This window comes from Tauraco erythrolophus, chromosome 1, assembly GCF_009769465.1.
Source record: "Tauraco erythrolophus isolate bTauEry1 chromosome 1, bTauEry1.pri, whole genome shotgun sequence".
NCBI lineage: Eukaryota > Metazoa > Chordata > Aves > Musophagiformes > Musophagidae > Tauraco > Tauraco erythrolophus.
The window spans coordinates 60,296,837-60,421,737 of NC_141465.1; the positions used below are offsets into that span (position 1 = coordinate 60,296,837).

General features: G+C 37.5%; 1 protein-coding gene across 5 annotated transcripts; it reads left to right on the forward strand.

The window, feature by feature from the left end:
- The first annotated feature begins 4,005 nt into the window (after positions 1–4,005).
- Positions 4,006–120,873, forward strand: HERC2 (HECT and RLD domain containing E3 ubiquitin protein ligase 2). 5 transcript variants are annotated; one of them, XM_086619248.1, is made up of 93 exons: positions 4,006–4,044; positions 4,822–4,938; positions 16,073–16,187; positions 24,840–24,977; positions 35,650–35,869; positions 37,560–37,660; positions 38,439–38,595; positions 39,409–39,519; positions 39,850–40,021; positions 40,618–40,791; positions 41,424–41,612; positions 42,259–42,410; positions 43,256–43,413; positions 43,831–43,962; positions 45,118–45,369; positions 46,284–46,477; positions 47,027–47,227; positions 47,910–48,138; positions 48,213–48,337; positions 49,660–49,838; positions 50,801–50,985; positions 51,375–51,530; positions 51,801–51,986; positions 53,498–53,668; positions 53,775–53,878; positions 53,993–54,143; positions 54,762–54,976; positions 55,882–56,014; positions 56,125–56,252; positions 56,367–56,562; positions 57,166–57,302; positions 57,815–57,988; positions 58,065–58,201; positions 58,285–58,436; positions 58,848–59,039; positions 59,861–60,048; positions 60,568–60,760; positions 61,313–61,495; positions 62,081–62,265; positions 63,603–63,750; positions 63,846–64,042; positions 64,294–64,524; positions 65,215–65,350; positions 65,932–66,075; positions 67,511–67,653; positions 67,866–68,133; positions 68,296–68,438; positions 69,861–69,959; positions 70,055–70,223; positions 70,337–70,462; positions 71,208–71,316; positions 71,467–71,606; positions 73,304–73,494; positions 75,488–75,593; positions 75,761–75,852; positions 76,403–76,578; positions 77,069–77,180; positions 78,901–78,982; positions 79,082–79,225; positions 79,763–79,853; positions 81,312–81,489; positions 82,138–82,219; positions 82,302–82,473; positions 83,901–84,045; positions 84,593–84,818; positions 85,739–85,910; positions 86,450–86,636; positions 87,422–87,562; positions 87,921–88,112; positions 90,358–90,511; positions 91,214–91,321; positions 92,472–92,603; positions 93,114–93,272; positions 93,364–93,482; positions 93,866–93,991; positions 94,898–95,053; positions 95,201–95,316; positions 95,445–95,643; positions 96,843–97,057; positions 98,081–98,258; positions 99,946–100,107; positions 101,236–101,327; positions 102,075–102,214; positions 103,219–103,406; positions 104,067–104,264; positions 106,451–106,534; positions 112,495–112,636; positions 113,418–113,612; positions 113,712–113,824; positions 114,719–114,909; positions 116,667–116,772; positions 117,321–117,533; positions 118,141–120,873. In XM_086619248.1, exons 2-93 carry the CDS (start codon positions 4,867–4,869, stop codon positions 118,411–118,413), a joined length of 14,538 nt encoding a protein of 4,845 aa, XP_086475374.1. In that variant the 5' UTR covers positions 4,006–4,044; positions 4,822–4,866; the 3' UTR covers positions 118,414–120,873. The 5 variants fall into 5 exon arrangements, with proteins under 5 accessions (XP_086475374.1, XP_086475381.1, XP_086475360.1 ...); XM_086619255.1 differs by having other exon boundaries at positions 43,849–43,962; XM_086619234.1 differs by lacking the exon at positions 4,006–4,044 and having other exon boundaries at positions 4,828–4,938; positions 43,849–43,962; positions 65,215–65,354; positions 65,930–66,075.
- Positions 120,874–124,901: the final 4,028 nt, after the last annotated feature.

The window sequence follows — 124,901 nt, forward strand, 5'->3', positions numbered from 1 at the left end:
CAATGGTCTCAATTTTTGAGATCAATCTTGTCACTACTTAGGATCCCATTGTCACAAGTGAAATAAAAAGAAATATGGTGCTGCCCAGATTGTCCAAAGATACTTTTCTTCCTTCTGCCTGTTCTGCTTTAGATTACTGTGATAGTTTTATTTTATTCAATTAATGTCTGCTTTTCCCCATCTCCTTAGGCCTGTCTGACAGTGCGACAAGTTGGCTCTGCATGGAGGTGAGGGGAGGGCACCATTCCTGCTACCAATCCTACGTTCTTCAGCCTTTCTTGCTTTACACATATCCCATGTGCACCAGCATCCTTCTTTTCCTCTATACTCTGCACCTCTACATCACCTCGTGTCTTGTAGAAGCTGGTATGGCTTCTCCGCCACATTTGCAACAAAAGAGAGGTCTCCTGCCCAGAGCCAGACATTTTTAGAGCACTCTGTTTTCAGGTGTTCTAAGAGCTGGACCAGAAAATGTGACCCCTTGGTTTCAGTGTGCCTTTCATTTTGATGTATTTACTTTTTGCTTTAACCTATAATAATAGTGATTTGACCATATCCTAGAAGCGGATACATGTAAATGATTGACTGTGTCTGTCCACGGAAATTAAATTTTACCATGTCCAGCCATCTCTCTGGAGGAAGGAAGAAAGATGTGCGAGGGTTTTGGCAGACTTGCAGTGAAAGCAGAGAGCTGAAGTGACTTCCACCCAGCAGCCTGCCCTGCAGCTCCTGAGGATCTTGGTGTCCCTCAGGCAGGGACATCAGACTCACTTCCAGGGTGTAAAGTAGGTTACTTTAGCAAGCCGGGCCACAAAGGATTATGGCTGGAGAATTGATCTGCAAGATCATATAACCCTGCTTTAAGAGGGAAATATGCATAAGAAGAGTGGAGTACAAGGCTTGGTGTGGTAACATATCAAATGCTTGGCTTGAACTTGCCTTCTGAAGTCTGTCAGACCCATACATCACCTTTATTATCTTGGTCAGTCTGAAATTTTCTCTTTGGAAAATTTCGTGGGTACATATTTTTATAAATGAGAATGCCATTTGAGATTGTACCACGCTATCACAGTGCATTTCAAATGCAAACAAAAATTATTCATCAGAAGTGAAATCTAAATCTGGAAATACAAAATAATCCATAAATTCTTCAGAAGTATCTCTAGCTTTGAATTTCCATGGTTACTGCACCCAAATATGTTTTGCTTTTTGTTGAAGTGAATGTGTACCTGCTAATTGGGCCAGTGATTCAAATCAAAAAAGTTAGCTAGTTATGCAGTCTTCAAATTATTCACATAAAAAGCGCCAGCAAAAGGCTATTGCCATTTGTTATTTAATAAAAATAAGAAAACTCTCTGAAATAAATGCAGATTGTCTACTCTTTTTGGAGCGTCAAACAAATGACAGCAAATGTTGCACATGCAAAGTATCTCATTTAGATCTGACTTGCAAATCACTTAAGCAAGCAGTAGGCATAACCAGTGGGCACTGTGGTTTCAACCAAGTTTTACTAATTCCTTCTGGTTTGAGCTCCATATATTGCAAAGCAGTTTTTATTCCTACTTGGAATATGACAATATGATTATTTTAATGGAATCATGGAATGGTTTGGGTAAGAAGGGACCTTTAAAGATCATATAGTTCTAATCCCCCTGCCATAGGCAGGGAAACCCTCCACTACACCAGGTTGCCCAAAGCCTCATCCAACCTGGCCTTAAACACTTCCAGGGATGGGGCATCCACAACTTCTCTGGGCAACCTGTCCCAGTGCCTCACCACCCTCTGAGTGAAAAATTTCTTCCTTATATCTAATCTAAATCTGCCCTCTTTCAGTTTTCACATTGCCCCTTGTCCTATCACTACACGCCCTTGTCAAAAGTCCTTCCCCAGCTTTCTTGTAGGCCCCCTTTAAGTCCTGGAAGGCTGCAATAAGATCACCCCGGAGCCTTCTCTTCTCCAGGCTGAACAACCTCAACTCTCTTAGTCTGTCTTCATAGCAAAGGTGCTCCAGCCCTCGGATCATCTTTGTGGCCCTCCTCTGGACTTGCTCCAGCTGCTCCATGTCCTTCTTGTGTTGGGGATCCCAGAGCTGAACGCAGTATTACAGATGGGGTCTCACGAGAGCTGAGTAGAGCGGCAGAATCACCTCCCTCGACCTGCTGGCCACACTTCTTTGGATGCAGCCCAGGATACGGTTGGCTTTCTGGGTTGCCAGTGCACATTGCCGGCTCATGTTGAGCTTCTCATCCACCAGCACTCCCAAGTCCTTTTCCTCAGGGCTGCTCTCAATCCATTCTCCGCCCAGCCTGTACTTGTGCTTGGGATTGCCCCGACGCATGTGCAGGACCCTGCACTTAGCCTTGTTGGACTTCATGAGGTTCTCACAGGCCCACCGCTCCAGCCTGTCAAGGTCCCTCTGGATGGCATCCCTTCCCTCCAGCGTGTCCACAACACCACACAGCTTGGTGTCATCTGCAAACTTCCTTCCACTACATCAGGTTGCTCAAAGCCCATCCAACCTGGCCTTGAACACTTCCAATCATGGGCCATCCATAAGTTCTCTAGGCAACTTGTTCCAGTGTTATTTTGTTTCCAGTCTACCACATAAGAAAAGACTAAAATATTTCTCATCCTGGTGTCCTAGCTCTCGCTCAGCCATGGAATAGTCAGAATAGACACGACATGATATGCATGACAAAACTTCCAGTCTCCTCATGTTAAACTTAAAAGCTTTTGACATGTAGGCATTTGGGCAGATTTTTCAAGGGAAATTATTTTTGGTTTTGGAGGTTCGTATTTTAAAGTTTCAGGGACTAACTTCAGGAAATCAGGCATTTCTATCTTTTACATAAATTTTCAGACACTTCATGAATTTACTTGTACTGTATTTTACTTGAAGTGACCACTGTATCTCGATGCAAGAGAGGTCTGTGGTAAGCAACAGGCTAAGCGGTTACGTCACGTTGCACCTGTTACTTTGAGAATGAAGCCAGGAGAATCAAATTCACTGTTTTATCACAGTGCTTCTTGAATAACAACTGAATGTTGTGTACTTTTGCCTGAATGCCAGCAAATGGTCTCAGTTCTGTTAGAATTGCATTGACATTCAGCCTGCGGCTTCACGTTGGCCAAAGCCAATCGTGGCCCCATCTGCCAAGCCTTGCTCCTGCGTTCCTAATTCCACAGCTGCCAGGGAACTGTAGTCTAAGTATTGTGAGAAACGTTACTTTTTGTTAATTAGAATTTCATACTACTGATATATTTCATCATCCTCAACAAACTTATGCTGAAGGATGGCTATTTGCCTCAGTGCAGTTTCCTGCTCAGGCTGCCGGCTGGCTACGTTTGCCCCTGGACTGCCCTCCCCGCCTGCCATTCCCAAGCTCCTGATGTCTCCCCGCAGCATCCTTCTTCCCTTGCCTGTAGCGGCATCATTTTCCCGTTTCCAGCCTCGACTTTTTCGGGCCGTTTCTGCCATTTTGTTTGCCTCCAAACTACTCATTATTGGCCCTTCTGCTCGGAAATATTTAAAAGCCGCTTTTTTTTAGAAATGAACTTAACAGTACAGTTTGCAGACGGTCTCTAAATTGACTTTAAAAAAAAAAAACCCAATCCTCCTTTTTAAAATTTCTACATCCTGTCTAAAAGAAGACTTTGTTTCCTGTTATTATCGGCACGATTTCAGCCGCACCCGTGAGGTTGACCGACACCGACACCACCACCCGCTCCCCCTCCCCAGACCGGGCCCCGCCGCCGCTCCCCGCTCCGCGTCGGCCCATGCCGGGACAGGATGTCCCGCCTCCCGCTCCTCTCCTGATTGGCCGAGAGCTCCGCTGGCGTGCTGAGGACTCAGCCGCGAATTGGCTGAGTTTCCCCCGTCTCCAGCACCGAGGGAGGGAGGAACCGGCGAGCGGCAGTGCCGGCGGAGGAGGCGGGGGGGGGAGGCGGGCGGGAGAGGATAGGAGGGGCGAGGATTACCCGGGGTCGACCGGGCGGCGGCCGAGCGCGGCGAAGCAAGAAGCGAGGAGCCGCCGCCGCCCGCCGGTGAGTGCGAGGGAGCCTGGCGTGCGCCCCGGCGCTTCCATCTGGCTCGGCGGGGAGGGAGGGAGAGAGGGAGAGAGAAGGAGGGCGGGCGGGAGCCAGCCCCTCCCCCGCTCCGTGGGGCTGGCCGCAGCGGCGGGCGCGGGGAAGGCGGCCTCCCCTCCTCAGCCCGGGAGCCCCGCGGGAACTGCCCCCCCCCGCCCCCCGGCGTGCGCAGCGACCCCTGCCCGGGCGGGGCCCTCGCCCGCCCCTCCCGCCCGGGCTGGCCGAGGTGGGTGGAAGCCGCGGCCGGTGACCGTAAGGAGCGGTGACAGCGGGCTGCGAGGGAGGGGGAGGTGCTCCGGGGAGAGGGGGTCGTGCGGCGAGGGGGAGCCCCCGGCCTCGGCTGCCGCCGGCGAGGAGGGGGTGCGGATGACCCTGATAATCGCTTTATGTTGGCCTGCGGCTTGCGTAATCTGCGATCAATGCTGTGTTTCGTGCACCGCTTCTGCGTCGGAGGGGCAGCGTTAGGCCGGCGGTGCTGTTCGGTGCAGCAGAAGGGAGGCTTCCTTCCACGAATGTTGCAGGGAAGGGAAGGAAGCGGGGCTTTTTTGGCTTCAGATAGTGTTCCTAATGCGTGTTCCGCCTCTCCATGGGCACCTTCAGGGGATGTGAACGTGGGAGGTCCTTACCCACGATAAATGTTTAAAGATCAAGTGCAAGGCATCCTAGTCTGAACAAAAATAACCTTGTGTGGTTTATTTCGTGTGCTAGATCGCTATTTTTCTCGTTTTGTGGCAGGTTGGGCAGCTCAGCCAGCCTGGAGAGAAGGCTGGAGAAGGAAACATGTCTTCTGAATCTTTTTGTCTGGCTGCTCAAGCTAGGTTTGACTCCAAATGGTTGAAGACAGATTTACAGGTAAGGAGCTAGATAGTTGCATTACATTGCGACCTTTCAGGTGCAGATCAAGGATGCTTTTAGTCTAAATAGCTGACGAACAGAAGACTGCAGCATTGCTCTTGAGTCTGTTTTTTTGAGTCTGCTGATTTAAAACTGATCTTGAAGAAACACTAACTTATTTTGAGTTGCAAATAAGATTTGTATTGTCAGGCTAGGCTCTTCTGCTTAGAAACAAGCTGGACTACGTATGTATGTTATTGCAGAGTGTCAAAGCACATAGCTGAGTATGTAGCATTACTGCTAGAATTATAAATTCTTTGCTTAGGGTGTTGCCAAAAACCTCGTGCCTGCTTACGAACTGCAACCTTTAGTGCACAAGAGAACTGAAGTGAAAGGTAATGGAAATTTGATTTCTGTTTTGAAGAATTCAGATTACATTTTACTGTAGTCGTTTGTATAACGGGTATAGGCTTCCTTTGAAATTTTGACGTATTTGAAGGGGGTTAATTTTTGTCAAAGATATGTGGTTGAAATGGAGCTGGTCTTTGTTGAAATGTGCTGGTGTTTGGTGAATTTTTTTTTTTGTCTTAGAAGATAACGTGTTTATTTATCAAAGTTGCATGATACAGGGATGAGGATACTATCATGTTTTCCCAATTCAGGTTTGAAAATTAAGTGGAAAATATAGAGAAGTAGAGTGGTTTGGGTCAGTTACATTTGTTTCAGATGAAATGGGTAACTAGAGTCAGTGCTTGTCTTGTCAGTCGTCTTCCTTCTCCCAGATGTTGCATATAGATACCTTATTTTGAATAACTTTTCCAAGTTCCTGCTCAAAACTCTGAAATTCTTGTTGGGATGGGCTAGCCAGTGTTACTCCTTTGTTATATATTAATAATAGTAATTATAAATTAAAAAAATTGCATCCTGAGTGACTTTACCCAAAATTACGTGCTGATAGTATGAATGGTTGAGTTCAGCTGTTCTTGTGGTTAGACAAGGGTTTTCCTCCAACCAGTTGTGATTCAAAAGCAGCCTTTCTCCAATATTTTACATCAAACAAGCAAAATGGAAGTTGGAAGTGACAGATATAGCCTTAGAGGTTACATTATTTATTAGATCTTGTATGTAACGCTATAAAATGACAGGACTTGCTCTTGTTTTGGCTAGGTTAGTTCTGTTTTCATCTTTTATTCTTAACCAAAGTAAAAGTTTTGATCCAAAGTTAGATATTTTTGCTAATATGGTAAATAAACAGAAAACAATATTAAGGTAAGCCTTTTAAGAAATATAGAAATATTTTTATGCTCCCTAGAAGCTGACCTCTAGATTACAAATATGTTGCTTCAATGATTGTAGAATAGAGGAAAATTTTAGCTGAAAAAGTGGAAATCTTTGTTTGTAACAGCTGCTGACTATGCATTGCCTGTTTTTCTTCTGTGTTATATGGGGTGAAAAATGTGACTGTTCATGTGATTTGTCAGATTTTTCTTCTAGTTTGTAGTGCCTTTTTTCCTACATCCATTTTTTTTTTTAATGTAAACTTTTGACTGGAGGGTTTCACCATCCAAACTTTAAGGATTATTTTCAGCTGAGTGTGTATAAACGCAAGGAAATATTTCTCTTTTATGAGACTGTTGTGTAGTTAATGTGTTGTAATAATTGCTTTTAATAATAAAAATGTTAATTTATAACAAATTTCTATGAATGAACTCTCTTATTTAAAATAAGAGTTCTTTATGAGTAATAACAAGTTAGACTCTAATTGCCAAGGTACTTCCTTTGTTTTTTTCCAATCATGCTGAAGTCAAAATAATTAAATTAATGAAAGAAGAGAACAGTAATCATTTGTGATCTGCTGGACTCAAACATCACTTCTCTGGAATGTGAAGGCTAGCCAGGCCTCCTGGGTGTAATGTAATTTTCTTACTAGGTTAACTGTTTTTGGTATTGCACAGGTCTTCATCGCAGAACTCTGTCTGAATGTATGTGTTCAATATTTTAAAAAACATGCATGTGAATCTTGAATTGCTCCTTTTTAATGTATTAAATGGCAGATGTCTTCTGTCAAGTGAAGGGCTTTTTGGCTCGGGAATTTTTCTGTTGCATGATTGACTATTTTAGCTACTGGTTGACTAGCATGACCTAGCTGTCTGTGAAATTTCTTTATAGGTATAAATCATCTCTCTTAACCCTTTAAGTTCAATGTGTACTGAACATGCTGGTTTCCTACTGTGTATGTTTTTACTGGCTAACTATAGAAGGGCCTTATTGGTGTTCAAGAAACTGTCAGCAGGAATTGAATAGATGAGCATAGTACCTAGGAGAGGTTTGAAGAAAGACACACTAATTTATGTGAATTAATCAAGCTGACTACAAATTATTGTTTGGAATTAGGCCCTGAAACTCTTCACTTTGCAGCTAGATTTTTAACTTTCCGCTGTTCAGCAGTCCAAGAGTGGGTAGGTAAAAGTCCTTGGAGAAACAGAATTATACTGGGGAATTCTTACCTTATGAGATATACAGGATTTATTAGTCTTTAAAACGAACTTTTTTTGGTTTTTAAATCAAGTTCTTTGCTGCTGCAAAATTTGGGGAGTATAGCTAGAATTGGGAGTATAGCTAGAATTGGAAGTGAAATGTTTTGTTTGGTGGGCTAGTAGTCTCCGAGCCTGACTTGTTTTTTTTTTTGGTCACTGTTGCTGGAGAGTTTGCTCTTTAGACTTGATGGCTACAGCAGCTATTGTGGATTAAGCCAGTGAAATCTCTTTGAAAATCACGGAATTATTTTTTGCTTTATCTCAAGACGATGTTGCATTAATAATGCAAAACATGATGTTATAATACTGTGTGCACTAATAAGTCTATGATATAGTGGTATTAATATAGTAAGAAAAGAATGACGTGGATTTTAGCATGGATTGTATTTAATCACCTGCGTGCGTCACTGTTCCAGCCGGCATCCAGGCCAAATATTTGAGTGTTCTTGTTCAGTTTTGGGATGTTACCATTAAGAGACAAAGCCAGGGTGATATAGTGTGATATTAATGTTCTTAAGAGAATATCAAAGACCCAAGCCCTTTTGTGATAGCAGTGAGCCCATAGCCTGCAGGATTAACTGAAGTGGTGTCAAAATGTTAATGGAACTATATCTTGACAATATATTGGTGGTCTAACACTGGAAGAGGTTGCCCAGAGGACTGTGGATGCCCCATCCCTGGAGTTGTTTGAGGCCGGGCTGGGTGAAACTTTAAGCAACCTGGTCTAGTGGAAGGTGTCCCTGCCCATGGCAGGGGATTTGGAACTACATGATCTTTCAGGTCCCTTCCAAACTTCATTCTATGATTTCTTGCTTATGTTAATTTATCTGAAACTAGTCAATGTTATTATAGGAAGCCAAAATGCTCTACAAAGACCCAAGTGCACCTCATAACTATTCCATGTCTTTTTAATAATTTTTTAATTAATTGACCTGTTACTGAATGATTTACAGCTGCTAGTATAATTTTGAACTGATTAGAAACATTTGTTTTATAAAAAAACCCTGAATTTCCTGGTGGACCAAAATTAAGATATTCTATGTTGTCTGTGAAAACACAAACTGTTATAGCAGCTGAAAAATTAGGATAGTTCACCTCGATATGAGGTAATATCAGTACTACAATGTGTGGTGTGTTCTCATATTACGTATATCAATACCCTGTGTATAACATCACTATTAATAAAATAATCCTATGACATTATAAAACAGGTGGATTTTAGTACAGACCTCTTCTTCATGGGTCATTTTTAATGTAGTTGCTAGAAAGGTTAGCGTATCACTTAAATTTCCAATTCATTTTTTTTAGATTTGAATTAATACATTTAAAGACACATACCTATTTGTGTCTATTATGAGTAGAATCTATCACATTTATAGCAAAATCGATGTGTAAGGGGAGATTGTGTTTTAATGGCTGCTTCTAAGGAACAAAAAAGGAAAGTGTAAAAAAACCGTACAAATGGAAGGGAAGATTAAAATTATGTACTTAAACCTAGATACCCAGTTTGCTGAATCAAACTGTGCTTAAAATAATACCGATTAAACAGATGTACGGTACTACTAATTTAGAACCTTATGCAGAGAACTTTAATTAGTGATGGCTGAATAATGAAAAACTAGAATTACTGTCAGCTAATGGGATGCATGTGTGTCTTCACGTGGTTTTTATTCGTCTGCTTATTCTGGATCCTGTGGAGAACCATTGTGCTTAATAGCAGGGGTTAGAGGTGAAAAACTTTAATTTTCCTGTAGTGTGGAAAGAAACTTCAGGCAATGGTAAAGGTGCAAGAGCTGCCTGCAAGAGGAATACGATGCGTTTTCATCAGTTTTCATTGAATTTGTGGTCCGCAGGCCATTTCTGTCATCTTCTTTTGCCACAAAGGTGAGAGTGAGCTTTTTAAAATGAAGCGGCCACCTATAAGTGTTGCATTGGTCTGAAATCTTTTTACCTTCCCTTCAAATTTAAATTTGGCATTTTGTTTTCAGGAAAATCTTACTCTTCTAGCATCTAGATCAGTGTCTTTGCTTGTGAGAAGATAATGTAAATAAATGACGCCTTGACTATTAAAAGCAAGAAGTTAGTGAAAGTTGCTTTCTCTATTTTGTTGATTTCCTATTAATTTTCTAGTTTTGGTTTTCTGATCAAAAAATGAAGGACTTAGGTGGAAGTTTTTATAGCAGACTGTAAATGAGAACTACATTTTTAAAGGAAGTGAAATTTCCAGTAGGGATATAAAAAATTATTTAAAAAATGAAGTAATGCTGTTCTTCCAAAATAAGTGATTTCCAGAGGGAGATGAGGATCACATGTGGAGCAATACATTAGAGAAATTAAATTTAATGTTTATGCAAATACTTTGCCTCAAACAGAACTACTGGTCTGTGAATAGACAAAGTTAGAGAATTTCTCTTCTAAGTTTGAGGGAATTGCACGGTTTTTATTTGCATATGACCACTAACTGTTAATAAACTTTTGCAAAAATTGGAAGACCAGTAGACTGTTATTGTGCGGCCGTTTCTAGTTTAACCCTAAATTTGTTGAAGTAATGTGGGGCTGATGAACTTTTCTGTCTTTGCTATCAGAGCTTTAGAACAGTATGTTTAGGTCTAATGATGTCTCACTGTGCTTTGCATAGGTGTGTGAAGCAGCCGTAGTTTCAGGGCATGCTTCAGCAGGGAAGGAAGGAAGCTAGAACACAATACTGAAGAAGACTACAATGAAAAAGGAAACACAAATTGAATGGATTCAAAAAAGCGAGAAAAACAGAAACTTGGGAAAGGACTTACTGTACTGTGATTTTCTTCACCATTGCTGGGCTTAAAAAGTATTTTGTTTTGTTTTTTTTTTTTTAATCTATTTCTAAAGAAAAATGTGTTTTTTTTTTTAATCTATTTCTAAAGAAATTTTTTTTTTTTTTAATGTAGTCTTTAAAATAAAGCCAAGCAATTGAATGGAAGAACAGATTCTCTCCCCCTTCCTGCTGCTGGCAATTCCGAGGTGAAGATTATTTAAGTGGCTTATGGATATTTTAAATCCATATTGACATTCTGTGATTATGAAGTCACTTTCTTGAACTTCCAGTGCAGTTATATAATCAGGAATTCTACCTAAATCAATCCTTGTCCTTTTGTGTTGTTTTCTTTTCCTGGCTTCATTTTTCTTGAGTTAGAGTTAGCTTCCTGTGCTTTCTGCAGGAAAATTTAGGAAACCACATCAAGAACGTGATCTGCTGTACCACATGGTGTAAGTTTTGTCTGACTTAAACAGTTGACTTTAGAACAAAATCACAGCTGCTGATTATTCCTAAAATAACTTATTTAAAGCAAAATTGCAGTAGTGCTTTGAGAATACTCAGAAGCTTGTCCAATTATGGTTGCAAGATTGGATTTTCTTGAAATGTAAAGAAATATTAATGCTAATGCCTTGTTCTCTAGAGTTGATGGAGATGGACAGGAATTTCATGGCTGGCCATGTTGGAGGATGATACCTGCATATGCCAGCAACCAAACTAGATATCTCTTTGACTTAATTAAATGTTGTGCCAGACAGAATAAATTACAGTTTAACTGCAGAAATAAGATTAGTAAAAGATTAGAGTGGGGGCTGCCCAGTTTAGAGTACAGTAGAACTTAACTTTAAAGTCTCCTTAGGCCCTTGCTTTTTCAAACTGGGATAAGTGAGTAGGCCTGAGGCTTAAGTGTGTGTAGGAAGTATGACTTTGGTGAGATATGCCTTACAAGTGCAGAGATCAAGACGTGGTCTGGAGATGAGAATGTGTGGCTTGGGGTTTGTGAAAGTAAGGTGCGTAGGAGATGTGGATCTGTGGCTGTGGTCTTAATCAAAGAGGAGGTTAGGAGATGCTGTGGGAAGAACAAGGGAAGATTTTTGACATAAGGAGTGGCACTTGATTTGGTGGAATGAGTAAGAAGATTGAGAGCACAGGCCAAGGTTGTAAGGCAGTGGATAGTGGCAATGGAGCACGGAGCTGCTGTCGTCTCAGTCTTGGGAAGGCAGTGTGTAGGTAGTGGGGCAAGTGGGTACTTGGGGTCCTTGTGGGGTTTTCTACGGAGTGTACATCTCTGGAACTGTTGGCAGTTGCAAAAGTGCAGTAAAAACTTAATTATTCTTAATTTGTTAATTTGCTGAGTTTTTCAAGTTTGTCCCTTCAAACATTCACAAATGAAGGTATTAAATTATTAGAGGGAAAGATGTTCACATAAATCAAACAATCTAGTGAGAGAGCGTTAGACTTAAAACACAGGTAGGTACTCTTGTACTTGCAACCCCAGCATGTCAGAAACAATGAAGACACCAAATGTGTTTTTGTTCTCTTGCACTGCACCGATTGCCTTGTGAACTTTCTTTAAACAATCGAGTGGAAGAAGAGCCATATTTTTGAAGAAGAGTAGAATTTTTTTTAAAATAGAATCCAAAGAGAGATGTTTTCCAAATTTCTCCTGAACAAAGTTCTGATTTTCCTGTCTCAGACTTGGATATGTTGATAGATTCCTTGCAAATGACTGAATGCAAGAAGTATCAGTGGGAGCAAAAGAAGAAAGTAATATGCACGTGTGCTAAGATAGTCTTAAAACACTGTAGAAAGAAAGAAAAGCAGGATTGTGTCATCAAAGCAGATATTTGACTTTTCTACCATGCAGTTGACTTACTGTTATTATCAGCTGCTATTTTCACAGAATCACAAATGGTTGAAATCAGAAGGTACCTCTGGAGGTCATTTGCTCCAACCCCGCTGCTCAAGCAGGACCACTTAGAACCAGTTGCCCAGAACCATGTCTGAATGGCTTTTGAGTAGCTCCAAGGACGGAGACTCTACAGCTTCCCTGAGCAACCTGTGCCACTGCTTGGTTACTCTCACAGTGGAAGTGTTTCCTGATGTTCAGATGAAGCTTCCAATGTTTCAGTTTGTGCCCGTTGCCCCTAGTTCTACAACTGAGCATTACTAGGCTGGCTTCATCTTCTTTACACTTCCCCTTCAGATATTTATATACATTGATGAGTTCCCCCCTGAGCCTACTCTTCTTGAGCCTAAACAGTCCCAGCTCTCTCAGTCTTTGCTTGTAGGGGAAATGTTCCAGTCCCTTAATCATCTTTTTGGCCCTTCATCGGACTCTCTTCAGCATGTCCATGTCTCTTGTACTGGGAGACCCAGCATTCCAGGCGTGGCCTTACCAGTGCTGAGTAGAGAGGAAGGATCACCTCCCTCGACCTGCTGGCAACACTCCTCCTGGTGCAGCCCAGGACACCCATTAACCTTCTTTGTGGCGAAGGCACGTTGGTGGCTCATGTTCAACTTGGGACCCCCAGGTTCTTTTCTGCAAAGTTGCTTTCCAGTGGGGTCCCCCTCAGCATGTACTAGTGCCTGGGGTTGTTCCACCCCAGGTGCAGGACTTTGCACTCCTCCTAGTTGAACTTCAGGATGTTCCTGTCAGCCCATTTCTCCAGCTTGTCGAGGTCCCTCTGGACAGCAGCACGACCCTCTGACATATTAGTCACTCCTCCCCATTTCTGTTGGTTAAGTGAAATAGTTCTCTTGAGGGAGTTATGAAGCTTCTATTATGGTTACAGAATTTTGGGATCATGAAAATGCTTAAATAGTTTATCACTTAAAACCTCATATTGTTCTTTTGCTTTTGGCTATCATAGTGGCGATTCACTGTTTAATAAGTCTACTGAACATTGAGTAGATTAACAGTGAACTTGTTACAGCTGGAATTGAGTTACCCTCAGTTACCACAGATGACTTGGATGTAAATGCTGTTTCTTAATTTTCCTTTCAGTTGATTGCTTTGATTATTGCTACAAAAAAACACAAAAAAGTGTTCCTTTACTTTCAAATGTGTCTCTTTTTCTCCCCTCCCCCAAGACACGCTCCACTGGCATAATGTTAACTGCAACATGAATAGAAGCAAAATTGTTTTTCTGAAGGCTGCTTAGGGTGTAAGCTTCCATGTGAGATACTTGGAGAAGAGAGAACTCTCTCTGACTTGTAATCTTGGTGGCTGCTCTATCTTTATGCAACATACCAAGAAAATGACTTTGATAAGAATTTGAAGACCAAACCCAAGGCAGAAGAAATTTTGTTTACGTTTTCAGTTTTTAGTTGCTTGAAAGACTTGAGTAAACTGTGCCATGTGACAGGAATAGAGGTTAAAATGGAGAAAGTGATTCTACTTTACAGCAATGTTTACAAAAGTAGTAAGTTTTCTGAAATAAAACAAAGCTGCATTATGAAGAACCTTGAATTCAAAAAGCCTGTAGGCCTTTAGATTGTGGGCTTAAGGGCTGTAAAAATAATTTTCCCTACCAAGATGATCCGAGAATCTAAAATGAAATGTATGAAAAGACAGTTTATCAGACAAAAATCTTAACTTTGTGAAAACCATAATTTATTATGCAATAGTTCCTCACTCACTGTTTTTTCAAGCTTGTGTTTTAGCATAGGTTAGCATTCAACAGGAGACTTAAATAAAAAATATTTTCTCATATATGAGCCAAAAATAGTGAAACAGTTGTGTTTAGCTATTTTTGTAAGAAAAATCTTGTGAAGAATAATTTCTTTAAGTGCCCCACTAAAGTATATGACCACATCTGATGAAGGAGAAAGTGAACGGGGTTTATTTTTTAAATATTTATAGACTGAGAACAAGGTAAGAAATTCAGTGAATGGTTAGGGGTTTTCTGCATTGTTGAAATGCAGCTTTGCTTCAGGCTCTTCCAATTTTTTAAAAATTAAGGCAAACGTAATGCTTTTCTCGAAACACATAATCTTTGCCAAAGCTGTACGTGCTGTCTAACTCTGAAGAACAGGGACCGTACCTGTCAGTGAAGCATGATCACAGTGTAATTTTGGTGCTGCACAATTAATAAATCACAAATAAGTTGAATAACATCTTGCTCATGCTGTGTGACTCTTTTTCCTCTTATCCCCCTGAGCTCAGCAAGTGACAAATATGTACAATATGTCAGCTTGTATTTTATGCTGAAATTAATGATTGAAATCATTAATATGTGTCGGAGTGAATTTCTGAAGTATGCAATATGAAGTCAGGAAACTATTGTGGTAATTTAGTATGTTACAGTGGTGTCAAAACATGCAACTTGTCTTCAGTTCTTCATGTTGACTGAAATCAGCTAGATCAGCGAATGACTTCCTTGCTGGTGGTTATGACTCTTAAAACCTGTAATCCTAATGATTAAAATATCTTTAGGAAGTAGATAAAAATAAAGTATAAGCGATCTTCTGTGTATAACGGTAAATATTTTATAGCAGTTATGGTAAGTAATACAAAGTAACAGCTTTGTATTACTCCTCAGTTGAAACCTTTTGGATTTGAATGCTAGTTACATAACACAAAGATACTTTTGAATAAGCCTTCAGCAGGTTGGTGGTTTTTGTTGTGGTTTTTTTTTTTTTTCTTAAAGTGTCTCAGCTGCACTGCTTTGGTATGCTAAAGGTATTCTGTTTTTCAATTTCATGTACTTCCCTCCTCCCTTATGCTTCACAGTTGCAAATTATAGCCTGGTTATTATGGAATTTGCTTAGAACGTTGCTGCCTGTTTTGCCGCGTTTTATAAAGCAGAGAAGAACAATATCGGTAGAAGACAAGTTGTCCTGGTCATTAGGATTCTTCAAGGGAGACCCAAATTGATAAATCAATAGGAGACTTGTGTTACAGCTGGTGCTTTCATGAGCCCTTCCAGCTAACACAATCCTGCCATTTGTTCTATGGCGAGTACTTGTCCTGTTGCACATGTAGTGCACTGGGAACTGGCCTGGGCTGAGGTGGCCCCTTGCTCATCCCCTGGCCACAGCTGGTTTTGGTCTTGATCGATTCCATAATCTGGTTCAGCAGACCATCAGTCATGTGCATTATTCAGCATACGAGAGGGACATTACAGCAGCTGGAAGGAAGAGGGAGGGCTGTGAGCAGTGCTTTGCACAGCAGGACTGGTTTGAACTGGTTAAATACGTTTATGAATCTGTGCCTTGATGTCATGTGTTCTGGTTGAGTACCCATCTCTTCAGTTGCTGGTTGGGAGAAGGGACTGTAGTGACTTTCTTCGTGCTTTTCCATTTTATGACTTTATGCAGCTTGACTTTGTTAGGATAGCTTTTCCTGAAGGCAAAAAGGACACCGCACCTCATGCCCCCTGGATTATTGCATGATCTTGTCTTGAACATGTGGATAGTTCTGAGGTGACCAGTTCCATGCTTTTGATGAGAATTTTTTACCAAAAGGAATTTAATTTTGCTGTATTTGAGCCTACTTGAAAGTTACTGTTCCGCGCTTTCAGTCTGAATCATAGAATCATAGAATGGTTTGGGTTGGAAGGGACCTTTAAAGGTCATCTAGTCCAACTTCCAAAAAAGAAGCATAGCTAGAGAATCAGAGATCTTGAAGATCATTTAAAGGCCTTATACACGCACCGCCCTGCCCCCCCCTCCCCTCCCCGAACATACTGGTGAAATGACACGTGTTTACTTTGTTCTGGGACAAAATATAAAATCTGATGTATTTTAAATGTTAGCTTGAGTTGACTTGAGGGAAAACTGTTGTGTGTAACTATATGTAATGTAATATTTTTAACAGCTCGCTTTTACACGGGATGGACTATGTGGCTTGTGGAATGAAATGGTGAAAGATGGAGAGATTGTTTATCCCGGAACAGAGTTGACACAAAGTGGTGAACTACCTCCAAGAAAAGGTATGGATTTTTAAATTATTTGTTTTATTTGTTCACTTTTTCTTTCATCTTGATGATGAAAATGGAATTCAGATTTCATACTGTCACGAAACTTTGCATTATCATCACCTGTCTATACAATTTGCAGGTGTTCATGTTTTGAATTAAATACAATTGAAACTGATTTCTTAAAAGTGTACAGAAAGGTAATGTCTTAAGCCTTCAAATGAAGACTAAAATCTGTTCCAGCCTTTTGAAATTAAACTTCATAACTAGACGTTATCATGAGAGAGGCTTGGCAGTATCCTTTTGTTTAGTATGCTTGGTGTATTTACAGCTGAAGCCTTTGTTTAAAGGAAGTGGACTAAGGAATGGGATAAAGCTGATACTGCTATTTCTAATTTTGTTCACGATCTTCATAAAGTGACTAATAGGTCAGCTAAAAAACTGTCCACAATCTGACTGAGAATGTAGTACTTTTTTTTTTTTTTGTCTTCTAGTGTACTTGAGAGCAGTTCAAACACTGCTAATCCTACAAATGACAGAGTAATGCATCGATTTAGAGATATTCTTTTGATGGCAGTGGATTTGGTGGATTTTGCTTCGTGATGGGTTTCGCCAAAATGGAGTGATTCTGCTCTTGCCTTTTTTACTTCTGCTGCTTCTGATGTTCTTGTGACTCCTTATTGAACATAAAACTAACCTGATCAAAAAAAGAAAAGATTTGTGTTTCCTCATCTATCTAAAATGGGCTTACCAAATGGTCAGATAAATTTTGTCAGTAATTCATGTGACTCCCAAATAAATCAGGCTCTGTCTAGGAGATGAGTGGAAGTACAGCCTTTGGTGGCAGTGAACTATTAGTTCAGCTTCTGTTACTTCATGTACTGTACTGTTGGATAGACAGGATATTTCAAACCGGTAATGCTTAAGTCCTTATAGAGAGGGTTTTTTTTCTTGATACCTATGATTTGTCTTTTTTAGAAAAGGGGAAGAAGGTTTAAGTAAAAAAAAAAAAAATTCTTTTGACTAGACTAGACGAATTTATTTCTACAGTAAAGAAGCTAAAATAATTTGCTTACGAGAGGAGAGTGAATTATATGTTATTTTTATCAAGAGCGTAAGCTTCCTAGATTGTGGGTGGCCGTGTGCTATAGTGAGGACTAGAATTATACTTCTAACTGTTTCAGACCTAGAAAACTTTTTTGTCCCCCTTCTGATGCTGGCCCTGTTGAATATTATTGTTGACATTGGATGAAAATACAACTGATCTTATCAGAAGGGCTACTACAGCAGCTTCTCATGAAATGAGTGGAGATAGTGTAATATTTTTTTCTTAGGATTGACTAGTTTCATGTCTATTACTAAAAGACATCATAAACTTGATGCACTTTAGGGTTATCCCCTAAAATGAACTTCACGAAGTGCTTTTCCATTCAATGACAGCTCATGATAGAGGTGTTGTGATGGTCATGGTATAATGTTTTGACATAATCTGTTGCCACGTAAAAAAAACCCCAAACATCTATAATGATAATAAAGAGAATACATTAAAGTAAATACCTGCTTTACAGATGAAATTGATTCAATTTCCTCTTTTCATGACAGATACTTACACATTGCTTTTAGAATTGTACATGTGCTGGTCTTTGACAGAAAACTATTCTTCTGTCATGTTTTTCTGAAATATCTTTATAGCTAAGTAGCCACAGAGAATTGGGATTTTTGTTTGTTTTAATGCTGTAGTGCTTTCAATGATTCTGAGAAAGCATATAGAAAGATGACATAGGATAATTGGTTTTTGTTTTCAGGGGAATCATTAAAATGTCAACTAGGAAAATGCAAGCTGTCAGTTCTGATTGAAAACGTAGACAGCAGTATAAAGTAAAAAAACCAGAAGTGCTAAGCAAGTCGGTCATCTGTGACTGCACATGTTTGTCCACACTTGGGACACTGATTCTGAATAATGATGTGAAGCTTTTTTTAAACTGTTGAGTGTATGTGTGTACACATGACTTGGAAGGATCAAAAAGGTATGAAGTGTTAAAGACTGTAGGATACTGTTACTTAAAAAGACAGAAATTCTGATAGTTTACTGTGAAAATAAGGCATTTATTTTACCTTAAAATGTCAGAGGTCCAAGTTGTGATGAGGCTTTTGAAAGCTTTCTTGTATCTGTGTGTGTTGGGTTTTTTTGTTTGTTTGTTTTTCTTTAAAAAAACCAAAACACCAAGACTGCCACTTGTTTCCAGTACTGTGTTGTGGTGGACTGACCTTAGCCAGCTGCCCATCCAGCTGCTCGCTCCCTCCTCCTCCTCCTCAATGAGACAAAAGGAGAAAATAAAATGGAAAAGCTTGTGGGTTGAGTTAAAGCCAGGGAGATCAGTTACTAATTACTTTCATGGGCAAAATGGGCAAATTAATCTTATTTATTGCCAATTAAGATAGAGTTTGATAGTGAGTAACAAATATAAACATTGAAACAATGCCTTTCCCTTGCTCTTCCTTCCCAGGCTCTCTTCCCAAGTTCTTGACTTCTCTAGCCGCCCTCCACAGTGGCACAGGAGGATGGGGAATGGGGGTTGCAGTCAGTCTATAACGGTTCATCTGCTCTGCTTCTTCTTCCTCATGCCCCTGATCCAGCATGAGATCTCTCCCACAGGCTGCAGTCCTTAATGGACTGCTCCAGCATGGTCCTCTCTATGGGCTGCAGAATACCTGCCCCACTGTGGTTGTCTTCTCCCACCTCAGGGAAATACCTGCTTCGGCGTGTTCTCTTCTGTGGGCTGCAAGCGAGCATCTGCTCTGGTGCATGGAGCACCTCTTCCCCCTTGTTCAATGACCGTGGTGTTAATATGCTGATCCTTGCTTTTTTTTTTTTCTGCCTGTCCGTTAGTTTTGTCCTTTCTCACACATGTTCCCTGAGGTGCTACTGTCTTGGCTGATGGGCCTAGCTGTGCCCTGTGGTGGGTTTGTTGGGACTACACTCATACCAAAACCTGGCCATCTACACCCAATACATGCATATGGTAGATTAGGTGTAAATAATGAACAGATGCAGAGCTCCATTCTGAAGTGAGCATTATCTGACTCTGTCAGCATTTTATGTCCTTTTTGCCAGGTTCTTTGACTAGGGGCTTGTTCAATATATTACAGAAAGATTAGAGTTGTTTTAATATTTCGCAATTTGTTCCATGATTTTGAGATTTTTTGAGATGTCTTGATTTGGCATGGTCTTTAGTTTTGCCTTTATCAGTAATGGGATCGAAGTAGTGACAAGGTGTTCCTGGCTAAATGTTCAGATAGTCCTCAGAGACTCCACAGAATGTGCTCCTTTGTCTGTGCTGGCTGCTCTGCAGTCGTTTGGCCTGAACTGCAGGCCTGTGAAAAGATAGTGTACAAGATGACTTGGAATCCCCTTGACTTTGTTTTTGCATCTGTAAAGGTAGCACTGGCTCTACATACATCAGTTTTCTGACACATAGTGATTTTCTTAAAAATTTAAATAGTGAATTGCACTTCAATAGCACAAGTATTCTGTTGTTTTGTTCCTCTGGAGGGATGAAGTGTAGGTATTATATAGCACAGATTGCATCTGTTCTTTTTCACAACTGGAGTGTCTATCTTCTACATACCTACTGCTAAAACACCTATTTCTTGAAAAGCTGCAGTTGACTGGAAGTTTGAATGTAGCTTTTTCAGGCTCTTAACTCTTATAATTAATGTATGAGTTCTGCTTCAGTGGACTTAGCCTTTGTAAGTGCCATTGTACTGGTCTGCAGGATTGGTAAAATATAACCATCTTGCTTATTAAACTTAAGCTTTGAGAAGAAAAAGCTAATCAAGGCTATTTTTGATCGGAGTTGATCAGACTGTGTATTTGATTCCATTAGGCAGTAGTGAGTCTTGCAACTAGAAAAACTGGTGTCAATTTGCACCTCTGAACTTGCAGCTTGAATTGAGTTCCGTGGAATTAAAATCTAGAGTATTTCAGTCTGTTTAGTTGGTAATTAGGTTTTTTTTTTTGCATAAATGATCTACAAGTGTAGTTCAAGAGGCGAAGTAAAAGTACATAGCAGTAATCAGATTTATATCCGACCGAGTGCTTTTGTATTAAAAGCAATATATTTTAGTCTCAGTATTCACATTCTGCTGCTATATTGACTAATTTGAGATAAGAGAGGTTGCTGTAAGTAGTCTTTTTTTATTCAGGCTGTTTTAAGAAGTTTTGATTTATGCTCATACATTATAACTTTTTTTCTTCACTGGTGCTATAGCTCTCTGATGCTGACTGGGCTGCTCAGAAAAGGCACTTCATTCTTTCAGGGGATATCAACAGTGGCAATAGGCTGGAAGAACACGCTATTGATAATGAGAAGCATTCCTTTTGTCTCTAGGAAGAATATGCAAAGAGTATAATTTTTTTCCACTGTTAGGAAGAACATTTGATTAGGAATAACCTCTTTGTTTTTTCTTCATGGCACTTTCAGAAAAATGCGTTTGGTAGGTGTGTTCAGCAGAACATATTTGCTTGTTTCCCAATATCATCTGCGGACACAGCTGTGACAGTAGTGATGTCCAAATACAGGTGCACTTGCAGCATGGCATATACTTAAAAGATAATCAGGTTGCCCTCAGGAAATTTGGAACAGATTAATATCTTGTATAATAGAAGTTGTGTGCTGAAAATAATAAAAAGTATTAAATAAAGTTATTCTTTCCAAAATTTTAAGTTAGAAAAATATTACTGTAAATTTTTAAGACATATGAGTCAACTACGCACTACACGTCTCTGTTTTTTGTGGGTTTTAAGCTCCAGGGCGAAAACATAAAATCATCAGCCTCATGTCTCTCTTCTGCCTTTGGTAAACACTGAGTCCCCTTTTCTCTTCTGTTCCCTCTTGCCTGAAAGTCGGACCTTTGTCAGCCTAGTACTGTTGGATCTACAAACCTCATTCAGTGTTGCAGCTGCAAATAGATAAAGTCCAAGCACCACAAGCGATTCCAGAGAAGCTGGCAGAAACCAAATCTTTATGATAAGAGTAACGGTATATGGGAATTGGTTATGGATGCTACTGTTCAGACTGTATATGTATCAAACTGTAATAGTGAGCAGGTGTATAGGCTGGCTCCTGCTTTGAGCCACCTTTCTTGTGTATGAAAGACCTTGTTAAAAATGAGAAGTGCCTCTCTCGTCTCCCTCTTTTCTTCTTCCCCCGACCCAGCTATATTGGCTGTACCCAGTGGCTCAAGTGTTGAGTACTCAGCTGTGGATTATCGTACTCTTTTTGCAGGACAAAAGGAAGTCTGTAGATGCCATTGAACAGTTTGACTTCATAAGTGTAAAATGCTTTATTGCATATTCAACAGATAATTTAAAGAATGCATTAAAAAAAATAGTATAGCGGGGAAGAAAAGAAACTTTCTGATTAGGGTTAGGAGATCAGAATCTTCTGTCCTGTGGACTCCTATGCATGGAAGGCTGTGTAAACATGGTTTGCAAATGGTTAGACATGCATCCTTACTTCACAAATAGCTATCAGTTGAAGTATGTGTGTGTGTATATATATGTATGTGTGTGTATATATATATATGAAGAAAAGCTCTTTAATAGAGAACAGATTATTATTTTGTATTGCAGCTGAAGTATTTCCTGGATCTGGGACTACCAAATGCTATTTTAAAGTGGTTGTAAAATACAGCCCTTGCCTAAAGCACACTGTGTAACTATTTGCCTTGTGCTTGGCAACATCTGTTGGGAAACTGTTGCAGGCTTTTTCTTTCTACTGGGGGATTCCTAACTGTGTCAGTTTATGGGCTTTTAAGAGCCATACAGGTTGGTACCGCAATGAGTGCTGGAGACAACTCTACAGTGTCAGTTATTTTCTTCATTGAATTTGAAATGTAAGTTTCACCTTTAGTTACTTCCTTTTTATCCTCTGTTTATGCTGGATTAGGCTATTGCTGTGCAAGATAGAGCACACATGGTGAGCTACTGCCCTTTGGCTTGGGAGCTCACTCCTGATGGAGGATGTTACTTCAGTTGCTCAGTTTTGACTGGCTAAGCATACCTGCCACACCTTGAGGGCTTAAGGTTGTAAACCAAAACATAGTTAAGATAAAGTTCTTGCAGGGAAATGTTACACAGTTGTTTTCCCCCACCGCCATATTCATGCTTCTGCCTGAGAAAAATGAATTTAAAACAGGTTGTCACACTGTGGCATGTTTTTGCATGCATTGCATTGTTTTGAAAACTGTCTTATTACTTGTTATTTTGGCCTGTGCTGGCTTCACTAAAGGTTTCTTCTTCCCTGCCTCGCTTTCTGAAAAATCTGTGGGGTTCCCCTTTTAAAAATCCCTTTCTCTAAACATAACTGAGCTTCCACAGTTAGGATGTCTGTGTTGCTGCCTTCAGTCTAGACAGATATGAGCTTTGTCCCTTACGGTGCAAGAGTTTTTTTGCAAGTACAATGAAAAGTCTTTGTGGAACAATTTGACATGGGCTTTTAGTGTGATTTTTAGCTCAACTCCTTCATACTTTGCTCATTGCTCCCCTTTTCTGTTCATACACACAATGAAAAAAAAAAATATGCTCCTTGTGGATTTGCATGTCAAGGTTGTTTTTATACAATACAAAGTTTAAGTTTCAGGCTGGATCAGAACCTTCTGTGTTTGCAGTGAGGAGTTGGGCAAAATGACTAGGTTCATAGCCCTTTGTTGTCATGCTTTGCCAAGGATCTGTTAGAAAGTGTAACAAGTTCTGTGACACTGAAGGCTGCCTGTGACACATAGTATCTTGGCACAACACCTTTCTACCCACTAACTAAAATTCCAGACCCTGTGGAGTGTGCCTCTAGGTATGTGGGTGAGTGGAGAAACAGTGAGATTATGGTGTTACTGTGGGAATATTCTGAACTGCTGGGGCTACACAGGGTCTGTAGTCACTGGTTTAACTCCATAATGGAATCTGTGCCTTCAATATTGTTTGTGCTTTGGAATAGGAACAGCTGGATTCAGTCACATTTTGGACATGTGCCGTCATGCTGATGGCCGCTGTATTATTGGCTCTTTCTTGGTATTTGAGAGAAATGGTTATACTCGCTATGATTTCCACGTACAGGTGGGATATCCAAACTCCTTTTTCCTGTTCTCAGGCGACCCTTGCTATCCCTTCCTTAGCCCACAATCTCGGCTGCAGCATGCGTGCTGCAGTTATGTTTCTTTTTTTTTTTTTTTCCCATAAGCCTTCATCTGCCACCTCCTGAGCACTAGTGTGTGTTTTAGGTTGGTTTTAATTTAAAATCTGTATAATTAAGTCATCTTAACAAGATTTTTTTTTTTTGGGGGGGAGGTGCTGTTGTCTACAGCCTAACAGATTTTTAACAGAGGCAGTTGCAGATCCAGTTACTACCAGATTAGGCGTTCACTTTTTTCAGGCCAGATGGAAAGAACAGTTGAATGTTTTTGCACACTGTGATAGGTGTGTTTTGTATGTTCTGAGGCAATGAGAGCCTTTGATCTCCAAGCAGGGTCATGGTCGGTCTGAGGCAGGCTGCAGTCAGATGTGCTGTGTCTGGCTGCAGCTGTAAATCTCTTGCTTATTATTGTCTTCTGAAATATGCTGATATAAATACATATGTTTTGGGTGGGGTGGATGAGACAGAAAAAAAGGCAACATTCTAATGCTTATCTGGCTTGTGACTGGGATGTTTGGAGGGGAGTCTCTGTTGACTAGATTGACAGATAGGAATGCAGGAGCAGTCATTTTTAAGAGCCTGGTGAAAATGACTGGAACTCAGCTCTTCATAGGTAAGTTGCAAATGCTGGACTTGAGGAATTTTGGGGAATATTTTTTGAAAAGAAGGTCAGGGTGAGGAAAGCAGTTGCCGGTGTGGCCCTTAATTACAAGGCAATCTCATGCATTGAACTGACATGTATGCATGTGGAAATCTATATCCCCAACATGAATAAGGAGAGACTTTGAGCTGTCTGGTTCTACTGTGTTTAGAAAATTGGGACTTTGATGCAGCCTTTGATTACAGAGATAAGTGGCTAATGTCTGTGTTCTGTCTTCATGAAAGCAGTCTCAAAAGGATTGCAAATGCTGTTTTGTTGCTTGGGCAGAAAGTGGGTGGTATTATTTTCATTACTTACTGGTAATTCCTAACATGCTAAATATGTTATGGATGTTGAAATACTGCTGCATAAAATTAATATAAATGCCAATATATATCTCTCCTTGATTTTGAAATTAAGGCAATTGCTATCTTTTTTTCTGTATTGGAATATAAAAACAAGTAAATACAGAAACGCGAATAGTTGGGACCAAAATCTAGCTTAAAGTGCATCCTTTGTGATACTGTGTGTTGCAAATCCTTTGCAAGTCTTACGTCATGCTATTGATACTAAGTGTTCATCCTCCCTAGGAGGTTACTGCAGTGATTTCTGGATTCTAAGGTCACTGTCTTATGAAATGTAACATGAGACCTAGCACCTGTGACAGTTAACATGGTAAAATGCTACTTCCCTCCACCCTGTGCTCTTAATGACATACAGTATTATTGTAAATTTGTGGGCCAGGCATTTCACCTTTACATTTCTAATCTAGAACTGAAATCAAGGGAAAAGTAGCTTCACTGGTCTTTCTTATTTTTTTTCCCTTTTTTTCTTTAGATGATAGCACTGAATGCCAAACTGCATCAAAGAAAGAAGAGCAAAATGACAAAGAAAAGAAAGATGAAGAAGAGACTCCGCTGCCCACTTACAGGGCCAAATCGATTGTTGAGAGTTGGGTGTGGGGCAAACAACCAGGTATTACAGCTGTTTTGGTCATTTTCACTGAAGCATTATGTATTCTATATTGATCACTGCTTTTGCAGCATCAGGAAGTAATTGGATCAAATATACTTGATGACAGATGCATCTGTTAGGTTAGTGGAATAAGTTGGATAAGTGGTTAACTGTGATTTAAGTTAAACATTTACTATAATTACTTTCAGATTTAATTAGACTCATGACTTGAAGAGTCAATTTGCACCTTTCGTGCTGTGAAATGTTAGGATCTTTTCAGAATATTTCTTTTCAGTTACAGGCATTGAAAATAAATTACTTCGTTTCAGAAGCCTGAACTTTCTGCAGGCAATAAAGGTTTAATAGGTGATTTTTCTTTTTGATTGCATGGTCTGGTAGATAAGTTTGAGTGAATCGTGGGAGGAAGGTTGAAATAGTTAGTTCAATTAACTGTCTGTCCTGACCTTTGCCAGTAATCTCACCTGTGACAGCAGTGGAAAAATGGATTGTGTTCACATCTTCATGTATGGATCTATAAAATACTGATTTTGATATTGATGCCAGTTGAAGTTCATGGCTGGCTGTTACTGCAGTGCAGCAATTCATTGTCTAAAATCGTCCATGTTTAAAAATAGCAGATCAGAAGAAGCTTCACTTCAGTGGTTTGTTTTACAGTTCTGGGGCATGATATTGCCTGATCCAGATGTTGGCATGTACAAACTTCAGAGACATCTGTTGTGCCCCTTTTCCTTTCCCCTCACCCAGAAGCACTTGAAGATCCCTGGGAAAAGTATTGTCTCTTCAGGGCCAGAATCTGCATCTGTGTAGCCCATTTTGTAGGGAAGCTATTTGCTGAGCCACAGGGCAGCTGCTAGTCTGCTGTCCTCTACTCTGTGCCAGCCAGCTTGCTCCCTTTTCTTAAGGACAGGAGGACAGATGGACTTGCTGTCACTCTAGTAGCAGGACAGAATTTTGCAATGCAGGAGGAATGAAAAGAATTGCCACTACAGTGGAATGGGGAGTGAGAATTGAACGTGTTGAAGAGATTTAAGCTGAAGGTCACATTATTTTTGTTTTACGTTTTTATTTAGTGTTTGTTGCTGAGGAGTAACATAAAATTGTTTTACAAAATGGTAATCTAAATGCCAAGTATCTTAACAAATTTCTCCCAACTGACCAAGGTATTTGAGACAAAACTTAGCCTTTAAGTTCACTTTCCAATTATTTCTTAAAAATTGAAAAAACAGTTGTTGAGGAAAAAAAAGGATGTATGTTTGGAGTTCTCAGAAAGAAATAACTTACTCTCTTGTATTTACTTTTAGTGCTTATATATAGTATGGTTTATTGGTGCACATATTCTAGAAATAACTTATGAAGACTTAATTTGTATTCCTTGGTTGCTGTTACTGTTTGTACTTGAAGTTTGCATCACGTAGCTGTGACACACAAATTCTTAAACTGTACTACAAACACACTTGTGGATTATTTATAGAAGTGTTACAGGTGGCTTTTGTTCATAATTGTAGGTGACTTTTGTATTTGTCAGAAATATAGCTAACAGCTGCCTTTTGAGCCATCCTAGTTTTTTATTTGGAAAAAATACAGAGAATTACTTTAATTTTGATGCTTTGTATAAGTGTTTCATAAAATGAGGGAAACAGTTTTCAGCTTTTCTTCTGCCATCCTACATAAAAATAAAATGAACTTGTGAACATTTGCCTGTCAAAAGCATGAACGAACTTTTGAAAAGGAGAATTGTTTCTTAAATATATTGTTGCTGATCAAGTAAGAATTAAAGACTTAGTATGTTTTCATTTATGGTTTATATTCCTTTACGAGTAAGGTATAATTTGAAGAGATGAGCTTTAGTTATGTTACAAAAAGAACTGAAAAGGCATTTGAAGTCTGTATTTCAGGTCAATACCCTGAACTATTTCTACTGACTTGAATGATTTACAGTCTTACACTATGAAAATAGTATCTAGACGTTAGACAGTGTGTGTATCTGTGTTTTAGAAGTGCTGTAATACAATCTTACTTTGCTAAGAACTGTTGAACTTCAACAGGCTAATCCAGGTCAGTGGGCCTTGTGACATTGCTTCCTCATGAGGGCTGAGAGATTTTGGGAGCACACAAAAAACCCCTGTTCATAAAATGTGTTGAGAAGCAGTACTTTTTGTCCCCCTCAGCCCCTCTCCCCTTGTTTTGTCATCCTGGCACAAGTTCAGAGGAGCAAAACAGTTTCGCTAGTTCTAATTTATGCTGGGGATCGCTACTCTGCCAGAGCAGGGCAAAAAGGTCATAGGGTTTTTTTTGAAGTGATCTTATGCCAAGTTCTGTAAAAACACGTAAGATAGTAACAAATACATGGGTAAGTCATTATTTGACTTGAAGGTGTTTTTCTTTGTCTCTTGCATCTTAGTGTTCATCCATTTCATATTCAGCTCTTAACTGATGTCAGTGTTGAACTATTCAGGCTTCGTTTTTCAGGCCTCCTTTGAAACATCGTCCTCCATCCTGTGCCTACCAGGTTGTGTGTTCATTAACCAGTTCTTCTGATTCTTCCTAAAAATCTTGTTTTACTACTTTCATCAGTTTTCTTTTCTGAAAATACTTGTTTGTTTTAGCATCTTATATGATCTGGAGATAAGTCCAGGTGTTCATCCCTAGATAGGGGAAGAAAAAGAGGAAACCTTTTGAAGCGGTTGTTCAAAACCTACAGAAAATAGAACAGTATTTAATTTTCTTGGGCTTCTTTTTCTTAGTCGTGATATGCCTAAGGTTGGCTGTATTGAGTCAAACCAAAGGACAGTCTAGTCCAATGCTCTGGCTACACAGCACATATAGCAGTAGCTAATCGAATAATGAGGTCCCATGTTTATGATACGTTATTTGTAGCCTGAGGTGGTGGTATGGGGGAATGTGAACGTGTGTTTGGATTCCCTCCTCCTTTTATTTTACTGGAGCATATGTATGCATGGCATAACTTAATAGGCTTTAATATTTTTGATGTTGATTTTTTTCCATTAATTTGTCTGTTCCCTTTTGAACATTCTGAACTTTAGCATCCACAGCTATATGTAGCAAGGAGCTTGTAATTCAACTGTTTATCACCTGAATAGTATCTCTTCCTTGTCCTTGACTTGATTTTGGCATCTCTTGGTTTCACCTAATGCCCTGTTGTTCTTACGCTGGTAGAGGCAGTGAGTGATTTTTCCTTACTTGTCTTTCCCAACACTGGTGGGGTGTTTTTTTTGTGTTTTAAGAATTCTGTCATAATCGCCACCCAGTTGTACCTTTCCCTCACTGAAGATCTTATTTCATGCAACTTCATTGCATACAGAAGCTATGCCAAGCACTTAGTTCTCTATGTTTTTTTTTTTTTATATATATATTTTTATGCCAGGGAAAGTGGGTTGGGAACTGTGTATACTACTTTGGCTGTGGATACCTCATGGATTTCATGAAGTGGCATAATGATCTCTGCTTTTCATTCTATCTGTCTTGATGCCCTGTTTTTCCAGCTGGTGTTGTACAGTGGACCTATTTCTTCTTGGATCTACCCTGCTGTAGTGTCAAGATCTCTTTCCTGAGTGGAAGGTTGTTTGGAGCCCCTTTAACAGGAAAAGCAAGGCACTGATGCCCTTGCTCATCAGTGTATATCTACCATTTTATTGCTCACTTAATTAATTGTCTGCATGTTTTGGCAGTTGGCTGTCATCTTTACTAATGTAGTACCAACAGACTTAATGACCTATTTTTCTCCATTTCCACACAATTTATGCATGTATGGAACAGCAGAGGAGTTTACACAGGTTTCTGTGGGACTTGCTATTGTTGTCACTCCTAGGCTTATACTGGCTATTTATTTGTATTCCTTGATGCATTCCATATGCATCTCTATCAGTCTTAAGGGTTCTAACCCTTAACATGTAATATATGTCATTATTGGATATTTAGAAATATCTTCGGTACACTGTGTCTTTGTAGACATAAAATCTGAGAGATCTGAGTATTTTTGACTTCCATCCAAAAGTTGATGGATGCAGTTTTCCCGTAAGATCAATCCTGTTTCGTCTTTTGTTGTTGTTGTGGTGATGTGGTTTTTTTTGTTGGTTTGTTTTTTTTTTTTTGTCTTTGGGAAGAAGCACTGGCTAAATCTTTCTCAACGATTAAAATTGTAGAGCCAGCTCACTTTGTGGGTATAATTGAGTATTTGTTTGATACCACTTGAGATCAGGTAATTTTTATTTATTGAAAAAAAATAGAAACAGCTCAAGAGGTACAACACAACTGTGTGTGTAAAAACTTAACTTCAAAACCTATTAAATAGATTATGGTTCAAATTCACTATAATCTGATCTGATTTCATATGTTTAAGATAATAAATATTGCATACTTACAAAGTTACTGTAAACTCACGTTAGTTGCTATCTGACTACAAAATGCTACTTTCTACTTCAAAGTTTCCATAGGAATGCTACTGTTCTCTTTCCCCTGTAGGACAAAAAAGTGAATGAGGAAATGATCGTAGTGCAAACATCCTTAAATGAATAAGCAGTGTACGGTTGAAGTAGGAATACAGTTTTTCTTGTCTGGTCAGATCTGTTTTTTATTAGCAGTGAATTAAACTATTATACTGGTAAACCAGTGTCGTGATGTAGCACTTCTGGGGTTTCCTCATGTATGAGTGAGAGCTTGTTTACAGGCAGTACCACATCTTGTTTTTCTGATATTATTAGTATAGCTGATTGCACTAAGAAATGCTTTAGAGGCAGTACCTAAGGAGGCAGGTTAAAATTACCCAGGTGAATTCAGTGAGATATTGTCGAGATAATTGTCGCTACCAAGAGCAGTCAAATCTTGCTGTGTTTGCTTTGTGGGAGAGAAGGAGACATGCAGAACTTCCATCCTGTAAGGGCTGTTACGTGATTAAATCTAAATTTGTACTGTGTACAAAAGTAATTAAAAGCAGTTATGGCATTGAAAAAACCCTGGTTTTAACCTCCTTTCTAGAGACATTTTCTACTTTAAAATTTCTTCATCAATACTTTTAAGTTTAGATTTAGAAATCCTGATAAAAGAATGGTTGTTAGAGGATGAAATTTGACCTCTTCTGTTTTACACTTCTTGGAACTCCTTCATCCCTGTTTTTTCTTTTACTTTCTTACCACCTGGAACAGATTTTAACTCGCCTCCTTGCCCCCCCCCCCCCCCCCCCCCAGCTTGAAAGCTCTTGTCCAGCTCCAAGTATCTGTCTGGTTGCTGCTGGGATATGTGCATTTGTGTGTATATTGTTACACAGATGCATGAGGCTCAGTTCTTGCTGTTTTGTTCTGTGCATGAGCGTTTGAGCATCAATTTTAAACAAGTTTTGCTCATGATATAAAGCTTGAAACTTAAGCACCCAGCCACATCATGAGATGTGTTCTGAATGTGCTTGCGACTCTTCATTGTTTCTCCTGCGGAATGCTAATAAGGTGAGGTCTGCTAATAGTCATCTTTTGGATGGAGGAGCAGACAGAAGGAAGCTAAAAGCTGAATGCCCTTTAGGAATTATATTCTTTGTTGGTATTTAATAATTTTAGTAGCATATTTAGCTTTTTTTCTGAAGGAAATTATGTGTTATGTGATTGCTTTTTTGTCTTTCCCTCTGACTTCTGAATCTGCTCATTCTGTGGTGATGGCTTGCAGGGCCATTAGATGTCTGTTAAGCCAAGCCAACTGCATCCTCTGTCTGCTCTTTGTCTAGTGGAAATACCATATAGTGGAAGGGGAAAGAGGACACAAAATTTACGAATCTCTAGGAAATTAGTTCTGCTGCTGACAGGAATGTGGGCTCTTTATAACAGCAGATTCTTGCCAAATTCTGCTGGAAATTCTAAGTCTGAAATCTCTCCACACCATAACATCCGTATTTGCCTTTACTAAAGCTTCTGACTCAACTAAAGTCCTTGAACTTTTCAGCTTGATATTGGCATTTTTAAGGTCCTTTAATTTACCAGTTAGAAGCATATGGTGTTGCCTACAAGAGCTAATGAAATAAGTGTTTAGAAACCATTTAATATCATATTTTTTTTTCAGCTGTTTAAACAGGAGGAAACATGACTTCAGATAGGCTACCTGTCTTATTCTCGTGTCAGATTAGTGTTCTTGCTGTGGCTTCTTGTTTAAGAAGTTACTGTCTCCAGCTACTTGTTTTGTGTGTCCCCCCCCCACCTTGTTTTTCTGGCATACCTAAATAACGTGTCACTTCTTAACTCTGTTCTGTCAAATGATCTGGGTTAAATGCTACTGGTATTTTTCCTTCTAATGCAGAGAACTTCTGGCAGGAGGACTTAAGAAGTGAAGACATGTAGTTATGTTGGTTGCTGAGGGAAGGGAGAGATGTGATAAATTTTAACAGAAGTTGGTAAAATTCTTACCTACCTCTACTGCTTCCAGAAACATATCTGACTGTAGTTATCAGTTAACAAGTATTCTGCTAATGGTAGCTTGAGAATTTAAACTTGTATGGTATGACTTCAACCTTTATATTGTAGGTATGAATTAGGTAAATAATGTGTCTCCACCTTTCATAAAATAACTGACAAAGCAAAGCATTGCAAGGGATGGTTAGCCTCAAGGGCTGGCATAGCGGCATATGAACAGTTTTGTTTAAAGAGTTCCCTGTAACCTTCTCAGTTGAAATTTGAATCGTTACTATTAATAAGCTATTCTCTCATTAGTCTATTTAGTTCATTGGTAGTAAGTGTTGTTCAGACTTGAAGGTTTATTGAAAGCAATTTCATTGGGTTGATTTCCAGATATATTTAAATCTTTCTAAAGATGAATCAAATTTTTGTAAAGATAAATTAACTTATGGAATAAGAGAAGATTTAAACTGAGGAAGTGTATAGATATCTCTCATTCGAAAATAGTATTACTTTTATTAAAACGAGGCAGTCCTGGATTCAGTTTTGAGATGCCTGAGTTACAGGTTTATTATAACCTGTTCCAGTCTTTACTGCACTTTGCATATGTACTTTTGTGTTCTTGAAATGTTAAAGAAGTATGTATAAAATATTTAAAAGTAGAATTACTTAGTTTTGGTAGAAAGCCTTCTTAAAATTGTAGCTGTTTGTGACTTTGTAGACAAGGTGAGAAAGTGGAAAGAAAAGAATTTTATTGCAACTAAATTCAGTAAACTTAAGTTTATGCTTCATGCAGGTAATTTTTATATGGGTTGAATCTTAGTGAGATTAAATCATATTTTCCATTAGAAAAAATATTTTTGCATGCAATGTTTAAATATTTGAAAATAGTTCAGGTCTTCTTATTACTAGTTTCTGAATACAAAGACTTTGTAATTTTTAAAGCTAATCACTTGAAAACTGAATTATTTCCAGGCCTTTTGCTTCATAAAAAGTGAAGACTGAATTTCAGTTCATTCCTTTTCTAGCTGTTGTATTCTCTTAATTTGACTTTGTTTTATTTATTGACTTCATTGTCAGGAAAGCAAAATAACTTGCTTTTAATATCCCTAACTTTAGAAAGCACTATTGTGAGGTTTTGTTTTGTGAAACGTTGCATAGCACATGAAACTATGGACTGTTTTTGTATTGAACCGGAATTGAACCTTCGAGGTATTTAAAATCTACAGTAATGTTAATTTTTTTTTTTGTTAAATGAACCTGTTGTCCTATCAAATTATTGAGTAGGATGTTGAATATCTTACAGGTGACCTGCAGTATGTATTGCAGAATCATTAGGAATGAATTTTGTAGGTGCTGCTATGAAATGATTTTATTTCTGCACAGACACAATATCATGTGTGTATGCGGTGGCCAGCTTTAAAACCGGTACCGCTTGGCGTGTGTGCATTGTATGTGCTTCCACAGGATTCGCTTTTCTATGCATTCGGAGTTCGTACAGTAGTTTGTGTCACCTATTGGGCCAGAATGGCTGGGATGCTGGTAACAGCAGTACTGTGGTGACTGAAGGTAATGTGAAATGTTGGCAGTTGTAGACTTTTAGGGAAACTTGCTTGTGAAGTAATTGCTGGAGGATCATAGGTGGTCTCTGCCTGTCCTAAGTGTTTCTTTCCGGTAGTCCCCGTGACACATGTTTAATGAGCGTATTATTTTGAAATGGAGGGCTTTTTCATCTAATTCTTCAACTCTTGGAAATAATTTTAGAGAGTGTCCACATTTAGATAACTTGCCAGCCAGGAAGGAATGATGAATGTGGTAGCTCCGTATTACTTTATAGACCCTGCTTGTTTTCTGGTACCTAGTGCTTCATTTCCATAGCATCAAACATAGACTCTCCCTTCCTCAAACATGAGTGTGAATTAAAGTGCCTTGTTTTTTCTTCAGTGACTATTTCTTTACTTTTCATGTAGATACATGAGATCATGAGGTGGGGAATGAATCAGCAGAATGAAATCAGTTGCTAAAAAGAACAGTGTTAAGAAAAGCCTCTTTGTGAAGTGGAGAGCCATGGTCATTTCTTAATTCATTGTTGTATCGTGTGGTATTTTGAGGTTGATAGCGCTTAAGTGTTCAGGAGGAAAGAAAAGAAACTCCTGATTTTTATCTCTTCTGATGGTTTGTTTAGAGGAATCATGAAATTGGCATGTCAGCATTGACCATGTTCTGTTATGATACTCTGAGGTGCAGAGGCCATGTGCTGCAAGAAGTTTTTTTGTATTGTTGCTTACAAAATAAAGATTAAGGCGCACATAAGATAACAGCAGCAGCCTCAGAACATGTAGCTTGTTTTGTAGAAGTTTTTACTTTGGTGTTCTGAGTAGTGTTAACACAATTCTGAGGGGAAAAAACTCGGTTGTATTTAATGAAACAAAATTTTAGTTGGATCAACCTGCAAGTATGCCAGAGTTTTAGACTGAGTACTGATACAGTCATCCATTAAACCTTCGGAGTGAACTTCTGTATGGCCATAATGTTAAGGGACATTATAAAAGCCAAACCAAACAAATCAAACATGCGTTTGGCAGGCATCTGTTTTATTTATGTGTTACAGCAACTTCAGATCACAGTGTAAAGTATCTAGCTTGTTGATACTTGACTGTGCTATAGAGTTCTTTGAGGAATTTTGTAGGGGTAATATTAAGGGCAGTGTGGCTTTTTCATTATATTTCTTGATGGTTTTGTCATATTTCTTCTTGTTTGAGTCAAGGTAGGAATGTGTATAATAGCTGCGATTGCTTTTTTCTATTTTTTTTTAACGTCTAAAATGCAAGGAACACTTTAGTCTATTCTTACTCTTTGAAAAAACAAGTTGTTCCTCATAGTCAGGTGGAAAGATGTAAATTGCTTCAAGGAAAGGAATCTAGCACATTATGAAATGGTGAAATGTGAGTAGCAACATTGAAAACAGGCTGAGGTGATGGCTGACGACAAACCGTAAGTGACTGTGCAATGTGATCCGGTGGCAGAGAAGGCCGCTTGAATTCTCTGCTGGGTATGCAAAGATGTGTTGCAGAGTGGAGACAAAACTTTGAAGTATTTTGTACAATTACAGTTGCAAAAAAACTGTTATGCCTCATTAGATACAATTTTCAACTCTTGAGACTACTGTAAGTGTGTCTAAATTTCTGTAGCTTGGAGGCAGCTGTTCCAAAAAATGTGTTGTTTTTTTGGGGTGTGTTTTTTTTGGTTTGGGGTGTTTTTTTTTTTTTTTTTTTTTTTTCTAAATGTTGTGTCCATCTTCTCACAAAGACTGTTAAGAATATGCAGAAATATGCTTTTTTTCGTACCCCTTAGCAGATGTCAGTTAAAACAAAGGTACTTCTGTTTAGCAGCCAGGCAACAAATGTGGTTGGTTTAGGGATGAGTACAGTGATTCAGGGCAAAGCACAGTGGGATGGCCCAGTGATCAGACTCTTAATAAAGGGACAGAAAAGAACCTTTCTAAGAACATGCTTTGTTGATGTTTGTCCTAGAAATTAAAGCTAGGAGAATGTAAAAATACACAATTTCCAAATTTTTTTTTTTAAAGCGTTGTGGGTTGTTGGTGGTTTCTTTTGGTTGACACTGTACTTGTTACCATCTATTATTGGATTACTAGGACTTTGGACTGTTGACTGCTTTTTCTGGTTTGTGGAGAATTAATTCTCTAGTGTTGGTACGGAAGTCAGATCTTTTATTTGCTAATAGTACTTGCAAGCATGTTACATTTCTGATGTTATTTGTTTCAGAAGCTAAGCAGCTCTTGGCAGTGATCCTAGAGCTTCTGAGAGTAGTTTTATAACTTCTGAGAGTCTTAAGATAATGCGTATCAGTGCAAAATGAAAGCGTATTCTTGTGGAGACGTATAGGTTGTTGCCTGCACTTGAGAGAAGCCTGACTCTGAGGTCTGATGTTAAGAATTTGTGGTCGAACTTGTGTTTTTGAAACATATAAATATTTCCTATAATGTTTTACTTTCATGAAATATGAAGGTTCAGATGTGTTTGCACAAAACCAGTTTTGATAATAACCTTTGTCTAAACACCTGTTAAGTATGATTGTGATTATGTAATACTGTGAGTTAGAAATGCGCACGTTAAATATGGAATCAGGAAGTTTCACTGGGTTTTGAGGTTCGGACTTCGGGTCAGTTCATAGTTTTCAATTTGTCTTGATTTTTCTTGATACTGTGTATAACAAAGATGAATATCCATAAAATCATGTGTTTCTCTGTTATACAGATGTGAATGAATTGAAGGAGTGCCTTCACGTACTTGTGAAGGAACAGCAAACTCTGGCCACACAAACTGCTACAACAGCTCTTTCAGCTATGAGGCTAAAGCAGAGGCTAGTTATCCTGGAACGATATTTCATTGCACTGAACAGAACAGTTCTTCAGGAGAATGTCAAAGTGAAGTGGAAAAGCAGTAGTATTCCTCTGCCTGCTGTGGATAAGAAAAGGTAACAACACATGCATGAACATGTTAATACATTAGGAAAGTCCTGAAAAGTTTATCAACCTGTGTTTGAGAGCTTAATGTGGTTTCATCCTCCTCGTGAAACATTAGCAGGAAAGAAACTCTTCTTATTTCTTAAGATGGTTTTACATGGTGTTATCTGCCACACAGTTTTCCTCCTTGGCTGATGCTTGCTTATAGCATGTCTGTTGATACTGGTGGGTTTTTACTGTAATACATTGCTGTGGATATTAGTCTTTGGGCTGTAAGTATACTTTTATTGAGGTATTTCTTTTGTTCTGCCCAACTAGAAAGTATAGAGAAGCCTGTTTCAGAAATGATGCTCATGGAGGTTACATAGTTCTAATAACATTAATATATGTTTTGGTCAATATTTGCTCAGTTAAGGGACATAAATTTAAAAATACAAATATATAAAAGTTGAATATAGTTTTCTTCAGGTTGGGTGAGAAATGCTGTAATCATACATTTGATATGAAACTGTTTCCAGAGAACTAACTGAATAAGAAATTGTCTGATTACTTGCCATGTCTAGATAGATTTATTTTTTTTAGGTCAGTAAGCTATCAGATGAGGCATTAAAGAAGCTGTTCAGTAGCTGAACGAGATTGCTGTCTGACAGAACAAGCAATTCAACTAGGGAAATTTTTGTGTTATATTGTCTTTAGCTTCAAAAATGAAAGAAGACAGTAAGTAGATATCATGACTAGTTATTATGAGATTGAAGTTCTGACAATGGTATTCTCTGAAAGTGTGTGGTGGTGTGTGGTTTTGGTGGTTTTTTTGTGTTTGGTTTTTTTTTTTTATTTATTTTATTTTTCCCAGTTCTGACTAAAAAGAGCACTGGTATATTTAAGTTTCAGACTGCTAAAAATTCCTGTTTAAATTTTTTCTCTCTTGAAAAAGTCCTAAGCATTTAACTTTCTTTTGATGTGAGATTAAAAAGAAAACAGAATTGTTGGTGTCTTTGTGAGAGAAAGCAGTAGGGAATCTCCTGTCTTTAAGTACAAAGGAAAGCATACTTAAATTAATGTGATTGCATAAAAAGAAAAGGTAAAAGAAATAGATGAATATTAACAAAAGTTCAAGCTATTTCTTTTCCTTACACACACCAATTCAGAAGCTGCAAAGAGAGATTCGTAACATTGACACTTGAATAGAAAGATAAGAAATGACAAAACTGATGGAATTAATTATCAGTAATTGAAGTTTCATTTAAAAAACCAGCTTATAAGCATAGTTTATGTAGTCCAAATTAACTAGAAGTATAAAATTCCTGAGTAAATAATGAGTACTTGAAGTATCTTACATCTGTGTATTTTGAATACACCATCATAATTTGACTCGGAGTAATTATAGGCACCTTTCTGATGGCAGTCAGTTATGCCAGTCTAGTTTATTTTTTCTCTGTGAAGCTTTTTGATGTTGAGGGTTGAATTGGTTGTTCTTTGAAGCAGCTGAAATTGAATTTTGGTTGTTGACATTTTGATGTTGATCACCTTTGTTCTCAAGAGACAATTACAATTATTTACAAATAAAAATTGTGTGATTATGTATGCATGCATATAGCTAAATTATAAAATTGCCAAATATACACATTATGCAAATAATTACTTATATAAATATATATTATATAAATTATATTGAGACAATGCATATATAATTTTATTTAGCCCAAGACCTGTAGGCAAAGGTGTAGAAGGACTTGCACGAGTTGGATCCCGAGCAGCACTTTCATTTGCATTTGCGTTCCTTCGTAGAGCCTGGAGGTCAGGTAGGTCTACTCTGTATCATATTGCATATATTTTTCATTAGAAGACAGATGATTCATTAAATCGTGTGTGTGTATTCAGTATTTGCATAGAACTATACATTTACAAATGTTAGATTTGCATAATGGTGTTTTATGTTATGTAGTACTATGGCCAACAGTTCTGTTGCTGATCAAAGCCAGCTGTCCAAGCCAGTACCAACGCTGTGTTGGGCTGGGATACTTTTATGCTTAGGAAGGCAAATTAGGATTTCACGAAAAGAACATATTTTTAATGCCAGGTTTCATAAAAATTAGATTTATATCTATATTACTATACAATAGTAGTGGCTTAGAAAAGGAATTTTGAGCAGTAGTGTGAAGCTTGTGCTTAGTTTGTGTACTTGTCAGCGATTGTCAAGTTGCAGAGATTGGCAGAATTGTCATGGGTGCCACCTTAACCTCCCTGTTTGTCTCAGTCTGCACTGTTAGTTCACACGGCAGCTGTTTGGCTCGCTCTTGGTCCAGCCAGCCCTAGTTCTTCCGATCTCCTCAGTGGATGTATAGTGGGATGAGCTGGTTTAAGAGTTGTCACCTTTCTGAACGAATTTTTTGTGAAGCAGATAGTTCTTCAGAAGTCTTGTGGTCAAAATATTCATGTGAAAATTGAGAACTTTGTCCATATTATTAAGTAACTTGTAAGCTTGAGGTAAAAAAAAAAAAATCCACAAAACATTGTGTACAAAAATTTGCATAACTTCTGTAAAGGTGGGAGTGTAACTGGTATTACGGTGTTCCTTAGGTGAAGATGCAGACCTGTGCAGTGAATTGTTACAGGAATCGCTTGATGCCCTACGAGCTCTACCAGAAGCATCCCTTTTTGATGAAGGGACTGTATCTTCTGTATGGCTGGAAGTGGTAGAAAGAGCTACTAAATTCCTAAGGTCTGTTGTGACTGGGTAAGTTTCTTTTTTGAGCACTGCTGAACTAGTTGTTAAATAGCTAACTTGCATCTTTTAGCAGCTGATGGTGTAAATATGGTATAAAAAGTTTATAGGAAATTAAGATTGCTTTCCTTTTCTGATGTTGTTAGACAAGCAAGCAAAAAATACGTGAACTGTTGAAATGATGTCTTAAATGTGATTTAATTCCTTTGACTGTTTAAGAAAAATCTGAATCTGTGTACTCTGAATCACTGCGTGTAGACTTCCCTGAAAAATAGTGTTTCACTAATGTAAACTATATCCACATGAAGAGTGTTTTGGTAATACAATATATGGGTACACTTAATTGTGCCTTTCTAGTATAGCAAAATAATGCAGACTTCTGTGCATATGAGGGAAGATACTCTCATATTGGACTTAGAAGCACTTCCTTGCTTTTCCCTCTTATTTAAGGAGGCTTTAAGTTACCCTTTTACAATAGTTACCAGAAATTAATTATCTTTTCAATACTGGAACTACATCCTTATTGTGAATATCGTAAAGAATATATGAATTTCACCTGTGAAAAATGTTTTTCATGTTCTTAGCGTATTTAATAGAGCTATAGAGTAGATAGTGAAGCTTGGAGCAATTTTAAAGCCTAGCTGCTACTTTAAAAATTGATCATGTGAAATGTCAGCTTTTCTTCTCAGTTGCTTTCATCAACAATTTTATATTTTTTTCTGTAAGTTTAGGGGTTCTTGGTGTGTTGTTGGTGCTTTTGGTAAGCAAATATGTATTGTTTCCAATTACTTCTTAGTTAATGTATATTGTTTGACTTTTAAATAGAGATGTGCATGGAGCTCCCAGTACCAAAGGTCCAGGAAACATTCCGTTACAAGACCAGCACTTAGCACTTGCCATATTGCTAGAACTGGCAGTGCAGAGGGGTACGCTAAGGTGAGAAGCATGAGTGCTCTGATTTTTAATATCACTGTCTGCTGGAATGGCCTGAGCAGTGCCCGCCTTCGGTTTTCATGGGTTTGGATTTAACGCAGTAATTGTGGTTCAAAGCATGTGAACCTTTTCTGTAATGCAGTGGCGATTAAGATCTTACGTTAGCAAGATAGTGAAATCCATTTTTGATATTTTGATAATCTGTTTAAAATGGAAACTCGTGACATCTGGTATTGCTAAACTTCAAAACGTAGAGAGTGAATTGTGTGGATAACCTAAAATAGTGTTTATAGGAATGCTTATTGCATAGAATATGTAAACTTTCTCTTTCAGCCAAATGTTGTCTGCAGTTATGTTGTTGCTTCAACTTTGGGATAATGGAACGAGAGAAACAGATAATGAGCGATCTGCACAGGGAACAAGTGCACCCCTTCTACCTTTGCTACAAAGATTTCAGAGTATAATATGTAATAAAGACGTGCCCAACACTGAGGAAGAGATTCAGGTACTTACCCTTGGATTATTTGAAAGGGGCGTTATGTTGGTATCAAATTTTGTTTGGCTGGCTAAAATGATTATAAAATTATCCAAACAAAATCGGAAGTAATGTTTTCCATGTAAGATGTATACACATCACAGTTTGGTTTTTCATGTGTACATCTGAGTTTTTCGAGGTAGGAGAAGGAGTGTCATAATATAGTTCAAGGTAAGCATTGTGTTTCAGAGTTAATACTTCTTGTGATAATTAACTGAGAGATGTGGCCAGTTAACTTTTCTGCATATTTGGATTGGTTTTATGTAGTTATGTTTGAAGTTAGTTGAATTATGACTCTTGGTGAATATTATTGAGGCTGATAAAACATAGCAAATCAGTTTTATTATGCTTGTAACTTTCCATTATATTCACAATCTGACTATATTTTCTCAACGTGTGTTTGGAATTTTCCTCTACTTTAAGAAAAAGGGTGTGCAGAGTTCATTTGGTTTCTCTTAAAGTTGTGCAGATACTCAGCATGTCTAAAATATGTTGTGTATCTGCATGTGTAGTGGCACAGACATACCTTGAATAATCTTCTGACTGTTCTTTTTTTCCTTTTCTAGCTCCTGACTTACCCTCTGAGTCCAAATGAAAGTTTTCTAAGGTATCTGACTTTACCACAGGACAATGAGCTAGCAATTGATCTCAGGCAAACAGCTGTAGTGATCATGGCCCATTTAGATCGTCTAGCCACCCCATGTATGCCTCCACAGTGTAGCTCTCCTACATCTCATAAGGTAACTGTTTGCAATGTCAAATTGATTAAGATGTTTTTCCTAAAAGCGTAACTGATTTTTAGTTTGAAAGGAGAATGGCTCCTAAGATTCTTCAAATTTCCTTTTGATTTTCACAAGGGAACCGTGAGTTGCCCAAATTTGTCTTTCTTGGTATCTTTTATTACATCAGCACTCTTTCAGTCAGCCTTGAGTACAGTTCTGTGGTTTGTGAACCATTCTTTCTTGTCAAAACATTATGACTAATTCTGCCATCTTTTGAGCTGTTCCCTGTGTTTATCAGAGTAAATGCTTAAGACCAGACTTCGTAAATGTTGGGCGTCTGACTTTTTTTTAAAAAAAAAAAGAAAAGAAAGAATAAAGTAAATATGAAACTTCCCAACTTGAAAAATCTCTGAACGTTTACTGTAGGTATACATGTATAGCTTATTCATACCAGACTAAAATGAATATGATGCATACAAGTCTTTGGTTTTGACATCTTCTAATAGGTAAGCTTTGTTGACTGTGGGCAGTAATGGCTGTCACAGATTTGAGGATATTCGGCACATAAAGGTTTAAAAATAATCTGCTTTATGCATCTTATTAAGTTTTGTATTTCAAAATTAGTACTTATGGAATTTCTTATTTTCTAGGGATCTCTGCAAGAGGTCATCGCGTGGGGTTTAATAGGTTGGAAATACTATGCCAATGTGAGTGGTCCAATTCAATGTGAAGGACTTGCCAGTCTTGGCGTTGTGCAGGTTGCCTGTGCAGAGAAACGTTTCCTGATATTATCCAGGAACGGACGAGTTTATACACAAGCGTACAACAGCGATACTCTGGTAAGAGGTTTTTACATGCTTTTAAAAACGTGTTCTCTGCTGCGTGACTTCATAGCATGTGTGCTTCTTTTAACTGTTTACAGTATTTTGGGAGAGTAGATGGAGGCATGCTGATTTGCTTGAGCTGCTATGTTGTTGTTTTTGAACTTTCCGAAAGAGTGGTTTTGTGCTCTTGTATTGATTTGATTAAATACATCCGGTTTCTGTAATTTCTATCAGGCTAGAGGTTATGAACGCAATGATAATTGCTTTCATTGGTATGCTGGCCTTGGCAACAATTGTAGAAATTGGCAGACACGAAAGGGGTTTTATTTCAGTGATGTAACAATGTGCCCAAACTGTGTAGTTTCTCAAACAAAGCTATACTGTAGCAGAAACATTTGTCAGTAAGATGGCCTGTAATGTTAAGATAAACACCATTTTCATATATACTGAAGATCTTATAAGGATGAGAACAAAACCTCAGAAGTATTATTTTTGTCAGACTCGAATAGTAGATTTGACTTTTTAATACCTTCACTTCATTAATTTGAGTGTACAGTTTTGATAAGGCCTTAGGAAAAGTGCATCTAATTATTCTGTATATAGGCAAGTGATGGAAAATATAAACAGTTTTTATAAGTGTATTTTTGTGTTTGGTTCACAGGGACCACAGCTGGTGCAGAGTCTAGCTTCCAGAAATATTGTGAAGGTAGCAGCTCATTCCGATGGACATCACTATCTTGCTTTGTCAGCAAATGGTGAAGTTTTCTCTTGGGGTTGTGGAGATGGTGGAAGACTAGGCCATGGAGATACAGTGTATGTAATAAAAGTAATCATAACATTTATTTGCCAGTGTTCTGAATTCGTAGTAAAAACTGTTTAGTTGTGTATACAAGCACATTCAGCTTTTGACGTTTGTCTCTATTACTGAACAGAAATTGCGTTCTCCCTGCATGTTTTCTCTGCCTGTAATATTCCCAGTTCCATATTAATGCTACTTTAGAGGGAAGATAGAGGGCATAGTAGTGGTTGCACTGTGATTTGGCCTTTTATTTGTGTTTTTTTGAATCCACAATGCATTTTCTCTAGATACATTGACTCTGATGTCAAAGTGGGGTCACCGTTTCCTATGCAGTCATGTTGCATATATCATTCCTTTTTTTCCTTGCTGTGTTAAACAATAACATTACTGGTCTGCTTTTGTGTAAGAGCAGTCTTCTACAGGGGTGTTCTGTAGTGGGTGTACGTCAATATATTTTAGAGGTTTTAAGTGTCTTCCACCAGTGCTGAATTCCCTATATAAAGCAAGGGAGTTAATACAAAAAGGCTGGCAGTGTCAGGAAATTAATTGTTCGGATATAGTAATTAAAGATAACCTGTTTTTTTTTTTGTAGACAAATATTTTTTTTAAAAAACACTGCATTAATTTAATTGGAAGTAGAAATCAGAGTTGTCAGACATTCCTTCAGTGGTTTGTATGTTGTTGAACAATCTGAACTTAATTTTTCGCTTATACCTCTATTTATATCTTGATACTTCAGACTAATAATAAGTTTTGCAGTTAGAATTGCAGCGATCATTTTCTAACAAGTATGTCACACATTTTATTGTCTACTCATCAGCTCACCTTTTGTGAAATATGTCACCTTCTCTTTAAATAGCCCTCTGGAGGAACCGAAGATGATATCTGCTTTATCTGGAAAGCAGGCTGGGAAACATGTTGTTCATATTGCATGCGGAAGCACCTATAGTGCAGCCATTACTGCTGAAGGAGAGCTATATACATGGGGACGAGGAAACTATGGCAGGCTTGGTCATGGTATGTTACTTGATATCTTAAAGTTGTTTGTCAAAGAATGGTTTAGTGGCCATCTCAAATGATATTTCATTCAACTTACCTAAAGCTTATTTGAAAAACATGGGTGGTTTCACATGAATTGAAATAATTATGAGGGGACTTGTCTCAAAACCACTATATTTCTATAAGTTCTGTGAAAATAACCAGTTTGATGGAGAAGAAAAATCTATGCTGTTCTTTGTTCCCTTCCTTGTAAAACTCTCTCATGGGTTAAATCCATATTAGATACCTAAGAAACCATATGGTAGCTTAGTCATGATGCTCAAATCTGAAAACAAAATCGAACCAACACTACCCACCCGCACATAACAAAACACCTGAAAGCAAACAAAAAAACCCAAAGAACCTACCAGGCCTTGTTGGTTTTGTTTCTCACAGAACTACTTTGTTTTGAAGGTTCAAGTGAAGATCAGACCATCCCAATGCTGGTCACAGGGCTGAAGGGACTCAAAGTTATTGATGTGTCCTGTGGAAGTGGAGATGCTCAGACTCTTGCAGTTACTGAAAATGGTTAGTACCAAAATATAACTTAACACTTTAAGTGAGCTTGCCTTTTTTTTTTTCCTTTCATTCTGAAGGTACTTAAACTGCAGATGATATGTGTGTTTCTAGTGGCTTGAATTCTGTAAGAATTTGAAGCTGTCATTCCTTTTGGAGAAATGTGTGTAGGAGAGTTGTTTGTAATAACCCATGGGAAGTACCAAAGCGAGGCTGTATTGGAATCCTGCTTCCCAGCATCCCTGAGTGAGGTGCCTAGGGTGAGACATATTCAAAATCTGAATTTGACTGCATAAAGTTAGGCCCCAAAGTCATCCCTTAGAAAGAATATAGCTCTGGGAAGCTAGTTGTTCTTTTAAAGTATAGCTGGTTATGGTGATGTGCAGCATTTAAAAGCTGAATGATTTGCTCATCCAGAAAATGGAAACCAAGATTTAATTTTTTTTTTGTTTCCCTCTTGACCTTCTTCTTGCATGCTTCCATTGCTTAATCAGAGTACCTTAGAAACTAGCTTATGCAAGTAAAGTACATAAATGCATCAGAGTGTAAAACAAGACTTTAATTTTGGTCATGCATGGGCTTACCATTCTTGAACCTAATTTTATTTGATGCAGAATGACTGGACTATTTCTAAGTTCCTTCATCAGGGTGGCTTAGATTTAGTGTATTTCAAAAGAACGTGATAGACGATGGCGTTTTTAATTTAATTTTGTGAAATGGTTGAATGATAGGAACTTAAGAATACAGGTTTTGCAGACAATTTGACCGTCTGATGTGGAGAAAGATTTTTCAAGTTCTTCTAAATCATGCCTTGCAATAAAAGAAGACAGTTTTTAGCTAAAGATCATACTGCAGGCTTGATTTGCAGTAAATCCTATACGTCATATGCTTTTAAGGACTTTCTGTACACCGATGGATTTTCAGTGCGTATTGTGTATTATACTTTTTACATTTAGTTTTATCAACATGAAAACTTTTCAAAATCTATTTCTTCGTTCTTATTTTAGTGAACAATTAGAAATTAGTTCGTAACTACTATTCTTAAATTACAATTTGAAAATTGTGCTTGTTACAGAATCTCAGATGTTTAAGAACTTGCTTGTCACATAACTTAATCACATGAAAAAACAATGCAATATTTTTTGTTTTCTGTCTCTTGATTTAAAGGCCAAGTGTGGTCTTGGGGTGATGGAGATTATGGAAAACTGGGAAGGGGAGGCAGCGATGGTTGCAAGACTCCCAAATTGATAGAAAAACTTCAAGATCTAGACATTGTCAAAGTACGCTGTGGGAGTCAGTTTTCTATTGCTTTAACCAAAGATGGCCAGGTCTACACTTGGGGAAAAGGTGACAATCAGAGACTTGGACATGGAACAGAAGAGCATGTTCGATATCCCAAACTGCTGGAAGGCTTGAAAGGTAATTATCAGAGCGAGAAGTATTCCAAAGTTCTTTTTGCTCTTGTTGAAACCTTTTACTGGACACTAATGATTGCAACTTTAAGAATGATGGTACCATGTACTGTGTCATATTTTATGCTGATTGCATTGAAAAAGTTAATAGTGCACATTTCCCATCACTTCTGCATTTATATTTTTGGAATTCTAGCAGACTTAAAGCAGTTATAACATCGTAGCTCTAAGTGCTGCTTGTGTTCTCTGTATTCTTACTTCTTTTGTTTTATTAGGTTCGCATAAATGCTTATTTGAAATATGTATTTTTTCATTATTATGCAAATAAATATGTATCCTTAGATTAAGATATGTGAATGAGAGAAATGAAAATCACAGACGAGTGATGTCATAGAAGTATTCATGCCACTGCTTTTGACCAGTTTGTAACAGAGTGAAATTTTTTTTTCTTACATTCGTGAGAAACCTGAGGTTTTGTAGAGGAAGATGAGGAAGAAACCTTTTATTGCTGTCTTTCCTAAAATTGTTGTTCATGTATGATCAATGATCTAATTGAAAGTAACTGCTGAACTATTGACTACAGTATGACTTTACAGTCTCTGTTCATAGATGGGGACATCTTTTAATAAACCTTTCCTGAGAAAGCATCTAAGTAGAAGTGATACAAAATAGATTTTTTTTTTTAAACTTGCAAAGTTTTGTGCTTAATCTGTCTCTTAAGAATCTTTAAATATTTCCTTGGTTTTTCTTTTGCTGTACTCTTCCAATCCACTACTAAGGCAAAGGTGAGATTCTCGACATCCATAGTGTATTTGTAGTTAAGTATGATTGTAATTAGCACAATTTTCCTTACCTCTGATATTTTTCTGTTAATGATTGTAATCTTTAAATTATATTTTCAATGTTTGACTTTCTTATCAGGAAAGAAAGTGATAGATGTAGCAGCTGGATCTACCCATTGTTTAGCACTGACTGAAGATAGTGAAGTGCATAGCTGGGGAAGCAATGATCAGTGTCAGCATTTTGATACTTTGCGGATCACTAAACCAGAGCCTGCAGCTCTCCCAGGATTAGACACGAAGCATATCGTTGGAATCGCTTGTGGGCCTGCTCAGGTAAGATTTATTTCTGAATTGTTAATCACAATTTGTGATTATGTCACACTGAGACTAGTTCTGTACGCTAATCCCAGTCCCTCTTTCTGTGCTTGCATGACTTTTCTTATTCTCATTTCTTATTCTGAATAAATAAAAGGCTTGGTATAAACAAACGTTGTGCAATTCCTCTGCCGAAAGGAAAGACTAGCTTTCCCTCTTTTGGGTGTTCTGAGTAGTTATTTACCTGTTTTGTTTTTTGTCTGGTACAGCAATTTTGAAGAGTTGTTAAGCAGAACATTTCCTGTAGCAAAGATAGTGAGGTATCTGGACTGGTGTAACAGCACTTTGGAAGATGTGATGAGAGTTCTTTTCTGGGATTGGTAGGGTTTTATGTATGTTTACAAGGACGCAAGCGGAGGGTTCTCTTCAACAGATTCCCTGCTATTGTTTCTGCATCTTCTATTATTGTTTGAAGGCAGATGTGGGCTTTACATTCCCATCTGTAATCAGTGTCATCTTATGTTTGGGAAATAACTGGTGAACTTTGTATATTGTTTCCATGTGTAGAGTTTTGCTTGGTCATCGTGTTCAGAATGGTCAATAGGCTTGCGAGTGCCTTTTGTGGTGGATGTTTGCCCCATGACGTTTGAGCAGCTAGATCTTTTACTAAGACAAGTGACAGAGGGAATGGATGGCTCTTCTGACTGGCCCCCTCCTCAGGAAAAGGAGTGTATGGCTGTGGCAACATTAAACCTTCTAAGGCTTCAGGTACCTTCAATTTCTTACACATTGAGCAGTCGTTGAAGCAAATGTTCTAGTACATTGCTTGGATGAAAATCGTGGACTTAATGTCCTTTAAAATGTTATTCTTGATTTAAAAAGTGAAGTAAGTACAATATAACTTTCTACTTTTTGCAGTTTGGCAGCTAGTGATTGTTCTTTTTCTTCTCAACCGCTTTTGGATCTCATTAAAAATGAACTATAAAAATAAAATGTAGATGGATTAAGCCTTGTATACTCACTCAGTAAGCCCATACACTCAGAGGTTTTGAGCATTTCTAAGAATTTTAAATTAGCTTTTTTAAGAGTGAATATCCTCTTTGGAAGGTAGCTGATAGTCACTGAAGATGTACTACTTTTCCTAGTGTATTGTAGCAAAGTAGAAATGGTTGAGGTTATTCTTTAGGTTATTATAGTTCAGAGTTTTAGGGAATGTAGTTAAATATAGTTCACAATCTTTGAGTATTTAAGTTCAGTATGTGTTTGGGCAAGCCAGCATTTCCCTGTAATTTTACAAATTTACAGATGAAAGTTTGTATCTTGGTCAGTGAACTTACTCAGTTGCTCCAGGACTGATTTTTTTTTTTTTTTTTTTAATCCCCAAGTTCACATCTCTTCTTAATTAAAATTTGCGTTTTTTTTTTTTTCTGTCTCCTTTCTTTTTTTTTAGCTTCATGCTGCCATTAGTCATCAGGTGGATCCAGAATGTCTTGGCTTAGGTTTAGGCAGTATACTACTCAATAGCCTGAAGCAGACAGTGGTAACATTAGCAAGCAATGCTGGTGTTCTTAATACTGTGCAATCGGCCGCTCAAGCCGTGCTGCAGAGTGGATGGTCTGTGTTACTGCCAACAGCAGAAGAGCGGGCTAGGGCTCTCTCAGCACTCCTACCCAGTGCAGGTTGGTCCTAAGATTTAATCCTATTTGTTTTGTGCCTGCATTTCTAGTTTGTTAATAGCTTCTTCCATTCTTAGTTTCAGGAAATGAAATGAATGTAAGTCCAGGACGTAGATTTATGATTGACCTCTTGGTGGGCAGCTTGATGGCTGATGGAGGCTTAGAGTCTGCACTAAATGCTGCTATTACTGCAGAAATTCAGGTATGTTTCAGCAGTTTTGCAATTCTGTGTAAACAGAACAAGAAGATGTATCAAGTGTTTTCTGAAGTTTGTTATCCTCTTTTGACCTGAAACTTGATCCAGAGTTTGTAGGGAAGCATGAATCATATTTTCCATTTTAGTAGAGTGTTTCTTTTCATTGCCTGGAGTGATGATTTTAACAACAGTAACAAACTTTTTCGTAAAGCTCTGTCAAAGGAGCATAAGTTTACAAAGCACTTTGTACCTTTCTGTGGGATTCTTGAGTTCTTCATTTCCTTGATGTCACCCCTATCTCTGCAGCAGAAATTTCAGCCTTATTATTTATGAATTCAAAGGGAATAATTCTTCACAGCATCCCAAATTTCCATAGATTCTGTTTCAGACTGGTTTGAATGTTTAACAGATGCTGACTAGTTATACAAAGGATGAAGGAAACGTTCTGTGCATACTGTCTTTCCATTAGCCTCTCAGAGATGGGACATCATCTGCACAGACTGTTTTAAATTGCCATATTTATGTATGACTGTGAAAACAAAAATGTGTTTTTCCCTTACCTCTTCATTTGTTTAATTCTAACTATTGTATTTTCTTCTTGGTTGCTCTCCACTGCTGGTAAATGAGGAGGTTTATGATGCAGAGGAAATGCATGTATTAAGTTTTGCCTTAATGCATAGTTTAGCATTAGCTTTTTCTGTTGTATTTAAAGACATGCAGGACCTCTTGATTCTTAACCAAGTCTCCTAGGACATACTTACATTATAGAATAGGTCAGTGATGCCTGAGCCAACTTCAGATACGTGCTGAAAGTGGCCTAGGTGGTAGCATACAGCACTGCACAGGTTAATTTACACTCTTAAAAACTGAGTGAATTCTTCTCCGTAGAGTTCTGTCTGACTCTATCTCAGTAGCAAATCTAACCCGGGTTCACCTGCAGTTGACTGGATTTGTTACTTTTGTAAATGCAGAGTAAACATGCCTTCAGTTGTGAACTCTGCAGCAGCTACTGGCGTGTTTAAACATACATAGAACAGAAATCAATTATTAAGTTGGTTTGGTGGAAATTTAATTTGGAGTTTGTCCACAGTTGTTTACCTTCACTCTCCCCCACCTCCCTCTTCTTTTTATATTATAAATGTTTTAAAAAAAAGTATACCTGTGTGATTGTTGTGGGATATATAGTACACATTTGTTTGGTAAGAATTGTTTAGTTTCTGGCATAGATAAAAATAACTTGATCTTGTATTCATGATAACATGTTAGTAAAATGTTTCATAATCACAGTGGCAATTTGCACGTTCTCTTTAACTTGATTTACTTTTTAGGATATTGAAGCAAAAAAAGAAGCACAGAAAGAAAAAGAAATTGATGAACAAGAAGCAAATGCATCAACGCTTCATAGGAGCAGGACTCCTTTGGACAAAGACATTATTAATACGGGAATCTATGAATCCGCAGGAAAACAAAGTTTACCATTAGTTCAGTTAATTCAGCAGTTACTAAGGTAATTGCTTCAAATTTCTCTTCTATTTTTGTACAGCAGATCTGTTTAGATGTTTTATGAACTAGTCGACTAAAGGACGACTAATTTTGGTTAGCAAATAAATAGTCTGCTAGCATTTTAGCTCCTCAGAGTTTGAAATATTGGACATTCTCCTAGCTTGTCTACAGTTTTTCTGTTTTATGTTTGCTAAGGAGCAAAGTTCTGTGCTTAATTACCTGATTTTTAGAAAGACTTACTGCCTTTCTTTTACGGATTTTGATACTTCTTCCTGTACTGCGAAAGTCTGTGTAGCAAATACAGGAGAAATGTTCAAAAGCCTGCCCTTACAAAGTATGAGAATCAGCCCAAATTTATTTAGAACACAATATTTTGCCCTGTTCATTTGGAACTGAATATTTTGCCTCAAGGAGACTGTAGCTAGGGCTATAAATGAGGAAGAAACCTGAATTTTAAGTTCTTGATGCTGAGAAAGAATTGTGAATGCATCCTCAATAGGGTGCTGAGAACAAAGCTTCTTTGTCAGCTCCAGCAGTCTTTAATATGTAGCTTATGTAGCAGAAAGTAATAATGAGAGTATTAAGAAATTTATTGTGCTTTTTCACTTAATTGATGGTAACCATGTAATTTAATCAGTACTAAGACTCTTTTGAACTACATAGTGTCTTTACTTTCATTGCAGCCTGTAAGTGAAAATTGTCAGATTATGTTTTTTGTAGTGAGAGATGACAGAAAATACAGAACTGATGTATGTTACTTATCCTGTTAAACAAAACGCCTCCACAAAAGCCATTGACTTTTTAGGTACTATGGTGCAAACAAGGGAACATCCTACAAAGAAACTTTTGAATGGGTTTCTTACATATTTGTGTGAAATTCTAGCGAAAGCTTAACCCATGTTTCTGTGGTCTGTCTTCACTATCAGGTCCCATTAAATACTTTTACAATACTTTTGTACCAATTAGGAACATCGCTTCACAGACGATAGCCAAACTAAAAGATGTTGCTCGTCGCGTTTCTTCCTGCATGGACCATGAGCATTGCAGCAAAGAGAGATCTGCTTCTCTGGACCTGTTGCTCCGTTTTCAGCGTCTACTTGTTAGTAAACTTTACCCAGGAGATTGTGTTGGGCAGGTCCCTAATACATACAGTAAGTTATTGTGGGGAAAAAAAAAAAAAAAGCCCCACCCTGCAATGCAAGCATTTCCGTAATACTTCTTGTACAGGATACCAGTTTCTTATTTTAATTTATGTTCTTGTCTCCTTTATCAGCCTAGTTGCTGAGTCTGTCTGGAAAGTGTTTGAAATTAGTTTCTTTATATTGTTTTCTGTAAAGGAAATTTTCTCTTTGGAAGGCAACAGGACCTAGACAATAAACTTTAGAAAAAGTTTTAGTAAGTTTTGAAAAGATGTGGTTTCTTAATTCGGTGTTAATACTGAGTGACTGGATTTCAGACAAGTTTGACAGCTTTTGAAATCTGTTTCTTAAATATGACTGTGTGATGATTTTCTGTGTGCTCTCTCTCCTTTTTTATACAGGTCCTGACCTCTTAGGCGTTGGCTCTTTACTGAAGAAATATAGTGCTCTTCTGTGCACACACATTGGTGATATACTTCCTGTGGCAACCAGCATTGCTTCTACTAGTCATAGGCATTTTGCAGAAGTATCCCGTGTTGTGGATGGAGATTTAACAGGTAGATTTTTCTTTGCTGTCCTCCTTTCCTCCCCTTCCACAAAATGATAAAGTTATATTGTAGATGTTCTTGAAATTTCTAAATGACTAAAAAAGTGACAATTTTAGATTGATGCGAAAGAAGGAGAACAAATATTATGGGGAAGACAAGAGCTTTGTACTAAGGCAGTAACAGAAGACAGAATGTATTGTTTCGCTGTTTACTTCTGTGATGCTCTAAATGTAGGTCTTGCATTAAATATGAATGTCTTCTGTGTTTTCTGTGTTTTAGGTGTTCTTCTTCCAGAATTGGTGGTTTCTATAGTGCTACTCCTAAGTAAAAATGCTGGATTAATGCAGGAAGCTGGTGCTATCCCCCTGTTGGCTGGCTTACTGGAACATCTAGACAGATTTAACCATTTAGCCCCTGGAAAGGAAAGGGATGACAATGAGGATTTAGCATGGCCAGGAATAATGGGTATGTTAGCATCTGGACTATTTATTTATGTTTTCATAAAGTAGCTGTATAAAAACGGTGACTATTAATCAACTGTGGTGACTATTAATTCCCTGAGGAAGGGAATTCTACTTTACAGTACAATTCATGTGACAGTCATATGACAGTATTCATTTCATAGAATCATAGAATGGTTAGAGTTGGAAGGGACCTCAAAGATCATCTAGTTCCAACCCCCCTGCCATGGGCAGGGAAACCCTCCACTACACTAGGTTGCCCAAAGCCTCATCCAACTTGGCCTTGAACACTTCCAGGGATGGGGCATCTACAGCTTCTGTGGGCAACCTGTTCTAGTACCTCACCACCCTCTGAGTGAAAAATTTCTTCCGTATATCTAATCTAAATCTCCCCTCTTTCAGTTTAAAGCCATTGCCCCTTGTCCTGTCACTACATGCCCTTGTAAAAAGTCCCTCTCCAGCTTTCCTGTAGGCCCCCTTTAGGTACTGGAAAGCTGCAATAAGATCACCTGGGAGCCTTCTCTTCTCCAGGCTGAACAGTCCCATATTTCTGTCAATAAATTCTTAAGTTATGTATAGAAGTAGGATTAAGCAGAGTACAAATACAATTTTTTGAAGTAGTTTGCATCATTTTGCATTTCGAGCGTGAAAACTTTCAGTGAAAACATGAGTAGTACATCTACGCATTTTGTTACCAAATTCTCTCCATAAAATAAAGGGAGAGTAATGCGAAAGCTTTGAAGTAAGGAATTTTTCTTTTCTTAGGGCCCTTTATAATATGGACTGTGTCTGGGGTGGAAAGAAGCAGAAAATCTGCATTTCTGACTGTGAGCATTTTACTGGTGGAGGGAGGAGTGAGACATGCTCGGCATAACCCAAGAGAGCTAAAGGTCACACCAGTAGACAGTAGTGTGTTGAGGAGAGCAAAAACTATGTGAAAATTGAGTTAATGGTCTAATAGAGCAAACTGAGATGAAGGTGCATGTGTGTCAACGTTGCTCTGGGGTTTCTTGCCTGGATGAAATTACATTTAGCTTGAAATAATTCACTGATATGTGGATTGGAAGAGTTCTAACGTGTATGCAACCTTCCTTTTTTATTTAAAAAAAATATGGATTTAAACTGAAATTAAATATACAGCCAATGACTTTCTGGAAAGCATGTAATAAAACTGAAGTAATTTTGAGGGAGAACTGACTAGAGCAGTGATTTGCCAGAGCACTCGTTTTTCTTCACCTCCCAACAAAACAGCCATATAGTTGGGCAATGTGAGGACAGTGTGACATTGGAGATTAGGTGCGTAAAAGAATACAGCATACAGACAATTTAATTGCGTAATACGTAGACAGGAACATATTAATAACCATTTTGACTTTTAAGCATATCAAAAGACAAGCAGCCTTTGAAGAAGGGAAGTGAAGAATTTGTTTAGGCAACTATTAAAAGAATGTCTAGAAAAAACTTTAGTTTCTGTTTTTCTGTTGATAAATTCTCTGTTCTGTTTTATACTTGTAGGTTCATTTTTCACTGGCCAGAGTTGCAGAAATAATGAGGAGGTGACACTTATACGTAAAGCTGATCTAGAGAATCACAACAAAGATGGAGGATTTTGGACAGTGATTGACGGGAAAGTGTATGATATAAAGGACTTCCAAACCCAGTCTTTAACTGGCGGTAGCATACTTGGTGAGAATCAGCATCTGTATTAAAGGCATAAATCACTTTGGTTTCAAAACTAGATGGCATAAACAGGTTTCTAGATGTTTTACTGACTACTTCATTCTGTCATTAGCTCAGTTTGCAGGTGAGGACCCAGTTGTTGCTTTGGAAGCTGCTTTGCAATTTGAGGATACGCGGGAGTCAATGCATGCCTTCTGTGTTGGCCAGTATATGGAGGTAAAAATGTTACATATTAATGGATACATGCTTTCTAAAGTAAAGTATTGCTTTGCTTTCAAAATTCTTGTTGGAGCTAATTTCTAGCTTTCAACTCCTATTTCTTTTAATTAGCCTGACCAGGAAGTGATTACAACACCAGATCTCAGTACTTTGTCATCACCTCTAATAGATACAGAAAGGAATTTGGGTCTTCTCCTTGGACTGCACGCTTCCTACCTGGCAATGAGCACACCACTTTGTCCTCTGGAAATTGAATGTGCCAGTAAGCAGATCTTCATTTTAAGCTTAAATAAGTGATAAATACTTGTCAAAGAATGCAAGAAAAAGACACAGGCCAAATAAATTAACTGGAAATCTAGTACCCCTTTAGTTTTACTGTCTTCTGAAGAAGTTTTTTATTCTTAACGTTAATTACCACACTGATCAAGGTCCATTAATTTAGCAAGAATAAAATGGGAATTAGGTAATTTTGAACAGTTAAATATCCAGTATTTTGTAATATACAAGACAGAGAGAATATTGGATGAGAAAGGAGACTCTGTATAGCACAGTGATCTCACTAACTTGTGTTCAATTAAGAGCGCCTGAAGCATCTGGTATTGGATTCTGTCTTGTTTGGTATCTTAAATTGGTGAATAGAGAGTGTAATTCAGTATTAATCACAGAAAAATAGCTAAGGCCTTATCTCTAAACAGGTGATGGCTGCACTGTTACTTTAATTGTTTGTTATTTGCAGAACCCTTTTTTTTTCTGCAAAAACTTTTCAGCAAATGGAAGAGCTGCTAAACTTTGAAGCTGCGTATGCATTTGAAATTGTTGAGTCTTGATAGCTTAATCTTCGATCAGAATATACATTTTTGTTTTCTTTTCCTTTTTTTAGAATGGTTGAAGTCATCTATCTTTTCTGGAGGCTTGCAAACTAGTCAGATTCATTACAGTTACAATGAGGAAAAAGATGAAGACCATTGCAGTTCACCTGGTAATACTACCCCGAATAAATCAAAACTATATACACATCGATTGACTTTGAGCGACCATTCACAACCTTTTCTCCAAGCTATTGCAGATAATAATATTCAGGATCATACTGTGAAGGTAAGCCCTCAGTAGTTCTGTTCACAAAAAATGTTGCCGAAGGGTGACAGTGGTGGCCTGGAACAGTTTTGTCGGTGAAAATTCTCCAAAAGTTACAACAAAATAATCAAAAAAGATATTTCAGAATTACTTTTTGTAAAGGAGTAGTTGAGTACAACTAATGAACAAAATTTGCATATTTCACTTAGTATCAAAACAGTACAGTTCTTTCTTTTGAATTTTTGAATGGAGAACTGAAAAATGTAAATGTGTTCTTACCAAAAAAATTAACAATGCATTGCTTTCCATTTCAAGTTTTAGTAGTATTGACAGACCCTTCTCACCTCCAGTTGAACTAAGATGCAGTTTTCTTTGTCAAAGTGCAAATGTATTTTGTGTGTCACATGCATGTATGCCTTTGTCCTAAAGTCCTTTGTGCCTTGGGGTTCAGGCTTCACCTGATTGGAATCGTGAATATTATGAAAACCCCTAAGATTTACATTGATCACTGTCTTCTGTAACACCGTCAGATTTTCTAACCCTTTTGAGTTCAGCTTCTTTATCAAAAAAAACCAAATAAGTCTTTGGGAGAATAGGATAGCAGTAATGATGAGTCAGGAGAAGACAAAAAATTATGTTAGGTGACCTGGCTATCTCAGGAAGAGGTAAAAGCAATAGTAGCTTTGTTCCTTGAGCCATGTTGCTCTTCATACAAGAACAATGATATAGGGTATTCTTTGTAGTATTGGGTTGTAATTACTGTGTATTAAATAGCACATACTGTATGCTGTATCTCACTCCTGAATGTTAGTTCAGATTGTGGGGGTTATTCAGTGTTATTTAAATGCTGGCTGCAGTATTTTGGGTCCTTTAATTGTATTTAAAACCAAAGTTAAACAGAGGCTGTTCTGTATGTGTTTTTGTAGGATTTCCTGTGTCAAATAGAGAGGTACTGTAAACAGTGTCACCTAACAACACCAATCACGTTCCCTCCTGAGCATCCTGTGGAAGAAGTAGGACGTTTGTTATTATGCTGTCTTCTGAAGCATGAAGATTTGGGTAGGTAGGCTTGTGGTATAACTGTCCCAGAATATATTTTGGACTAGTTTTAAACTCTGCTATGGATGATTTTGGAAATGCATATTCAGAGGTTGTCTTTTCCCATTAAGGTCACGTAGCACTGTCTCTTGTTCATCCTGGTACCCTTGGAGTTGACCAGGTAAAGCACAAAACCCTACCAAAATCTGTAGTGGATGTGTGTCGTGTTGTCTACCAAGCAAAATGCTCACTGATTAAGGTAAGCCTCTTACCTGCTGAAGCTTATGTTATTTTAAGTGTTTTATTGAAAGTTGCATATCGTTCATTTTATTGTATATTAAACAGTAACCTAACCTTTCAATGCCTTTTCTAGACCCATCAAGAACAAGGACGTTCTTACAAGGAAGTTTGTGCTCCTGTCATTGAACGTTTGAGATTCTTATTCAATGAACTACGTCCTGCAGTTTGCAATGATCTCTCTATAATCTCTAAATTTAAACTTCTGAGTTCCCTGCCCCGATGGCGGAGGGTAGCTCAGAAAATAATTAGAGAAAAAAGGAAAAAAAGAGGTAAGGCAACATTAATGTTGTATTTTTTTTTAAACAATGAAAATAAATCTCATTCCAAGGTTTACTGCCCTATATATTTGAGACTCTTGTTAGTTAAAACGTCAAAGCCATTCGCTCTTTCTGCTGCGTTTTCATGATGTTTTCTAAATCAATAGTTACACGTCAATTCCTACATCAAAAACAGGCAGACAAGAGAGTCAAGTTTAGGTGAGGCATGCTTCTTTGTGTTCCAGCATATTAAAAACGATTCATGAATGTCAGTCCCTTTGATTTGGTTTTAGTAAAGTTTAACTAAAAGTGGCATCTTATTACAAAATTATGTTTTATTTAAGCAGTGTAGTAAACCAACTGTTTAACTGGAAATAAACTAATGTGGTGAACAAACACGGAAGTGCTTTTGAAATTGGTCTTTTAAGATAAAAGCTTATTGCAGATATTACCAGAGCTAATTTGATAATAGTTGGACATACAGTTCACCAAGAACTGTATGTTCATTTTACTACAGGCAGATCTTAAGCATTCTGTACGCTTAGATTATCGTGCAAACCTGAAAACGCGACACTAAAATGTTATCAGATTACATGACTTTTTTTTTTTGTCTAGTGCCAAAAAAATCAGAATCTGCTGATTTGGAAGAATCCAAAATTGGAAACGAAGGGAGTGATTTAGAAGAATCCTGTGTGGTACCTCACAGTCCTGTACCTATAGATAAAAGGCCCATACCAATCAAATCACCCAAGGTAGCCTATCAGATTGTGAATAAAAATAACAAGAAGAAAAAATATTGGCTGAAGCATGATTGCTATAACTTGACATTTAATATTCTGGTAATGGTGTTTGAGATATATATCTCATACGCCATCCTGAATTATATAATTAACCTGGAATAATTCTTAAAAATAAGCTTGGGTACTGCATATTTAGAATATGTAAATTTCTTCAATTTTTAGGTTATTGATAATCTTAGAAGTGTTCAGATAAAGCTTCATTTCAACATAAATGTTGAAATGTTGGTTGTGACAGGTTACTTCTTTTTTTTGGATATTAATATATTTGAAAATTTAGCAATTGTAAACAAGACAATGAGTTACAAATGATACTAAGCTTTTTTCTAGGTTTGAAGAAGTTTCTTTTCTTTTTTTTTTCTTTCTCCTTCCTAGTATTTTATATTTGGACATGATTTTGCATAAAATAACTTAGATTTTCAGTAATTTAAAATTTGTTTTAACATGCTTACCTTCCTGTTTTGCAGGATAAGTGGCAACCACTTTTGAGTACAGTTACAGGTGTCCACAAATACAAATGGCTGAAGCAAAATGTCCAAGGCTTGTATCCACAGTCTGCCCTCCTTAACACCATTGTTGAATTTGCACTTAAAGAAGAGCCAGTGGATGTAGAAAAAATGAGAAAATGTTTATTAAAACAGGTAAAATGGAGAAAAATGAGCTTGCATGTATGAGAAGTTTACGTAAGTGTGACAATTTTTTTTTCCCTCTTTGCAGTTGGAAAGAGCAGAAGTTCGTCTGGAGGGAATAGATACTATTCTGAAATTGGCAGCAAAAAATTTCTTGCTCCCATCTGTGCAGTATGCTATGTTCTGTGGATGGCAGAGGCTTATTCCAGAAGGAGCCAATATAGGGTAAAACTTTTTGTTGTTCTTACTTTAACAATTCTTCAGTAAGAAAAAAAATACTTATTTTTGTTGTTGTTTTTCTGTGAAAGGGAACCTCTTACCGACTGCTTGAAGGATGTTGATCTGATCCCACCATTCAACAGAATGCTGCTAGAAGTGACTTTTGGAAAGTTGTACGCTTGGGCTATTCAGAACGTCCGGAACATCTTGCTAGATGCTAATGCAAAATTTAAAGAACTAGGTGAATTGCATTTTGTTGCTGTTGACTTGGGAGAAAACTGTTTTAAATGAATATTGTTACACTTCTTAAAATTCCCAGTAATTGGGATACTAAAATCAGTTCCCTTGGTCAAAGACATTCTTTGACTTTCTGTCCATCCATGTGTTGTTCCACTCACCCGAACCCCTTTAACTCACTTCTCAGTGTTTAAGAGAATATTGCTGGTATCGAGCAACAGGTCAGTGATTAGTCATAGCTACTTTTTACCATTAAAATCTAAATTATAAGAAGTTTCTTGAAACTTCAGCTTGTAAGTTCTTAAGGCCTAGCAGGGAATAAAAAAATACTTTAAACCATTGAACAAATCCATAACCAATTATTGCAGCTCCCAAATGTCAACTGACTTTGTTATTTATACTACTTTTGAAATAGGTGTGCAGCCTGTTCCTCTACAAACAATTACTAATGAGAATCCAGCAGGACCAAGTCTTGGAACTATTCCACAAGCCCGTTTTCTCTTGGTCATGCTCAACATGTTGACGCTGCAGCACGGTGCTAATACCTTGAGCCTCCTCCTTAATTCTGGCATGCTGGCGTTGACACAAACAACACTGCGGCTGATAGGTACGAGATCCGTGGGTTTCTTGTTTCGAAGAAAGCACATGTTTTGCACATCTCCTGTATGTTTTACTTGTTGGTGTACCCAAACTATGGAATTACTTTTCTGCTTGACGATAGTACTTAATGCTCTTCACCTTTACTCCTGATACAAAAACCACATCCGTAAGCACAATTGAGAAGGAAGTTAGTTTGAGTATAGCCTTTATTCAGTTGTGTTTTTCCTGCTGAGTCTTTGCTTTGGCCATCTTTTGCTAGAATTTAGGAGTGATAGTGTAGTTTTGGTGGAAACATTACAAATAAATTAAAAATGGAAAATTCAAAATGAAAACATAACTGCATACTCTCATTCAGTTTCATTTGTTCTACCTACTAAAACTGTGAACAGTCTGCATATTTAAGCTGGGAGCGTTCTTTGTTCTGTTATAAGAAGTTGTGTGATATTTTTTGCCATGATTCAACTCCTGCTTTTTCTTTCTTGGTTTTATTAGATAATAGCAAATATTTGTTCTTGTAGCTTGTACTTAACTGGAGTGCTCATAAGAAGATTTTGCAGAAAATTTCTGTTAGTGTAACCAGTTAGCCACTGGACTCGTCATTGTAATGTCTCTGTTATTTGTCTCTTATTTTTGTTCAAAATGAAGTATTTAAAGCCTGTACTTTAAATCCTAGTTTCCTAAAAGCTTGTCTGACTTTATCACTTGTTAAGTCAGCTTTCCTATTTGTTGTTACTTTTACATTACAAGCATTATGTGCCTTAAAGTGTGACAGATATGTATAAAAACTTGTAGCTGATTTTATTTTTTTTCATGTTTTTTCCACTTTAGGACCTAGTTCTGACAACATTGAAGAAGATATGATTGCCTCTTCTCGAGGAGCTTCTGCCACAGTTCTAGAAGAGTCAAGAAAGGAAACCACACCTGTTCAGCTCCCTGTTTCTGGACCAGAGCTGGCAGCCATGATGAAAATTGGTACCAGAGTGGTGCGAGGAGTAGACTGGAAATGGGGTGATCAGGTACAACTTCTTTCATACAGGTTTAGGTGTGTTAAAATCTAAAGTCTCTGTTCAATGGACTGTGTTTTAATTTTATGTTCAAACTTTAAAGGTCATTTTACATTTCAAAGACAAAGGAGAATTACCATAAAATATATTAATTATTTGTTTAATGTCGCTTTTGGAGATGAAAATTCTTTTTCAGGGGACTGTTCTGATTTGTAATTTAACAAAAATTGGATCACTTGTTTGCTACAATATTGTAGACTTCCAACTAGGTGTCTATGGCCCTTATGTAGCACATGGTAAAATAGATCTAAATAAGAGTGGTGCTGCAGTTTACCAGTTTACCAGTTTACCAGTTTACCAGCTGCTGCTGGTGTAATTTCTTTTGAATATTGTGAAATGTTTTCCAACTTCATGCTGGGTTTTGAAACATTATTGAAGGTTACCAGCAAATACGAGTAATAGCGTTATTTTATGAACTTTAGATATGAATTAATGGTGGTTTGTGTAACCTGAGTGCTTCTCTTCTGTCAGGATGGACCCCCTCCAGGTTTGGGTCGTGTGATTGGAGAACTGGGAGAAGATGGCTGGATTAGAGTGCAGTGGGACACTGGAAGTACAAATTCTTACAGAATGGGGAAAGAGGGAAAATACGATCTCAAACTAGCTGAGCCACCACCAGCAACACAGCCCACAACAGAGGATTCAGACACTGAGGATGATTCTGGTAAAAAAGCAATTTTTTTATAAAAGTGGAGACGTAGTTTTAGTTGAATACCAGTATGAAAAAGCTTCTTTCACAGGAGAAAGTGCTTCATTGAAGAACATTAATTAAATAGGTGTACATTTCTGACTAGAATCATTCTGAAGATAGCTTTACCATGAGAGAGGAAGATAGAAAGGATGGTATCAAATTTGTTGCTTATTCATGGACCAAAGAAAACAATATTATCCAACTGACATAGTTTCATTTACAGATACCAGGAGGTACACATTTTAACATATATTGACGCCATTCTAAAATGTGGTTTTTATATGGCCTGATTATAGATCGAATCACACCGCTTCCCTATTCTTGGCACTGCTTTTGGAATTTCTTTTAAGCTGTGTACTGCTAGAGAACAACTTGTAGTTGGAAATAAGGAATCTTAATCATGTCAAATAGTCTTTGAGAAAGTATTTACAACAAATTTCTCACACTGTGTTTGTTTTAGAGCTCTTTGTGAAATAGATTAACTCAATATTAATGTATTCCTTTGCCTTTTGTGTCTTCCTTCAGAAGGAGAACAAGTTGAAAGGAATCTCCACCCTACTTCCATGATGCTGACAAGTACTGTGAACCTGTTGCAGACACTGTGTCTTTCTGCTGGTGTCCACGCTGAAGTCATGCAAAGTGATGCTACAAGGACTTTGTGTGGTCTGCTCCGTATGCTTGTGGAGAGTGGAACAATAGATAAATCGGGTATATTATATAGAAACAGTCTGATTTAGCGATGTGCTTCTGTTTTGTGCTTTGTTGTCTTGTAACTTCGTAAATCTTTTGTTGCTTTTTTTTTCTAATCATTTATGGCCAAAGGCTAGAAAATGCATTTTCAGAGCTTTTAAAATCTTAATTGTTAGGAAAAGCAACATAAGCGATCTTGAGCATTCTTAGAAAATAAGCAGTAAAAGCAGAAGAAATGCATGAGATGTGGAGCATCAGGATGGGCATGGTTGGCTTAGACAATGAATTTCCTAGCAGTCTTTTTCTCTTTGGGGAGAACAGTATGACTGGGTATGTCATATTCATTTCCATAGCTGCTTTGTAATTTCAGAAGTAATGCTGTTAACTACTTTGAAATTAGGAAATAGTATAAGGATGAACATTGTTTTAAAGGCATATTTACTTAAATAATTACAGGCTCTAAAATTGAAGTTGATAGTTCATGTAAAGACAGTGGAGTAGCTCAGTGTTTTGATTTGTTCGAAAAAACCCATGTAGTATATAGAGAATTACATAGCTGGCGGAAAAGTCAACTGTTATATGTATATATCTTTTTGTTTTTAGCTTCCTTGCCAAATAAATTAGTTTATAAAGAACAGCATAGGAGTTGGTGCACGTTGGGATTCATTCGAAGTATAGCACTCATGCCTCAGATGTGCAGCACTCTTAGTACGTCTCAGTGGATAACTTTGCTAATGAAAATTGTTGAGGGGCATGAATCTTTCACTGCTGCTTCACTACAGAGACAGGTAATGTGTGTGTTTCCAAATTACTTTGATAGGCAATGAATTTAGTAGACTTCAGTTGTCTTTTAAAAAAAAAAAAAGTATTTTAAAGAACAAGTGGGAAATGTACTTAAATCAGTTTTTAATTAATTGAAAAAAAGATGTTGTCTTATGTTTAGGATTCATTGTTTCAAATACACATCTGTATAGTTTTTGAGCCTTCAGGGCACTACAGACTTTTTCATGAGATTGAAAAGTAACTGTATTATGGAATAACTCAAGTTTTAAGCTTGAGGATCAAAAGATCTTGTTAATATTTTCCTTGATAAGATTTTTAACTAAAAAAAACCCAGCATTTTTTTAGTGAAATCCTTGTATCATAAAGGTCTGTGCATTTTTGTGTGATGTTCCAGCAAATTCTTGCCTGTATTTTTAATATGGTGAGACTTCTGTCATCATCCAGGACTTAGTGCATTACAGTCACCTGTGCTGTTCAGGGAAAACTTGAGAGAAATGAACATTCCTCATGTCCCAGTGTCTAACTTAATAATAAGAAAAAGATGAGACCTTGAAGTTTTAAGAAAGATGTGTTATTGACAGCTTTACAAGAAGAGAGCTCTATTCTCTGTTACTGGTCACTTATATCATATTGGTCTTCCGAGTGGAAGATGGGGAAGCTCAAAACCTCAAATTCTTCTGTTCAGAACGTGCAACCTCATCTGCTCTTTGATACTAGAGCACTGTGCCTTCCTGTGTTCCTCGTCAGTCCTGCACCTGAGTGTCTAGTTTCCAGATGCCAGCCTGTTCCTCCTCTGCTGTGTCACAGGCCCTAGTTTCATAGTAACTACTTTTGGGTGTCACTGTGGTGGTTGCTTTTTGCCTTCTTGTATCACTCAGCTTTGTATCTCATGATTTTTAATTACCATACCTTCATTGCAGAACACTTGGAAACTCTCATTCTGAAATACATCTTGTTTCTGATTCATCTTAAGTTCTGATTCTCGAATCTGAACAAACCTTCCCGTTCTGTATTCTTAATTTTTCCTATGTGCTTTATTCATTTACATTGTTTCCCAGTGCGTGTCTGTCTCATGTCCTGAGTATTGGAGAGGTTGAAATGTGTGCCAATAAAATTCTTGCTGACTTTGAACTGGCACAACTTCTTTTAAAATATTGCTTACCAAACCAAACAGAAGATCAGTAGCTCTGTGATTTCCACAGCTGGAAAGAAATCAGCATTATAGAAAGAAGTACAAAGGACGACTAACTTTTGAAACTTCTTTCTTCTATACTTAATGTGAGAATTTCTTTAACATTTGGTGACTTAGAATGGAATAACATTAATTTTGTTCTCTTTTTAGATCCTTGCTGTACATTTATTGAAAGCAGTACTTCCATCCTGGGATAAAAATGAAAGGTCAAGAGACATGAAATTTCTTGTGGAAAAACTGTTTGGATTTTTAGGCAGCCTGCTTAGTACTTGTTCTTCAGATATCCCGCTACTCAGAGGTAGAGGAATTTTTCCTCAGTGGCTTATTTTTACGTATATAAATACATAAAACTGTTAAATTGATAATTTTTGTGCAATTGCTTGGTCTTTCCAGAATCTACTCTGAGAAGGAGAAAAGCCAGGCCCCAAGCATCTCTAACTGCCACTCACAGTAGTACTTTAGCAGAAGAGATAGTGGCACTGCTGAGGACACTCCATTCGCTCAGCCAGTGGAATGGACTCATAAACAAGTACATCAACTCTCAGCTAACCTCCATCACCCACATCTTTGCAGGAAAACAGTCAGAAGGGGTAGTTTCCACGTTTTAAAATAAGCTCATTTTTATAGCAATATTTATTTTGAATTTATAAATATTAAATGTTTGTAAACAATATTAAGCTTAATTCTGAAACCATTTTTCTGTTTTTTTATATATATATCTATATATATATATGTTTGTGTTGTAATTTTAAAATTTAAGTATGTATGATTAACTTTGTATTTTAAAGCAGATGGAAGTGCATGTTTTCTCCCTACAGTTAATTTTATTGTTCTTTGTTAGGCTCTGCTGGATGACTACTTTCCTGACACTGAGAATCCAGAGGTGGGAGGTCTAATGGCAGTGTTAGCAGTGATCGGTGGCATAGACAGTCGCTTGAGACTGGGTGGACAAGTAGTTCATGATGAATTTGGAGAAGGCACAGTGACACGCATCACCCCGAAAGGGAAAATCACTGTACAGTTCTATGACATGCGAACGTGTAGAGTGTGCCCTCTGAATCAACTAAAACCAGTAAGTTCATTTTATTGAGGCTTTAATACAGGGAAGGTTGTGGTTAAAGACTCTGATATGGTGCAAAGAAAATACTTGTTCTTCATTGGATAGATCGATACATTGATGTTCAACACATGCAATGCTCTCAATGCAAATCTAAGATGATAATCCTGCGAACCTCTATAGGGCCTTTGATGCTCATCCTCATTTGTTGAGGAGGTGAAAGGAGAGGGGATTTGAGATGAAGTCTGTTGACTTGAGGTAAAATCCCAAGTCATGACAATGTGAGTTATAGCTCTTACATGACAGGAGATTATTTATTTGTATTTGACTTGATTTGCTAACTAATGTAGAAACTCTTGGGTCTTTTCGTTTGAATCTTAATCTCAAGTTGGTTAATATGGCTTTAGTGAAAGCTCAGTCAAAGTGCCTGATCTGCTTCAGGGACTGGAGTTCTTCCTTGCTCTGTGTCTGTCGTACTTTTTCACCAAGTAGACCTGCAGTTGTGTGGTCCAAATACAGGCTTAGGAGCTATGCAGGGAACAGAAATCCTCTCCAGTTGTTTGTGGTCAAGAGCAACAAGACGAATGCTACTTTTTCTCTTCTTCAGTTAATAACCCTTGAAACTTTTAAATGATTTTGTAAAATTTTGGAAAACACTTATCTGTATGGTTTTTTGTTTTGTCTGGTTCTTCCTCCACTGTCTAGCTTCCAGTTGTGGCTTTTAATGTGAACAACTTGCCTTTCACTGAACCGATGCTATCCATTTGGGCTCAACTAGTAAGTCTGGCTGGAAGTAAAATAGAAAAACAAAGAATGAAGTCTCCCAATCAGGGTCTTTCAGGTACAGTTGCGATTTTGTTGTTGTTGTTGTTCATTTGTTTTGTTTTTAAATAGCTGGATATACTCTGGGAAAAATACTGGTAACAGCAAATGTATGTAAAAAAAACGGTTTTCTGGAGCATTACCTTTTTCCTTAGTCACCATTGAACAGTGTGCACTTATGAGACAAGTTTAGCTAGGAGATGAATTTTGAATTTCTCTGCACTGTAAGTGGAATGGTGTTTTTACTTTAGTGAGAAAATGTAAATAAGGTTTGAGTCTGGATTTTTCGTATTGCATTGTTTGAAATAGTGCAGCTAAGATGTTATAGGCAACCACTAACTGTGCTATATGTGAGGTCTATGATTGTCTAGAATGTGAAAAGTAGGAAGGTGGTGTTTTTAATATCATGGATCATGGAATATGCGTAGACTTTTTATCCAGGTGCTGTTCAAACTACCTCATACCATCAGTATTTCACAAGCTTTCATACAATGAGTTAAGATGCAAACTGATTTTTGGACTCAGGTGGTATGAGTGTTAGCCTTGCTTCTATAATAAAAGAGATTCCTGACGCTAATGTCTGCTTAATATTTCTGATAGGTCAAGTGGATTTGGATCTACTGCGATGCCAGCAGTTAAAGCTGTACATACTGAAAGCAGGCCGAGCTCTGCTTTCTCACCAGGATACACTAAGGCAGATCTTATCTCAGCCAGCTGTTCAGGAGTGTGCCTTAAATCCTGCAGGTATTTTGAAATGCAACCTGAGTGTGCTGCTGTTTGTTTAAATGGTAGATAGTGTGTGTGACTATAACCCTTGGTAATGGCAACTGGAGGCTAGAAATTAGGTTTACCCTCTCCAGACTAAAAATTAAAATTCAAAGATGTTTTAACCTTATATATTAAAAGCATTTTGACTCTTTAACTGAGATTTTGAAGACTAAGATGAAGTGTTTGAAGGTTGAAATAGAGGATTTAGGTAAATTGATGAGTCTTCTATAGTTAGTAAGATTTGCAAGTAATTTTAAAGAAGCTTGTGGGCTTTTTTCAGTGGTTTCTTTTTCTACTTCAAAGCTTCAAGTATAGCTCAATTGGCTATTTCTTTTACTTTAAATGTTTTGCAGTTTCCAGTGAAACAAGTACCACAATACAGTGTCTTAGGGATAATCTTGAAAGGAGTTTAAGGAATTGTGGTTTTAATAATTTGAATTCATTCTCTGTATAAGTTCATTCTACATATAAAAATGAAGAAAATAGCTCTGTCAGTTTTTATGGTAGCTATTGATGCCCTTACAGTTTAATATTAATTCTTTGGGTATTGTGAAGCATGTAGTGTCTTTAAATATATTAACATATTTAGTTTATTTGTATATTTCTGTGATTTATTTTTGGCAATTAGCAAATTTTAAGTCAACAGAATCATTATTTTTTTCCCAGTAATGGAGCATGGTTTTACTTCTACCATCAATTTTTAAGGGAGGGGGGAAAAAACCCCACAGCTTTTTTTTTAACCAGAACAGCATAGGTACATGAGGACTATTAGCTGTTTTGTTATTATTTCAAATATGAGAACTTCCTTGTGTTGGAGTTAAATGGAGAGTGAGAACACTTTCCTGAGGCAACCACAGTAAAGATCTAGGAAACATGAACGTTTATGCCAACAAGAATACAAAATCAAATATAAAAGTTGCAGAATCATGAGCCAGTTGATGCAAAAAAGGTATACTCTTTTGAAGGGTCAATGAATACCTATAGAGAGCTCTCTCCAAGAGGTGTATTAGAGGGGGAAATGACTCAATCCAGAAAGTATGCATCAGGGTTTTCAGGATCAGTGAGATTGTTGGTTATCTGTGTGAAATGATTTATCCTGGAAAGATCTGTGTATAGTAATCTTATTGTGAAAAGGTGAACTCAGAAGATACTTGTGCAAATTCACTGTCCTCTGAACCATTTCTGCTAAACGTGTTCTAAGTGTATTTTAGCAAAACTGTTGTTTATCTACGATTTTTTTTTGTGTGGAGGTTGTGGCACACATGATGATTTCATCTTAAATGCATTATTCCTGTGGAGAAGAAATATGGGAGAAATAACAATATGTTTGATCAACCAATAGGCCCCAAAATAAGTATCTCAATTGACTTACATTACATGGTTTTGGTTAAAATAATGTTTTTGTTTCAAGAGGATGGAGCAGTTGCCTCTCCCGACATAGGAGATATGTCTCCTGAAGGACCTCAGCCTCCCATGATTCTTTTACAGCAACTTTTGACAGCTGCTACACAACCATCACCTGTGAAAGCAATATTTGACAAACAAGAGCTTGAGGTAGAGTCTGTGTTTTCTGCTAATAAGTAACCTAATAAATAAGTCTCTTTAATTTGCATTCCAATTAAAACTTGTTAAGCTATCGCTTTAAAAAGAAAAAATGACACTGAATGCTTTTTAGCAAATAACCTTTAATTTCAGGCACACACACACACAAAACCATACTAAACATGCTTGTTTCACTTGGAATGATTTATTTTTTTCTCATTTAGGCTGCTGCCTTGGCAGTATGTCAGTATCTGGCTGTAGAGTCTACACATCCTTCAACTCCAGTGTTTGAAGACTGCAGCTCTAGTGAAGCTACAACACCCATCACAGTGCAACATATCCGACCCACAAAAGTGAAGAAACGCAAGCAATCTCCAATTCCACCCCTCCCCATTGTAGTTCAACTTATGGAAATGGGGTTTCCTAGGAAAAACATAGAATTTGCACTAAAATCTCTGTCTGGAACCTCTGGAAGTGCTTCTGGTTTACCAGGTATTTAATTTAGTTAAATTAATGATGTTAGAAGGAGGAAAGTTGCGTGCAGATTAAAATGCTACTTAACCAAGGGAGCAATTGTTACTTTTCTTTTTGGATATTATCTTAAGAATGTCAGAGCATCCCTTAGAGACAGACTGAGTTTTTTTTCTGTATTAGGAGTGGAAGCCTTGGTTGGCTGGTTGTTGGATCATCCTGATGTTCAGATTACGGATCTCTCTGATGCCGATACTATCTCTGATGAATATTCAGATGAGGAAATAGCAGAGGAGGTAGAAGAAGCTGAAGCTGCTTGCCCGGTGGTAGGTATCAACTAAAGCCTAAGTCATGTTAGCTGGCTGCAAATTTTGTAATTATTTCCTTTTATGAACTTGGTTAGAGTACAAGGACATTCTGCTGTTCCAAGTTTTCAAGACTGTAACAAGAACCATGTTTCCCATATGTTTCTAAAGCATGTGGTAAAAGAACTCAAGAATAATGTGTATATATTTATATATGAGTAGGACAGAGTGGAATGCAGGTAGATGTTTCACTAGTGGTAGCTGTAAATATCCCTGATAGTTGGTCTTAGTTTCATCTAAAATAGTTAATTCTATAGTGTAATATTTGTAAAGGACTCTTTTTTTGTTTGGTTATTTTTTTCTGTTTCATTTTTTTCCCCCGCCTCCCTTTCTTTGGACTGAAAAACAAATGTATGTTAGCTACAAGGAAAGACTGAGGAATTAGTGATAAATGACAAAAAGATGTCAGTGAAAGAACTTGGCTTTTTTCTTATAAAAACTGTTTTCACTTATTGGTAATAAACTTACCTTTACAGTACCTATTGAGTGTGGTGACTTTAATGTGAATTTATATTAGGTTTCTGTTGACTTTCAGGAACTGTTTTAGTAAGGATTTGCCAATAAAATTAAATGAGTTCCGTATTTCTATTTATTTTTTAAAGAGTTGTGTTGAGTTTTTTGACACGTGGGATTTTGTAATTGAAAGAAATGCTTTATATTTTGAAGGAAATTAACTTGATATTGAGTCCTGATACCTTTATCAGTATTGCAGTGAGAAACTGCTATATGTATTGCATTGAATGAAAAAACATTTAATACTCAAAACGGAATGAAGTTTTCTGAAAATTCTCATTACAACTGGAATGCAATAGTTCTCTTAAATTTTTTAAAGTTAATCAAATCTTGAAAGGAATAGTTTCTGATAACTAAAATCTTAGCTTTTTAATTAGCTTGTTTTTCTAAGGGAATACTTTAAATCTGATTGTATTATATCGTTAGAAAAATAGTTAGTGTACTTTAGATAATCATTCACCTTTTTTTTTTTTTCCCTTCCCCTCTCTAAGCAAGTAGCCTAAGAAGTGAAATGTGAATGTGTGTGTACAAGGCTAAGTAGATTACTTGCAAATCCTCTTTGTTCTAATTTTTGTTGGCAAGCAGATTTCATAAAAGCAACTTGCAACTGGTTTCACACAGTTTGAAAATTTGCAGCTACATTCCTTGGCAAGTCATTCTGGAAACTAAACTTTAAATTAAAGAAAAGTAGATCATAAATGTTAACCCTATTGTGAGTTGACCTGTTGAAGATTTTTCCTGTTTTGGCATGCAACTTGGGCATCATATGTGTTTATTTTTGTTATCTTCAGTCTCTGCTAACAATTTTATTTATCTGAACTGAAAACAAATTTTCTAACTGTTACATGCTTATTTTGGATTTTTTCCCAGTCAAATGGTGCTGTTGTAACAGAGAGCCAGACCTATAAGAAGCGAGCTGATTTCTTAAGTAATGATGACTATGCTGTCTATGTGAGAGAGAATATTCAGGTAAGCATGATGATGAAAAGCTATATTGAAACTGCTTTACTTCTGGTACAGAAGTCCTCGCACAACAATGGCATTCTATTTTCCTTTTTCCTTAGGTGGGAATGATGGTTAGGTGTTGCAGAACCTATGAGGAGGTTTGTGAAGGAGATGTAGGCAAAGTTATTAAATTGGATCGAGATGGATTGCATGACCTGAACGTACAGTGTGATTGGCAACAGAAGGGTGGCACTTACTGGGTCAGATATATCCATGTTGAGCTTTTAGGTAAGTTCACTGGTAACTGCTTTTTAATAAAAACCTGAATACATTAAGGGAGACTTATTTTGGGCGGGAGGGGGGAAACCTACTCACGATGCGTTTATTCTTGCAACTACTAGGATTCCCACCACAGAGTTCTGCCTCTCATATCAAGATAGGTGACAAAGTGCGTGTGAAAAGCTCTGTTACCACACCCAAATACAAATGGGGATCAGTTACTCACCGAAGTGTTGGAGTTGTCAAAGGTAATGTGTATTCAAAATGGGTCTTGGGGAGGTGATAAAATTGGAAACCATGCACACTTTCTGCAGTATTTAAGGAATCTTCTAGACACACAAATCACACTGTTTTGTGGAATATTGCATGATGATAAGAGAGTTCTGAATGCATTTGATGTCTGTGATGAATTTACAGGCATGTACTCTGTGGCAGCCCATTTTGTTAGTGTGTTTGTCTGCTTTTTGAGCCACTCCATTCATATATCATAAAGGTCTTTAAGAATCTTTGCAGCTTCCTGTTGTAGTTGGCTTTTATACTTTGGATGAACAAATGGTTTTCCTTTAAGAAGTAAATCTAACTTGAAGACTTTGTATGGAAGTGAGGAGAAAGTGGGGTGCACTGATGTCAAGCTGTGAGGGATGTTATAGAAGTAATCTGTGGGGCATAGATTCTCTGAAAAGTTACAGATTTTGGTCATACTATATTTGTGCTTTGAAGTGCTCTCTTTGGGAACTGTTTAAAAAAAATTCAGAGTCAAGGAATTTAAATAGAATAGTATATATATTTCTAAAAAAATCTTTACAACTCCCTTTCCCTCTGCCCCTTTCCAGGCTATCTGATTAGGTTAATACATAGTTTCATTAACATAAAAGTCTACTTTTGAAAGTAACTTTTGTTACATGTTTCTGCTCTGATGTTGCACTGGACACTTTCTGCTTTATTTTACATAGATTTGCAACACGTTGTATTTAATGCGTGTTTTTGTCACAGCTTTTAGTGCCAATGGAAAAGATGTCATTGTAGACTTTCCTCAGCAGTCTCATTGGACTGGTTTGTTGTCAGAAATGGAACTGGTCCCCAGCATTCATCCTGGAGTCACGTAAGTGATGATTTACATTTTTTCTTAATGTATATGAGTTGTCCATTAGCCTTATTGTCTTGATTCTGTTATCTTGACTCATTTTACAATTAACTTGTGCCATAAAGACTACTAGAAATATATTTACTCGTCGTTCTTTTGTGAAATCAGGTGTGATGGCTGTCAGATGTTTCCTATCAATGGACCTAGATTCAAATGCAGAAACTGTGATGATTTTGACTTCTGTGAAACTTGCTTTAAAACCAGGAAGCATAATACCCGACATACTTTTGGCAGAATAAACGAACCAGGTGAGTTTCAGAATCTGTTTCTTAAATTAATTTAAAATTCATTGAATTTGTTTTTAAAAGAACAGGTTTAAATTTTGGCTCCTTAACATAATTAAATTAGTGTTTGATTGATCCTCTAGACAAGAAAACATTTTTAGCAGATCAGAGCACTGCTACAATTGTACGTGGGGGGATTACACCAAAACGTCAACCCTTAAGCTTTCTTTGTAGTGCTAAAAAAGTTTGAAATATATGGCTATGGGACAGTAACTCTTTATGTCAGAACTATGTTTTCAATTACACCAAGAGTAAGATGGATAAGTCATTCATCGTCCTGCCTTTTACTATCAGTCTAAATGCAGGTGAATGGAAACGTTGTGACAGCAAGTCCAGCCTGAAATACCTAAAATAACTTCCTACATCTCAGTTGCTCTTCAACAATTTTTGCATATCAAATGTGTGATGGCTGTTGCCTTGTTTCCTCCATGATGATGAGACTCCAGGGAGCTGTGGTAGGAAAGGGAAGCCTTTTGAAAGACTCATAATCAGAATTTTTTGTTTCTAGGGCAAGAACAGGTGCAGCCATTTTAACTCCAAAACTTGTGAGGTTTGCATTATTTTGCAGAGCTTACTGACATTAGCTTTTTTTCTGCTCCTGTCTAAAAATCAGTCTGATCTTTAGTATTTACAAGGTGATGCTGGCTTCTGGACTAAACTCCTTCATATTTACATGTTGCCAGTTTAATTGGTTTGGAAAACGAATAAAACTGACTCCGTACTAGAAATCATGAACGTGCATTGCATGTGTATGATGGATTGTCTAAAGGACAAGAAAGACTTTTCATTATGAAATCAGTTAATATGGGTGTACAGCTAGCATGATGTGAATCTGTAATCCTTCCTGTTGCCCTGGATAGGGTAGAAATGTTACAATATCCTTTTAGTTAGGCTTTCTAGAAGCTACAAAGATCAGTGAAAGGAAGTAGAAGTAGGTTTTTGCAGGAAGGAAATCAACAACTTACTAAATCACCTCATTCTTGAACAAGATTCAGAATTTTTGAGTGTTGTAACTTAGTCTATTCTTCCATAAGGGATTTCTGTTGAGGGTTGGTTGCATGTTTTTCATATGCTGTGGTGATGTACAAAATCCATATGCTGTGAGCCTATATTTTGAAGTATATATCATCATAAATTTGTATTTTGAAAGAACGGACCCTTTTAACTGGCTATTTAGTCAAGAATGTTAGTTTAAGAGTTCTGTCAGTTTAAAGTTTGCATGCCCCTGTAATGCTTTATCGTTCATTTTTAGGAATTACTCTTAGTGTGCTACATTCCAGAGAGTAATTTTCCTTACTTTTTTAATGGTGGGTTTTTTGTTTTGTTTTGTTGTGTTTTTGTTGTTGTTTGTTTTTTTTTTTTCCACTGCATTATGCTTGATTTCTTGGTACAAATCAATCAAAAGAGTAAGAATAAAAGGTATGACTGTCCCAAATATGACAGGAATGAAAACTCCTTTTAAAAAAAAAAGTAAATCTTGAGCTATGTCCTTTAAGCGTCAGTAGTATTACCATACCTGTGTGACATGCTTCTGTATTCTATTCTCAGGCTACATACCTGAAATCTTTGATTTTTTGTATTTCCTTTCACATTGCTTATGGGTTTAATAAAAGCAATTTTCGTTGAAAGATACATGCCCAATGTTTCATTTAACCATGCAGGTCAGTCTCCAGTGTTTTGTGGGCGTTCTGGAAAACAGCTGAAGAGACGGCATAGCAGCCAGCGCGGAATGTTACTGGATGATTGGTCAAGAATAGTTAAGAATTTGAATGTCTCATCCTCTGTGAATCAGGCTTCACGTCTTATCGATGGCAGTGAGCAGTGCTGGCAGTCTTCTGGCTCACAAGGAAAGGTAACTTTAAGCCATAACTGGTTTATTCTGGCATACTTTCTTCTTAATATTTAACTTGGTGAAATATATTTTTTGCCTTCATGTAAGACAGAAGAGTAGTAAAACCAGACATCTGAAGTACAAAACTGTTTCTTCATAGTAAACGTGCCTATTTTTTGAAACCCATGCTTCATCTTTCTAGTTATTTCATGTGGATTATAAGGAACCTGAGTGATTTTTGAAATACAGGGTAATTATTCTATTCTGTGGTTGGTTATATGGTTACAGTTGCCTTTTTGGTGTAATAACTGATGACAATTGTTCTTAACAATCACATTGATTATATTTTAATTGAGTTTGTTGCAATATGAAAAGCACCTATGTTCTTACTAACTAAAACTGCCTCCAAGCACTCCCTCACTTGCATAGAATCATAGAATATCTTGAATTGGAAGAGACTTGTAAGGATCATCAAGTCCAACTCCCTGCTTCTCACAGGACTACCTAAAACTAAACCATATGACTAGGAGAATGATCTAGATGCTCGTTGAACTGTGGCAAACTTGGTGCAGTGACCACTTTCCTGGGGAGCCTGTTCCAGTGACCAACAACCCTCTTAGTGAAGAACCTTTTCTTCATGTCCAGTCTGAACTTCTCCTGATGCAGCTTCATTCTGTTTCCTCTTGTCTTACTGTCACCAGAGAGAGGAGAGCAGCACCTCCCTCCCTGCTGCCCCCCTTAGGAAGTTGTAGATGTTGATGAGGTCACCCCTCAGTCTTCTCCAAGCTGAACAAACCAAGTGGCCTCGTAAGCCTTGTCTTCAAGACATTTCACCATCTTGGTCACCCTCCTCTGGACACAATCCACATCAAACACTAGTAGTTTGATGTCCTTTTTATGTTGAGGCGCCCAAAACTGCACACAGTACTTGAGCTGGGGCTTTACTAGCGCAGTGTAGAGTGGGAAAATCACCTCCTTCAACAGGCTGACTATGGTATTCTTCATGTACCCCAGGACACGATTGGCCCTTCTGGCTGCCAGGGCACACTGTTGACTCATAGTCAACTTGCTGTCAACCGAAACACCCAGATCTTTTTCCACAGGGCTCCTTTCCATCCTCTTGTCTCCCAGTTTGTATGTATAAAGAGGATTTTAAACTGAAAGAGGGTGGATTTAGATTAGATATAAGGAAGAAATTCTTCACTCTGGGGGTGGTGAGGCACTGGAACAGATTGCCCGGAGAAGTTGTGGATGCCCCATCCCTGGAAGTGTTCAAGGCCAGGTTGGATGAGGTGTTGAACAACCTGGTGGTTGCCCCCATGGCAGGGGGTTTGGAACTAGATGATCTTTAAGGTCCCTTCCAACCCTAACCATTCTATGATTCTATGAATACTGCATCCCAGGTGGAGAATCCAGCACTTACTCTTGTTAAATTGCATACAGTTGGTGATTGCCCAGCTCTCTATCTAGATCTCTCTGTAAAGCCTCCCTACCCTCGAGGGAGTCTACAGCTCTTCCTAGTTCAGTGTCATCGACAAACTTGCTTAATGTACATTCAACTCCTATTTCCAGATCATTTATAAAAGCATATAAGCATTGTTCCTTAGCTTATGGTTTATCAGTTTTATTGGCCTGCAACACTGCATTGTGGACAGCCTAGGCACTGGGATTTGTGGCTAGGCTTTTGTCCAGTGTGTTTTGGTGCAGTCAAAGACTTACATTATGTTCAGTTTCTTGACCTCCAATGCTATTGCACTTTCAGTCTTCTCAATGGTGTTGCTCTTGGGTGAAGTAAATCATTTGCTGAAACTGTTTGTCCTGTATTTGGAGGTTGGACAGGCGATAAGTTCACGGGTAGTTTTCCTTTGGCCAGTTCCCCTGCATTGCTGCTGTTGTGTACCATTCACAAATGTTTTTCATGTTTTCTTCAAAAACAGCGCACATTTATTCTTGTTAGCCGTACAGTGGTCCTAACAATACTGTCTGAAAATTAAATTCTGTGTGTTTCCCCTAGCACTGGATTCGCTTGGAGATTTTTCCAGATGTACTTGTTCACAGACTGAAGATGATAGTGGACCCTGCGGACAGTAGTTACATGCCCTCTTTAGTTGTAGTTTCAGGTATGTGTGTGTTCTCTGAGAAGTCTGAAAAATATTTTTTTTTTTTGTACATTCAACAGTAGGTATTTATCTGGTTTCAATTAACAGTCGTGTATTTAACATGCATAGTGCCTATTTATGAAATTTCGTATCTTAAAATGTTGTTCTTTCCATGTTTTGCTTTCTAGGTGGGAATTCCTTAAATAACCTTATAGAGCTAAAGACAATCAATATAAATCCTACAGACACCACAGTGCCTCTTCTTAGTGATTGTACAGAAGTAAGTGAAGTTTGTGTGAGAATTACTCTTGTATGCAACAGAAAAACATTTAGATGCAAGGGATGGATGAAAAGCACTGTTGTGATTATTAAAGCATGGTATTTCACTTTTCCTCTAAATTAGTACTGTTTTTGGCAGTTCAGTAAAGTTCATTATCCTGGTAAGTTTTACTATAATCACATTAATAAAATTATTTTAGTTTTTTTTTTAATGTAAATTAATATACCTATGAACCAAAAAGACATCCCTATAAACTTAGATTTGATGGGTGATAAAGATTACTTTGGACAGTTGTTCTGATCTTTTTCAGTAACAGCAAGGAGGAATGCGTAATGAATTTTTAGAAGATTAGAAGTGAAATAATTCTGAAATTACTAAGGCTGTATGTTTATTTTAAAGTATGAATTATGTAGGGCTGAAAAGCCAAATATTTAAAATTACAGATTCATTTTGTTAAAGTGACAAAGTCAAGCAAAAGTTCTAATTCTTTCCTATGTTTTATAAAGTTGTATAGGACCAAAAAGATGGCAATTTAGTTCTTTCTTCTTAGTATCACAGGTATATTGAGATTGCAATCAAGCAGTGCAGAAGCTCTGGGATTGATTGCAAAATACATGGCCTAAGCATACTGGGACGTATACGTGCAGAGGATGAAGATTTGGCTGCGGTCCCTTTCCTTGCTTCTGATAATGAGGAAGAGGATGACGATAAAGCTAACACCGGGAGGTAGGTAACTGCAGGGACGGGAAGGAAATGATAAGGAACCTTGGTGTCTCTATATTCCAATCAGGAGATTATGGTAAGATGAGCAATTTAATTAGGTTGAATGATAGGAAAGAGACATCAGTATCTTAATTTGTCTTAATTGTAAGTAGGTCATTTGTTGATAAATAACTTCTTTAAGATTATCACACTAGTGGTAGCATTTTGTACAACTTTTTTGCTTCTGCACTGTACTTGGAGTTGAAAACCTGGCTAAAACCTTTACGTGTGTGTTTGGTATGTGGCACATGTGTATTTACCACTGATCAGCAAGACATTCTGGTTTTTTTTTGTTGTTTTTTATTTGTTATAGCCTCCAATTAACTGTGTTGATGTAGTTTGAGTACTGAAACTGTTCCAAACTGTAAAATTAGTAAGTACAGTAAAAAGATTCCTATGCTATAGCATGCAAGTTGCTAAACTGACTTCATATTTTTTTCCTCAATATGTTCAGTCTCGTTAGAAAGAAGGCAGCTGGGCTTGAATCGGCAGCTACAATAAGAACCAAAGTTTTTGTTTGGGGACTGAATGACAAAGACCAATTGGGAGGACTAAAAGGTTCCAAGGTATGTTTGTTTTTTTTGAACTTCAATACGAAACAGAAACAGCTAAAAATAAAATGTGCAAGTCTTGCACAACTCAAAATTAATTCAAATTTAATCAGAATTTTACAGTTTATTATCCAAAGCTATGAAGAGTAGTTTTTAATGGCTTTTTACTGTTAAGATGTGTACATGTTTGCTGGGTGGAAAATTAGAGAAAAATCTGCATTTTGGTTGTTACTCTGAAATCCATTTTGATTTTTTAGCAGCTACTTCATCATTTAGGTGATAGCGAACTAGTTGTTCTAAAAATGTGTTGCACTCTGTACATGTTCTGTTCCTTTTGAGTTTGCATGCGTGAAACGAAGATATCGGTGAACTTTTCTATCTATTACTTGTACCTGGAGCTGTAATCAGAAAAAAAAAGTTGAATTCTAATATTTTGATTAGTGTAACTTGGTTACAATTTAGTGTAATTTGAGAGGAATTTCAGCCCTGTGTGCAGCTATTCATACATAATTTTTGATACAATGCAAGATGGGAGATACATGGTGAATGTTTAATCAAGATACCATTAATCTGAAAAGTATGGTAAGAGAGCATTTCTTTACTTCTTATTTAAAACATAAAATATACCTTTGTATCCATAGAGTGCCTGAAGCTAACTGTTACTGTATGTTCCATTCTCTATTTTGTTGGTGCATAAAGCCATCAAGTCTTCAGTGCTGAAGTACAGGTTGCCGTTCATTTATGGTCTGAACCTGTTGAAGGCAGAGTTATGGCTCTGTTTGACCCCACCTAGAACTGAGAGGAGAGCTATAGGACAGTTAAATGGAAGAAATGAGGGGATAAAAAAAAGATATCCTGTGAATATCAACTAATTCTGTAAAGATTAAACTTTGAGTGGAAAAAACGTGCTAACGTGAACTTACACACTTTATCTTTGAGATCTTAACGTATATTAGTATTACAAAACGCATCAATTGATTAATTAGGGTAGTAATTAAAGGCTTTTCAAATGTCCTTCAAACTTATTCCCATATACTGTAATGAAGAAGTCTGGTAGAAACTGTATCTCTTTAGCTGCATAAAAATAAATACTTGCATTCAAAACTTGCATAAACTCTTATACTATAAAAGTATGTCAGTTTAAAACACTTGAAAAGAGATAGCTGATGTCTATTTATATATATTTACAGCTTGAGACTTATTTGTAGTAATGGAAAAAAGACGTTTCCTGGTTCCTTTTTTTGTCACACCCTGCTCCCCTCCATCCTCACCTCCACCTTGAGCTGATCTCTAATCCAGATTCCTAAAGCATTGTGCTACTGAAAAAACTCACTTGTGGTTTTGTGTTCCCATATGCTGATTCGAAGTGTGTGGGTTAAGACTTTTAACTAGGTTTATTTTGCTTTTATGCCTTTCTTCAAGATTGAGTTTGGTTTTCTCAAGAAAAATTTACTAAAAGGAAAATCCTTGTTTATATCACATTCTATTTTTTCTTAGGTTTTGTATTTATCAGGATTTGAGTATTAAATGCTTTTTCTTGGTTTCTGTCTTTCGCCTGGTGTATGTTAACTGGTATGTGTGAAGTGTCTGAATAATACGGGGAGTTTCACATATTTAAAAAAAAACCCCAACAATATGTTGTATTAACTGGTTTATCACTTAAGAATAGCTGCTCTTTTTAAAGTATAAAACTTCAAAGTGTATTGTAATGATCTTTATTTCCTGTCTGTTCTAGATAAAAGTCCCTTCCTTTTCTGAAACCCTCTCTGCCTTGAATGTTGTACAAGTAGCTGGAGGATCCAAAAGCCTTTTTGCAGGTAATACGTGTTTAAAATAAATATAATTATTTAAGGGCAGAAACAGATTTCCAGTTGTGAAAAGTTAATGGTGTTTCAAACTTTTTTTCTTCATTTTAGTGACTGTGGAGGGTAAAGTATATGCCTGTGGAGAAGCCACAAATGGAAGGCTGGGTTTAGGAATATCTAGTGGAACTGTGCCTATTCCCCGCCAGATCACAGCTCTCAGTAACTATGTGGTAAAGAAGGTGGCTGTTCACTCAGGTATCGACTATTGCTGTTCTTACGTGTGTAAACGTAACATATTGAGCCTGAATGTAGTTGCTTTGGAATTTTCTTGGGTGCTGTGATGTCCCAGCATATCTGATAGTTTTTAAATTCTGTCTCTTGCATAAAACATCAGATTAAATCTAATGGTTCTGTTAGATGACTAGCTGGAAGTTTCTTACTTGCTGGAAGTTAAATTTGGTAAATTCTTAATAGTTTTTCCATCTGATCCAAAGAAAGTGTTTTCATTTTTAAATATTGCTAAACGGTGGATTGTTTTTTTCTTTTTTTCTTGTAGCATTGAAAACAGTAAATTGAGTGATTATTTCTTTTTTTAATGTGCTGGGAAACCTACTCTCACAAAAGTTTTATTTTAAATTAAGTCACATAAAAACTCCAAAGAAAATAAGTACTGTGTATTGGATTGAAAGGCTAGTACAATTACATTGCAGAAGTACAGCAGCATCAAATTTCTGAGATTTTTGCCAGACTTGCTGCCTGCTTGAAAACTTAAATTTGTGTTTACACTTTTAGGTGGCCGGCATGCTATGGCATTAACTGTTGATGGAAAGGTTTTTTCGTGGGGTGAAGGCGATGATGGAAAACTTGGCCACTTCAGTCGAATGTAAGGATACCAAATTTGTCCGTATTTCAGTAAGAGAACTTCGTGTTGCATGTTGTAACGCAGCTGACCACCACTATTGGCAATGACAGGATTTTTAGTACAATAGGAATAAAAAATTGTATTGTGAAAAGATTTTTTTTTTTTTCAGCAGTGTATGTCAATTCATGATGCAGCACTTGTAGCAGCTTCAGCCATTTAAAAAGGAGGCATTCAATTAATGTAATACTTGTAAACATACTTAGTGTATAAAGTCTTTAATAGTGTTTTTGAATGTCACTAATGAAATGACACGCCTTCGGACATAGAGTTTTTGGTTACTTTTATAAGGTCAAGTTTACAGAGGTGCCTTGAGGTATAAAACCGTGGTGGGTTTATGTTCCTGAGCTGTAACAGTTCATAATGTAAGCCTGACAGAGTATTTTTTAACCCTTTTCTTTAAACATCTGTTAACAAACTTGTTAGCCATCAATAAATCTCTTGTGCTTTTCAGTAATACATAGTTTCATCCCCTACAGGACAGCTTTGAGGAAAATGTGAATTGTCTCAGGATTTTTCTTTGTATGCACCACAGAACAATGTTTTGAAAGAAAAAAAAAAAAAGAGACAAACATAGCTCATTGCGAAATCTTTGTTTGTCATTCTGATGTATTTTGAAGACCTGCTCGGAATGCATAAAAAATTACAGTGCCCAACTCAGATGGATTAACAGCAAATAAATGTTCGTGAGGGATATATGTGTCAGATCAGTGGAAAAGGAAGTCCACATTACAGCAGTATTGTTTATTGTTCAAATTCCTCATGTTTTCTGTAATTTTATTTAAAGTGACTTAGAAGTCTTGGGCATTTCATGGGAGCAAATTTTCCAGAGGCTATGTATAATTTTATAATATCCCTATAGTGGCTCTGTTACAGAGTCAATATTAGAATACCTTGAGTTGAAACTCTTCCCTGAATTTAGAGAATATTGTAATCACAGGAATAGTAACTTTCCAGTGCTCTAATAGAAATCTAACAGTAAATTCCAGTTCCAATTTCTCTCTGATAAAGAGCAAAGTTGGGATGGAGGTGTCATCTCTTAATCTTACTACCTAACTCTGTGTCCACAGGGTAGAGAAACAATTACTTCTAACAAATTGCTCAACTCTGGGCTATGACACAATACCAGTTTTCATTTTGTATTATACACTTTTTAATTGATTCATCACTTTGGTATCTTGACTTTATCACCTAAGTTCTGCAGCGTATGCATAAAATATTCTTTAAATAAACTTTGAAGTACATTAAAATAGTGTGAACTTTAGATTTATGGTGCTACTAAAGAGTACTTCTTGGAATCATAGTGTTGCATCTTATTTTGTTTCTAGGTTACTTTTAGTTATTACACTAAATTTTTTGGATTACGAAGATTGCAATTTATTTTGCAGCTTGTTCAATGAATTCTCTGTTCATTTTCTCTAGGAACTGTGATAAACCCAGATTGATAGAAGCATTGAAAACCAAACGGATCCGTGATATTGCTTGTGGCAGTTCCCACAGCGCTGCTATTACCTCTAGTGGTGAACTGTATACATGGGGTCTTGGAGAATATGGTAGGCTGGGACACGGAGATAATACCACGCAGCTGAAGCCTAAGATGGTAAAATAAATATTTCTTGTCTCTGATGAAATGTGAATGTGTTCGCTTGTTTAATAAATGATAAAATAAAGCTAAAGTAAAGCCAAAAACCGTGAAAGTGGTATGAAGACATCATTTTGGAGTGATCTAAATTAAGTTTTGGTACACATACCTCTAATAACAGCCAAGCTATTTCAGAAAAGCTAGAAAGATCCAGTCTCTTTTCTTGGGAAGTGATGCAGAAGGGCTAGTGCTGTTTTGAACATGCATGGTGTGCATCTACCTTGATACATAGCTGGAAGCCGCTACTGTCATTGAGCAATGTTGGAATCTGAGTGAGCAAGGCTCGATAATCCTTTGCTAAATGACATGCTCAGACTGGGCACAATGAACAATATCAGTCGTAAGATCTTGAAAATGTCTGTAAGGTTTTTAAAACATAGAATCATAAAATGGTTAGGGATGGAATGGACCTCAAAGATCATCTAGTTCCAACCCCCCTGCCATGGGCAGGGAAACCCTCCACTACACCAGGTTGCCCAAAGCCTCATCCAGCCTGGCCTTGAACACTTCCAGGGATGGGGCATCTACAACTTGTCTGGGCAACCTGTTTCAGTGCCTCACCACCCTCTTCCTTGAAATGTCTTGCTTACTTTTTCCATTTTTCAGGTTAAAGTGCTCATTGGCCACAGAGTCATTCAGGTTGCTTGTGGAAGCAGAGATGCTCAGACTCTTGCTTTGACAGATGAAGGTAGGAATATCTTGTTCCAGAGGCTTTCTAGCACATGGGAATGCTGTGATCATTGTTTGACCTGCAGTTTGGTATTTGTTAGGTTTGGTGTTTTCTTGGGGTGATGGTGATTTTGGAAAACTGGGCCGAGGAGGAAGTGAAGGATGCAACATTCCTCAGAACATTGAACGACTGAACGGCCAAGGCGTTTGTCAGATTGAGTGTGGTGCTCAGTTCTCGTTGGCACTGACCAAGTCAGGAGTCGTATGGACATGGTATGTTACGTTTGCCAGGAAGTATTAACAAAGCAATTGCTCAGTGTATGTTGTATTTATTGCTGTTTGACTGTCTTAATGCCATCTGTGCCTTATCTGTGTGATTTGTCTTTTAAATTGGCAGCTCTTTGAAACAAGCTGTGATCTGTTCGATTACTCTGATGCTGAGTCTTGTCGAGGTCTTACTTCATCTTTGTATAATAAGACTATGACTTGTTTGATATATATCAAAGCTAAGAAGACTTAAAATAGTAATTTTTGTTGTATTATTTGTCAGCAATTAATGAACGATATGAAGAGAAGTCCACAAAACTTCTGTTTTTATAAGTTGCTTCTTTTAAAAGGGAGAAAAGTTCTTAGCAGAGATGTTGATTCTCAGAGTGGCCACTGGAAGCTATATTTCTCTCTCTTGCTTTCCCTCCTCTTTTAAATTCTTTATTTTTAGTGATGAAAGGAATAAGAGGAAAGGGAATTTGGCAGTCTTTAAGAAGTCTTTGCAATATTCTTACTCATTCCTTCCTTTCTCCAGTTTGTCTTGACACTGTTAAGTCTAGTCATAAAATCTGCAGCTATTTCATGACATTACAGGTCTACAAGGAGATTTTTTTTTTTTTTTTTTTGGATCTGTTTTGACTGCGCATATCTGCAGTTTAGGATGGCTGAGTTGCTTTGAAACTTTTATTCTTACCTTCTTGAATTTGTACTGGTTTGAGAGAAAAATCACAACTTCTGTATTACGACTTTAGGTAGGCAACAATACTATATATCATACTCACCTCCAGCATAACATAGCCTTTCTTGAGAAGAATCGATGGTGGTGGTGGTGAGCAGCAGAACTGAGTGAATGGTTACTAAAACGACATTGGAAGAAATTTCAGTGTTCTTCTTTACTGACATTCTTAGAGGCATTTTAAAGGTTTTTACATTACTTTTGCGTATGCTATATTTTTAGTGCAGTTTGTGTATAACACTTTTAGAAGAATTTAAATAATGGAGGCTTGAGAAACCTATACTGAGGCTTGTGACAGTGTGAAAGATTCCTCAGTTCTGAAAATATGTTAGTTCTGGTGTATTTTTTGAGCGAGTAGACTTGTTAAAGGGTCTGTTATTGTTAGGTTTATCCTTGGTAGAATAAATCTGTCCAAGTGTATCAAAACACGTCCAGTTTGTAAGTACTTGTAATTGCAGTGTTTGTGCAACAGAGGATGTTCAATGTAATCATTGTTGCTCTGTGTACAAAGAAAAATAGTCATAATGATGTCTGTTCTATCCTGAGGTGAAAAGTTGGAGTTGTAGAACTGTAGTTACCCTCGCTTGTGTTTAGTCTCGGTGATAAAGGAAGTATTTTGATTTGGGAAGCTGCATTGACAGAGGAATCTGTAAACAATATAATTGTTTTGAATTTTACGTTTTACTATCTGTTGCAGGGGTAAGGGTGACTACTTCAGGCTGGGCCATGGCACAGATGTTCATGTCCGAAAGCCACAAGTTGTGGAAGGACTGAGGGGTAAGAAGATTGTGCATGTGGCTGTAGGCGCACTCCATTGCCTAGCAGTTACTGACACTGGACAGGTACATTGTGCATCACCCTCCTTTCTGCTTTTTCCTTGATCTAGAAAGAAATAAATTAAACTGTTGACAAAGTCTTCTTACTGATGTAATAGCATCAGTGCTGATCAAAGGGAATAACAATTTCTAATAATATTTATTTGCTTATTAAAGTTCTGAATAAATATAAGCATGATTGTAATTTAAAATATATTGACTTTGATATTATTATTAAAGTTTACATGTTGTTGTCGTAGTAGCTTTTGTAATATTTTGCTAGTTTATGTATTACCTCATGATCAGTTTCCTGCTTCTCACTCTTGAAATGCAGAAGCAGTGATAGTATTCTGGACAGATTTTTCTTTTTTTGTTTTTTTGTTTTTTTTTTTTTTAATGTATGATAATGCCTGCATTATTTAATGGAGAAAAAAAAAGTCACAGCAATAGGTTCTCTAAAGTGTCATAGGTTAATAATGCGAATTACTAAGATTCCTTTGTAGGAATTTTTAAGAAAACAATTAAATGAGACAACCAGTGAAGCAAAGTAACATGTGGAAGTGTTTACTGGCAGGTTTACGCTTGGGGTGACAATGATCATGGGCAACAAGGCAACGGAACTACTACTGTTAATAGAAAGCCCACTCTGGTCCAGGGCTTGGAAGGCCAGAAAATCACTCGGGTTGCTTGTGGGTCTTCCCACAGTGTAGCATGGACAACAGTGGATGTAGCTACACCATCTGTTCATGAACCAGTACTTTTCCAGACAGCGAGGGACCCTTTAGGTGCTTCTTATCTTGGTTGGTATTTATCACCTTACATTGTTGTTTGTTTGGGTTTTTTTGTGTTTTTTTTTTGTTTTATGCCATTGGAGAGTTAGTTATGTGTGTGGTTTAATATGTGATAGAAGAGTGCAAAAAGAAAACTGTCTTTTAAAAAAACGCTACGAAGCAACAACAAAAACCATACATACCTCTTAAAAAAACCTCAGCAAAACCTCTTCTTGAAAGTGGAAGCTGTAAAGGACTTGTTCAGAAGTGTCATTAGTTTGAACTTTTTGTTGTTCTTCAGGAAATGAAAATGCAATATGCTTTATCAAATGCCCCAAAGACATTGTCTTTAATATGGGATAGAGCTTTATGGAGGTGATGGTAGATGGATACTACTGTAATATTGGTCGTCTTACATGTTACCTCTTGCTATAATTTTTGATGCTACTGTTACCTTTTGTTTCTAAAGTTGATGACTTAAGAATTAGGGAGGCAAACAAGCAATGTTTTATCTTGAATACAAAAGCACCAAACATTTTGCTAAACATTTTCATGAACAAGGCAATGTATTTTAAAAAGAGCAAGAACTACATATATAGAATATTTGATTGGTATTTTTTAGGAGTACCTAATAAATATTCTTACTATCGGAGAAATTTCTGTGTAAGTAAAACTTGTTTTAGATGCTGATCACCAAAATATTGATATTCATATTACTGTAATCTCCATGAGTAAATATCAAGGTAAACACTATTTTGTGAAAGGCTTTGCTGCAAAGCTTCAGTATTGACTTTAATGTTGTAACTGTAGGCACAGCAGTTTAAGATTCTACTATAGAGTTAGTTTTAGTCATCGTTATAACTTAACAAGAAATTAGATAAATCAGTTCCAGTTATGTATTATACCATTAAAAAGTGCTCACCACCTCTTTTTTTCCTCCCTCAATCCAGGTGTTCCTTCAGATGCAGATTCTTCTGCTGCCAGTAACAAAATTAGTGGGGTAAACAGCTGCAAGCCGAATCGCCCTTCCCTCGCTAAGATTCTCCTATCGCTTGATGGGAATGTTGCCAAACAGCAGGCGTTATCTCATATACTGATGGCATTACAAATCATGTATGCCAGGTAGGCATACAAACATTCTTGTCTTTTGCAGAGTAAAAGATGACATAGCTTACCATCTGTTAGGGTCTCTTGAGTCAAGTATAAAGTTTGGACTCCTCCTAAGCTTTATTTAAATTTTCTTTTGATGTTAGCTTTATTCTGTTGTTTTCTTGTCAGAAGCTCACAGTGGCTGGGAAAAAAATTGTTTATTTAGGAATGCTCGAGTAAATCAAGTAAGTAAATCATGATAGATGATGTGGAGGAAGCAGTAGGGGGCAAAGTGAAAACGGAGACCCTGTTTCGTAGACAACAGAGATCCTACTCTGGTAGACAACAGAATATTTATGCTGAAATTTATGAAGAAGAACTCATGTAAAATAGTAGCCTTAAAACACAGTATTTAAACATCAGGCCCAAAGGAGAATGGAGATAAACTGCTCTTTAAATTCCAGAGCTTGGAAGCCTTTCCTTATTTTATTAAGACAAGCTGATAACGTTTTTTCTAAGTTCAGCAAGGGAGTATAATTAGGTTAATGTTAGTTTGTCCTAAATTATTTCAGGGATGCAGTGGTTGGAGCACTGATGCCTGCAAGTATGATTGCACCAGTGGAATGTCCCTCTTCATCGCCAGCCCCTCCATCAGATGCTACTTCTACAGGAAGCCCCGCAAATGGAGATGAGTGTGTGCTTGTAGGAGATATAGAAGAGAGGCTGAGCCCAAACCCATGGCAGGACAGGAGAGGAGAGGTAAAGTGTCAAATGAACTTTTCCCATGTTATTTTACAAAAAAACTGAAAAATACTGTCCTGTTTAGATTGATAATAGCAGAGATTAAATAGTTCTTTCATGCTCTAATTTCAGGAGTGAGTACGCTAGATATGTCAGATTTGGAAAAACTAGATTTTTAGTGTGAAATCAGTTTTGAACTTTCAGAATGCACTATGTCATTTAAATGCAATTGTGATGATCTCTACTAGTATTTTAGAGTTAACATGAAAATATTAACTATTTGACGAGACAGTAAATTCATTTTACAAGAGTGATCTTTTTTAAAAAAAAAGGCTAGACTAAGAGACATTTTACAATTATTTAATGTAATGTAACTGTAAACTTATATCAACTAATGTAGGCAGGAGGGCTTGAATGGAATTCTGCTCTGTTTTCATCTGCTAACAGAAGCAGAAGAAAGAAAAGTCTTGCTACTGAAGAAATCTCTTCCTTTAACAAACTATTAATTTTACATGTATTGTTAGGGCTTGTCTTCTACGTTGTAGTCTTTTCTACAGGCACTGGAGTTTTACTGTATGTTTTTGTAGCAGCTGGCTTTGAGAGGGGTGTTGACTGGTTTACCGTGCTAGGAACATAAAATAGAAGCTAAAAATACAGGGAGTGAATCTGTTGATTTCAAATTTATAGATATTTTTAAATTGCTGCAGTCTTCGAACATAAGCCCTTCTAATAAATAATTAGACTCTTAACACTTTTACAGTATGTTATTGCAGCTTTTGTTAGTTATTACTTGTTTTGGCTAGGTGGTTTCTTCAGAAGATGCTGTGACGCCATCTGCTGTAACTCCCTCGGCTGCTGCTGCCTCTTCCCGTCCTTTCATTCCAGTCACAGATGATCCTGGAGCTGCCAGTATCATTGCAGAAACCATGACAAAAACCAAAGAAGTAATGTTGTCAATACCATCTTTAAAACTTAAGTCCTTAACATGCTTTTATCAAGCAGTTTTGTTGATTTTTTTTAAAGTTTTTATAAATGTCTGCATTTTTTTTAAATCCATACATAGACAGAGGAATTTTATTTATTTTTTTCTTGTCCAATGTTAAATGAGGTTAGTTTTAGGAAAGCTTTTTCACTTGAGGAGTGGGTTTAACAGTAGGTTAATTTGGGGGCCATGTAATCCTAGATTTACGAACTGTGTTTTAAAATAACTTTAAACTTCTTCAGAGAAGTTAACTTGTTTGAATTCAGTGAGACACTTCTTTCATCTTCACTGTCTTAATATTTCTGCCATTTGTTTTGTAGGACGTAGAAAGTCAAAGTAAAGTATCTGGCCCCGAACCACAGTACCTGGATGAGTTTACTAGTCTCTTAGTACCAGATGACACGCGAGTCATGGTGGACCTGCTAAAGCTTGCTGTGTCCAACCGAGCAGGCGAAAAGGGAAGAGATGTTCTTTCGGCTGTGCTGTCCGGTATGGGCACAGCTTACCCGCAGGTCAGGTTTTGTTTCTGTTGCATTTTAACGATGTCCTTTTCATTAGTAGCTTACTAGAATGTTTTCTTGTATTTGAAGTGGAGTTCAACATACTGCGAAACTTAATAAACATGAAAATTTGAATTGAACTTAAATGCATGTGAACCTTAATGATTTTAATGGAAATATTACATGAATAGATGCATGTGCTATGAATGTCAGTAACAGACTATTTCATCAATTTGTCATACTGCAATTAGACATTAAAGTAGAAACTTAATGAACTGTATCTAAGTATTGGACAAGTGGTTGTGGTTATTGGAATGAAGCTGAATTAAATCAAGCTCCATTTCCTGGATCTGTGAAATGTTAGTTTAAAGAATACCATGTTGGTTTTGGTTTGCATGTGATTTCATTTCTCAAATTGATGCAGTCATCATTGCTAGCTAAAATATAATATATTGTTAACAATGTAGTAGTTCTTCATAATTTTTAAGATTTACATTTAACACATGGAAGTTTCTAACTATTTACAAAATATCCATGGGTGTGTGTTGTTTTGGGACAACTGACAAACAGAATTAATAAATGCTTTAATATTGGATAGCAACAGCTATATGAAAGAATGTTACAGATCTTAAATTGTTTATAGAATATCTGGTTACAGTAATGAACTGAAAGTTGCTTAATGTTTCTTGTAGCTTTATTAAACTTGGCTTCACTAACCAAAAAAATGAATAATGAGTTTGCTAAGGAGTGTTCATTGAACTGAGAGAAATTTTATTTATTAATGACAGAAATGACAAGACAGCGTCAGTTGTAAACAATGAAGTCTTATGGTATCTCTGTCCAAGTAAACTGGGATTGTGGGAGAGCCAAACTGATGCTATTCCTGTAGAGGCAATTGAATGATAGTTCTCAAACTGTTACTCCCCCCGCCCCCGGCCTTTCTTCCTTCCAGCCCAAATTTTCAAAGCCCTTATAACGATCAGCTATTTATACCCATGTTCTGGGTTTGAGATGTAGTTGTCCCTCTCCCGTCCCAATTAGATGCACACTGTATATGCACTTATACATTAATTCTGTTTGGGTTTTTTTGTTTTAACATTAATAGTGAGTAACTGAATAACTGTGTGTGTGTTTGTGGGTGGGTTTTTTTTGTTTGTGGTTTTTGCTGTTGTTGTGTTTGTTGGAGTATTTTACCTTAAGAGTTGGAAGTTTTATTTGAAACCGCACTTTAAAAATTAGTAGTATTGGAATTTTCTCCCTAAACCGTGGTTTGCATTATTACATACTAGTGAAATATTTAGAACAGAATAGAATAGGCTCTTTCACCTGGAAAGGAATTGCAGTGATCATCGTGTCCAACTGCCTGACTGCTTCAGTGCTGACCAAGTTAAGGCATGTTGTTAAGGGCATTGTCTGAATGCCTCTTAAACACTGACAGATTTGGGACATCAACTGCCTGGTTAAGAAGCCGGTTGCAGTGTTTGACCCATCCTCTTTGTAAATAAATGCTTCCTAATGTCCAGTCTGAACCTTCTGTAGTGCAGCTTTGAACCATTCCTACATGCCTTATAACTGGATCCCAGGGAGAAGAGCTCGGCACCTCCCTCTCTGTCCCTTGCTCAGGAAGCTGTAGAGAGCAATGAGTTTGCCCCTCAGCCTCCTTTTCTCCAAACTAGACAAGCCCGAAGTCCTCGGCTGCTCCTTATAGGATGTCCCTTCCAGCCCTTTCACCAGCTTTGTTGCTCTCCTCTGGATGCATTCAAGGACCTTCACATCCTTCTTAAATTGTAGGGCCCAGAACTGCACACAATACTTGAGGTGAGGCTGCACCAACACTGCATACAGCGGGAGATTATAGAGTCACAGAATGGTTTGGGTTGAAAGTGACCTCAAAGATCATCTAGTTCCAACCTCCCTGCCATTGGCAGAGACTTTACACCTTTCATTAATCTCTTGGTCTATGCTTTACAGTTTAGATTTTACAGTTGAATTGTTTTTTTTTTGTAAGGAAAGACAGTTATTTGTGTTGTCATTTACTTACTGGAAACTTAGGTTGTTTGACTCTTAGTTTTAGGAGTTTTTCTAGCTTTAACAACACCAAAAAGAGTGTTTTTGAATGAAATAGTTTATGAATCAAAATTCAAGAAAACAAGTGATTTATTTATTTTAAATTTGAGGAAAATGGTAGTTGACTTGGAGTAATTTCTTGGAGTAATCAAACTTGCTTTTCATGAAGTGGTTATTTTTCTTTTCTTAGGTTGCTGATATGTTGTTGGAGCTGTGTGTTACTGAACTAGAAGATGTGGCAACTGATTCACAAAGTGGTCGCCTCTCTTCGCAACCAGTTGTGGTAGAAAGCAGCCATCCATATACTGATGATACATCTTCCAGCGGCACAGTTAAAATACCAGGTATAGAATTCTTAGAGTTACATTACTAACATTCAGTTAGCCTGCATGCAAAAAAAATTTCCTTAGCTTGCAAAACTGTGCACTGAACTTTTAAAGCCATGTTATGTGTCCTGTTGCTATAATAAAATACTTCTTAAAACACTTACATACTGCGTGAACATCTCAATCCTGTGAAATATGCATTTTTGGGTTCACTGGCTGTGACTGCAGCTGTATATCATTGCTGTTTTCCGTTCAGTTACGAAGCTGAGAAGGACTGAGTCTTTTTCAGGATCAGTAATTGAACACCTGTCTTCTAGTCTTGAGCATTAGGGAAATAACTCTTTTGTTTTAATGCTGTCTTTTCATTGCTTCCTTCAGTATGTTATCTAGTCCTTATCAAAAGGTACAGGCAACAAAGAGCTATTTGCCTTAACTGTAAATAGACATTTTTTGTCTGTTGCAACTTTAGTTTGGAATGTTCTGAATATAGTCTTCTGTGTGCTAGCCCCTACTCACATGAGCTTGCTATAATTGTAAGCCTTTGAAAGAGAAGAAATGACAGAGAAATAATGTCATTAAACCAAAGGAAGTTATTTTCATTAATGAGCACTATGGCTTCCAAACAACTGTGTGTGATTTCATGTGGATTTGTAAAATACTGCATTTGTTCGTGGTATCGATTGCTCTGTAGAAACGTGTAAACTCTTTGTTGCTGTTTAGGTGCTGAGGGACTGAGGGTAGAATTTGATCGCCAGTGTTCTACAGAGCGGCGTCATGATCCCCTCACCATAATGGATGGTGTCAACAGAATTGTTTCCGTCCGATCAGGTTATGAGAACTAGAGCTTTTCAAAAATGTCTTTGTGTGATTTACAGTTAAATGCTGAATGAAATGTACCACCATCTGTGACTGACTTATTGTGAGGGATATGCCAATAAAAAAAGAGGAAAACCTATTTAAATTGATATTCTGTTTTAAACTAGAAAAGATGTAGGATCTAGACACAGACATGTAAGAGTGATCCTGCATCTTGGAATATAGAGAATCTCTCAGAAGAGCACGTCGTCATGCTCTTCTTAAGAGTAGTTAAGAGTGTAGAAAATCAGTTTAGCACCCCTGCCAACACATGTGAACTTCTGTATAGTCAAACTATACTTGAAGAAATTGGAACACAATTGGAAAAGGATACTTTTTTTGTTAGCTTTTTTCCTTTGTTGAGTAATACAGAAATTTGAGCTTTCACACAGTCAAGACAAATGCTCTTCTGCTGTCGAATGCCAAAAATAATAGCTAGGCTCTCTCCTTCCGTTTCCTACTCTGGTCTATGTATGTGACACTACATGAAATCTCCACATCTTTTATCCTTATATCTCTGTTTTCATTTTTAAGCACTATTAATTTGCAGTAGATTTTAGAGGAATATTTTTAATCTCAAAATTTTACATTGAACCTACTCATACATTGCATCATGTGCAAGGATCTCGATAGTTACTGCCTGTGCTTAACATTTCTGAACAGTTACGATGTGAGCTGTTACTAATGACTCAGTTTTCCCCAAAAACTGTTTCAGATACGCATATGTTTCATTATTGAGATATTTCTGATTGGATTCCTGGTTGGAAAAAGCTGTAAAGCTTAATTTAATATACATGTTGTTATATATTTTTGGAATATGAGAAGATAGTTTGAAAATAGGACAATGGATTTTAGTAAGATCTCATCATTGTCTTTTGAATATGATGTTAAAAGTACTGAGAGTATCTGTTGGCACTGCTAATTGAACTGTTTAAGACTTAAGTTTTGTTAGTGTAACTTTGTTATGCTTATGTTCATGTGCTTCACATAGCTTTTTTTCTTTTTCTTGAATGCTTTTATGTGATGTTTATAATAAATAACCACGCAGGTGAGTTACTATTGATGAGACTTGCATTGACTCAGACAGTATAGATGAATATGTTGATATTACCTACTGTAACAGGTCGTGAGTGGTCAGATTGGTCTAGCGAATTGCGAATTCCAGGGGATGAATTAAAGTGGAAGTTCATCAGTGATGGCTCTGTGAATGGATGGGGATGGCGATTTACTGTTTACCCTGTCATGCCAGCTGCAGGTGAGGTATCATATATGATGTTTACAGAAAGGCGAAAAAGTAAATTTATTTGTCTGTTTTTTTACAGTTGCATTTATTGCAAGATACTTCCATGTCAAAGTTCAAAAATTCATTTACATTCATACTAAGAACATGTTTTCATTCATACTTAGGAAACATTTTCAACAAAGTCCTGAGACGTGCACTTGTACATAGGAAAGAGACAAAAATACTTCGTAATCGCTCTAGTTTACCTCTTCATCACTGAAGAGAGAATACTTTTGAGGCACAGCTCCCCTGAAATTTATTTTTTTTTTTAATGCATCTGTTTTGGAATTAGGCGAATTATGTCATGAAAGTACCTCTTTCTTCCAGTCCCTTCAAAAGGGAGGTAGAATGCAGATGCAGACTAGCGCTCTGGACTGCTGTGTTTGGTCAGCTAAATCCTGCCTGTGTTCTGTTCTTATTTCAGTCTGAGAACAAATCTTTGCCACCTTTTTTGGTATTATTTTTGCTTTTTGTTTCTTGCAGGCCCTAAAGACCTTCTCTCAGATCGTTGCATTCTTTCATGTCCCTCAATGGATTTGGTTACATGTTTGTTGGATTTTCGCTTAAATTTTGCTTCCAACAGGAGTATAGTTCCTCGCTTGGCAGCTTCTCTTGCAGCTTGTGCTCAACTGAGTGCCTTAGGTAGGTGTAGTCTTAAAATTAAGTCTATTTGTTTGAAGTTAAAATGATTGTTTTACATAATTATGTTCTTGGTGTGCATATGTTTCCTTAGCTGCTGGCCACAGAATGTGGGCCTTGCAGAGACTGCGGAAACTGCTCACAACAGAGTTTGGCCAGTCTATTAACATCAACCGGATTCTCGGCGATAATGATGGAGAAACACGAGCTTTGGTAAGAAGACAGTGATGTCCTCCTCTTCGTCTTTTTCACATTAAGATGCATGTGAAGAATTAAAATGCTAGCCCTGATTCACAACCTTTTACTGTTAATGACAAAATAGGAAACGTGCAAATGAATAGACTTCTTTCACAGATCTGCAAGTCTGTGAAGGTACTCCATTTTAGAATAAAATGGCTAATTCCAGTACTGTATAGATGTGGCTTTGGAATTGCCAAAAAGTGATACAAATACTTTTGTATTAGGAAATGGATGGAAATGATACTTCACTTAGCTAACCGTAGTTTCGGAAATTATTAATGTCATGGTCATCTAAATAATGCAATACTTGTAATACTTAGAGTAAGACTAACTTTCTAGTTCTGTGGTTCCTCTAGAGTTTCACAGGGAGTGCTTTAGCTGCTTTGGTTAAAGGTCTTCCAGAAGCTTTGCAGCGACAGTTTGACTACGAAGACCCCATCGTGCGAGGTGGCAAACAATTGCTCCACAGCCCTTTCTTTAAGGTAATGGGTTACAATCAGTAAAGAATTCATTAGTTTAGTTCTAAATTTTTTTTGGGAGATGTGGTAAACTCACCTAGTCGTGTATTAGAAACGTTATCTGACAAAATTGGAGTACTACTTCTAAAAGGAGAATCAAATATATAAATGCAAAATAAGGAGTACCTAGCTAGGCAGAGGGAGGTAGGTTAGAAAAACATCTTGGAAATACAGTAGACTGCACCTCTTGGTAAGTGATTTCTGAGTTGTCCTAATCGGTGAGTTGTATCTATTTATTTCTTTAAATACTGTGAAGGTTTTATTTACATCTAGTTGGAATAAATAAGAATGTCTTAAAATGAAGGCTATTCAGTTTTGGACCCTGCACTTAAAAGTAAAAATAAACAAGCTGAGGAAGTCTAGAGAAGAGCAACAAGAATAAAAGGCTGAAAAGGCTTCCCATATGGTAACAGATAAACTAAGAGGGCTTATCTATCTTAAGGAAAAGAAATTCTTAAAATATGTAAAAGTTTATACAGACAAGAAGTAATTGATTGTTCAGTCTTCATCAGTAACATTAATTTGAAATTGCATCAAATCGAAAATCAATTGCAGTTTAGAAATGAAAGGTAAATGTGCAGCACATGGCATTTGGTATAGAAAAATTAATTAATCTAGGAGCATTTGGGGGTTTCTGAAAATTTCTGGATTGGAAAAGGAAATTAGATACACAACTATGTGGGATAGTGTGAGTACGGTCCCATCAATGCTGGTAATAAAGATGACTCTCAATGTCCCTCGCACGTTACATGTCTTTGAGACTGTGCTCAGGCCCTACTGGTCTTTGAGCTGTTCAGCTACATCAAATGTGTATTATTTTTTATTACACCTTTTTAATACATCTCTAAAATGTTTTTTGATTGTCTGCAGGTGCTTGTGGCTCTTGCTTGTGATCTGGAGTTGGACACTCTCCCTTGCTGTGCAGAGACGCACAAATGGGCCTGGTTCAGGAGATACTGTATGGCATCCAGGGTTGCTGTGGCTCTTGATAAAAGGACACCATTGCCTCGTCTTTTCCTTGATGAGGTACTGCAGGAATATTTTAAATGGTTCATGTAACATATGAAAGTGTTTCATTTAAAAAGATGTACTGAGTTTGAAGTATTTTAGGCCAACTGTGATAGGAGTAATTGAGTAAACAACTAATGTGGTTTAATCCAAAATATTTTACAGGTGGCAAAGAAAATCCGAGAATTAATGGCAGATAATGAAAATATGGATGTTCTTCATGAGTGCCATGATGTCTTTAAGAGAGAACAGGATGAGCAACTTGTCCAGTGGATGAACAGGTTATTTTTTTCAGCTGTCATTGGTTTGGTCTTGTGATGCTTCATTATTGTACAGTGATAAACTGCATTTTTGTTGGTGACTTTTTAAAGCCTCTTTTAAAATTTTGTTTGTTTTGCATTTTCTGCAGACGACCTGATGATTGGACACTTTCAGCGGGAGGCAGTGGAACTATTTATGGTTGGGGTCATAATCACAGAGGACAACTTGGTGGGATTGAAGGGGCAAAAGTCAAAGTCCCAACTCCATGTGAAGCTCTTGCTACTCTTAGACCGGTGCAGTTAATTGGTGGTGAACAGACTCTGTTTGCAGTGACAGCTGATGGGAAAGTAAGAACATAGCGGATGGTTGTCAGACTCCCTTGAAATATTTTATCCTCAGTCAAAATGGGTTTGGCTAAATAAAAATATAACGTGCATAGCACAGATTTTTATTATTGTTATTATTATCGTTGTTTTATTTTGTTTTTTTAAAGAAACTGAACTATACCAACTCTGCAAGCGAATTCTAGGAATTCAGTGTACTATAGCATTAAATGCATGGAACAAGACATATATTTTAGTTCTCAATTCAAAACTGTGATCAGCTTTTGGAACACAAAGCTGAATACAAGTAACAGACTCCCATGAAACAGGACAGACAGTAAAATGTGATGGTGATTGTCCCTCTGACAGGGGAGAGGTGTAATTGGAATCTGATTGTTCACAGTTGGATAAATGCCTGTAAGTTAGATATTGCAGGATCTAATTAGCAGATGCTTAAATCCTGAGTGAAAAGGAACACCATGCAGAGGTTTAGTAAAAGGTATAGGAGAAAAAAATAAGTTCATGAATTTGAAAAAGTCTTTATTTTGATACAGAGGGCAGCCTTGTGTTAAAGATGTGATTGGGAATTTTAGCTAGAGCTTTTTGTAACAGTTACATTCACCTAGTGGGATACTGCAATGATTTTATCCTCAGCAGTCAGTGTCATCCTTGTTAATGGTTCACAGAAGGATAAGGGACAGATTAATGACATTGCTTGACATGATTTTGTTGAGAGAAGTTACTTTCAGATAGACAAAAAGAGTGAAAAGCAGTACTTAAAACTGTATTTATGGGATGGGAGGGGAAGAAGCAGCTGTGTTTAGGTGTGTGTATTTCACAGAAGAGAGAAGACTAGAAGAGCGCTGCTTGAAAGAGACCTACTGGTGATAGATGATTTTGTAATGTTATCATGCAAAGCTGTGGTTTCTCGATACTTGTACAAAATCAACTATAGGATTTAACGTGAAATCCATTAAGTCAATGACAGTTCATATTGACTTGAATGTAGCTGTATTTTCACTTTTTTTTTTGAGAAATATTTCAAATTTTTTACAAAAAATTCTTATTTTCCAGAAGAGAGTATAGAGGCATGTGAGCAACTGTTTTTTCAGGATTTCCTTTAAATGTATTCTCGTATACATTCATTAAGAATTCTTCTCTACAGCTCTAGTGAATGTTCTTCAAGAGGCAAACTAAATTAAATTTTATTCTTCACTTTAAAGTTGTATGCCACTGGATATGGAGCAGGTGGTAGGCTTGGAATTGGAGGAACAGAGTCAGTTTCTACTCCAACTTTACTGGAATCCATTCAACATGTGTTTATAAAGAAAGTCGCAGTGAACTCGGGAGGAAAGCACTGTTTGGCATTGTCTTCTGAGGGAGAAGTTTATTCTTGGGGTGAGGCAGAAGATGGTAAACTTGGTCATGGAAACCGAAGGTAAGTAACACTTCAAGATGTTATTTTTAAAAGCTATTAATGATTACTTATACAACACTTCAAATATATAGCAACTATAATGAGTATTGCCTATATGTAGAAGTCAGTGTTAATTAGTGATATGGAGATGTACATTTTTTAAATTGGAGAATCACAAAATATTTTTCAGATAAACAGTTACTCTGATTAGATACTGTGTTCTAACACATCTATGGATGCTAAAGAATTTCTTGATTTTGTTTTTTTTCGAGATGTGTATTTAAGATACTGATATCTGAGAATGGTGAAGAAAATAAGTCTCTGTGGTTTGACTTGTATGGTTTATAAAAATAGTTTTATGATGATTTCAGTGCTCAACCCTCTCGTTTACATCTGCATGATGACTTTGTTTTATGCCTTGTTCCAGGAAAAGCATTTGCACTGCTGAGAGAAATTACATCCAGATAGGCAAAAGGAGAGTTGAAAAGCAGTACTTAAAACTACATTTATGGGATGGGAGGAAAGGAAGGCTTTCCTTTGGGATCTGTCTTGCTCTTTAGGGAGCAAAACTGCTGTTCTGCTTCTGATCTCTGTGTGCATTGTTGCCTACATTAAAGGAGAAGTTGTGTTGTGTTGAAGAAAACAATGTTCTGGTCCACAAAGAAAAAGGAGTGCTGAAGTCCATGGGGGGCAACAGTACATTCTATGCTAGGCATTTTGATAATATACCTTAAATTGGACTGATTTTCCAGAGTAAATGCTTAGCTTTGACTAGATTTTAATGGAAGTGGTTTTGTAGTTTCAGCTTACCTGATGAAACTACATATGCGGTAGTGTAACATATGGCAAAATACTTCTAGCTTTTATAGGCCTCTGAAATATTTCTGAATCACTAACTAAACATAAATCTTTAGGGTATTAAACTGGAGCAAAAGCAAGTTATTTAGGTGTCCTTGTACTCATTTTAAAAACCTGTCTCCATACATTGATGAATGTGAATGGTCTATTCTAAAAGGTTTGTCAAGACAAATATTTTCTTTTCAGCCCTTGTGATCGTCCTCGTGTAATTGAATCTTTGAGAGGTATAGAAGTGGTTGATATTGCTGCTGGGGGAGCACACAGTGCATGTATTACAGCTGCAGGAGACCTTTTTACATGGGGAAAGGGAAGATACGGACGCCTTGGGCATGGAGATAGTGAGGACCAACTAAAACCTAAACTGGTAAGAAACCTTTGGGGTTCTATACAGTCTTAATCCAGTTCTTACCTTCTGATTCGTAACTTTTTGCATTTCTGCATATAAAGAATGAAAGGGCAAAGTGGTGGCATGTATTTGTAAGAAATGAACAGTTGCTTTAGAAAAGAGGAATGGATTGGAAGACGGAAGAGAAAGTGGAGCTGCGAAATGTTAGAGATCACTAGACAGGTTATAAAGAACTTATTTGAGAGAAAACTTAAAAAAAAGCCCCAAATTAAACACACCCCCCCCACCTCCCCCCGAATAAGTAAATTCCACCCCTTCACAGGATTAGTTTGTACTAAAAGTAGCAAGTGAGCTCCTTGTCTACAGAGTCCCCTCATTGTTTACTTCCTGGAAAATATACCAGTGATTACAGTATCACTGTATCTTAGTCACTTACAAACTCCTTTTTTTCCTAAAATTATAGTCTTAATTCTCATGATAGTATATACTTCAGTAACACCTCAGTATTCAAAGTTAGTAAGAATTTAACCTAAGTAATTATGAAGTATTTAATTGCTGTATGCTAAAGAAATTTGAGTTAAGCAATTATTGATGAAGATGATAGCTGTTTCCATTTGATTCTTCAGTGGTAGATCTCAGAACTTGGACAGTACTGAATGTAGAAGGAATGAGTGAACTGATTAGCTGATGAGTTGTTATTCAGACTGTCATACTCCTGTGAACTAGACTGTAAAAGCTTTAAGTTAGAATAGTGGTTTTAAGATAACTGCCCTGCCTTTGAAATGAGAATTCATTTTGCTACCTGTTTTGTTGAAAATACAGCAAAGGATAAGATTACATTAGTTGAATCAAAATGAATATTATTTTGTCATTTTTATTTGTAGCTCCGTGCATATATTTCTGTTCACACAAGCATTAACATGTTTCAGTGCTTGAATTTGTAGGATTGAGGTATCATACATTCTTGGTTCACTTTGGGACCTTATCATCTGTATCCAGATGTTCTTGTTCTCCTGACCCCCCCAAAAAACAAGGTCTACCTACCTTTCCTATGCATCTTTTGGCCCCGCCATGTTCTTGGTTTGTATGAAAATAGATAATCTGTAGATGAATGAAGTATGTGAAGTTCCATGCCACTTTGGATGATGGATTGTGCTAGTAAGAATCTATTTCAAGTAGGGGTGAGGATGGGGAGGATGCGATGTATGTGGGTCACCATCCTTTTACTTTGTGAATCCAAATCCCACACTTCATCACTAGATGGCAACATTTCAAAGGATGCTGATTAAATTCAGATTATGATGCAAGTGCTAGAAAATTGTAAATTCGTAAAAGAATATTTGAAAAGGAGGCTTTTTTTTTTCCTTATTGTATACAATACTCACCCAGAGAGCCTGAAATTATTTTAACAGAATATAGTCTTCCATAACCTTACGTGTTTTGTTTGGATTATTTTCCCTGACTTTTTGGATCCAAAAAACTAGTTCACCAATTAAAAAGAATAATCCATTATTTAAAATACATAATTTTCATTTTGCTGCTTTGGAAAGAGCAAAGCCCTTTGACTTGCCTTTATTTGCTTGTTGCTGTGGTTTTTCAGACCTTTAGTTCCAGTGAAGCACCTATCCAAGTTAGGTTTGTCATCTTTTCTGAATCTAAATGACAGCCTTTTATTGTGGAAAAAAAATGGGTGATTTCTTTACAGGTGGAAGCTCTCCAGGGCTACCGTGTGATTGACATAGCCTGTGGCAGCGGAGATGCACAGACATTGTGCCTGACTGATGATGATACGGTCTGGTCCTGGGGTGATGGAGATTATGGAAAACTTGGGAGAGGAGGCAGTGATGGCTGTAAAGTACCAATGAAGGTATTCAAATGTAATTTTTTCATTGTTTTAGAAGCTGTGAGGTTGGTGGAGAACACCGAACACAGATTTGTCAATATGTGCAAATTTCCACCCTTCGTGGTACGTCAGGATTCTTCTGATCATTGTTAAGAACTAACTTTGTAGGCTACAATGACGAGTCTTTAAATTTTGTGCTGACTGTTAAAGTTGCACTTGAAGGTTTTTTATGCATTGGAGAACATTGCTGATTCCAGTGATAGTTCTCATTTTAATTTTGGTTCCTGTCAAAATGTGAGATTTTTGCCAATAAACATTCATATTTCTTTGTGTTAATAAATTTCCATAATGCTGCTGAAGTCATAACTTCATTCTAGAAAAGAATATCAATTGATTAAAAAGTAATCTTACTTTATATTAAACCTTTCATGTGAAGGCATGGTTGACTTGGGATTTCTTCATATGTTACGAATTAAATCCATGTAGCCATCTAATTTGAATTACAGCACTTGATATGAAGGTGAACATTGTTTGTGTTTGAGAAACATATGTGAGTGTCACTGTATATACCTGAGCACAGTGGATTTTAGATTCTTAGTGCAGAATCACACTTTATTGTCTGGATACAGGTGTCTACCAACCTGCCCCAAATAAAAGTTTTTTATCACACGGTGTAACACAGTAGACAATAGCTTGTTTATGTTTCATCGATTGTCGGTCCCATGGGACTGATGGTAAAGCGGATAAAGACCTACACAGAATAAATAGGAAGAGTGTACTGAAGGTTTAAATATTTTTACTATGTCAGCAGAAAGACGCCCCTGTCATACTAACTAGGGATGATTAATGTTGAGTGTTTGAAGACAGAACCTTACTGTTCCTATTAAGGAGCAATCACTGAATAACTATTGGCAAAACATAGTAGAGATGATCTTCAACAGTTTGCCAAATCTGAGCTGCTTTTTAATGTTTTAGAAAATGGTAGAAAGATGAAAGGAGTAGAATTCTGCTAAATGATCTATGTACACATTTTAGTTTATAAATATACATATAGACACACACTTGCACATTATATTTTACTTAAGACAGTGCAGTCTACGAAGCTATAGCCTGCTTAATTAACTTTGCTTTTATTTGATATTATTTTCCTAGATTGATTCCCTCACAGGCCTTGGAGTGGTTAAAGTAGAATGTGGTTCACAATTTTCTGTGGCACTTACAAAATCTGGAGCAGTATATACGTGGTAAGTATTTTGTGTTAGTTATTTTGGCATTGTTAGCTGTAACCTTATCTGCAACTGGTATTAATGTTATATTGCCTTTGCTGTTTTGATTTTCCCCCATCAAAAACTTATTTTGAGTTCCTCTGTCTTGATTAGTAATAAGTTCTATCATTTTGAGGAACATTAGATAGTGCTATTTGAATGAAAAATGAAAATATTTTGTCTTGGAGACCTAAGCACAGAGTTGTCGTTTCAGGCATTGAGCACTGCGAGATGCAGAAGTTCCAAGGAGGTCTGTAGAAATATAAGCCTGAAGTATCATGCAGGGTGGAATATGATAGCATAATTAACGTTCTCGTATATTACCAAAATTGTGTCTAGCTTGTGGTGGCTATAGTCTGCAGATTTGATTTTTAGTTCATTGTTTTTATTTTTCTGTGCCATTCCAAATTTTGTAGTTTAAACTACTAGACTTAAGTGTTTAAAAGGACTAAACAAAATACCTTCCCAGCATCCTTCTGCCTCTTTGTTGCACCTACTCAGAGTAAGTAGGAACAGCATATGGGAGATTTGAGAATTTTTACTATATCAGCAGAATCACATCCATGTTACGTGAGCTAAGGATGATTAGTGTTGAATATTTGGAGAAAGTTTTGCTATTGGACTGTTTATAAATACATCTACAGGCCAAGTATCAGACACAGTCTGTCGTTCTGTTTTTTCCACAATTAAAACACAGGTTTGAAATGTTTTATCTTCTTTGTGCAGGGGTAAAGGAGATTATCATCGGTTAGGCCATGGATCTGATGACCATGTTAGAAGACCACGACAAGTGCAGGGACTGCAAGGAAAGAAAGTCATTGCAATTGCTACTGGGTCATTGCACTGTGTTTGCTGCACTGAAGATGGTATAAAAATCAAATAATTTATTTAGTTCTTGGTATTGAATTTGATAAAAAACACCACTTTATTTTCTGGTCAGCTGTTGGTAGGTTGTCCTTGCTAAAAATGCTGGTCCATGTGCGTGGACACGTTTTGTGTTTGCAGATGTTGCACATTTCTTGAGCAGCAAGTATGTTATTTTTTTAAAACGATCACATTAAACTAGCTGAAGGTTTTTAGTAAAAACTAAAGAGTTTAAGTTTCATAAATGCTGATGGCCAATGGAAAATACAGAGCTCTAAAACTAATTACGGATTAGTCAAGCAGTAGAATGAATGAATTTGGCTTTTGAGTTTTTTTAAAGGCTCTTCTGAGCCTGCCGAGGTGTTTAAGTTGCTAAACAAAGCACTGCACAAACAATACTGCTTCTTACAGAGCAGGTTGAGATATTGAATATTCTTTGTAGCAGACTCGCTCCCACATTTAATTAACAAGTCTGCACAATAACCGAGTGTTTTATAGGTGCTAGTGAAATAGGATATAGCTGCAAAATATGAAAGCTCAGAAACAAAGTTGCTATTTTAAAATTATTTTCCAGTTATCTTGCAATAGTAAGCACCCATTTTAATGTCTCGTCTAGTAATACAACCTATTATGAGATCTTTCTTTCCTCTCGTACAAAATGTTAAGCCTTTTCTATTTCTTTTTTTCAATATCAGCTTTTTTTGCTATGAAACTATCAAATACAGGCTGTTTCTGGTGTATCTGTTATTATTCTGCTCCACTGTTTCCTTCTGTTCTGGAATAGAACTTTTAAGTTATACAAACGATGAGGACATAAATGCATTTTATACTAGCTGCTCTACATAGACCATGGGCCTGACCATGGGCCTAACCATATCATTGAAGATTTATCTGCATTACAGTCCAAGGTCTCATGTGGTTAAATGATTTATAAATGCTAATCAAGAAAAAAGACAAATAACTTCTATCTTAGCTGCAGAACAATTAATTATTTTTATTGGTTTAGGGGAAGTGTATACATGGGGAGATAATGATGAAGGGCAGCTTGGAGATGGAACAACTAATGCCATCCAAAGACCACGGCTGGTTGCAGCACTTCAGGGTAAAAAGATCAACAGAGTAGCCTGTGGCTCAGCACATACTTTAGCTTGGTCAACCAGTAAACCTGCTAATGCTGGCAAGCTCCCTACACAGGTAATATTTTTGGCTTATTGCATTCAGATTTTAAACATACTAAGTATGCTTATTGCTGGTCTTTCAGTAGATGTGTTTCCTTTCTGAATCCCTGCATAAGCTCAGTCTTTGATTTGACTTTGAGTTTGAGCTAGTTACTTTGTTTTAATTCTGTACGTCAAAAGAAGGATTCTAATTTTCTGAAGTGAGAAAGACTCTTGATTCAGTTGCTAATCCAATGCAGAACAGGAACTCAGTTTGCAGATTGGCAAGAATTTTAATTCTGTATTCTAGCTATGAAAATCTTATGCCTTCCAATGGAGTTATTCATTGCTTACTTTACGTTGAGAAGATTGTTTTTTGAATATTCTTTCAACTGTAATGCCTGGGTGTAGTGATGACAGGATGTAGAATGTGTCTGTTTATGGATAAAGAGAATTGTAAAATATGGAATAGCAAGAATAGTCTGTCATGTTTCTAATGCTTCAGTTTAGATGGATGCTATTAGTATCGTTTATAAACAACTGAACTCTGTGTATTAAGTTTCAACAGTGTGAATAAGCAAACATCTGAATTTGTAATACAAATTTACCTACAAATCTTGTAAATTGTTTTTCTGTTTAATGAAATAAAGTATATAATAATTCTAAATTACATTTGAATATCATTGCTTTATCATAGGTTCCTATGGAGTACAATCATCTCCAGGAAATTCCCATCATTTCATTGAGAAACAGACTTCTGCTGTTGCATCACATTTCTGAACTCTTCTGTCCTTGCATTCCAATGTTTGATCTTGAAGGAAGACTTGATGAAACTGGCCAAGGACCCTCAATTGGGTTTGACACATTACGAGGAATACTGATATCACAGGGAAAGGTATTTATCAGAATGTTTTTAAAGGAATGATTTGTAACTGTAAGTGAAATGTACTGTTAAAACTTTTTCTGAAGAAAATAGAACCACATATCTCAATTTGTTCTGTAAGTTCTATGTCAAATATTTGCATTCTAATTATGCAAACTTCTTTGTGAATGTGGGGTTTTTTTTATGTTTTCCTCAGTTCTTCATCGTAGTGCTGTTGTGTATTGATATTAAAAATAACCATACACTGTAAATCTTCAGTTTGTAGTATAGCTGAATTCTTCTAGAGTATTCAGTAGATGCTATCCTGGAAAAAAAAAGATAAGTATGAAATGGTCATTGTTTGCTTTTTGTATTTCAGTGTCATGATCAGGTGATATACTAGTTGATCCAGAGCTTTATGCAGGTACAGACTTGTTTTAGACTGGGCTAAAAATGAAGATATTATACCCAGGAGTTCAATCTCAAATTGGTAAAGAAAGTGGATTTTTATAGTTGTAAATGTCAGTTATGAGAAGATCTAGATAATAATAATGCTTGAAGGCTACAGCACTTATTCAAAACTTCAGATATGGAAAGCCTTTAAAAACATGAGTTGCCTTCAGTATGATCATCAGTTTGGGATCTGAATTTTCTCACTGTCACAGTAACTTGTCTAACAAAAAATAACCTTATATAAACAGACAAAATCTGCTGGGAGATATATTCAAAAAGAAAAACCATTAAGTTTCCCTCTGTGGTGCCATTCTATGTCCTTAAATAAGACACATGGCATGTAACTAGACTCCTTAACATAGATTCATAGAATGGTTAGGGTTGGAAGGGACCTCAAAGATCATCTAGTTGCAACCCTCCTGCCATGAGCAGGGACACCTTCCACTAGACCAGGTTGCTCAAAGCCTCATCCAACCTGGCCTTGAACACCTCCAGGAATGGGGCATCCATAACTTCTCTGGGCAACCTGTTCCAGTCCCTTACCACCCTCAGAGTGAAGAATTTCTTCCTTGGATCTAATTGAAATCTACCCTCTTTCAGTTTAAAGCCATTGCCCCTTGTCTGATCACTACGCACCCTTGCAGACATGTATTGTCTCAAGGTCTCTTTCTCTAAACTTCAATAAAATTGTATGGTAGAGTAATCCAGCAGAATACATGCTTCACAGACCAAGAGAATACCACACTTTTTTCATCAAAACCTAAACTGGAAAAAAGGAAAGGGAAATCTTAGCTATTCTGTTCATGACACTTGAGTATGTTAGTGCTGTTAATAGGGACTTTTTAGGTATATGATGTTAAATATGGGAATGAGTGTGCAGGTGGCATGTTCAACATAGTTTACTTTAAGAGTCTGCAGAACAGTTACAGAAAGGCTTCAGATGTAAAGTAAAATGTGGTATCAGGCATATTTTATGTCAAAAGTATTCAACAGAGACATCAGAGATGGTGATGCCATATTCATATCTGTTCATTGAAGTTGGGCTTACCTTTAGAGGTTCTAAAGACTTAAAAATCTTTTTAATGCTTGCTTGAAACTGACAGTGTAAAATTTGATCCAAATATTTAGTGAGAGAACCTCAGATACTTGAATTTGCATGAAAAGTTCATTTTTTTTATTTTTGTTTGCTTATTTATTACCTTCCATAGCAAGATGATCTTGTCTTTGGCTTTTTTGATTTTTTTTTTTCCCTGACATTAGTTATTCTCCGTATACATAAATTATTCTGAAATAAACTAATTTATACCTGCACTCTGTGACATGTTGTTTGCTTAGTAATAACTGAATCTGGGTGCAGTACAGCCTTTCAAGCCATGGCTTTGAGTGATATAAGAGAGACTTTCTTATTTACTATTTTAGTATGCTGTTTCAGGCTTGAATTGTATTAGCACAAATAACATGATCCTTAACTAGCATCTCACAGCTTTATTTTCTATTGCTTTTGTTTATTTTTAGTATTTGAAAAGGATTTGATGCCTGTTTCCATTTCTTCTAAAGAAAGATTCAGATATTATGCCTTTGCTAGTGCTTTGTGATGTACTCAGAAGATAATTGCTGAGGGTAGTATTGCAGGATCAGTTTCTCTATTATGCTGAAGAATCTTTTTTTTCCTGAGTTGTACTAAGTATATGTCTGTGAAATGTGCAGCTTGCTTATTTGATTCTGGTTTTGCCAGTATTGTAATTTTTTGTTATCTTCTTTTTTAGGAGGCAGCTTTCAGAAAAGTTGTGCAAGCGACTATGGTGAGAGATCGTCAGCATGGGCCAGTTGTAGAGCTCAACAGAATACAGGTATCTTTAGCTGAAGTTTTGATTTTAGTATCTGTATGTTTATCCCACAGTGCTATACATTTGTCAGGTCCCTTTATGTTTCAGCCGTTTGGTACCTGAGTACCTGATACTCTGGAGAGTTGAATTTTTATCACAGACTCAAACAATGAAGAAGTGAGTGCAGCAAGGGCTGCTCATTTTGTTTTCAGTATGTTTTCCTCCACACTGTAATTGTTTAGGCGGGGGCAGGGGACATTTGTTGAAATAGTAAGTGATTGATTTAGACTCTAATGAGCAAAGTATGTCCTTCTTGACAAAGGACTGCTTTTTCAAAGCTCGCTGCATTAGGTAACTTAAGAGAACGGTGATCCTGATGCCTTTCTTACCTTTGCAAATGGTCGCATGAATTATTCAGCTGTTGCTTTTGTAACAGAGAACATGAAAGAAAAAAAAAAAGAGACAAGAGGAAAAAAAAGCCTTTGAATATAATTAAAAACCAGGCTGATAAACTCTTGTCCTTTGCTGGTCATCACATGTGGTCGTATTGATTGCAAAACTATGTGATACAAAAGGGCTTTTTTCCTTATAACTGATGTTAGAAAATGTAATGTTGTGCCTTAGGACAGATGCGTCTTTTTTTCTGTAGATATTTCTGTAGCATAGAATAGTAAAACATTGTTTTCATTTAAATGGACCAAAGCCTGGTCTTACAGAGTCCTCATGCATGTCTTTCCTTTAGTGGTGGTTTTCTTTTTTTTGTGTATTATAAAAAGTAAGAAAACCTACTCTTTGTGTAAGGTTAGAATGGAGAAATTGTGAAAATTTTGACTAATTCAGTTTCTTTTAGTGAACAGAAGCAGTGTTTCTTCTTTGCCATTTTCTATGGGCAGTTAAAATTTCTTGTGGTAATGTCATGTGATTAAAATGTGTTGGTTTAATTTATTATTTGGGAAGTTGAAGCTAAAGAGAGTGCCAGAAGTTTTCTTGTTACTTTTTTTGTGTGTGTGTGTGTATGAATTCAGAAAGCCTGATAAAGCAGTGGAATATTTAACTTTAGGCAGGAAACAAGTGAGTAGGTTTTGGGCTCGTTTCCCAGTGTCCTCCTTGTACTGTTGAGTTAATTAAGATAGGCTTTCTCTTGTATTCCGGTTTATTACTTGAATCTGTCTTGAAATCTAGAAAAGAACTGGTAGCTACAGGGCATCCCTTCTTCATAGCTTCTGAGGGAAATGAGATATTGCTGTAACACAACTCTGTTCTAGATTTTGCTAAGTGAAGGCTGAAAAAGACGATGTTCGTAATCTGAGCTGATTACACAGTACCAAGTACAGGTCACAATTTCTTAAGTTAGCTTTTGCAGAGAATGAAAATGTGGATTCTTAAACTGTTTGATCCTTTATAATATTTAATTGAAGATTCAAAGCTGCTTTACATAGTCTCAAACTGCTAATTGTCAACATTAAGAATTTTTATCATATTTGCAGTTGTGTTTAACTACAGCTAGGCTTGTGATCCCTTTGCTTTCAGAAGACTCTTCTTACAGTTTATATATTATAATGGTGCAGTCAGCTCACTTCATCTTGCTTCATATAAAACAAACAGATGAGCTTTTAATATAAAGTTGTTTTCCAGATGAAAAACTGACTTGTTTTTAAAAATATTTCCTCATCTTACCTTGCTGTTCAATGGTTTCTTTGGAAGTACCAGAACTGGACATAACAACTGTCTAAGTTGTGGCGTAAAAGCAAGCCAAACACCACTCCCTTTCCTGAGGTCAAGTTTTAAATGGACCAGATTCCTGTAGGGTAGATCACATTCGCCTTTTCTGTTGGGAGCCTTGCGATAGTAGGACACAGTAGTTTTATATAATTTTCTTGCTCAAGGTGTGTGAAATAAAATGTGATGGCTCTACTGCAGCTCACCCAAGTGCCAGCCTGGTATTTCTGTAGGATAAAATTGAGGGTAGATGGCTTATGCTTTGACCTGTAGCATGAGAGCAAGCTTGAATGCACAGAGACAGTTTGGGACACTGTTGGAGGACTGTGGGGCAGAAGAAACCAAACTTAATGCAGTTTTATTCATGTTATTTTTTGGGAATGATCAATAAGTGGTATGTTCCAAAACAGCACCTGGGCCTTGTTCTGGGAAGCTGTAATAGAAATAGTCGAAGACTGAGCCAGAAAGTGAACTAACAGCTACAAGTCCAGACAGGGCTCCAGTGGTCAAGTTCACTTACTAAGAGTATTCTCAGGCTGTTGGAGACAAATACAAAGTTTTGTTCTTCGAATTCAGAGAAAGAACTTAAATTTTGGTCTTCATCACTTCAAAACGCTTTAACCAGATTACAGATTGACTTGAGTGCCTCTCTCCCTTTGTTGCAATGGTTCTGTTCTCAATGAGTGATTATTCACCAAGGCAAGTTCTTGAACTTGATTCTTCCCCACGTCACTGTATGCTGCTTTTGAGCTGCTGCAATTCTGTCTGGTCCAAGAAGAGTTGATTTTCCACAAGCTCATATCTTCTGATGGTAAACTGTTTTATGAAAATCCTTTTTGGGGCTCAAATCAACATACTGACTTGTTTTATGCTAAAAAGTTCTCTCATCAGCAAGAAGGCTGAAACTGTATTTTAAAAACTTGAGATGCTGCCTAATCTGTGTTTAATAAGGCATGTATTCAATGAGGGTTATATCTCACCCTATTCAGTAAAATAGATTTCACAGGATACTCGTGTCTCTAAAGGGGATGATTTGAAAACATGAGCAAGGTACTGTGCTCTGGACCTCTGCAATAAAAAGCTCGAACACCTGTGGTGGATTGTGGTCTAAGCGTATTTGTATGAATTTTTGCCATTTTTCAGTGAAGTGTCTTACTCTTTGCTAATAACATAATAAATTTTAATATAGGCATCTGTCTTTGTCAGCAAGCAATATATTAAGGGGCTGGCAGAAGTGCCAATAATCCTTCATGACGTTCTTACATTGCTTTGTTAAAAGTCAATTTGTAACCATTCCTGCATCTAAATGATCAGATTAAATGAAAATTCTGTGTTACTAGTAAATAAATATTAAATTAAATGTATAATAGCAAATATGCATGCCACCCTATTCAGTTCAGGCAGGATTGCTTGCCTTTTTATTGTCACTTGATTAATTTGTATTGTAGGTCTGAGGACTGAAAAAACAGTGGGGGGAAAAAAAAACCCAACAAACTACTGCTTTCACAGACCTTCTGGTCATACTTTCCTCTTTTTAAGAGAAGACTCAGTGATTTCTCAACTTAAAACTTCTGTGGCATCCAAATTTCTTAGAAATCCATTGCATAAAACCAGCTTGTGTTGATATAGAACATCTTGTACATGAAGAGGACTTGAGTGTGTCAGCCTTTCAATAAAACCTGACATAAATTTGGTGGATATTTTATCCAATGCCTCAGAAATATGGAGCATAAACAACTGAATTTTGAGATGCACTATACCTTGGAGTGGGACCAAACACAGATTAGTGGGATGAGTGTGGGTCATTTCTGAATGAACAGTCTCATGGATATTGGTGAACTACATGCACTATAGGAGTCCCTTTGCAGTCAGGGCAGGTTGAGATTATAAATTGCAGAACACCAAGCGGAGAAAAAAGTGTATCTTGAGTTTCTCCAACCTTCTGTTTACTTTCCGGTTCTTTCCTCTCTATACTGGTGAAATGCTTTTTTGTATTCCTGTCCACTTTGTGTGCATCTCTTGCACCAAAGTAAGTGGGATATTCCTTACATGCCATTTCTTATGGATCTTTGTCAAGTCTTAAAATACAATTTTTCTGGAGGTGCCTAAGAAACACATTACTTTGTGTATACACATATGTATATTGGTAGTGCTTACTCGGTTTTAGAGGCTTCTAGTAAGTAACATAGATGCATATTTAAATATTATCATTAATAAATACAAGAAAAACATGTATTCAGTTTTCAGACCAACAGCACAGCCTCTGATCTATCTTATGTATGAAAAATTTACCCAGATTTGACAGTCAAATGTATGAGTAGAGATAGGATGCATTAACTAAGTGGATTGCCATCCAGAAAAACTGAATTTACCAAGGCATTAGCTGCTGCTTCAGAAATAGGGGAAGAAAACTTTTTTTTTGTCAACAAATTTTATCATTGATACCCTTCTGTCATTCCATTTTCCTTTAGAGATGAACAGATATAGTGCTGAGTAGAGACAGATGAACAGTGAACTGTTTGAAATTAAAGACAAATAAGGTATTGGTGGTTGGGGAAATGTAAAATTCCTTATCTAGGGAAGAAAGCCCACAAGGTTCAGTCAACTGAACTGGTAAAAATCATTCTGTCTAGCTGTAATGAACACACCTATTGTTTTTGTGTGTTTCCAGCTCTAATAGTAAAATTACTAAGGCCTAATCAACCTCCAAATTTTTAGTTTCATTTAAAAAAAAAAAAAAATCAGCGTCATTGTGGTCAGCTATGTTTGAACTAAGATTGTCTCAAGTGGTTACAGAAATTACTTAGAACAATCATTAAGCATTGTCAGGTCACTTCAGGACCTGAAGCATCTAGATAATCAGATGCTGTTTTTCATGTTTGTGCCAATCCTAGCATTAGTTGAAAAATTTCTTCTGTTACGGAGGCACTGGAATTTGCATTGCTCATAGATGGTGATAATCGTAGAAATCACTGACAGTTAAACAACTGTGTACCCCAGGGGTCAATACTGGGTCTGATTCTGGTCAACATCTACGTTAATGATCTAGGTGATGGGGCAGAGTGTACCCTCAGCAAGTTTGCTGATGATACAAAACTGGGAGTAGTGGTTGATACAACAGAGGGTCATGCTGTCATGCAGAGGGACCTCGACAGGCTGGAGAAATGGGATGACAGGGAACCTCATGAAGTTCAACAAGGAGAAGTGCAAAGTCCTGTATCTGGGAAGGCACAACCCTATGCATCTCTGTATGCTGAGGGTAATCCAGCTGGAAAGCAGCTTTGCAGAAAAGGCCCTGGAGGTCCTGGTGTACACCAAGTTAAACATGAACCACTAATGTGCCCTTGTTGCAGAAAAGGCTAATGATATACTAGGCTGCACTAGGAGGAGTGTTGCCAGCAGGTTGAGGGAGGTGATCCTTCTTCTCTACTAAGCATTGGTGAGGCCACAGCTGGAGTGCTGAGTCTAGTGCTGGGCTCTTCAGTATGAGCAAGACATGGACATACGGGAGAGAGTCCAGTGAAGGGCCACGAAGATGATAAGGGACTGGAGCATCTCTCCTGTGACAGAAGACTGAGAGAGCTGGCACTGTTTATACTGGAGAAGACGAAGCTCAGAGGGCATCTAATTAATGTATGTTCTTGCATACCTGAAGGGAGGGTGCAAACAAGATGGAGCCAGGCTTTTTTCAGTGGTACCCAGTGACAGGACCAGAAGCAGTGGGCACAAACTGAAACACGGGAGTCTTCCTCTGACCATCAGGAAACACTTTTTCACTGTGAGGGAGACCAAACACTGGCATAGGTTGCCCAGGGAAGCAGTGGAGTCTTTATCCTTGGAAACATTTGAAAGCTGTCTGGACGTGGTCCTGGGCAGCTGGTTCTAGATGGTCCTGCTTGAGCAGGGGAGTTGGACCAGATGACAACCATTATGTGATTCTGAAACAGTTCTGGACCCCTAATAGCCTGATATTTGAAGTGCTTTCATCCTTCTGGAGAGGATCAGGATATGTAATAGGAGTCTGTGATACCTATATCTAGGAATGGATATTAGATGGTACTGAAAAATACTGTAGTGTTGTAATTCGAAATTTGATGCTTCCTGTGTATGTGTTACATATATACAAGATACACTGTAGGCTTCTGGAAATGTTTCACTGAGCGCATTGGTATTTGATAAACGTTAATCTTATGGTCTGATCTGCACAGCGATGCCAGCTGAAATATGTTCTTACAATGACTTTTTGTAATGTGCTTCCTCAATAGGTGAAACGTTCTAGGAGTAAAGGAGGCCTGGCTGGGCCTGATGGTACGAAGTCAGTGTTTGGACAGATGTGTGCTAAAATGAGTTCCTTCAGCCCTGATAGCCTTCTGCTTCCTCATCGTGTTTGGAAAGTCAAGTTTGTTGGTAAGAGGATTGTCCACTCTCCCACCTACCTTGCACTTAGCTGTACAGTTTTCTTCAGATTTACTGTTTTGGAATACTTGAAGGAAGGGAGGGATATAGGAAAACGATGTATATGTGTAGGCAGAGGACGATACTTAAAATGTTAGGAAGCAAAAAACTCTCATGAAATGATTGTTATGAACACCCTCAAGATTAATGGAAAAGTGTCTGTAATTGTCCTCCGGTTCCAGGAGCAACTCTTCTGCTTACAACAAACATTCTACAAAACCTAAACCTGTTTTTCAGCTGTTTGAATTGGTAAATAATCCTGGCTAGCTGGTTTTACTGGTAGGGTTGTTTTTGCAATTCACGTATCACTTTGAGCTTTTTGATGAAAAATATTTTAGATTGAAGAGCCATTCTATTTACTGTATGCAAGATATATAGAATATATCTACTTTAAAATGTCACTTAGGAATTGCGTTGCTTTGACTTTCTCTATCTCTATTCTGTTTTATTTCTATTAGTGTACAACACAAAAATGTAGTTACACTCTGGCAAAATAATATTTTTGACATTGTGGTATGTGGTATAATCTCCTAAATCATATGATTTATAATGAACTGGAGATATCCAAATACAAAGTGAAACATGAAGGGTTTTTGTATGAACAGATATGACAGTGTAGCTTTTAGTAAACTTTTATTACTTGATCATCCCCATAGAAGGAAATACAGTTTATTTCAATACTTCATTTATTTTTGAAAGAATTTTTAATTTTGAGCCTTTTTTCTTCTCCAAGGTGAATCTGTGGATGATTGTGGTGGAGGTTACAGTGAATCAATAGCGGAAATGTGCGAGGAGCTTCAGAATGGGCTGACCCCTCTGTTAATTGTGACACCAAATGGAAGAGATGAATCTGGAGCAAACAGAGATTGTTTCCTATTAAATCCTGCTGCCAAGTCACTTTTGCATATGAACATGTTTCGTTTTCTTGGTAATTTTGTAGCAACGTTGTGACATTCTACTTGTATCACATGATCAGAATATTGGGAATCTTAACAACAACAAAAAAATACTATGTTTAAACTTACAGGTGTACTTTTGGGCATTGCTATCCGGACTGGCAGTCCTCTGAGCCTCAACCTGGCTGAACCAGTGTGGAAACAGCTTGCAGGAATGAACCTAACAATTGCTGATCTCAGTGAGGTAAGTATGAAGTTTCTGAGTAGGATATAATTTACAGAAGACAAGCAGACTCTAGCATAAATTTTTCCCCAGTGATTGGCTTCCTTGGTTTCTATATATTTGTGTTTTGACTGGCCTTTTCAATTTTAAGCCAGTATATAAGGATGACTTGTAAATTTACAGTTTTAACAATGAGTACAAGTTGTTCAAAAGTAGTTAAATAAGTTATTTGAATTCTAGAGCATTCTCAAAACTTCTCGTGGCTTTGACTAGGCAAACGTTTGTGGTTGAACTACTTTCCAATAGACGTTTCTGTAGCTATTACTGTCTGTTGTGTCAAGATGCAGTAACTTGATTGGATGCACACATCTACACCGTTTTGAGGCAAAATAAAATTAGTTGAAATTACTACTGAAAATAGTTTGTGCCCACGTGCCAAACATCACGAACTTCCAATTTCTGTTTACTGAGCTCAGTAAACGTGGAGTAAGAGTTAGGTCTTCATTACAAGGAAGAGTTCCTTCTCAAATACTGTCATGTAGAAATGTACTTACTGTAAAAGCATGTTACTTGTCAGAAAGGGTATTCCTTTTGTACCAAAACTGACATTGGACTTCGTAGACATGATTTTTAAGCTCTGAATCCATTTTTTTATATAATACAGTTTCTTGGCAAATGCTTCCCAAAATGATTGAAATCTATAACACATGTACCCTCCCACATCCCAGCATAATGAAACTTTGTGTAAAATACCAAGGCATTTTATGGTATTGAAGTTCAGTTAGATAGGTTATGATCAGACATTTGACAATGCTTTTGGTAGATGGCACATGATGCGCTGCTTTTGGTATGCAGGAGACACTGTTGTGTAGCACTAGTAAACTGACTTTAACTTGAGCTTGTTGTTTTCGAAAGGTTGATAAAGATTTTATTCCTGGGCTTATGTACATTCGAGACAACGAAGCTACTTCGGAAGAGTTTGAAGCGATGAGTCTCCCCTTCACTGTGCCTAATGCAAGTGGTCAAGATATTCAGCTGAGTTCCAAGTACACTCATATTACACTGGATAATAGAGCTGAATATGTGAGGCTGGCAATAAACTACAGGTTTGTTGAATATGTCATTCAAATTATTGACATGAATAAGAATTTTCTTTTAGAAAATATGTAAAAGCTCTTAAACAATATACTACTTTAACCTTTGTAGACAAGTATTTTAATATTTTCATGTTATTACAGTGTTGATTTTTCTTATTTCTTTTAATCTCTCCAAGCAGAAAAGATTAAACTTAATTTTTAGGAAACCAAATTAACTAGCAGTTATGGCTCTAGATTTTAATAGCTGTACTGACAGAGCAGTTTTGGAAGCCGGTTTTACGGGTGGAGAAATGCCTCGTCCCACAATTGCTCCCACAATTTTTCATATCATCAGTTGCGATCAAGAGCAGTCCAGATGAATCTTTATTCCAATTTAGATAAGAATATCACAAACCAACATGTTCATTCTCTGGACACAATAAAATAAGTCTCTCACCTTGTGCAGACAAGTAAATTCACCCACAGGTGCCGAAAGCTGAACATTGCACTGAAAACAGTTGGAAATAATTGTTCGGTATTTGAGAACATAGACCTTTGGTTGCTTAGGTGGCTAGATAGCTAATCTAGACAAGTACATCTAAGAAGCAACCTTAGGCACCTTGTTATGTGAAGCCGTGGGCCTGGTGCCTGTTGAACTATGGAAATTCAGATAATTTGGGCAAGAAACTGAGTCATAGTTGATTTACTCTGTCCACCATAGTTAACTCATTTAGAGAGTGCTTGAAATAGATTGTATCATCAGTATGTACTTGCTTATTAGTTTGTAGTTACAGGATCTGCCAACAACTACTTGAATTACAGTGTGTGTTGTTGTCTGAGGCTTTTTTTCTCCTATAAATGGTTATGAACCAATACTTAGACCTATTTTTGACAGCAGAGAGGAATTTCATTCGGAACGGATGAATGATATGTCTCTATAAAATCTTACTTTCCTTTAAAGAAATGGTTTTGTTCTCCCTTGCCAATTCCAGCTATCCTCAAAGGACATGAGCAATTCTAAAGCATTTTACGGTTAAAAGTCCTTTGGGAGAAACATCTAAATGTTTAAATTGAGCATGGATTTTTTTTAATTCTCTGAAGCCCTTGAAAGAGAAACCAGCACCTGCATAGAATCTGTGTGAGAAAGTCGATGCATAAGACCAAGTTTGTCCTGATGTCTTTGTTTATTTTGGTGATGACAAGCCTGAGGACAGGACTTGTCAATGATGCAAATCTCTGCTTTGCAGAGCTCTGTAAAACACCTCAGAAATTATTTGACAGGAAAAAAAGATGCAAAACACAAATCATGGGTGGCAGCAGAAGCAGCAGAGTGTTAGATGTATCTGTGTCTGTCTTAAAATACAACAGCGCCTGTCCTCAGACATCATGTTTTAGTTCGTACCCATTTTTCTTTTACCATAATGTCTGTCTGGTGTTGAGAATGTTTAAGGGCAGAGTTTCAAAGGACAGGCGTTCTTTTCCCAAGAGCATGTTGTTTCCAAATGGGGTATTGGTTTGTTCTTTCCAGGCTCAGCACATGAATAATACTGGAAATAAAATATCCTGAACGTTGGGAGGTATCTCTCTGTACTGAGCTTGCTGTGCAATATGAACTGGTGTAGAAACTGGTGTAAGTCAAGTGTCTTGTACGATAAATGTTTATTAATGTTCCTTGGAACATAGCTGGAGACCTGAGAATGCTTAAAGTTTCCTTGATATTACGGTAATTACTGGAAATAATTGCTAGAAATAGCATTCATAGAAACTCTGAAAATATGTCTCTGCAGACTTCATGAATTTGACGAACAAGTTGCAGCAGTGCGTGAGGGGATGGCCCGTGTTGTTCCCGTTCCTCTACTGTCGCTGTTTACAGGATACGAACTGGAAACTATGGTATCAATTTCTGGTTTTCTGCTTCTGTCAGACTAAGTTGAAATTAGATTCTTCGCTTGTATCTTACTAATCCAATACCTACATTAAATACTATTTACAGTGCTTGCTCTGTGATTTTAAACATTTTGTCCAAGAAAAGACTAGAAAATGTTTAATTGCCCTCTTGGTGTTAATAAGGTTATTCTGATAGAGCTGAGCAATGATGTAGTGGATTATTTCTGGAAGAAACAAACAAAGCCAAAAAAAAAAAGCACAAAACATCCTAGGGGCCTAGAAGATGAATGGAGGTATACATCCCAAGCAAAAGGTTTAATTCTTTGTGATTCAGGAGTATGAGAGATGGTCATTATTGTCCCCTGATGGGAAGATGTATATTTAGTATTATTGTAATAGGAGACTATGCGCAGCACTTCAAATATTTGAACGTTCATTTTGTCAGTGTAAAAGCTGATTAAATATTTTAAAGGAATGAGGGGAACAAATTGCCTGTAATTGATTCGATCAGACTTTTTGCCTGAAAAACACTGTGACTGTGTTTTATTTTTCAGGTATGTGGAAGCCCAGATATTCCACTCCACCTTCTGAAATCTGTAGCAACTTACAAAGGCATTGAACCAACTGCTTCCTTGATACAGTGGTTCTGGGAAGTGATGGAGTCCTTCTCCAATACAGAGCGATCTCTCTTCCTGCGTTTTGTGTGGGGCAGGACAAGACTGCCCAGGACTATTGCAGACTTTAGAGGGAGGGACTTTGTTTTTCAGGTAAGGTGTGTGAGATGGAGTGTGGGATTTTTATTTGAAAAAGCTGTTAGTGAAGGAGTAGTAGCATGACATAACGAGAGAACGGGCTGATTTCGTGAAGCCGTTTATGCAACATTACATTGTAGATTCAACTGTGCAACAGAGGCCTATAATGTGCATAAGTATTTTTCTCTCTTGACTTGCGCAAGTGGATATTTGTTTCATTCCTCAGCCACTTGCTTCTCTGGATTTTGACAGTTTTCCATTGTCAGTCATCATCTGTTTCTGCTGGCATTTATTTAGCATTTCATTGGGCTCAGTAATCATTCCAGCTAAATTAAAAAACCACAATCTTCAAGTCATACTTTCGTATTTGCTGAAGTAATATAATCTTTTTTAGATTGTTCCCAACCACATATTCATAATCAAAGAAGGTCATGTATGTCTGGTTTTATTTATTTACTTAGTGTAAGGAAAATAGATTTGGTCTTTTCATTTTCTTTTAAGAAACTTCAGCATCAGAATCACAAATCTAACATGCTGTTAAAAAAATTCTCAGGTATTATTCTGATACTTATTTCTGATTTGGACAACAAATCAAAAATATTATGCTTTTTGTTTTCAACAGGTATTGGATAAATACAATCCTCCAGACCACTTTCTTCCTGAGTCATACACTTGCTTCTTTCTCCTGAAGCTGCCCAGGTATTCCTGTAAGCAAGTACTAGAGGAAAAACTGAAATATGCCATTCACTTCTGCAAGTCTATAGACACTGATGATTATGCCCGGATAGCACTGACAGGAGAGCCAGCGGCTGATGACAGCAGTGATGATTCCGATAATGAAGATGCAGATTCTTTTGCTTCAGATTCTACGCAGGATTACTTAACGGGACATTAAGAAAATAATATGAGAGAGTTGCCCAAGCACTGAGGCAAAACGCCAAAATGACAATGAAGCCAAGGACAGTTTAGGTCACAATATAGAGTATGTAGTCAGAGGGATCCAGACATCTTCTGAACATGAGGAAAGTGTGTTCACAGTAGGAATTAAGGATTACAGCTTAAACCATCAGCTTAGAATAAATGGCACAGTATATGGGCGTTTAACACTTATTTTAAGAGCTGAAAGTGGCCCCTCATAATGCTGCACTACATTAGAACCTTTGTGTTTACTGAAGTGTTGTAAATGTTTATATAAATATGGTAGTGCAGCATCCAAAAGGCAGCGAAACCTTTAAATTGTGGGTGCAATAGGTTTTTTTCATATTAAGTGTTGTGTTCTGTGCATCTTCTTGATTGTATATTGGAAATACTGTGCAACAACTGAATAGTATTATAAATATTTCAATTAACTTTACTAGAAGTTTGTTAAAAATTTTTGAACATTGAATTAACATTATTCCTTGAAATTCTTCTATAGATAATGAAAATGGCCAATAGTTTCACCTTCACTCCTGGTTTGTATATTTTAGCTTATGCATTATTTATCTCAAATTTGATACCTTTCTGTGAAAAGCATCATACTTCTTATCATGGAAAGTGTACTGTATATAATTTGTGCCATGTAAATGCGAAAGCTATAATTTCCCTCCAAATAAAAGTTCTGCCACAGAAAAAAGTAGAATGTGTTTTTTAATGGTAATGCAGCTGTTCCATGGGATGAACATTGCAACAGCTCTAGAAAAAATATTTCTGCAGTCTACAGCTGTTGACCGAACATTGCTGGTGCTGCTGCACCAATATGTAGCTATAGTGGGCGCATTGCCATAGGCAGAACATGAGGTGTAGTAAACTCAGAGCAAGTCTACGCAACACGTCAATGGTAGCGACTGGTACACTTTTTTTATGCAGTTGTTCCTAATGCTACTGTTACCAGTAATGGTAAATTTGTTCTCGGACACCTGGGAAAAAAACTGCTTTTGAGGAAGGGCAAGGGACAGATGTCTTCAAGTCCCTGAATGTGAGTAGAAGACACCCATATAACATACTGTCTCTGAGAAAATTAGATCATTTTTCCAGGCTTGATCAAGAAACATCGTGCATCTAGAGTAGCATGTTTGAGTAACTCGTTGAGATCAAGTGGCCTTCTGGCAGGTGGCATGTGTTTACTACACAGTATATGCACTAGTTTTTCAAAGTAGGAAAATAAGATTTAGTTGTGCCAAAGCACTAACATTTTACTTCGAAATCCAGTAGAAGGTGATGCCATACCATTTCTTCACTAATGATTAGTATAGGTATGTGTGAATATTTAACGTTTTACAATTCAGAGTGGATTCTTTTTTTTGTATGTGTGCATTTGACTTCTGTTCTGACTTCTGTAAATTTAAATATTAACTGAGGTCATGAAATCAGTTTTCCCAAGACATACCTGATATTTCAAAATAGTGGTGAAACTACTTATTTGTTGTTAAATGTCCGAGTTTTTAAATTCCTGAGCTTTAGAGGCCTCTATTTTGTGCTGAAGATATCTTGTGATAAATGCTCCTGTCCCGATGCTCTGTCTCGCTGGAGATTCCAGAAATTGGGCCTGTGCCCTGTCCTCCAGATTTTCTCTGTCTGCTGATGCCTTTGCCATGGTAACACCAGAGCCCTGTAGGCATCCAGCTTGATCAAAGAGGTTCTGTAGTGGCTTTTCAGATACGATGGATGAGTCATGCCCAAATGCCACAAGCCCAAGGACTGAAACAGAGTTCAGTTGCCATTCTTGAATTTCAAGCACTGTTTCAGGAGCATATGAACTACTAGAATATGGAGAAGTTTCATAACTTGCTGAGGAAAGGAAAAAAAGAATGTTAGGGTTTTTCTTCCAAGAAAAGCAAAAAGGAAATACTCTTTGTAAGGCAGTAGTTTGTTGTTAATTAGTGAACCGGCTTAAAAGAAGGTTTTTAAGCCTCCTACTTTGCTTTCCTGTCCTGACAGAAGAGCTGATGCCCTTGTTTGTCACCTATGGTCTGACTTACAGCATTTCTGAGTAGTCAGTTCTTGAAACACCGTTGTTTTCAAGTGGTTGAAAAATCAGAATTGCTCTTACTTGGTTTTTAGATGCAAATTCTTAGTCTGAGAAGGAAAAAGACTGTCTTGCAAATGAGGAAAGGATTGCTAGTGCTTCTTTCCTTTCTTCGTATGTTATTTTCCTATTAAACCAAAGATGATGTTTTGATTTACTATAAAGCTTTACCATTATGAAATTGCAGAAGACAGAGAAAAATCCGTTCCTGTGTTCAAAATTACTCTTTGTTGCCTGGGTAAATTTCTCATACCTCTAAAACCACCTAATGGCTGCTAAACAACCTGTGAATAAGGAGAGAAGGTCAATGAGTCCCATCAGGGAATTTAGGGGATGTGTACTGTTTATAATCATGGTATTTGTTCCTTAATGTCATGTTAGTCAAGAAAGTCTTCAGGCCAGTGTATATACGTCCTTGCCTCCCCTGCAAGTATCATTACTAGCAGACTATGTTCAAAACTAAACCGCGCAGCCCTCTTCTAAAGAAAAAGGGAAAATGACTTCCAAAGATCTCATTGATAAAATATTTTCACTTTTTTAGTTTAAAGAAAATGTACAAATGTGTAGTTTCCTGTTGATGTTGCCTTTCAAGGCTAATTTCCAGGTGAATCTTATAGTTAAAAATTATGATGTTAACTAAAACGTGCCGACATGGTTTTTTCACTCAAGTAAAGTTCAAGGGTGTGAGATTGGTGGAAAAGTTATTCTATTGTGGAGTCACATGCTTAACCTTAAGCGAAAACTGCAGCAAAGCAACACAACTGTGAATGTGACACATTAGGTGCTCCTAGTACTTGGAAAAGATTCTGCTGATTTGTGTGTTTGTCTCAAATGCAAATGTGGGTGGTATATCTGCAAGGCAGAGTTCTTCGGCTTTGCATTTAGTCATCTGATGGCCAGCAAGCAAGATTGTGCAAAGATCTCACAGAAACACAGAGTAGAATTGTCTCAGTTGTTTCCTGACTGTGGTCATCCTTGATCATCTCACTCCAGTGAGTTTGGGTGGGTTACACTCGCATCCTGACCTGAAAATGGTTTCAGGAGAAGCATTTTGGGAAGTTTGGAGGACATGGAGTCACACACATGATATAATATAAAACCTTCTAGGATTCTCTTTTGTAAATTGGTCACTGTTAAGTGAAAAGAAACTTCTTATTGGGCACTTGCATGTACTTACTCCTGCTGATAAGTCTTAATAAGGACAGAGTACAGCACTTCAAGAAAACAAAGTCCAGGATTGGCAAAAAGTGCCCAGGTGTTTCAGTCTCAGTGGTTGGTTGAGTTTTGTTATCCTGTTTAGCAGCAACTTGTAGGAAAAGAAAATGCAAGACAGCGCAAAGTCAAAATGCATGGAAATGGATGAATACTTACAGCCATAGGAGACATCTCGCTCTTTACGAGGAGCTTGACCTCTGGCCAAGACATTGCAGTTAATGCTTCTTCCTGAACCAGCATGACATTTCAAAGGTCCAAAAGGGCAGAAATTAAAGAATGACCAGGTAGACAAGGCTGTGATTTGTATTCTTAGAAGATAGACTTGAATTAATCCTTCTGTGTAAAGTATTTCACCACTATTTTGAAGAAAAGATGCTCTTAGCTTCAAAAATCCATCTGTTTTGAGCAAGTTCTTTCCATAATTCCCAAGTGTTAATTTTCCTCACGTTTGTTCTATGATGTTTGATGTTTTTGGCATGAACATGTGACTTGTCAACCACAAATTATGAAACCATTCTGATAGTTTGACCTAGTAGTTAACAGATGAGGCAGGTTTGCTTTATTGTGGCTTTTGATTTTGGCTCCCTTCCTTTGTAACGTTCTTTTATAGATAAACTAAGACCACCTCTTAAATGAGGTGGAGGTAAAACTGCATGCAAAGTGTGACGGTCCCTTCTAAACTGGAAAAACTTTTTAAGTAAGAATCTTGCACGTGTCCTTCCTGGTTCTGCTGCTTCGCAAGTTTTCCATCAGTTTCATCACATCGACTTAGAAGCACTTCTAAAAATAGAGAACAGGGTGCATCTCCAAAGTGAACCTGATGAGAGAAGGGTTGTCTGACCTGAGCAATGCAAAAGTCAGTGGATTATGAAGTGCTGAGTGTAGGAGGAAGAAGTCATATGCATGAAAGGCCTGTGTGTGGGGGCCAGGTGGGATTGGGGCTGGTCTGAGTGAGTTGCTCTTCCTCCATACTCCTGCAGATGATGAGGGATTCTGGGAGGAGAACTGGCTGGACAAAGCTGGGAAGGAAAAGGACTTTTTTTTTGTAGTGTGAATCGGGCATCTTCCTTCTTGTGAACTGGGGGCTTCTGCTTCCTGGTAGAGTCACTGGCCAGGCTCCAGTCTGTGGCACTTGTGATTGGAGTTACCTGTGTGGGGTATAGCCCAGCTGCCTTTGGAATTTTTCATTTTAGAACAAAGGAAGCCATTTTAGTTGCAGATGCGGATCTACTGCACAATGGGTCACTGATACCAATAGCAGAGATTGGGGATTTAGGGTGCTGGTACCCAGGGAACAGTCATGTTCCCTCTGTCACTGCATTTAAATTGATAGCGCAGACTTGTCATACGATGCGCCATACTACGAGGACTAGAGGATCAAACTATACTGTACGATGGCTGGGATGGTCTGGGAGGCAGCGACCTGGGAGGATGTTCTCCTTGGCTGCATATGACCTCAGCAGAGTGACAGGAATGTGATGGGGTGTTTTATGGCTGTTACTGTGTTGTTAAGAGATGTTTTGGAGTGCGGCCGCCTCCTCTGGCCAACCTGGCCCAGGATCCTCCTGCCCTGGGGACCTGAGGGCCGCGGCATGGCTGCCTCTTCTCCCTTTGCAGGTTCGACTAGTGGCAAAGCTGTGCCCGTATCCCAGAGACACACACACACAGGTGTGCAGGACACCAGCACAGCCAGTCCTGCACACTGTTCCCAGCCCAGCGGCTGGGGGTTAAAGACCCCCCCACCCACTCCAGTAGCTGATGCTGAGACCCTATTTGTGCCAGCAGCTGGCACCGGTTTTCACTTGCACCCCCACAGGTCTCACCAGTAGCTGCCACTCAGTCCTTGCAGCACACACACACGCAGGATGGAGTGTGCCAGCGTGCAGAGAGAGAGTTAATACAAGGTTTGATAAAAAAATACAAGAAGACAGGACAGACTGCAGTGACCAGGCAAAGGGCTCAGCGCACTGACCAGCCGTTTTACGTGTGTCCCTCCCTGCTCCCCTTCCCCTGTGAGTCCCTCGTCAACGGGCACAGTCCCACCCTGCCCTCTCCAAAACCTTGGACCCTCAGGTTTGCATCCCTACCAGTTGCAAAGTCACAGTTGCCTGCAGGCTCTTGCTCGCCCATCACTTATTCTGACTGACCAGCTTTTTTTCTGGTCAATGTGTTTGTTAATGCTAATTGCTCAGGTTTCAGGGCTCTGTGTGTTTGTATCCCTCCCTTTCCTTATCCTTCTGACTGAGAAAATAAGCATTCCCACGCTCCTCACGTCCTTACCAATTAGTGTGACTGAGCACAGCTTCAGTCTCATCTTGACCTCCCTCATCATAGATTCATAGATTCATAGATTCATAGATTTCTAGGTTGGAAAAGACCTTAGAGATCATCGAGTCCAACCATCCCTAATCCCCATTAAACCATATCGCTAAGTAGATCATCCACCCTATTCCTAAACACATCCAGGGATGGGGACTCAACCACCTCCCTGGGCAGCCTATTCCAGTGGCCAACAACCCTTTCAGAGAAGAAATACTTCCTAACATCCAACCTGAATCTCCCCTGACTAAGCTTATACCCATTTCCTCTTGTTTTATCACCCAACACTAATGTAAAGAGCCCTTCCCCTACCTCCCCACCATCCCTTCTCAAGTATTTGTAGGCTGTAATCAGGTCTCTCCTCAGCCTCCTCTTCTCCAGGCTAAACAGCCCCAACTCCCTCAGCCGCTCCTCATAAGTTTTGTTTTCCAGCCCCTTGACCAGTTTAGTCGCCCTTCTTTGGACTCGCTCCAGGAGCTCAATATCTCTCTTAAAGCGAGGGGCCCAAAACTGGACACAATATTCCAGGTGCGGCCTCACCAGTGCCGAGTACAGGGGCAGGATCACTTCCCTGTTCCTGCTGGTTACACTATTCTTGATACACGCCAGTATCCCATTGGCCTTTTTGGCCACCTGGGCACACTGCTGGCTCATATCAAGCCGGTAGTCAACCAACACCCCCAGGTCCTTCTCCACCAGGCAGCTCTCCAGCCACTCTTCCCCGAGCCTATAGCGATGCTTGGGGTTTTTATATCCCAGGTGAAGGACTCTGCACTTGGCCTTATTAAAGCTCATGCCATTGGCCTCAGCCCAACTATCCAGTTTGTTCAAATCCCTCTGAA

Excerpts from the sequence above, each read along its gene's own strand:
- HERC2 (XM_086619248.1), top strand. The coding sequence starts at position 4,867 with ATGTCTTCTGAATCTTTTTGTCTGGCTGCTCAAGCTAGGTTTGACTCC. Across the intron at positions 50,986-51,374 it reads GCAGGTCCCTAATACATACA|GTCCTGACCTCTTAGGCGTT; the intron begins GTAAGTTATTGT and ends TTTTTTATACAG. Across the intron at positions 97,058-98,080 it reads CTTGGTCATGGAAACCGAAG|CCCTTGTGATCGTCCTCGTG; the intron begins GTAAGTAACACT and ends TTTTCTTTTCAG.